At 49.8% G+C, this 135,611-nt stretch overlaps 13 protein-coding genes across 17 annotated transcripts in view; 5 read left to right on the top strand and 8 right to left on the bottom strand.

Annotated features, from left to right (window-relative positions):
• LY6G6F (lymphocyte antigen 6 family member G6F) overlaps positions 1–3,129 on the top strand; it is a 4,438-nt gene extending 1,309 nt beyond the window's left edge. The window contains exons 3-6 of the mRNA XM_056127841.1: positions 40–303; positions 2,553–2,693; positions 2,841–2,922; positions 3,059–3,129. Of these exons, the coding sequence (XP_055983816.1) occupies positions 40–303; positions 2,553–2,693; positions 2,841–2,922; positions 3,059–3,089 (518 nt within the window). The 3' untranslated portion in view covers positions 3,090–3,129. The remainder of the gene's footprint in view (positions 1–39; positions 304–2,552; positions 2,694–2,840; positions 2,923–3,058) is intronic.
• A 1,388-nt stretch (positions 3,130–4,517) lies between these two features.
• Positions 4,518–6,413, bottom strand: LOC130035916 (lymphocyte antigen 6G6e-like). Its single transcript, XM_056127842.1, has 3 exons — positions 6,233–6,413; positions 5,251–5,376; positions 4,518–5,128 (listed from the first exon to the last, which is right to left on the bottom strand). The coding sequence occupies exons 1-3, from the start codon at positions 6,282–6,284 to the stop codon at positions 4,905–4,907; spliced, it is 402 nt and encodes a 133-aa protein (XP_055983817.1). The 5' UTR covers positions 6,285–6,413; the 3' UTR covers positions 4,518–4,904.
• A 1,869-nt stretch (positions 6,414–8,282) lies between these two features.
• Positions 8,283–10,797, top strand: LY6G6D (lymphocyte antigen 6 family member G6D). Its single transcript, XM_056128008.1, has 3 exons — positions 8,283–8,331; positions 8,441–8,581; positions 10,574–10,797. Exons 1-3 carry the CDS (start codon positions 8,283–8,285, stop codon positions 10,795–10,797), a joined length of 414 nt encoding a protein of 137 aa, XP_055983983.1.
• Positions 10,798–11,994: 1,197 nt separating this feature from the next.
• LY6G6C (lymphocyte antigen 6 family member G6C) lies at positions 11,995–14,627 on the bottom strand. Its single transcript, XM_056128080.1, has 3 exons — positions 14,532–14,627; positions 13,050–13,160; positions 11,995–12,434 (listed from the first exon to the last, which is right to left on the bottom strand). Exons 1-3 carry the CDS (start codon positions 14,581–14,583, stop codon positions 12,220–12,222), a joined length of 378 nt encoding a protein of 125 aa, XP_055984055.1. The 5' UTR covers positions 14,584–14,627; the 3' UTR covers positions 11,995–12,219.
• Positions 14,628–16,030: 1,403 nt separating this feature from the next.
• On the top strand, positions 16,031–18,291 carry MPIG6B (megakaryocyte and platelet inhibitory receptor G6b). Of its 3 annotated transcripts, none has more exons than XM_056127899.1 (6): positions 16,031–16,107; positions 16,324–16,671; positions 16,917–17,007; positions 17,302–17,342; positions 17,476–17,555; positions 17,685–18,291. In XM_056127899.1, the coding sequence occupies exons 1-6, from the start codon at positions 16,047–16,049 to the stop codon at positions 17,787–17,789; spliced, it is 726 nt and encodes a 241-aa protein (XP_055983874.1). In that variant the 5' UTR covers positions 16,031–16,046; the 3' UTR covers positions 17,790–18,291. The 3 variants fall into 3 exon arrangements, with proteins under 3 accessions (XP_055983874.1, XP_055983875.1, XP_055983876.1); XM_056127900.1 differs by having other exon boundaries at positions 17,457–17,555; positions 17,685–17,803; XM_056127901.1 differs by lacking the exon at positions 16,917–17,007 and having other exon boundaries at positions 17,457–17,555.
• Positions 18,292–20,891: 2,600 nt separating this feature from the next.
• Positions 20,892–24,833, bottom strand: DDAH2 (DDAH family member 2, ADMA-independent). Of its 2 annotated transcripts, none has more exons than XM_056127462.1 (7): positions 24,723–24,833; positions 23,503–23,871; positions 23,289–23,388; positions 23,105–23,178; positions 22,837–22,956; positions 21,387–21,536; positions 20,892–21,180 (listed from the first exon to the last, which is right to left on the bottom strand). In XM_056127462.1, the coding sequence occupies exons 2-7, from the start codon at positions 23,797–23,799 to the stop codon at positions 21,064–21,066; spliced, it is 858 nt and encodes a 285-aa protein (XP_055983437.1). In that variant the 5' UTR covers positions 23,800–23,871; positions 24,723–24,833; the 3' UTR covers positions 20,892–21,063. The 2 variants fall into 2 exon arrangements, with proteins under 2 accessions (XP_055983437.1, XP_055983438.1); XM_056127463.1 differs by having other exon boundaries at positions 23,503–23,866; positions 24,719–24,828.
• A 520-nt stretch (positions 24,834–25,353) lies between these two features.
• Positions 25,354–36,228, bottom strand: CLIC1 (chloride intracellular channel 1). Its single transcript, XM_056127551.1, has 6 exons — positions 36,012–36,228; positions 33,763–33,872; positions 33,472–33,597; positions 33,008–33,114; positions 28,966–29,147; positions 25,354–25,675 (listed from the first exon to the last, which is right to left on the bottom strand). The coding sequence occupies exons 1-6, from the start codon at positions 36,048–36,050 to the stop codon at positions 25,514–25,516; spliced, it is 726 nt and encodes a 241-aa protein (XP_055983526.1). The 5' UTR covers positions 36,051–36,228; the 3' UTR covers positions 25,354–25,513.
• Positions 36,229–41,608: 5,380 nt separating this feature from the next.
• Positions 41,609–68,985, top strand: MSH5 (mutS homolog 5). 2 transcript variants are annotated; one of them, XM_056127549.1, is made up of 24 exons: positions 41,609–41,803; positions 43,149–43,272; positions 44,100–44,180; positions 44,540–44,602; positions 46,926–47,047; positions 47,239–47,348; positions 47,964–47,999; positions 49,118–49,200; positions 50,483–50,528; positions 57,967–58,105; positions 58,233–58,295; positions 63,400–63,528; positions 63,841–63,913; positions 64,021–64,130; positions 64,669–64,749; positions 64,935–65,022; positions 65,249–65,438; positions 65,546–65,672; positions 66,479–66,628; positions 67,183–67,257; positions 67,459–67,602; positions 67,786–67,923; positions 68,263–68,336; positions 68,750–68,985. In XM_056127549.1, exons 1-24 carry the CDS (start codon positions 41,657–41,659, stop codon positions 68,859–68,861), a joined length of 2,505 nt encoding a protein of 834 aa, XP_055983524.1. In that variant the 5' UTR covers positions 41,609–41,656; the 3' UTR covers positions 68,862–68,985. The 2 variants fall into 2 exon arrangements, with proteins under 2 accessions (XP_055983524.1, XP_055983525.1); XM_056127550.1 differs by having other exon boundaries at positions 67,180–67,257.
• Positions 68,986–71,213: 2,228 nt separating this feature from the next.
• Positions 71,214–85,863, bottom strand: VWA7 (von Willebrand factor A domain containing 7). The gene is made up of 17 exons (XM_056127201.1): positions 85,688–85,863; positions 85,190–85,438; positions 82,658–82,939; positions 81,634–81,730; positions 80,459–80,569; positions 79,508–79,703; positions 79,239–79,408; positions 78,021–78,133; positions 77,171–77,287; positions 76,489–76,674; positions 75,747–75,879; positions 75,485–75,637; positions 75,084–75,176; positions 74,049–74,323; positions 73,821–73,963; positions 73,465–73,633; positions 71,214–72,627 (listed from the first exon to the last, which is right to left on the bottom strand). Exons 2-17 carry the CDS (start codon positions 85,421–85,423, stop codon positions 72,457–72,459), a joined length of 2,643 nt encoding a protein of 880 aa, XP_055983176.1. The 5' UTR covers positions 85,424–85,438; positions 85,688–85,863; the 3' UTR covers positions 71,214–72,456.
• Positions 85,864–86,110: 247 nt separating this feature from the next.
• Positions 86,111–104,070, bottom strand: VARS1 (valyl-tRNA synthetase 1). The gene is made up of 30 exons (XM_056126652.1): positions 103,826–104,070; positions 103,216–103,634; positions 101,471–101,605; positions 101,242–101,380; positions 100,910–101,034; positions 100,742–100,826; positions 100,426–100,526; positions 100,189–100,316; positions 92,077–92,241; positions 91,866–91,947; positions 91,412–91,531; positions 91,224–91,332; positions 91,035–91,129; positions 90,462–90,552; positions 90,138–90,262; positions 89,952–90,055; positions 89,712–89,870; positions 89,535–89,625; positions 89,334–89,439; positions 89,184–89,254; positions 88,982–89,107; positions 88,700–88,804; positions 88,545–88,613; positions 88,377–88,455; positions 88,161–88,288; positions 87,745–87,900; positions 87,431–87,637; positions 87,246–87,357; positions 86,837–87,162; positions 86,111–86,246 (listed from the first exon to the last, which is right to left on the bottom strand). Exons 2-30 carry the CDS (start codon positions 103,600–103,602, stop codon positions 86,178–86,180), a joined length of 3,795 nt encoding a protein of 1,264 aa, XP_055982627.1. The 5' UTR covers positions 103,603–103,634; positions 103,826–104,070; the 3' UTR covers positions 86,111–86,177.
• A 1,455-nt stretch (positions 104,071–105,525) lies between these two features.
• Positions 105,526–113,050, bottom strand: LSM2 (LSM2 homolog, U6 small nuclear RNA and mRNA degradation associated). Its single transcript, XM_056127762.1, has 5 exons — positions 112,934–113,050; positions 112,297–112,364; positions 106,416–106,446; positions 106,059–106,118; positions 105,526–105,971 (listed from the first exon to the last, which is right to left on the bottom strand). The coding sequence occupies exons 1-5, from the start codon at positions 112,934–112,936 to the stop codon at positions 105,846–105,848; spliced, it is 288 nt and encodes a 95-aa protein (XP_055983737.1). The 5' UTR covers positions 112,937–113,050; the 3' UTR covers positions 105,526–105,845.
• A 2,820-nt stretch (positions 113,051–115,870) lies between these two features.
• LOC130035720 (heat shock 70 kDa protein 1-like) lies at positions 115,871–118,059 on the bottom strand. The gene has a single exon (XM_056127586.1). It carries the CDS (start codon positions 118,057–118,059, stop codon positions 116,134–116,136), a length of 1,926 nt encoding a protein of 641 aa, XP_055983561.1. The 3' UTR covers positions 115,871–116,133.
• A 4,355-nt stretch (positions 118,060–122,414) lies between these two features.
• LOC130035403 (heat shock 70 kDa protein 1B-like) lies at positions 122,415–124,446 on the top strand. The gene has a single exon (XM_056127104.1). The coding sequence runs from the start codon at positions 122,498–122,500 to the stop codon at positions 124,421–124,423; it is 1,926 nt and encodes a 641-aa protein (XP_055983079.1). The 5' UTR covers positions 122,415–122,497; the 3' UTR covers positions 124,424–124,446.
• The last annotated feature ends 11,165 nt before the right edge of the window (positions 124,447–135,611 follow it).

Genomic DNA, 135,611 nt, shown 5'->3' with positions numbered 1-135,611 from the left:
CCCAGGCAAAGAACTGAGGGGTCCCTCTCTCCTCCACAGGATCCCAGTTTTCTGCAAGGGCTGCTGATGGGACTCTCTGTTCTGTCCTCCTGTGCTCTGTGGTCCCTGCCAGACGCCTGGATTCTGTGACCTGGCTGGAAGGAAGGGGTCCTGTGAGAGGCCATGCACAGCCTTTCTGGAGTGATAGGGCCGCGCTGCTCTTGGTGTGTCCTGGGGATGGGCTTTCTGAGTCCAGGGGCCGCAGGCCAAGAATCATCCGCTGTCTCGTGTCTCAAAACAAAGGGATCATCTTTAGCCTGGCAGGTAAACTGAGGGAGGATATGGGGCAGGAAGTTACCTCTGGAAGTTCCATCCTGTGCCTGCTGGCTAGGGGAGGAGATAGATGAGAGAGGAGGTGAGTCTCTTACTGGCCAGGTCAGAGGCAGTGATTGCTGGTGAAACAAACCCCCTCTGTCCAGGAAGGGCTCTGTGTTCTCACTGGTTGCCTTGGGAACTGAGAAGGGGGTTGGCTAAGTCAACTTTCTGATAGAATAGAGTGTAAGCCAAGATGAGAGGAGGATTCTGGGAGAGTATACATATGTTCAGAAATAGGGGATCTGGGGGCTGGAGCAATAGCACAGCAGGTAGGGCTTTTGCCTTGCACATGGCCGACCAGGGTTCGATTCCCAGCATCTCATATGGTCCCTCGAGCCAGGAGTAACCACTGTGCATAGCTGGATGTGACCCAAGATGTAAAAATAAATAAATAAATAAATAGGGAATCTGGTGGTCATATGCATTTACCAACCTGAAAATGCCCCATTTCATCTGACCTCAGAAGCTAAGCAGGGCAAGACCTGGTTAGAGCTTTTTTTTCTTTTTTTCTTTGATATTTGTAGAATATCCCATAATTGAAAGAAAGGAAGAGAAAGTAAGAATGATTGCTAGGGGAGTTGTCTTTTGAAGAAAATATATTAAAGCACTGATGTTATAATGGCCCATTGATTATGAAAGCAGGAAGCTGGGCTCTATCCCCAGCACTGCATGGTCCCCTATTTATTGTTTTACAATAAAAAGTCTATTATAGGGGCTGGAGACAGAGTACAGGGGAGTAAGGCAGTTGTCTTGCCATGACAAATCTGGTTTGATCCTTGGCATTGCACATGGTCCCTGAGCACTGCCAGGAGTATGCACAGAGCACAGTTGGGTATGGCTCTGTCCCCCACCCCAGTATAGTATAGGTCTGGGGATGTGGCTCTCTGGTTGAGCACATGTCTCAAATGTGTGAAGGCCTGGATTGGGTCCCATTTACTGGATGGTGGAGAACATGATGAATGAATCCATTATATAGGAGGGAGGAGCAAATTGCCTTGAGTTTGGTAAGCAAAAGCCAGTTAATGGGAAGTGAATGGGTCTTAATTTCCTCTACAACTTCAGCACCTAATATGGTACTCAGCATTTGGCAATGAATTGTTGGATATTTTTTGGTTTTTTGTTTGCTTGTTTATTTGGGGTGCCATACCCAGTGGTGCTCTGGGGCCCATCCCAATTTGGAGTTCTGGAATTGCTCCTGGTGGTACTCAGGGGAGTATGCGATGTGGGGGATAGAACCTGGGCCTTTTAAACACCAAGTATGTGCTCTGGTCTCTAGGGCAAAACTCAAAATGCATATGGGATAAATGAATGGAAGAATTAGTAAACAGAAGACACAGAATTATTCTTGAGAGTGATCATTATATAGATCATTATAAAGAAAAATTACGGTTATTGGGGGCCAAAGCAATAGTATAACAAGTCAGGCACTTGCCTTGCTTGCAACTGGCCTGGGTTCAATCCCCAACATTCCATATGGTCCCCCGAACGCTACCAGAAGTGATTCCTGAGTGCAGAGCCAGGAGAGATCACTGAGTATTACTGGGTGTGGCCCAAAAACACTGTCACTGTCACTGTCACTGTCCTCCCATTGTTCATCAACTTGCTCGAGCGGGCCTAGTAATGTCTCCATTGTGATACTTCTTACTGTGTTTGGCATATTGAATACGTCATGGGTAGCTTGCCAGGCTTTGCTGTGAGGGCGAGATACTCTCGGTAGCTTGCCGGGCTCTAAAACAAACAAACAAAAATTTAATTATGATGGTGCTTGCTCTGGAGTTAGCTGGGAGGGCATTGCCATTCTTTCTTTCTTTCTTTCTTTCTTTCTTTCTTTCTTTTTTTTTTTTGCTATTTGGGTCACACCCGGCAATGCACAGGGGTTACTCCTGGCTCATGCACTCAGGAATTACTCCTGGTGGTGCTCGGGGAACCATATGGGATGCTGGGAATTGACTCTGGGTCGGCTGCATGCAAGGCAAATGCCCTACCTACTGTGTTATCACTCCAGCCCTGCCATTATTTTCTGCTGTTGACTCACAGAGTCAAGCTGACAGGTATAGAGTGGGAACAAGTGGGGTGGTGAGTATTGGGCAGAAAGAAGTTGAACCATTAGACTTTGGGGGAACCCTTTCTTTGGGACCTAAGAACATATCTCCCGTCACTGTCTCCTTCCTCCTCTGTCTCATCTTGTCCCATTGCAGCTCCCGTGGATGCCTCCCCTGGCCTCTGTGCCCCATCGATAGGCTGGGATGTGCCCTGGATCCTGGTGTTTTTGCTGATAGCTGGCCTGATGATCACCATCCTGATGCTTAGTTTTATGCTTTGGAGGCGGAGAGGGCAGGGCGTCCAGTACAGAGGTGAGTCTCTCCTCCCAGAGGGAAGAATAATTAGGTAGGTCAGAGGAAAGGACTGGGACCACATATCCGGGAGGAGAGAGTAGGGAACAAAACTCCGAGCTCTCTAGTAACTTCTCTGCTGCTTCCCATTAGGTTCCTCCCCTCCAAATACCAAGATCCCTCAATTCAAACCTGAAGTCCAGGTCTATGAGAATATCCATTTGGCTCATCTAAGGTAAGGAACAACTAAGGGGCGGAGGATTAAACCCCAGGCAGGGGTGGGGGTGGCATGGGGCTGGGGTTCTTGTTCCTGAAGTGAATGAAGTATGCAAGTACGCTTATTCTGTCTTTCTGCTTCATTAAACCCACAGCCCACCTGTCCTCAAGACCAGGTGTCCGTGACATTTTCTCCTGAGCAGTGTGACCTGCTCTCCTGGCCATCAGGCACTTGAAGGATTCCTCAAAATCTTGGCACGGGGGCGTGGGTTGTGCTTCATCACAGTCCATCTGGTCCTAGGAGTCAGTCTCTGTGATGTGTGTGTGTGTATTTGTGTGTTTGTGTGCTGACCTGGATTCACTATCTGACATCCCAGATGGTTCCCTGAGCCCCCGAGCACTGCCAGCCAGGAGTGCAGAACCAGGAATAAGTCCTGGTCACACCAGGTGTGGGCCAAATCTCCCCCTCAAAAAAAAAAAAAAAAAAAAAAAGCACTCATCCTGGATCCAGAGAGATTAACAGGAGTTAAGGAATTTTCCTTGCATTCCACTGATCCTGATTTCAATCCCCAGCACCACATATGGTTCCCTGAGCACCACGAAGGGTCACTCCTGAGCACAGAGCTAGGAATGTCCCTGAGCATAGCAGGGTGTGGCCCCAACTCTCTCTGTGTCAAAGAAGAAGCACTTGTGAACAACGTAATCCAGAAAAAGGTGTGTCTCCTTGTCTTAAAGCATTTGGTGGGCAGGGCAGCGATAACCCAAAGTATCAGGGGACTAAGGGGAACCAGTTTGGGGTTACAGAAAGGGGAGGACTGAGCAGAGAAGAATTCAGGACAGGAGAATTCATCCTGGGGAAAATGAGGAAAAGAGAAGGAAAGAGGATGGCTCCTCTCACAAGAGAAGCTGGCAGAACAAGCACTCTTAATCAACTCCAGGCTTCCTCACAACGGAGAGAGGAGACTGATCCAGGAAGGGTGTCCCTACTCCACCCCCACCCGAAGGCAGCCCCCCAAGCCCTTATCCTAGGCACTGCACTGTAGCATCCGGAGCAGTGAGCAGCTTATCACCACCCCGACATCCTGAGAGCCCGGAGGTCAGTCTATCTCCCCTGGGACATGGAGCCACGGAGGCGAGTGGGCAGATCCTGAGGGTGCGCAATGGAGTTCTGTGTGCTATCCTCGCTATGGACCATGGGCAAGTCTAGGCTTGTGAGACGGGGAGGACACAGAAGTTCCCAGCATCCTCCAGCTCCCAGTCTCAGGCAGAAATGACCTGAATCCCACGAGACACACCCTCAGAGAGGCTGCTTTGTGGGTGTCCTCTTGTGATTCTGCTCAAGATTGGCTCTCACCAGAGAGAAGCTGTCTCCAAAGTCTCACCCTAAGCCCTCATGCTGTGGTGAAGCTTCAACTAAGCTGTTGGCAAGACAGAGGATGTGAATGACACAGGAGAATTAGGCGAAAGTTATCATTCAGGTTCTAGCCTCACCCACCGTGTCAGAGTCTGCTCTCAGAGAGAGAGGACAAGCATACATGGATGGAAACACACACACACACACACACACACACACACACACACACAGCAAAAGAGTAGTGTTACCAGATCCCAAATAGCACTTTTATTAAATTTGCTCTTGCTAGTCCCCTGAATCCTCCTTCCCAGGGTCCTGACCTACCCACAAGCATCTTTCCTAGCAATTCCCTATCCTGGGACTTCCAGTTCCATTGGAAGTCTTTGCGTTGCTAGAGATCTGGGACTGGGCAAGACCATCCACAATGGGCATCTAGGAAAGGCAGAAGACATGGGTCACGTGTTCTTTAGGAGGCTAGCCTCTGGGCTGGCACATTGTCCAGAGGAGTCAGGGAGGCATCTGTGAAGGTGTTGGGTAAAGGTGGGAGGTCTCTGTACAAAATCAGGTTCTTGGGAGTACGTCAAAGTGGTGAGTGGGTGTTTCTGGGAGCAGGGTTGGGAGAGGAGTTCTGGGCTGAGGGCAGGAGGCTAGAAGAGGAGGTGACCTCCACAGGTGAGGCTGATCAGGAGGCAAAGCAAGGCAGTGAGGAGGGGGTTGGGGAGCCGTTGCAGGCTGTTGGCAGCGTTGCACAGATCCTTCTCACAACAGTGGTGTCGCAGATCATAGGAGCGTAACCAGTAGGTGGTATGACCAGGCACCGAGCACTCGGCCCGTGGGAGGCAGCCTTTCCGCTGGATGATCTCATTCTGATCTGTGGGGCAAAGGCAGAGTGAGATGGGGGCAGAGGGGGCCAGGACCAGGGGTAGAGGAAAGGCAGACCTGAGGAGGGAGGGGAAGGACCAGGAAAGGGGCCATTAGACCCCAGAGTCCTACCTGAGGTGCCGACACTGATGCCACAGACTTCATTTTCCTGACACTGGGTAGGAATCGGGTAGCAGGGTTTGGCGAAGCTGCAGGTATAACACTGGAGCCGCCCCCAGGCAGGGGAAGTGGCGAGGCCTGTGGGAGCAGGAGAATCAGGGAGGGAGGAGAAGCAAACAGGCCCAGCGAGGCCAGCCCAGATCTGAGACAGGGGTGCCCAGAGGCAGCATGGGGCGGGGAAAGGGTGAGGGGTGGTGGGGAAAGAAGGGCAGACAGAAGTAGAAAAAGGGGGGACTGGAGCGATAGCACAGCAGGTAGAGTGTTTGCCTTGCATGAGGCCGACCCGGGTTCGATTCCCAGTATCCCATAGGGCCCACCGAGGACCTCTAGGAGTAATTCCTGAGTGCAGAGCCAGGAGTAACCCCTGAGCATCGCCAAGTGTGACCAAAAAAAAAAAAAGCAAAATTAAAAAAAAAGAGAGAAGTAGAAAAAGGGACGGGAGGGAAGGGAGACAAGGCACAGAGGCAAGAGGGTTAAGAGGAATTGTCAGAGAAGCACAGATGTGAGCAGAAGAGAAGCAGAGAGGAGCTGAGAGAATGATGCCAGAAGCCAGACAGGGGGTGGCAGGGAAGGAAGAAGTTAAACAGATGGTGCCAGAGAGAGATGAGAAAACAGGAACTGGCATGTATTGGGGTGGGGGGGTGGGCAGCAAAGCAGCAAACAGTGAGCCAAGGTACAGGGCACACAGTGGCTTGTCAGAGATCCACAGGAAGAGACAGTTATCTGCAAACACCTTTGAAAGGAAACTTCCTGTTGCCCCTTATAAGGCTGGTCTGTGGCCACTCCCAGCAGATCTCCTCTCGAAAGCCCAAAGCCCATTCAGTTCGCTCCTTGCCTTTTCCTAGCCCTTTCTCCTCAACCCACGGGTTCCTCCACAACCCCCCAACCCCTGCCCCCCCTTTCCTGCCCCCTCTTCCCTGCCCCTGCCCCTTACCCAGAGCCCCACAGAGGAAGAGGCTGTAGAGGAAGGTGCTGGAAGTACCCATGGCGGAACCTGGGGCTCAGAAGCCTGGGAGACTGTGAGCTGCACCCCAAGGTCCTGAGAGTTGAGGAGTTGGAGCATCTGAGGCAGGGAGGGACAAGTAGGCAAACACACCTAAGGAGTGAATCCGGAGAGGCGGAGAACCTGGATTCCCCGCCTGCCTGCCTGCCATGCGGGCCCTGCCCCCTGCTTGGCTGGCGTTCCCTCGCCTTGAGGGTCCTCTGAGGGTTTGTCAGCTGTGTCTGCCACTCCCGAGCGCTGTCTGCCACCTTGCGAGCGCTCCTCTCCCTCTCCCCAGACTCCAGCAGTTCGCAGCCCTCGCAGCTCGGCTCCCTTTTGCCGTCTCTCCACCCCACCCCACTGCGTTTGAGCCTCCCAAGGTCACCCTCCTGAGCACGCAGTTGTGCCAAAGCGGAGCGAGTGTTTAAGGTACAATCAATGATGCCCTGGCCGCCCTCCCTCCACACCCCAACAAAGCCCAACTCCGGAAGGAAGGACCCCACCCAGCTTCAGATCCCTTTGATTCCCCCAAGCCTCAACATTGCTACCCCATAATTATCCCTCACAGCTTTATTACCTTGGAGGAAAGAATTCATCACAGATGGGGCCAGAAGGTCGATGTGTTTCCACTGGGAGGGAGAGATTATGGAAACAAAATTTTGGGGTGGTGGTGGTAGAATTTGGATGACAAACGGGCTGGAGAGATAGTACAGTGGGTAGGGCACTTGCCTTGCATATGGCTGGCTGAGTTCAGTCCCCAACAACGCATAGTCTCCTGAGAACTGCCAGTAAGCCCTGAGCACTGCCAAATGCGGCCCAAATCTCTCCCACCACAACCAAAAAGCGAGATAGAGGTGGGAGGGGAGCTGCATTTGGGGAATCAGGGTAGGGCTCTAGCAGGAGTAAGACTTGGGGGCAGGAAGGGGTGAGGAGTAGAGGGGACTCAGATACTCATTGAGCAGAAATTTCCAAACCTTTTTAATCTCAAGATTCCTTTACATTCTTCAACATTACATCAACATTACAAAAGACACAACAGCCCCTTCTTTATTGTTAGAAATCAAAACAGAACTTCCTAATAGATTCATTTAAAAATAAAAATAACCTGTTGCATGATGACAAAAAGTCTTGTGAAAAATAGTTTGCCACAGGGTGAGAAGATTGACATTGTTCTGCGTTCTGGGATTGTCTGATGTCAGGTTTAATAGAAGATGCTGGGGGGCAGAGCCATAGTACAGCAGGTAGGGTGCTTGCCTGGCATGTGGCTGACCCAGGCTCAATCCCTGGCACCGTGTATGGGCCCCCAGACTCACCAGGACTGATCCCTGAGTGAGCACTCTCCAAAACGGCAACAACAGAAACTAAAAAAAAAAAAAAAATAAGATGCTGTACTTTCCTCTCTGGGCCGGAACGATAGCACAATGGGTAGGGCGTTTGCCTTGCACGTGGCCAACCGGGGGTTCGATTCTTCCATCCCTCTAGGAGAACCCGGCAAGCTACCGAGAGTATCCTGCCAGCGCGGCAGAGCCTGGCAAGCTCTTCGTGGTGCATTCGATATGCCAAAAACAGTAATAACAAGTCTCACAAAGGAGACATTACTGGTGCCCTCTCGAGCAAATTGATGAACAACGGGAGGACAGTGCTACAGTGCTACTTTCCTCTCTGCTTATGCATCTACTCTGCTGAGATATGGCTTTGGCGGAAGTCTAGGATGAACAGCCGACTTCACACAGATGTCTGGAAAAGGAAGATCCATATGGACCCACAGGAAGTTTAGGGGCCCAGTTTCAGAATCACTGCAGAGGATGGTGGCACAGGTGCTCAGAGCTCATTCTCCTTAAGGTGCCCCTCCCTGTCCCCATTGGGGCCCCTGGTTCCTGCTGGGGGAGACTCTTTCCTGCCCTTTTTATTGCCCTGTAAAACCCAAGGCAAGGGGGATATAAGACTGGCAGAGGGCGGAAGGGAGGGGGGGCGGGAGGGAGGGCCGTCCCAGGACTACACCATGAGCCCCGGGCTGATCCTGCTGTGCGCCCTGCTGGGTGCTGCCTCGGGTAAGGAGGCCACTGGGCAAAGGCACCTCACTTCTCTCGCTTTTCCGGCAGGCCTGACCCCTCTGCTGGCGGTGAGAGCCCAGCTCCAGAACTTTCTCTCTCCTGCCAGGAAACCGTATGCGGTGCTACGACTGTGGCGGGGGCTCTGGCAACTCCTGCAAGGAGACGGTGATCATGTGCGGTGAGGGCGAACGCTGTGGCTTCCTGGATCGCAAACCCCAACAGGGACAGAACAAGCTCCCTGCCAACCGTGAGTTCATTTTCCCCTCTCCTTCTTCTTCCCTGCCTCCATTCCCTCTTGGGTCTTTTGGCTTCCAGAACCTTCCACACTCAGTCTAGCTCTGGGCAGATGGTGGCTCTGTCAGAGCAGAGCAAGCTGAAGCCCGTTCTGGCTCCTGGAAGCCCAAGTCCATGTGCTCCTACCTCCCTCTTCTGCCTCCAGAGACTCCCCTAGACCTGGTCACTCAGGACTGATTGAAGAAAGCTCTGTGCCCTGAAACCAGGCACCCAACTATTAGAGCAAACTCCAACTTTTCAGCATTTGCTAAGGACCAGGGAGGCATGTACCTTGTTTAATTTTTTTTTTTCCTTTTGAGTCACACCCGGTGATACTCAGGGGTTACTCCTGGCTCTGCACTCAGGAATTACTCCTGGCAGTGCTCCAGGGACCATATGCTGGAGAACCAATCCACACTGGCTCTACCTGCTATACTATTGCTCTCACCCCATACCAGGTTTAATTTTTTATCTTGAAATAATTTTGGAAGGAATTTTGGCCATACCTGGCAGGGCTCAGGAGCTGCTCCTGTTTTTGTCTCAAGGGTCATTCCTGGCAGTGCTCAGAGATCAAGCCAGGGTCTGCCGCATATAAGCTTTCACCCCTGGACAGTTTCTTTGGCCCCTATCTTGAAATAATTTTAGATGGACAGAACAGTTGTAAAAATAATACAGGCCTTTTCGATGTCCTTCATCTAACTTCCTTTAATGTTAATATCTTCCACAGACAGAGTATAATGATCAAAGTTGGAAAAGAACATTGTCAGTGGAGCCAGAGAGTTAGTATAGAGGGTAGGACACTTGCCTTGTATGTAGCAGACTTGAGTTCAATATAGTTCCCTACTTCCCCAGCCCTGAGCACCTCTTGGTGTGTGGCTACACACACACACACACACACACACACACACACACACACACACACACACACTGTCACCGTCCTCCCATTGTTCATCGATTTGCTCGAGTGGGCACCAGTAATGTCTCTATTGTGAGACTTGTTGTTACTGTTTTTAGCATATCGAATACGTCACGTGTAGCTTGCCAGGCTTTGCCGTGCAGGCACGATACTCTCGGTAGCTTGCCAGGTTCTCCGAGAGGGGTGGAGGAATCGAACCCGGGTTGGCCTGAGTCGGCCGCGTGCAAGGCAAACAAACGCCCTACCCTCTGTGCTACTGCTCACACACACACACACACACACACACACACACATACACAAAAAATAGAAAGAAAGAAAAGAAAAACATTATGATATTGTTATCTAACAGACCTTATTCAATTTTGCCAGTTTTTTTCACTTTGTTTTTGTTATTGTTGTTCAGGACCCAAATCATAATTCCATGTTGCATTTAGCCCTTTGCTTTTTGGGGTCACACCTGGAAGGGCTGGGGGGTGTTACTCTCTGTCAGGTACTGGGGAAAGGAACAGCTCTGAATGTTCCTGCTTGCAAAAACAGTCCTTTGTGCATTTACCCAGCCCTTGATGTTGTTTTATAGAACAGCCCTCAGTTTGGATGTATCTGGTATTTTTTCATGATTAGATAGAAGTGAGGAGTTTTTTTTTTGTCTGTTTTTTTGTTTTTTTTTTCTTTTTGGGTTGCACCCGGTGATGCTCAGGGGTTACTCCTGGCTTTGCACTCAGGAATCACTCCTGGCGGTGGTTGGGGGACCATATGGGATGCTGGGAATCGAATCCAGGTTGGCCGCATGCAAGGCAAACGCCCTATTGCTCCAGCCCCAGAAGTGAGGAGTTTTTGACAAAATCATAGAAGTCTTGTTGACCCTTTTCATGGAGCTTGTGTGTGTGTGTGTGTGTGTGTGTGTGTGTGTGTGTGTTTTGTTTTGTTTTTTGGAGAAAGAGAGTCCCTTTACACCCTTGGAAATTAACATCTGCTCAGAAATTACCTCTTGCCCAGCAAGCAACTCTTGAAGCCAGGAGTCTAACACTCTGGTCTCATTCTCTCACTCAGCCCCAGTGACCTTTATTCATCACCATCCGGCCTGTGTGGCTTCCCATCATTGCAATCAAGTGGAAACAGAGCTGGTAGGAGACGTGACTTACACAACCCAGAGAGACTGCTGCATCGGAGACCTTTGCAACAGTGCCGTGCCAAGCACCATGGCCTCTGCATGCATCACGGCTGTGGCAGCCGCCGCCCTGGCATGGCTCTTGCCTGGACTGTGGTTGAGATAGCAGGAGTAAGGGGAAGGGATATGAAGAAGGGAAGCAGAGAATGAAGGACATATGAGCAGGCAGTACCGGATACTCCTCTGTGGACCATTAAAATCTACTCACCACCTTAGAGTTGCCTGGCAAATTCCTTCTATCTTTTGTTGATGCAAGGGTTGAAGGAACACAATGGGAGACCAAACGTGAACTGGGAGGTTACCAAAGGCCACTGGGCTCACCTACGAAGGTGCACTTTTTTTTAAGCGGGGCACACCTGGTGATGATCAGGGGTTACTTCTGGCAGTGCTCAGGGGACTTATTGGATGTTAGGGGTGGGATTCAAATGCAGGTCACTGTGTGCAAGGCAAACACCTTATACACTGTTCTATCTCTCCAGTCTCTATACTTCTTCATTAAACCCCAAAGGAAAAGGGATATTATGTCAGAAATGACTCCTGAATCCAGTTGCTAGGGGGTTCTCCTTAGCAACAAGGATTTTACTGAGGGCAGCAGGCGAGGGAGTGGGTGAGGGTCCCCAGTATTCTCTCGGCCTGGCTGTCCAGGCTTGTTCCCCTTTTCTTCATTTGTAGCTTGGCCTCAGAAGGCTGTTTTGAATGGACAACACAAGCAAGAACATAGTTGCTTAGTAACCAGCCCAGGCAAGGTCTCCAGGGTCTCGGGCCCATCCCTTCCTCTTTCTTACCCTTTCTGGAAGCCCGCAGGTCAGGCTGCACATCATTGGCGGTACATCAGAGGTGTGGCCTCTGTTTGGGATAGGGATTGTTTCTCCAAACACTGGGACCAGTGTGCCTCCCCCAGGTACTGGAAGGGAAGATGGTGGCCTGAAAAACTTGTTTCTCCATTTGCCCAGCCTGGCCTCCCAGGGAAACTCCCTGAAGGATTCCAGGGTGAAGGTAGGATTCCAGAGTGAAAGGGAGGGGCTGTGTGTTATTCCCAAGAGGGGTCTTCAGACAATAAATGCACAATTTCTCAGACCCAGAATAAATTTATTATTCAAAATGGAAAAAGGTAAGCATGGGGACGGGGTACACTGGCAATCAGGGTTTGAGGGAACAGCCCCAAATGATCAGGTCCTTCCTCGGAGCCTCCAATGGAGACAAGTGAGAAGCCCCATTTCAGGACTAGACCCCAATCGCTTCCATGTAGAGCACAGGTGAGTGCAGGAGGCAAAGTGGGGACTCCTTCTAGGAGGCAACTTCTAATGGTCTATAGGGAAATGGAAGGGACTTGATAAAAAGAGAGTAGAGGGGAGGGAGGGAGAAGATGGACAGGGAGACCACTCTCTAATTAAAGAAATGTGAAGGATCTGGAGAAATGCTTTTTAGAGCAAAGATGGTGAGGGTGAGACCCTTCTGGAAAGCCAGGGCACAGGGAGCAGGGCTCAGGCTAAGGCAGGTGGGAAGAGAGGCAGCCATGGACAACGTCTCAGTGCAGCAGCCAGAGACCAACACCAGCCAATGAGGCGAGGAAGACAAGGGAGAGGGCAGGGGTGGGCCGAGGGGCTGGGTTATTGCAGTTGTCCTTATCGCAGCAGGTGGTATTGTAGTTGAGGCCCAGCTTGTGGACGGTTTGGTTGAAGGCCTCCCGACAGGGCTCTTCCGGTGTGCCACATCGAAGGTTGGAGTAAATCCACATCCGACCTGGGGGTAGAATGGGCAGTGGAGTCAGCTAAAACAAGGGATCTGGGCAAGCCTGGGTCCACCTCCCCAACTCAGGCACCCAACCACCCAGGCCCCCTTCCTTCCTTCCACCTCTAGTCCTGATTCTGCCTTTCTCTGTCTCATCACAGTCATCTTCCTCTTTCACTTCCTTCCCTACCCTTTACCCCAATCCCCTTTCTGTCCCTAGCTGGCGATGGGTATTAAGCCCAGTGATTGTCCCTTTCTGAGGCTGTTTGCGCCATGGAATAATGATAATTATAACATCCACAGTGGTTATGAACATGACTTGAAATGACCTATGTTAAAAACCCATCATCCTGGGTCATTTACTGTCATTTCTATGATTTTTCCCTTTCTTCTTTGGTTTTAGGCCTGGTTGGTTCAGTTTTCAGGTGGAGTCTCCCATCAGCCCAGCCTCCTCTCCTCACTAAAGAAGAAGTATTGGGGCCAGGGAGCAGTTCAGTGCCCCCCCAGCACTACATTGTTCCTCCCACACCCTTGGGAACAAACCCTGAGCACTGAGCTGGGAGTAGCCACTGAGCACTGAGTACTACTGATGTGCCTATCCCTCTGAAAGAAAAGAAAGCATGTTACCAAGGTACACATTAGTTGTCAGGCATTTGTGTCCTGGTTCCAGGCGACAGGACTGCCGGTCCACACAGCCCAGCACGGGGACCTTGTAGCAGGAATGACAGCGAATGTCAGCTGCAAAGACATAAGTTAGTTGAGGTGATGGGGTGTCTGAGTCACCTGGGAATGAGCTGCGCTTGGGGGTAGGGTGGAGAAGAGCCAATCTTGTAGGTGTTTCAACCTGTTTGGTCTGGTAGGCAGGTGAGTAATGCAGAAAAAGTGGAAGTAGGTGAGGGTGGAGTTGTTGCTCTGGGAATGGCCCACGCCCTAAATCTTTCCCTCCACCCCATCTGAGGATGAGTCAAGAGGGGTAAGCGCTAACAACAACAGTGAGGGGCCGGCTGGGGAGAGATGGAATGTGAGGATACTGTGGAAAGGAATGAAGAAGATGAGGCAGAAGATAAAGGAATTCAGAAGTCATAGACAGAGACTTGGGGGCAGGAAGAAATATTAAAAATAAAAACCATGGTGGTTCCAACAAAAGCAGAAATGGCTCTCAACTCAACTGGCAGAAAGTCACCTTTGGCCAGCTTGGGCAATGGACGTTTAACTTTCCAGGGCTGCCAAGAGCGTGGGAAGAGGCATTCGAGCTGAATGGAATCCTCTCACCCCCGGCAAGTCTCTGACAGAAAGGAACAGTGTCTGGGAGACAGTTCACCAGATCCCATTTGGGCATCTTGCCAAAACAGAGAGGGTGGATGCAGAAGGTGGCACCCACCAAACTCCCTGCCTCAGCTAGTTTAAAGTTGGGGTGTGCATGGTTTAGTGAAGGAAAGATCAGTGCAGAGTGGAGGAGCCTAGGAAGGCACCTCGGTGAAGCCCCCTAGCCCCTGCCCAAGCAGCCTGGCGTTCGCTCCCTGAGTGGCAGGAGAAATCTCTTTTCCTCTGGAGGTTCTATGAGGCCATTGGAATCCTCCAGAAAGCTTGTGTCCCTGGGGGTATGTGACCCAGAGGGAGCAGAGGAAAGGTCACTGCTGAGGAACAAAAAAGAAAGTCCCAGTGGAGCAGGTAAGAGGGTGGGGCGAGAAGGAATCCGCAGGGTGAATGCCTGGGTTCTGAGTGGATGCCCCACCGAGTGCCAGGAGAACAGAGAGCAGGGAAGCGGGATCCTGGGCAGATGTGTATCAGTGCGGCCAGCAGCACCGGCTGGCGGTTTCTGAGAAGGAGGACCTTGGAGTGGGAACCAAGGAAGCATGAGCCCTAGCAGGTTAGAGGGGTCTTCTTGGAGGTGGGGAGGAATCTGGAGAATCAGCCAGAGGAAGGTCCTTGAGCACTGGACCAAGAACCCTGACCTCAGGATTCTGTCCTGGGGGCACGAAGGGCTTGAGCCATTTGGGGTACCAGAGCTTGGAATCCTGAGTGGGGCTAGTGTGAGGGGGAGAGTGGGTCAGGGTATAAAAGTCCTGACTGGGAAGGTCCCCGGTTCTTCGGGATCCCAGTGCTTACCTGAGACCCAGCACAGCAGAGAAAGCAGGATGAGCAGCGCGAAGCCTTTCATGGCGAGGGTCCTGGGAACAGCGGCAACTGTAGCACCTTCCGAGATTCTGGGGGATCTGGCTCTGAGAGTTGAGAGGTCTTTTTGCAATTTATAATCCCAACGGTCCCTCCCTTCCCTGCCTCAGGTGGCCCCTCCTCCATTTACGTACAGCTGACAGCTGACGGAGGAAAAGACCAGAGTTGGGGAGCGGCTGAGGACTGGGTGAGGCTGTGGGAATGAGAGAAAGGAGGGGTGAGGGGAGGGGCACAGATGGCCAACTCCATTTTGGTTGTCAGTTTCAGGCCAGGACCCTCCACTCCCGGCCTTAACCTGACGGCCTTGCTTGTTCATTCCTTTGAAGAAGAGTCAGCCAAGGCCCTTGTGCTGGGTCCACTGGTTTTTGAGAAATGGACAGTAGGGTGTGATCTACAATGACCACCAAATTTGGGGCCCTGGAGGGCAGAGATTATGTGAGTAGAAATTGAGGGATCATATTAATCTTTTCCTAACATCTACTCGGTTCTGGGATGAAGCAATAGGGTTCGTGAAGTCACGAAGATTTTCTGTGATGTTGTGGCTACAAAGGCAGGGGGTGAAACTGCTTGCTAAAGAGAGGCCACCTCCATCCTCCTGAAGGTCCTTCGCCTTGCCCTGGCCCTACTAGGGCCAGGCATGAACTCAGTTTCTCCTGGACCAGAGAGGGCCTCTGAATCCCTGGTGTGGGGTATACTCACTTGTCCAAAGTGCCTTTCCCATTAAAGCCTGCTGTTTGGGTGGGGCACCTAACACTGCGAGGGTAGCGTGGGCACAGAGAGGTGAGGTAGAAGCTAAAATAAGAATAGAACAATAACAATGGCAAGCACTGGAGTAGCATTCCTGTGTGCACAACTCCAGGCATATTTTGTATTTTTTTTTTTTTGACTTTTTGGGTCACACCCTGCAATGCTCAGCGATTACTCCTGGCTCTGCACTCAGGAATTACTCCTGGCGGTGCTCGGGGGACTATATGGGAAGCTGGGAATCAAACCCAGGTTGGCGCGTGCAAGACAAACGCCCTACCCACTGTGCTACGGTTCCAACCCTAGGAATATTTTGTATATTTAGTTCTCATGTTACTCTTTGAGGTAGGTGCATTTAACTTCGTTTTTCACGTGAGCAAAGAGGCCCCAGAAGAGTAAGCAACTTGCCCACATTACGCAGCTGGTAGCCGAGGGAATATCAGGATTTGAGTTCATGTAACTGGCATCAGAATCCCAGATGTTGCCGGCAACAGGAGGCTGAGTTAAAGGAAGTGAGGCACAGTTGAGCCAGCTGGTTTTAAACAGCATTCCAAGAAGGACGGGGCAGATGGTGGCCAGGCCCTTCTTCTTCTTATCAGGCCGCACAGACCCTAGATGCCCGGTCCTCTTCCTCCCGCATCCCCCCAGCTTCCCCCGACTGCCCCGCTGATTCACTTGTCCGTCTCCACTGGCCACATCCCAGCCATGGCCCTGTTTCTGCAGCTGCTACCGCTGCTGCTGTCCAGGAGTCAAGGGGACCCTGGGGGTAAACGACCCCTGGGGAAACTGTGATGGAGGAAAGACTGGGGAGGGGGGGCTTCTGGTGGTGTTGGGGTGTGGGGAAGGTCGTAGAGCATAGAAGAGAGCAGGCAAGACCAGTGTGTGAGGGGGTAAGGATGGGGTGGGAGGCAGTCTTGTGGGCGGGGGGACTGGCTGTAACCTCCGCATTCCCCACCCCCGTCTCTCCCCCCCACCCCTCCAGCTGCACTGGACGGCAGCCCCGGGGACCGGGTGAATCTCTCCTGTGTGGGGGTCTCGCATCCCATCCGCTGGGCCTGGGCGCCGAGCTTTCCGGTCTGCAAGGGTCTGTCCAAAGGCCGCCGCCCGATCCTGTGGGCCTCGGCGACTGCGACCCCCACGGTGTCTCCGCTCCAGCCCTTCGCGGGCCGCCTCCGCGCCCTGGACCCGGGCATTCGACGGCTGGAGCTGCTCGTGAGCGCCGGGGACTCGGGCACCTTCATCTGCAGGGGCCGCCAAGAGGACGAGAGTCGGACGGTGCTTCACGTCCTGGGGGACGGGCCCGACTGCAGGGCTCCGCGGCCGACCCAAGGTACGTCGGGGGGCTTCGCGCACTTAACCCGAACCCCCCCAGCCCGGGCGTGCGGGAGGGCTCGACTGGCCCCGGAGGGTGAAGACTGTTCTGGAGGGAACAGCTGCCTTCCGCGAGCCAGCCCCCGTGGCCACCGCACCCAGGAGACATTTTTAGGATCCGTCTGTCTTGGACCCTTCTTCAAACTCTGGTTTTCATGAACGCTGTCTCCGTCCTTGGTCTCCAACATCCCTCCCTGTCCCCAGGGTCCGTGTACCCCCAGCTCCTGATCGCGCTGCTGAGCGTGGGGCTGCTGCTGGGACTCGGGGCGTTGGGCGTGGCATGCTGGTGGCGCAGGTGAGCGCGGGGCGGGGCCTGGCCTGGGGGTCGCGAGTACCGGCGGGAGGGGCTGAACCCGAACCCCCGCTGCGAGAAGAGCTGGAATCCGAGCCCTTGGGGGCTGGCTCCGAGGAACTAGGTGGCGGCGGGGGTGGGGTGGGGGTGGGGGTGGGGGAATGTTAGAGCTCGGCGACGAGCCTCGGATGTTGGTGGTGGTGGGGGAGGGGAGGGTTGTTGTTTTGCGGACCCGAGTCCCCAGGTTGTAGGTGGCGGCGGCCTCTGCGCTTTCCCTGATCTCCGCATCCCCTACAGGCGCTGGGCCCCGCACCCGCTTCCACCACACCCCCGATCTGGTGAGACTAACTCCTCCCCGCGTCCCTCCTGCCTCCACATTCCCTGCCCCTAATTCCTGAGTCTGAGCCCTTGCCGGGAGCAGACAAGTTGGTCACCTTCTCTCAATCCTTCAGCTCTGTCCCCCCCACATAGCTCCACTCACGGAGGAGCCCCAGAGGCCAGTAAAGGAGCAGGAGGAGCCTAAGATCCCGGGGTACCTGGACCCGGAGCCGGTAAGGATGTGGGACTATGGGAGAGGAGAAGGGGCGGACCAGAATCCCTGAGGAGAATGGACCAAGGGCCCTGGTCGAACCGAGAGAGTGGGACTGCTGAGCCCTTCCTGCCTCGCTCCTCTCCTTCAGAGCCTGCACTACGCAGACCTGGACCAGATGGCCCTCAGGAGGTCCTGCCGCTTGTCCCCTGCGGTCCCGGGGGATGCCTCCACCATCTATGCCATTGTGGTTTGAAGGGAAGCCCTTACTCCAGACCTCAGCCTGCGGGCTGCCCCAACCCTCTTCTTGGCTCCACACTTGGAAAAAGAGGCCTCATGGCATAGAAGTGAGCAGTAAGCTGGGGGCCAGGAGACTGGGCTTCAGGCTTCTGATCTGGCTTCTTCCGTTGTCCCTATCCTGTATAGCTTCCCTATCTTCTTCGCCTTGGTATGCTTTAATACGAAGACATCCACCACTCAAAAGTAGTTGCCCCATCTGTTTCTTCTCCCTGCCCCACCCCACAGTAAAACTCTTAGAACCAAGAGATCTCTTACTCCCAACACTCCACTTTTCACTTACTGCAACTGCTCATCTGCTCTCTGTCAGGTTGCCAAAGACATAATGGCCACTCCCAGGAGACATTTTTAGCATTCATCTGGCTTGACTTGGATTGCTCTTAAGTCAGACTTTTGGAGGCCTGGAGAGGCAGTACAGTAGGTAGGGCACTTGCTTTGTAAGCGACCCACCTGGGTTTGGTCCTCAAAGGGCGTGGCCCAAATGACAAAATAAAGTCATATTTGTCTTTCATGGTGTTTTGGTCTTTAATTTGTCTTTAAGGTGTTTTCTGGCTTCTTTCCTTGTTCCCGATCTCCAGAATTTCCCCGCCATTCTAAGTTTACCTCTTTTTTGGTTTTTATGTGCCACAGTCAGCTTCAGAGCCACTCTTTGCTCTGTGCTCTGGGCCGTGCCTACTGATACTAAGACTTGAATCAGTGTCGTTGGCTGCTGTTACATGCCATTACTTTTTGGTACTATCTCTCCGGCCCTAGGTTTGCCCTTCCTTTTATCTGCCTTCCTTCTCTTCTGAGAAGTTATCATCCACAGCCAGTCCTCACAGTCCTCAGCCCTTACCTCTACAAAACTTTTTTTTTTTTGCCTTTCTGGTCACACCCAGCGATGCTCAGGGGTTACTCCTGGCTCTGCATGCAGGAATTACTCCTGGTGGTGCTTGGGGGACCATCTGGGATGCCGGGGATTGAACCTGGTCGGCCACGTGCAAGGCAAACGCCCTACCCCACTGTGCTATCGCTCTGGCCCCTTCTAGAACACTTTTGCCAGCTCACACCTGAGGTCTGGAATTTCCCAACTGTCCCCTGGAAATACCTGCCTGGGTTGGTTCGCCCTGGGCATTTTGCATACAGCCTATCGAAAATCCAACCCGGCATCACTCCCAAGACACTCACTTAATCATCCTCGGCACTTCTCATTGCTCAAGCCAGAAACCAGAAGTTATGCACTGTCTTCCCTTGCTCAATCCCACCCTGTGAATCAAATCCTACTTTATTTTAGGGGGTGCCTCACCCAGGATGGGTCACACTCTCTTGGGGGTGCAAACCCTGGACTCCTGCATGCGAAGCCTCTGTTCTAGCTCTCTCAGCCCTCCTCGGGGCCAGCCTCCTGTCTTCCTTTTGTTCATTTTTTGGGCCACACCCAGCCATGCTCAGGGATTACTCCTGACTCTGTACTCAAGCATTATACCTGGCTGGCTCAGGGAACCACATGGACTGCTGGGATTGAATCCAGATCAACCACGTGCAAGGCCAGCACCCTCCCCACTACTCTAGCTCTGGCCCTGTCTTCCTATTTTTTTTGGTGGGGGCACACTACTCTAGCTCTGGCCCTGTCTTCCTATTTTTTTTGGTGGGGGCACACCCAGCAATGGTTAGGGGTTTTTCCTGGTGTTGCTCAGGTCCATATGGGATACAGGGAATCAAACCCAGATAAACTTGGCCCTACGCTCTGTATTATCTCTTTGATTTCTGTCTCCTTATTTTAATGTCACTGTCAAATCCTGCTTTTGACGTGCCCAGTGCTGCCACCTGCTTGTATTTCACTCATTTCTTCCTTGGATTAATCATAGCCCCACTTTATCTCCCTGCCCTCATCATCTTCCCTAAATTCAGAGATCTTCCCCAAATGCCCAAATGACCCTCACAACCCCTTCTTCAAAGAATTGCAGTTCCTTTCTCTCCTTGACTTGTAATTCTGTGTCCCTGTGTCCCTTGGCTTTGGTGCAAGAGCTCTGCTTACTGTCACTGCACAGCATGTCACTGGGCCCGTATTACAGAAGTTCTTCAGTCTGTAAGCATGCCTTTGCCTGTTATAGTTTCTTCTTTCTGCATTGCTTTTCCCCCATTGTCTGTCCAATTCTTTCCTATCCATGAGACTCATTTCAAGTGTAGCCTTTTGGGGGGGAGGCCATTTCTGACCCTCTTTGCTCTCTTGCATCCACTATTTTTTTTTTGGGGGGGTGCACACATGCCCAGTGCTCAGGTTTAGTCCTGTGTGCTTAGAAATCACTCCTACTGGTGCTTAGAGGATCATATGGGATGCCAAGGACTGTTTTGGCATTGTTTGCAATGCCAAATGTTTTGGACCATTGTTTGCAAGGCAAGTGCCTTACCCACTGTACTATCTTTCCAGCTGCCCCTCCATATACTTTGATGCCTTTTTTGTTTGTTTTTTTGAGTCACACCCAGTGATGCACAGGGGTTACTCCTGGCTTTGCACTCAGGAATCACTCAGGGGACCATATGGGACGCTGGGAATCAAACCCGGGTCGACCATGTGCAAGGCAAACACCCTACCCGCTGTACTATCGCTCCAGACCCTACTTTGATGTCTTAAGAAGCACCCTTATTTCTCTTATAATAGTTCCCTGTGACCTTTTCATCACAACCTACATTTCAGTTTATAAGCAGTTTTCATGTGCTGTGAGTTTCTTGAAAGCTGAAAACTGACCTTTTTTTAACTTACTGCTAAGCCCCAGTAAATGAATAAGTGAATTCTTTCTCTCTACCAACTAGGCATGAATCATCTGATATTTAGATAATTCAGTTTATGATCCACTCCTCTCTCACTTTGCTCTGTACAGGCTCACCACAAAAGCCATTCTGTCCTGTCTACTCTAGGCATTTACGACGGGGCTGGGCAATGAGTAAGTGCCTAACGAGGAAGGGTTTGATGCATAGGAGAGACCTCCTACCCACCACTGAGCCAGATTTTAGCTTTGCTTATTTCCTCCTGCTCCAGTAAGAAGACACCAATCACAGTCCAAGCTAAAATGTTTGTTCTGCTTTATTAGTTCTGAGAGAGAGGACTCACCCAGTGGTCTGTTATTTTCCCATACTATGCCCTCCCGCCATCTTGTGGCCCTCTCCCCTCTACTACCTATCTAACTAACCCTCCTTTCCCCTCTACTCCTCAAGCCGGTCTGAGCTTGGCCTGCCTGTATCCTCAGGCCAGGACCTCAGCTGTGGGGGCGAGTGCTGAGGACCAGGCAGAGTGAGCTGAGCCCAGCGCCTGCCTTCTCCAGTTCTGAGCAGGACACAGGGACCAGGGTGACATCGGAGAGCTTCTGGAGTGCCTGCAGGGAAGATATGGAGTGGGAAGAAGGAGAGGAGAATGGGAGACCACAGCAAAAGCCCCCACCCCGCCCGCTTCCAATCAGCTCGGCCTGGCCCCAGTAAGACCCCACTCGCTTCCAACTAGCTTGACCAGGCCCCAGCTTGGTTCTCCTGCTTCCTCCTACAAGAAGTTCAGAGTCTCTGGTTTCTGGCTTCCTCCGCTCACCTCCTGGCTGTTGGGGAGATCTCCCCCTCCACGGTGCAGGAGGAATGGGAGCGCACCGGGCAACCCAGGGCGCAGGAAGAGACAGTCAGCGGCTGCATCGTCTGGGAGGGTCAGGGAGGCATAGGGGTGGTCGGTCAACATTGCCATTGCCTGGGAGAGAGGATGAAGACAGCCTTTGAGGCCCTGAGAGATGCTGGACAGATTAGAGCACATACTCTGCACGCAGAAGGCCAGGTGGTGTTTGTTTGTTTTTGCCACACCTGACTGTGCTCAGGGGTCAGTCCTTTGAGTTTGAGGAAACATGAGATATGGGGGATCAAACCCAGGTCAACCACATGCAAAGCAAGTGCCTTACCTGATACACAACCTCTTGACCCCTGGATATATTATCTCTTGACCCCCTGTGACCTAGGTTTTATCCTCAGCACCAAATGATTCTCTGAACACTGCCAGGAGTAGCCCTGAGCACTGCAATTTTGGTTACCCCATCCTTACCCCCCACCAAAAAAAAAGAAGAAAGCATTCAAGTCTCAGGACTTCTCATCAAGTGAGTCTGGCTGCCCTAGCACTAAGGACAGAGTTAGATAGGTGGAATAATAACTTGAGTTTAGTGAGCACATAGTGCTAAGTATCAGGCAGTCTTCTAAAAACTAGTTACTGTTGCTAATATCTACCCCAGACTCTTGCATCTCTTTTACTTGCAACTTTCTTTTGCCCTTCTCTAAACCCCACCTATCCCTCAATTTACCTTTTTTTTTTTTTTTTGGTTGTTTGTTATTGGCTTTTGGCCCACACCTGGTGATGCTCAGGGGTTACTCCTGGCTCTGCATTCAGGGATCACTACTGGCTGGTGTCCTTACCCTTTGTACTATTTCTCTGTCATAATTCACCTTTCATGTGATAGTTTGTGTTTCGTTTAGTTTTGTTTTGGGGCCACACCCGGCTTGCTCACGGAACATATGGGTTTCCAGGATCAAACTCGGGTCAGCTGCATTAGCTCTACCTGCTGTTTGAATGTCATCCTTGGAAAGTTTCTCAGAACTGGGAAAACGATAATAACTGCCCCTGTTCCACAGTGTCCCTGGCCCTTTACAATAACTCCTGGCTTTTGTTTTAGATAAACAGGACCAGAGAGAAGGCTCAAAGGGCTGAGTTTATGCTTTGCATGCAGGGGTCCCCAGTACAATCCCCAGCATGGTCCCCAAACCCCTCAGGGAGTGACTGCAAGCACAGAGCTGAAAGCTCCTCACACCACTTGAGTGTTCCCAGTCCCCCCTAAAAAAAACAAAAAACAAAGCAAAAAAACCTAGCAAAACATTAGATGGACAGCTCTGGTGTGGAGAGGTGTTGGAGGTAACCATGGGCCTCCGTGTTCCCGCCTCCCGGCCCTGGCCACGCCCCCAGCCATGAGCCACGCCCACCCCTGGTGGGTCCAGGGGTCCCTTCTCACCCGGACAGCCTTTTGGGCAGCTTCACTGCTACCAGCCACCACGGTACGGGGTCCCCCCATTCCACAGAGGCCGCGCAGGTGGGAAGAGCTGGAGACGGGCACTGTGGAGACTGCGAAATCCTAGCGAGAACCAGAGAACGTATTCACGGGGAGGAAGAGACGAGGAGATGCCCACGAACAGAGGCGGCTCTGGGCCCTGGCGGCGCCCCCACCCCCGGCAACTCCCGGGCGCTCCTCCCTCCCCGCCAAGGATGGTCCAGCTGTTCACCCGGAAAGTGTCTGCCACGAACTCAGCTCCCCGGTGATTGGTCCACTTGGAGAGGCCTACGAAGAACTCCCGGCCTGGTCGCAGGGATGAAAGGGTGGGAGGGAGTTGGAAACAGGACTCCAGGCGGCCCGTCCCCCCAGCTCCGCGTCCCCCTGCCAGGCCCGCGCAGGCAGTCCAGCCTCACCGGTGAAAAGAACGTCAGTGCCGTCCAGCGTGGCGTTCTCGTCCCCCATCTCCACGATCCGGAGCCCCAGGTCCTGGAGGGCTTTGCGGACTCCATCGACCTTGGGACAGACGAGGGCAAGGGCGGAGACACTTTCAGCCTCGGGTCTTTCCTAACACCCCTGGACATCAGCTCTTCCTCCCTGCCGGTACCCCACCCGCACCCTGGCGCCCACCTCCGGTCTTCGGGCTGGGCTCCAGGGCCGCGTGATTAGGGCTGTGTCCCCTTGGATTACAGCAGTGTCACCGAGCAGCGGTCCCAGCGGCAGCGACTCTTCAGGAGGCAGTTCTAGCAGCTGCAGCCCCAGGCGCTGCCTCAGTTTACCCCCGAGCACTCCGTGCTCCCTTTGAGCCTTGGCCAGGTCCAGAGCAGGAAGACCGGCTCCCACCGCCTCCCCTGATGCCAGGCTCTCGGGGACCCCCCGGATCAGGGCATGGGAGCAGCGGCCCAGCCCCTCCCCTGGCGTCCCCATCCCATGCACACAGAGGACCCCTCTGCTCGTGCTGTCGTCTGAGTTTCTGGTTTTGTTTTGTTTTTTTCTCACCTGTCTGGGAGGAGAGACAAAAAGTGGGGAGACAGAGAAAGACATGCAGAGAAAAGGGGTTGGGGGTGATTTGGAGCGCCCGGGTCTTCCTCCGCCTTGTCCCGGCGCCCCTCCCACCGCGCCCCACCAGCGCCAGACCTTCCTCCCGGCGACCCCAATCCACCTCGCACCCTTGCGACTCAGCTGCTTTCAGGAGGAATCAGAGGAACCAGACCGGGAGCCCTAATCCCGTCAGCACCTGTTGCCCCTGCTCAGAGGGGCTTCGTGAGGTCCCCGCCGGCGCCCCTCTTGGCAGCCGCTAGGATGCGCTCACTCCCCAAAAATGCAGCGGTCCCTCCCCTTTAACCCTCCGCCGCTCTCCGGCTCCGATAGAGACTCCAAGTGCCGAGAAGGACCCACAGAGGTGATGGGGCAGCAGGAGACCGCTAGGGCGTGTCAGGGCCTGAGGGGTGAAGTCCGCGATGGGCAACCCAGTAAGGAGCAGCGGGGCCAGGAGAGGGAAAGCAGAGCCGAAAGAGTTAAATCTCCTCTCCCCACCCGGGCCGGTCACGCTACCCGGAGCGCGACCCAGTACAAACCAGACCGAGTCCCAGAGGACTGGGAGAGGTCCACAGCGAACACCGAGAGGCGGGGAAGTGGGGGGCGTGGTTCCGGGGAGCTGGCGCCGCTCTGGGCACTCGAACCGACCCCAGATCGCCCAGTCGAGCTTCCCCAAAGCCCATCCCGCCCAGCGCCGCAAACGATGACCCTCCCCCCCTGCACTCTGTCCGGTGCAGGGACCGGCCCAACATCCCCAAACTCTGCGTCCCGCACAATCCAGAGGACACCCCCCCCCCCCATTCCAGACTCACCTCCAGCGGCCACCCCTACTGCTGGCCGCTCCGAGATCGTGGCTGGGGCCCCACCCCCCTGAGAACAGAGTTGATGGAGAAAGCGGTCCTAGGTTTCGAGCTTTGGAAAGTGGAGCTCTGGTTTTTGAGGGATCTCTGGGTAACGGAGCTCAAGTACTATGGTGGGGCGGGGGCGCGACGGTCTGGCTGCTAGCGGGCATTGTCTAAGCGGGACGGGGCGGAGCTCCCCCAGGCCACGCCCATTCCGCCCAGCTAAGCAGCGCCCACCGCACCCCCTCCCTCCGAACCCGGTCCCGCCCCTCCAATGGATGCAGCCGGGGCCCACCCGAGCCAGCCAGCCTGCCCCGGCGGCTGGGCGGCAAACGCGACATGGACCACGAGACAGTGCTAGGGGGACCGGCTCTGAAAATGGCAGCACCACCGCAAACACCCCCTCCTCTTAATTCCAGGCTTGTGCCCTGAATTCAAGGTCACTGAACCACCCTTCATTCCGAGCCACCCACACTTCACGCCCCCTTTGTGTAAAAAGCAACACTAGATTTTTTTCCTTCGGCATTTTATTACTGAAATACATTGTCCTACCCGCCCCACCCGCCCCACCCCACAATAAAAACCACCCCCATCTGCAGCTTTTCCCTCATGGCCTCTCCCACCCCCAGCCAGCCCTGCACAAGTGCTCCAGGATTCTCTGCCCACTGACCATTCTGGAGTGTGTCCATTGGGTAGCCATGTGCAAACCACCCCGTGGCCTTTGTGGAGAAAATGAGGGGGCTCAGGGAGGCAAGAGGATCTTATTTGAGGGCCTTGGCTACTTCCTCGTAGGCCAGCTCAATTTCCTCGTCATCTGGACAGGTGGAAGCAAATTCTTCCCGGGCGTAAGCATTGCGCAAGTACCGATGTACTCCGCGGAAGGCCTCCGGGATGGAGAATCCGCGGTACTTCTTACACACCACCTAGGGTCGCGGAGGAGGGGCATCAAGTTAAACACAGTGACATACAGCAGGCCTTGCTAGTGCTCCTTCGGGTCTCCTGAAGCCTATATTAAAGTATTTTCTGGTCCTGGGTGCTAGGGAGATATTACAGAGGGGAGAGTGCTTGCCTGGCACGTGGCCAACCAGCGTTGATCCTGGCACAGGCATCCCATAGCCCTCCCCCCCACTGTCAGGAGTAATTCCTGAGTGCAGTCAGGAGAAACCCCTAGACATCGCCAGACGAGACCCCTAAACAAACAAACAAAACATTTTTTTTTAAGTACTTTCGGGTCCAGACAGTAAAGAACCTTGACTTTCCCCTTATTCCTGTCATTCTTATTTCTCAGACAGATCATTTTCCCTAACAGACAGATGTTCTTAGCTCAAGCCCCAATCTAGGGACTGGAAATAGTACAGCAGGTAAGGCTTGTTTTGCATGCAGCAAAGCTGGGTCTGATCCCTGGCACCTGACATGGTCCCCAGGCCCTGCCAGGAGTGATCCCTGAGCACAGAACCAAGAGTAAGCCTGAGCACTTCAGATGTGGCCTCCAAAAAAAAAAATAAAGAACAAAAAACTCCCCATCCCCACCTTTACTCTCCCTCTCTACTTACTGAAAAATTGGCCAATTAAAATTGGCCTCTTTTCAGAATATCCCCTTCCATGGCACCACTTTTTCTCCTCTTGAATTTACTGATATATAATTCACAAATCATTAAAACAATTCTTTTGTTTTTCTTTTTCTTTTTTTTCCTCTTTGGGTCATACCTGGTGATGCTCAGGGGTTACTCCTGGCTCTGTACTCAGGAATTACTCCTGTATCGGGGGACCATATGGGATGCTGGGAATCGAACCTGGGTCAGCTGCATGCAAGGGAAACGCCCGACCCGCTGTGCTATCATTATCATTCCAGCTCCTCTTTTTTTTTTGGGGGGGGGGGCCACACCTGGCAATGCAATGCACAGGGGTTACTCCTGGTTACTAGGCTCTGCACTCAGAAATTACCCCTGGCGGTGCTTAGGGGGACCATATGGGATGCTGGGAACCGAACCCGGGTTGGCAGCGTACAAGGCAAATGCCCTACCCGCTGTGCTATTGATCCAGTCCCCCAGTCCCTCTTTTGTATTTTTACAGTAAATTTTTAAATGGTTTTTATTAGGGGGATGAAGGAGACGTTACTGGGGCCTGCTCGAGGCAATCGACGATTAACAGGATGATTTGTGATTTGATTTGTGATTTATTAGGGGGAAGGCACTTCCAGTGGTGCTCTGGGGATCATGAGATACTCGTTATCAAACCTGGACCTCAGCATGCAAAAAGTAACTTGTCTGTTTTGTTTTGTGTTTTGCAGTATTGAGGGTCAAACCCAGAAGGGCTCACACACAGGTTTAAATTCTACTAATATGCCACAACCCTGGCACTCCCTTGACTTTTTTTTTTTCTTTTTGGGTCACACCAGCAATGCACAGGGGTTACTCCTGACTCATGCACTCAGGAATTACTCCTAGCGGTTCTCGGGGGACCGTATGGGATGCTAGGAATCGAACCTGGGTCTGCCGCATGCAAGGCAAACGCCCTACCTGCTGTGCTATTGCTCCAGTCCCCACCCCTTTGACTTTTTTTGGTGGGGCACAACCGGTGGTCCTCAGGGTTTACTCCTGGCTCTTCACTCAGGGGTTAGTTCTGGAGGGCTCAGGGGACCATATGGGAGACTCAGGGGACCATATGGGGTGCCAAGTATAGAACACAGTTGGCTGCATGCAAGTCAAGCACCTTACCCACTGTATTATCTCTCTGGCCCCCCGATTATATATATAAAACAATATATTAATTATATACGATAACTAATATAATTATATTGTATTAGCATAATTAATGTTATAATTAAAATTATTAATTTTTAACCATGTATTATCACTTTCATGTGACTCTCTTATCTTTTCAACTAAATCAGTCTTTCTCAAAGTGAGTGGTATCATTTTCCTGGAGTGGTGTTGTTAGAAAGATTGGGGTTGGGGGGGGTGATTAATTGTAGCCTCTGGTGCAACTAGGTGGAGACTTAGGAAAGTAAGTGGTTAGGGATTGAATCCAGGCCTCCTGCATGTGAAGTATAACATCTAGTCTGTTGAATTATCTCTCTGACCCAGGATCTGATATCTAGATAAGAGGTTCCCAAAGGTTTTGACCTAACACTGTTCCTTTCCTTTTTTTTTTTTTTTGCTTTTTGGGTCACACCCAGAGATGCTCAGGGGTTACTCCTGGCTCTGCACTCAGGAATCACTCCTGGCGGTGCTCAGGGGCTCATATGGGATGTTGGAAATCTAACCCGGGTCGGCCGCGTGCAAGGCAAACGCCCTACCCGCTGTGCTATAGCTCCAGCCCCAATACTGTTCCTTTAATCCCCAGCATCCCATATGGTCCCCCAAGCCTGCCAGGAGTGATCCCTGAGCACCACTGAGTTTGGTCCAAAAACCGGAAAAAAATCATTGCCAAGTGAAAAGATGTTCAGTACACAGTTGTGTGGCAAACTGGTACTTGGTACATTTCATAAACTATACCATAACTTTAAAGCTATGACAATAATGTGGGAGATGTGCTTCTTTGTCTTTTGGTTTTGGTCTACATTTTGAGGTACTTCAGGGCCTACTCATAGCTGGGTACTCAAGAGTGACCCCTGGTGGTACTCGGAAGACCATATATATGATCAGCTGCATGCAAGGCAAGCACTTTCTTTAGCTTCTATATACTAACTCTTCAGTCCTCGGAGACTTCTTTCTCTTTTTTTAGAACGTGCTCAGGTGGTAGATCACCTGACTAGAATGTGAGAATTCTCAAGAAATCTTTAGCATCACAGATCATGGCCATAGTGCCCCTAGCAGAACCGATCTGGGCCCGAGGACCAAATAGTAAAACCCATTAGACCCATACCACAAGGCTAACCATCTCCAGGAATGGCCCAGAATCCCACAAGCACCGCTATAGGAAGCAGCAGTTTTGATCTATAAAAAGAGTTAAAACTTTGATTTTTGTTTGTTTGTTTTAGGGCCACACCTGGTGATGCTCAGGGGTTATTCCTGGCTCTGCACTCAGAAATCACTCTTGGCAGTGCTCAGGGGAGCAATGGCTGCTGCGAAGGAATGGGGTGATGTCTGTAGCAATCTATGGAAATAATTCTAAGGGAAAAAATCCATGTTTGGAGTAGTAAACATGGGAAGCCTGTGTGGGAGCTACTGAAGAACCACCCCAGCCACCATCTTCTCCAGGGCCCACCCACCTGCACTATGTGAAGCTTTGGTAACAGGTTGCAGTCAGCCAGAGTGAGTTCATTGCCATCCAGAAACTTCCTCTGAGAGACGCCTTCATCCTCAGCACTGGTCTCATCTACTTCCTCTGGGAGCGGACATGTCAAGTAGTTGTCTAGAACTTTTAGGGCTTTCAGGAGCCCCTTCTCCAGGTCTGTGAAAAAGAGAGGAGTTGGTAAGAATATTAGAAGACTGACAGAGCTGAGGAATGCCCAGGTGTGGAGAATTCTAACGGTAAAGCCAATTCATAATAATAATAATAGCGGGGCTGCTAGAAAGATAGTACAGCAGGCAGGCACCTGCCCTGCACATAGGTGACCCAGGAACCCAGCATCCTGAGTCTCACAAGGAGTGATTCCTAAGTGTGGAATCAGGAGTAAGCCCTGGACATTGCTGGGTATGACCCCCAAACCAAAATCACTGTCACTGTCACTGTCCTCCCAGTAACGTCTCCATTGTGATACTTGTTACTGTGTTTGGCATATTGAATACATCATGGGTAGCTTGCCAGGCTTTGCCATGTGGGCGAGATACTCTCGGTAACTTGCCGGGCTCTCTGAGAGGGGTGGAGGAATCGAACCTGGGTCGGCCAGGTCGGTCATGTGCAAAGCAAATGCCCTATCCACTATGCTATCACTCCAACTCCCAAACCAAAATAATTATAATACGCCCTCTCTTCTCTGGAAAGAAGGATGGCGGCCGCATGGGGGCCTTGTGGACAGCAGGTATGAGCCGGGGGTGTGGGGGCGACTAAAACCTCATGGGAAGGGGGGCGTTCCGGTCCGTCCTTCACGCCCTACCGAGGCCACCAGTTGCCCCCAACGAGTGGCTCTCCAGCATGGCCACAGCCCCAGAAACACAAAGATTTAATGCAGAACCCAGCAGCTTGGAGCAGAAAAGTGAACGGACTATGCATTAATTCAGGCCATCAAGTCTGCTGGAGGGGAAAGGGCGTTGCCCCATTGGCCCTCTCCTCTCTGGAAAGAAAGATGGCGGCCACATGGGAGCCTTGTGGACAGCAGGCATGAGCCAGGGGTGTGGGGGCGACTAAAACCTCATGGGAAGGGGGGCGTTCCGGTCTGTCCTTCACGCCCTACCGAGGTCACCAGATGCCCCCCACGAGCGGCTCTCCAGCACGGCCACAGCCCCAGAAGCACAAGGACTTAATGCAGAACCCAGCAGCTTGGAGCAGAAAAGTGAACGGACTATGCGTTAATCCAGGCCATCATGTCTGTCCGGAGGGGAAAGGGTGTTGCCCCAGTCGCCTTCTCCTCTCTGGAAAGAAAGATGGCGGCCGCATGGGAGCCTTGTGGACAGCAGGTATGAGCCGGGGGAGTGGGGGCGACTAAAACCTCATGGGAAGGGGGGCGTTTCGGTCCGCCCTTCACGCCCTACCGAGGCCACCAGTTGCCCCCCACTAGCGGCTCTCCAGCACGGCCACGACTCCAGAGCACAGAAACCAATTTCTTAACTATCTGACTTTCAGTAGAAATACTTCCAGGGTCAATAAGTAAAATAGCAGAAATCCAAAACCAACATTTAATTCTTGAACCCAGCTGTAGAAAGCAAATCACTTCACAATGCTTTTTCAGCATGTCTGATTTGGGGGGGGGGGTAAACTCTAAATAATAGTGGTGAATCTTTTATTGAAACAATGAATCTAATCAAAGCAGATAGAGTGTTAACTAGAATTCATCTGCCCCACAGGGACTGGGAGGGGTGGGGAGTGGGGTTTTATTGGGGTTCTTCATGGTAAAAAATAATTATTGGTAAAGGGAAATGTGTTTGATATTTGCATGACTGAGACCTAAACCTGAAAGCTTTGTAACCTTTCCCACGGTGATTCAATAAATAAATAAATAAAAATAATTATAATAAAATAACAAAACTACTGGAGAGAGTACAGTAGGCAGGTGATGGCCTTGCATTGGGTCAGCCTGGGTTTGATCCCTGGCACCACATATGTTACTTCAAGCCCACCAGGAGTAAGATTCCTGAGTGCAGAACCAGGAGAAACCCCTGAGCATCACCAGGTGTGGCCCAGAAACTAACTGAATAAATAAATAAAGGAGAAGGTCAGAGAGAAGGTGCAAAGAACTGAACTCACACTTTGCACAAGGGATGGCTAGGTTTAATCCCTAAGTGTGGATCAAAGAACTGACCTTCTCTTCCCCCCACCAACTTTCCTCCACCCCACTCCCCCCCAAAAAAAATAGGAAAAGAAAGAAAACTAGGGACAGAGAGATATAGTTCAGAGGTTTGGTATGTGTACTTTGCCTGTTGGAGGCCCAGGTTCCAACTTTGGCATAAGCCCCTATCACCACTGGTGTGGCCCCCCAAACCAAAACCAAAAAAAAAAAACAAAATAAATATTAAAAAGAAAAAAATAGGGGCTAGAGAGATAGCACAGTGATTAAGATGCTTGCCTTGCATGTGGCCAACCTGGGTTGATTCCCCCGGTATCCATATGGCCCCAGGAGCAGTCCTAGGAGTAATTCCTGAGTGCAGAATCAGGAGTAACTCCTGAGCAAAGCTGGGTATGGCTCAAAACCCAAAAATAAAGAAAAGAAAAGAAAAGAACAGCTAATACTAATGTAGTTGGTTTTCTAAGTATTATTCTAAGCATTTAACTATAAAAATCCATTTCTCGTACTAAACCATGAAATAGATATAGATATCTGCATTTTATAGATCTGGAAATGGATTTGCAGAGGTTAAAAGAATCACCCAAAATCACATAGCAAGGAGGATTTATACTCAGTAGTCTGGATCTAGAATCACTATTCACAAGTACATCCCTATTTTGTCATAGAACTATCCAACAGCCAACCCAATCAATGTGTTCTGGGGCAGAAAAGGCTAAGGAGTGGAGTTCATGCCCAATTCAATCTGCCTAATCAATGGCTGAATAAATAGCAGTACTCCTACATTAAAAAAACAAAAAGGCTAAGGAGCAAATAAGAGACTTAGAAGTTATGACCCCCGTGAGCTGGGGTTGTAGCTCAGTGGTAGAGCACTTGTCTTGGATGGATGAAGCCCTGAGTTCAGGCCCTTGGATGTGTGAGGCATCGCCAAACAAAAACAAAAAAATCATGACCCATGCTAGAGATGTAAGTCAGTGGTAGAACACAGGCCTGGATTTGACCTCCAGCAACTCTTTCACCCACTAAAAGAATCATGAACCTGAAATTTGCTAATGCTTGAATGGACATTGAGAGTATCGTGCTGGGTAAAATGAGGGAGAGGGACATTCATAGAAGAACAGCACCCATTTTGGAAATGATCACTCTGGACAAGAACTGAGTCCTGACAGGAGGTAAAGGGATATATATGATAACCTTCAGTAACAGTATTATAAACCACAGTGCCTAAAAGGAAAACTGGGGATACTGTTGAAGGAATAGATCTTGGAACATTGTATGACTCAAACCCAATCTTGAACAATTCTGTAACTGTGTATCTCATGGTTTTTTAATTAAAAGAGAAAAAACAAATTGGAAAAAAAAAAAGAATTATGAACCAGGAGGGGCAGGGGAAATGGCTCTAAGGGCTAGAGTATATGCTTTACTTGCAGACGGCCTGGGTTTGATGGCTCCCCCCAACCACCACTGGGGTTTGGGTGTATGTCTTCCCATCCTGTAAAAAAAAAATCAAATCAAACCTCAAGTGTCTGCCTACAAAAAAAAAAAAATCATGAGAGGGCTGGCAGGAGGGCGTTCGCTTGCATGCGGCCAACCCGAGTTCAATTTCCAGCATCCCATATGGTCCCCCAAGCATCGCCAGGAGTCATTCCTGAGTACAGAGCCAGGAGTAACCCCTGAGCATCACTGGGTGTGACCCAAAAAAAAAATGTCATGAGCCATGAAATTGCAATGAATTAACCAAAAATGAGGTGGGGTTTGTGGCAGTAGTTTGTCAAGAGCTACTCCATTTCTCTGAAAACAATTTATGGGTATCTGTAGTATTTCCCAACTCCTGGATCTTCTCCATTCTTCCCAGGAACCACAAACTCACTGTCATTAAGTGCTGGGTTTGAATTCTTGATGTAAGCAGAAAACTTGGAAAAGATGTCCAGGCCAGCTGTGTTGGATTCAGGATTCAGAGCTGCCAGCTTAGGGTATCTGAAAGCCAATGAGAAAAGAGGCTAAGATATATTCCAGGGATGAACCTCAACAATTCTGCCTCAACCACACCAGCACTGTTTGTCATATATATATATATTATAAAAAATATATATTTTTCTTTTTTGGGTCACACATGACAATGCACAGGGGTTACTCCTGGCTCATGTGTTCAGGTATTACTCCTGGCGGTGCTTGGAGGACCATATGGGATGCTGGGAATCGAACCCGGTTGGCCACGTGCAAGGCAATCACCCTACCCGCTGTGCTATTGCTCTAGCCCGTTTGCCATTTTTTCAACCTCTCTCTTTCCTAGACTTCCAGCCACTCCTCCCCCCTTTCCAAATGCCCCTATACCTGGGTGGGCACAGCACCGCCTCCAGAAACTCCTCAATCTTGTTGGTGTCCGTGTGCACTTCAGTGCTGTACAGGAGGAATGGGAGCTGCCCACCAGGACACAGCTTCTGGACCGTCTCAGTCCGCCTGGAGAAAAGGTCAATCAGAAGGACAGGAAAGAGGATCAGATAGGATATATGGGGGGTGTGGGTGGAGAAGGTGGAGAGGGAATGGAACTTTGGGATCAAGAGTTCAAGAGCTCAATGCACAGGTATGCACAAGGGGTTCTTTGGGGAACAGAAACGAGCCTACCTCTTGGTGTCGACCGTGGTGACATTAAAGGTGACTCCCTTGAGCCAGAGGACCATGAAGAGTCTCTGAGAGAAGGGGCAGTTTCCAATCTTCGCCCCATCACTGCCAGCCTGAAAAGCAACCCCACATCCAGTGTACGCACCGTCAGTGCTTAGCGTTTCTCGGATCTAACTTTCCTATTAGTTCATAATATACCCTCAGTCTTCCCATCTATACCATTTTTTTTTTTGGTGGTAGTGGGTGGGGGACCCATATGGTGACCCTCAGGGCTTACTCCTGGCTCTACTAAGGAATCACTCCTGGGAACTATATGGGACCCTGGGGATTGAACCTAGGTTAACCATGCAAGATAAGTGCCCTACCCATTGTACTATCTGCAACCCTGTTGGGGCTATCAGCAACTGTCCCACCAAAACTAGGTTCTCCCAGGGGCCAGGTTACATCAAGGGCAGCTCAATCGGGACACTTCCTGCATAGGTGAGCTTTTGCCTCTCAGAGAAAAGAAGACAGCAAAGAAAAGACAGGCCGAGGGAACAAGTGTTAGAAAATGGGGAGGCCTTACAGAGAGAAAAGAAGTACTAACATACTTGATTTTCTATGCACTGCGTTAAACACTTTACATACAAAAGTTTACTTAATTTTCACACCAACCTACGAATAGCCCCTAGAGAGAATACTGGACAGGCCAAGTTTCAGCACCTGAGTTCCTCAGCACCTGTGGACTGGACAGTTTGGAAGTCTGGAAGCCAGAGTATGGAAGTCTGGAAGCCTTCTGTATCGCTCACTCAAGCCAGCAGCTAGGTGGGGTGTCTAGGGGGCTCTAAACCTTGCCCTGGCGATGTGGAAGGCCTTGCGGAGGGGGGCTGCCCTCTAATTGGCAGGCAGGTGGTGACTTCATCTCCGAAGGGAAACCTCCCCTAGCTGAGAGTGATTCATCTCACATAGGCTCCAACCTCAGCAGCTTCCTTCCGGGAAAGACGGGGAGGGGACCTGTGAGGCTGAAGTATGGGCAGCCAGGCACCTTCTGCTTGGGCCCCAAACACCCTGCACCCACCCGCACCCTTTCCCTGACCCTGCCGGAGTCTCCCAACACCAGGGCTGCGGCTCTAGAGAATTCCCCTCACCGGATGAGGCCAAAACCGACAGCGCGGCCTCACCCAGGGGTAAAAATAGCCCTTTAGGCGAGTGTGAAAGTGAGGTGGGGACCACACCTAAGGGGGGGCGGAACCGGACCGGCCGCTGGACAGAGCCAGGCAGGGAGGAGAGAGAGGGAAAGGCAGACCAAGAGGCCCGGCCGCTGGCTACAGTGCAAAGACACCAGCAACAACACACAAAGGCGAGATGAACAAAAGGGAGGAAGTGGGGAGACAGGCCGCAGGAAAGTGAAGGGTGGGGGAGAGTGTGCGCACGAGGAGGCACCGAGGGGGAAACCCAAAGGAGGGGCCCCGAGGGCAGAGCTGACTTCTAGGAGGGGAGAGAAAGTGGGGGCCTGGGGGAGGGGAGCCGGGCCGACACTGCCGGCGGCCGCCTGGGGTTGTGCCATCCACCGGCCAACCGACCACGTCCCCCGACCACACCCACAGGGAGGGAAGGGAGTTGGGGTTCCACAACTCCCAAGCCCTAAACACCCCATCCCACCTTTCCTCCTGTGCCTGGTGGCTCTCTCCCACCCCAGCTCTGCCCCAGCTAAAATTCCATTTGCCCTCGTCCCCCTTTCTCTCGATTTCCCCAAGGGTCCAGGACTTGCCCACGCACTCCATCACCTCCCCAGCCAGATCCCCAACGTTTCGGGACTGACCCGCGTCCAGGTCTCCCTGACGACAGACACCCTCTTCCTGGAACCCTCCCCTCCCCCCCGCGAGGGCGCACGCAGGAGCACCTCCGAGGGGCCCCCACGACACCCACCCTTCCGATCTGTCGGAGGACGCGGGCTGCTCCCCCACCCCACCCCTACACCCAGCCGGGCTCCCCTCCCGGGTCCCCTCTCTGCCCTCCCGTCCTTCTGGGAGCTGCAAACGGAACTTGGAGCAACTTTCGGGGCAGAGTCAGTGACTTCTCGTTACCTGCCCGCGGCTCGCGGCTCCTCGTCGCCTCCCCTCCCCGCCGCCCGCACGCCCTCCCCAAGTAACTGCACGCGGGGCTGGGGGCGTCGGCAGGAAGCGGGATCGGGGAGCCGCGTCCCGAGGGGGTCCCGGGGGGGGGGGGGACTCGCCTTCCAGGAATTGCGCCGGGAAGGAAGAAGTTCTTACCTTCACGAACAACTCGACCTGCGGCTGCTCTTCAGCCATGGTTGCGGCGGGTGCAGGAAGCGCCGTCTCGGGGGAACTGGAAGGGGCGCGGCCGGGGAAGGCGGGTCTCGGGGCCCAGGCGCTCCCCCAGACCTAGGGCTGTGCAGGCGGCGCGCTCGGCCCGATCCGTCCGTCCCGCGCGCTCCGGGCACGGCCACCGCGCGCGGTCCCCGCTCTCGATCCCCTCCCAGAGCAGCTGACTCATGGGCCGGCCCCGCCCTGGGCCCGGGGAGGGGACGGCGGGGGCGGGACCCGGCCGGCCAGGGACTGGGTCTCCCAAGGGTCTCCCTCAGGACTCCGGCCGGCCGGGCTGTCCCGGCAGGGGAATCCTGGCAACGTGTTGGTTTCCCCACTTGAGATCTCATTGCACACAGGTCTTGTCGTGACTCAGTTTCCCTGCTTTCTTGAGGCTCAGAGCCCTCCCACTTGACTCTCTTCACGCCCACTTGGCTCTCAGGAAATTTGACTCCGCTTAGAGAACGACCCTTGTGGTCCCTAAAAGGGAATTTTATTATTGGGCTGGAAAGATAGCACAGCGGTAGGGCTTTTGCCTTGCCCGCAGCCGGGTTCGATTCCTCCGCCCCTCTCGGAGAGCCCGGCAAGCTACCGACAGTATCGCCCCCACGCCAAACACAGTAACAAGAAATCTCAAAATGGAGACGTTACTGGGCCCGCTGGAGCAAAATCAATGAACAACGGGAGGACAGTGTTTGTTTGTTTGTTTGTTTGCCTTCCCTTTGGATTTTAGTTCAAATTCTGGGTTGCTGGGACTATGGCCCAGCTGAAGAGTTTGGGATGGGAGCTGGGACTGGAGGAAGAGAGTGAAAGAAGGGGCAGGGGGTGGGATGGGAAGGGATTCAACCAGGCGGAGCTGGAGCTAGGGAAACAGGAAGCACAACCAAACTGTCTTGCCCGCCTGGGAAAGCCAGGCTGTTTTCTAGCAGGGTCAGCTTCACGGCTTCCACTTTTATTCCCACAAATATTTTCACATCCTGGGTTCCTTCCCATGCCCTTGCCCTTTCTTAACTGACACCTTGGAGAGGGTGGAAGGATGGGGCTATTGTGTCCCCAGGATGGGTGATTGTGATGGCTGTTCCTAAGTGTGGGAAAATGCAAACATCAGACAGTGTGGATGAAGTGACACTATTTGGGGACACAATAAGGACGGAGGCTAGCGGAAGAGTAGCTATTTCCTTCTTGAGTAACCTTAATTTAGGAGGTTCTATTATTATTATTATTATTTTTTGCTTTGACTTTTGGGTGGGGGCTGGAGCAATAGCACAGCAGTAGGGCGTTTGCCTTGCGCACAACCAGCCCGGTGGAGCCGGGTTCGGGGTTCGATTTCTCCGCCCCTCTCGGAGAGCCCGGCAAGCTACTGAGAGTATCTCGCCTGCACAGCAAAGCCTGGAAAGCTACCCGTGACGCATTCAATATGCCAAACACAGTAACAAGTCTCATGATGGAGATGTTACTGAGCCCACTCGAGCAAATCAATGAACAACGGGAGGACAGTGCAGTGCTACAGTGACTTTTGGGTTTTGGCCCACACCCAGCAGTGCTTAAGGCTTACACCTTGCACTGTACTCAGGGATCACTCCTGGTGGTGCTCAGGGGATTGAACCTGGGTCAGGTGCATGCAAGGCAGCTTTAGTTTATCTCCAGTTTATCTACTGTTTATTTACTTTATCTGTTTATCTAGAGCTTATCTACTTTAGTTTATCTCCAGTCCTAGATTCTATTAGATTTTTTATGAACTGCTGAGAAATAGCCCAAGAATATGTTCTCCAAACTGAACATATTTCTGCTTTCATATCTTGAGTTTCTCTCTTGCCCAACCAACCCATCCTTCCCCTTTAACACTCTCCAACTAGAGGACTAGAGATCCAGAAAAATGCAGTAGAGTGGGGCTGGAGCGATACCGCAGAGGGTAGGGCTTGCACTCGGACGACCCGGGTTCGATTCCCAGCATCCCATATGGTCCCTGAGCACCGCCAGGACTAAACTAATTCCTGCGTGCAGAGCCAGGAGTAACCTCTGAGCATCGCTGGGTGTGACCCAAAAAAGCAAAAAAAAAAAAAAAAAAAAAAGCAGTAGAGGGGCGGGACAGTGAGTAAGGGCGTTTGCTTTGCTTTACCTGTGGTTGACCTGGATTTGATCCCCGGCATCCCATATGATCTCTCAAGCTCTGCCAGGAGTAATCACTGAACTCCCTGAGAACTGCTGGTGTGCCCCTACACTCCCCCCCCCAAAAAAAGAAAAATACGGTGTATTACAAAGAACTTGACAACTAAAGAAAAGGGGGTGGGAGATAGTCCAGTTGTTAGGGTGTATGCCTGACATGCGCGTGACATGAGTTGAATTCACTGACCATTGCCTGTGTAGTCCTGGAGGTGCCCCGCTCCGCCAGATCTGGCCTCAGCGTCCTTGGCAGTACAGGGCCTAGTGGCCTACTTCCTCATGCCCTTGCAACTGAACCAAAAGCCCCAGTTGACTCAGAATCAAAGATGGAGTCCCAGAGTCTCCTGAGCACTACTTGGTGAGCCCCAAACCCCTCCAAAGAAAGGAAAACAAGAAATTAGAGAAAAGGAGAGACTTTGAGGAAGGAGTGATCCTATAAACCAGCAGTTAGTGGTTTCCCCTCAAGCTTCTTCTTTTTTTTCTTTTTTCTTTTTCTTTGGTTTTTGGGCCACACCCAGAAGTGCTCAAGGCCAGGGCTTACTCCTGGCTCTGTGCTCGGGGATCACTCCTGGCAGGGCTTGGGGGATCATATGGGATGCTGGGGATCAAATCTAGGTCAGCCACATGCAAGGCAAGAACCCTTCCTGCTGTACTATCTCTCTGGCCCCTGCCCCAAGCTTTTTTTCCCCCGATGGGTTTCTTCTTCCCAGAGAGGGATTTTAGCAGGTACTTGCTTCTTTGAGATGTAACATGTACGATCAAGTAGATGGATGTTGAAGGGTGGGAAACGATGTGTGTGTGGGGGATCTCTTCAAAATCTGTCCCCGATTCCCCTCCCTTCTGGGGTCTGGGTACAGTCAAAGCACCCTTCCTGGGGCTCCCTTCAGCTCTAGCTGGTCAGTGACCAACAGAGAATCTACCCCACAAAGATTTCCCCCTGGCAGAAGCCTCGGGCAAAGCTGCCCATTCTGAGCTCAAACAGGTTTGGCAGCTTCTCTCTGGCCTCTATTTTCTCGCTACAGCTTTATTGGCTGCAGCTGCCTTGATCATCAATATTGACTTTGGCTGGCTGGCATGGTTACCCACAAGGTATTTGGCCTTAACTTCTCAGATTACATGGCATGCTGCCCTCTCCTGGTCCCATTCAACAGTGGCCCCAGAACTGGCTATGTGTGTGTGGGGGGGTGGGGGGTGAGGGCGGCTGCCTGCGCCCCCAAATCATGTATGCGAAAAAATTTTTCTATATCATCTCCTGACTCTTGCTTTTCTTCTTTTATCGCAGTTGCTTTTCCTTTACAACTCTGACCTTCTTCCACTCCCTCTCCTTCCTTGGCTTGGTAAACTGGTGGCTAATCTCTTCTCAGCCCAGATTGGAAGGTGTGTTCCTCCCTGACACTCCTTAGAGACTCCTCCAGGTTTCCATAGCTCCATTACTCAACAATTTGCCAGGGGTAACCATTAACCCAACCCTTAACTCACTCCCCCACCTTTCTTGATACAGAGGATTTTCCTATGTTGGTTAGATGCTCAGGCTACTCCACTGTCTTTCCTAATCTCTTAGGTGGGATTTCTCCATTATAGGGGATCCAGAACAAAGTTGAGAAAGAAAATGCATTTTAATTTCCTTTTTTGTTGTTGTTCATTTTGTTGGGCCACACCCAGTGGTGTTCAAGGCTTATGGAACCTCAGAGCTTAGTGGTCACTACTGGCTCCTTGCTCAGGAAACCATGAGATTCTTGGGAATCAAATTTGAGTCTCAAAACACCAGTCTCCTCTATGCAAAGCATGCATGCCAGTACATTAAGCTGACTCAACTGTCCAAGGATTTTTTAAAAAAAGCTTTTTATTTTTGTCTTCACTTCTCCCTTCATACACACATTTAAAAATAATATTCGTGGAGCAGATTCTTAAATATGTTCACTTTTTTTTTTTTGGTGTGGGGAAGGGTTGAACCACACCTACTATGCTGAGGCACTGTATACTTGATTCTATGCTGGGGGGGTCACTCCTGATGGTTTTGGGGGATCCCTTGTGGTACCAGGGATCAAATCAGAGTTGCTGCAGGCAGGGCAAGTATCCCTTATTATCTTTCCAGAGCCAATTTATTACTTTTGAGTCACCAATAGGTCCAGAGCAGGCACTAAATAGTTGCTCAATAAATGATACTCCTCTGTCCCAAGATGTATGTTTGGGTTTACATAAGAGGAGGGGAGGGAACTATACATGTCCCCATAGGGGTGCAGTTGATCTTATCAGGTCTGCTTCTCTCTGCTGAAATTTAGTATAATTTGAAAATGTCCACTTCCCCTTGGAGGTTTGAAATTATAAATTAAGCCATGTAAAGACCTTGTGTGGTCATACCTTGGGTGTGGTCGTACTCTGCACCCAGGACATTAGAAAGGAGTTTGAGATCAGAGTCTCACTTCCTATTTCTGCTTCTTTATTTAAAACGCTCAAGTAAAACAAAAAATCAAAAGCTAAAAACTCATGTAGCTCTTATTATGTTTGCCAAGTGCTGTTTTAAGCTCCGTATAAACATTAACTCAGAGGGCACAAAGAGTAACCTAGAATTGTTGGCGTGGATTGAATTAATGCTATTTATCTCCACTATCCAAGAAAAAACGAAACAGAAACGCGCCTCTGGTTCATAAGGTCGTCGTTCTCCCCAGTTACCCCAAAGTCCTGTGTCAGGGCTCAGATGACAGTTATTTCCTCCTTCTCACAGGTCCCACCCGTATCAATCAGAACTCAGAAACCAAGCGGCCCAGAGCCCGGGTGCTTAGCAACGGTAAAGGGCGGGAAGTTTGAATGCCCTGACACCAGCCCATATGGGAATAGACCAATCAGCGTCCGACCTTCTAGACCACTGCCAACTCCCTCTCTCCCGGTTGGATCGCCAGGCTGACACGGGGCGGGGCGTATGCGCGCGCAGCCCGCCTGCAGTCGGCGCGCCCCGCCCTCGGGCACGCCCCTCTCTCTAGCAGACCGGTGGCTGCTAGTGGCGCGCTTCCGCGCCAGTCGTGACCCAGGTGACTGGAAAGGCGGGAAGACCTCTCAAGTTCTCAACAGCCGGGGTGGGGAAAGCCCAGAACTTGGGGCGGCGGCGGCGGGAGACGGAAGCTGCACAACTCGCCCCTCAGGGTCCTGAGACTTCCTCTGTCATAGGTTGAGGCGCTGTGGAGTGACAAGAAAGAGGGTGGAGTGAATGGAATACTTAAGTGGCTTTAGACATTACCCATCAGAATGCCCCTCCCCCCCAAAATGACTAAGAGCCAAATGTTACCACAGCCGTGGCAGCCCGGCGCCTCAGCCGAAGGAGGAATGTCTGTGTTGATTTGCGTTTGTGCGCGTCCCTCTCCCCAAGGCCCCTCAGGGGAAATGTCGCCCCTGAACCCTGTCACTTTCTGCATCCGCAGGGCAGCTGGGCCATGGCCTCCTCAGGAGCGACTGTACTGGGCAGGACGCCGCAGGGCACCGACCCCCGGGCCGCCTCTGCTAGCTTACCCAGCCCGGCGGCCCCAGGGCCGGGCTCCAGGGTGGCAGAGGAGGATGAGGAAGAGGAGCCAGCTGCGGAGGTCTCTGAGGCAGGGATGGAGGGATCCGGGCTGGAAGCTGGAGAGAAGGAGTTGATTGGAATCTATGACAATTAGAATAAGGGGCCAGAGTGATAGTACAGCGGGTAGGACGTTTGTCTTGTCCGCGGTTGGTCCAGGTACCCCGAGCACCACCAGGAGAAAGTCCTGAGTGCAGTCAGGAAAACCTCTGAGCATCGGCGGGTGTGACCCCCAAAACAACTGTAGCACTGTAGCACTGTCCTCCCCTTGGTTCATCGATTTGCTCAAGTGGGCACCAGTAATGTCTCCATTGTGAGGCTTGTTACTGTTTTTGGCATACCGAATATGCCATGGGGAGCTTGCCAGGCTCTGTCGTGTGGGTGTGATACTCTCCGTAGCTTGCTGGGCTCTCCAAGAGGGACGGAAGAATTGAACCCTGGTAGGATGCGTGCAAGGCACATGCCCTACACGCTGTGTTATCCCTCCAGCCCCCCAAAATAAGAACAAATACAAATTTAAAAAAAGAAAGAAAGTTAGAATAAAAGGGGATGGAAAATGACAGCAAATAAACTTCACGCTGCCTCTGCTTCACATTTACTGAATAGGGGGTGATGTCTTATTGAGAGATAGGGAGGTGCGGGAGGGAGAATATCTGGAAGTTCTTGGGGTCACCCTTGGGTCTGTGTTCAGGAGTACAATTCCAGGGATCTAACCAGGATCCGGGTGGCACCATGCAAAGCAAGTACCTTACCCCTGTGCCATCTCTCTCTGGTCCCATCTAAGAGGTTTGATAAATTCCAATCAGGAGCAGGAATGTTAGTACAGCAGGTAAGGTGTTTGCCTTCCATGCTTCCAACCTGGGTTCCACCCCAAGCACCTGATATATTTCCCCTGAGCACCACCAGGAGTGATCCCTGACCACCGCTGGGTGTGCCCCCCAAACAAAACAAAAACAAAATTTAAAAAAAGTAATTTTAATTAAATAATCCAGGCACAAATATGCACTTAAGAGTAGCTCTAATATTGATTTTCAGCAGAGATAGTAGTGGTAAACTGGTAAGGCATTTTCCTTGCATGCCCCCTGCACTGCACAAGGTTCTGCCACTTTCACCCCCAGTGTTGTCAGGAGTGATCCCTGAGAACAGAGCCAGGAGTAAGTGCTAAGCACTGTAAGTTGTGGCCTGAAAACTAAGCAGAAAAACCTCCAACATGGGATTAGAGTGATAGTATAGTGGGTAGAATAGTGTGTCTTGCATGTGGCCAACATGTGGCTGACCCGTGTTCTATCACCAGTATCCCAAATGGTCCTCCAAACAAAACAAATAAAAACTTCTAATGAATACTGGTTTCCCTATTCACTGGACAGATCCATCTGTGTGTGCTGTGGAATTCGGGATTCCTGGGCATGGCCTATTATGACACTAGTGACTCCATTATCCACTTCATGCCAGATGCCCCAGACCAAGAGAGCCTCAAACTTCTCCAGAAAGGTGAGATCAGATCTGGAAGTAGATTTCACTCATACATTCTTACCTGACTAAATCAGTTTTATTTTTTGATTCCCAGAGAATTTCTCTGTTGTGTTTAGGAATTTATTTGATCATTTAGCAAGTATTTATGATATGTTTACATTATGACAGGGACAGTCATGTGTATCCTCCAGGGTGTTACTAGTATAGTGATATTAGTATAGTGATAATCCCTGGGGAACCTCTTTGTCTTCCACTTTTCTCTAGTCTTTTGATAAATTTCTTTTTCAAATTTTATCCTTAAACTTTATTTTTTTTAAATTTTTAAATTTTATTTATTTTTTTTTTCTTTTTGGGTCACACCTGGCGATGCACAGGGGTTACTTCTGGCTCTGCACTCAGGAGTTACTCCTGGCGGTGCTCAGGGGACCATATGGGATGTTGGGAATCGAACCCGGGTCGGCCGCGTGCAAGGCAAACGCCCTACCGGCTGTGCTATCTCTCCAGCCCCTATCCTTAAACTTTAGGACCATAATTTCCAATATGATTAATGATAGTTTCATGCAGACAATTTTCCAACACCACACCTCCCCACCTCAACCTATACCCCCTATTATCTACTTCCACACTTTCCCTACCATGGCAAACTCAGTTCTATTGACCAGTTCTTTGTTTTCTTAAATTTCATGCTTGACTCCTATTTGTGCTCCCAATATGTGTGAAACACTCCCTACTCTTAGAGGGAGGAAATAAGTTTCATGGGGTGGGACAGCAGATGATAACAAGGGTTCCTTCTTACTCAGTGAATAAGTATTATTTAATTCATTTGATCTACATTTTCCTCCAAGTTCTAGAAGAAATCAATCCTCGATCCATTGTTACCAGTGCCAAACAGGATGAGAGTATGACTCAGTTTCTGGGAAAGCTTGGTAAGCTCTGAGTAAGACTGACAGTGAAAATGCGGAAGGAGTAAAGTATAGAAGATTTTATGAGATGAAAGGCCGTTGAAGGGAGCTAGAAACGGAAAGCCAAAGTTGATGTTTTAAAAAGAAAATTTTATTTGCCACATCCAGCTGTGATTAGGGCTTACTCCTGGTTCTGCACTCAGGGACTACTCCTGCAGACCTTGAGGGAATGTGTGGGGTTCTGGGGATTGAACCTGGGCTGGAAGTGTGTAAGGCAAGCACCCTACCTGCTGTACTATTGCTCTGGCCCCAAGAAGCCAAGATTGGGTGATAGAGTAAGTGGAACATACAGACTGATGGTTCTTTCTTTACCTTCTTCACAGCTTCCCAGAAAAATGAAGTGCCTAAGGAACCTGAAATTGTATTTTTGCCCAGTGTGGATTTTGGTATTTCCTTTATTTTGCTTGGCCCAGTCCCTATCCTAGTTTCCCCACCTTTTCTCCAAATTACCCACATCATTAGTGGTCTTCCCTTTAGCCTTATATGTTTATTTTATTCTAGCTCTAAGATCAGCTTCTCAGGGGCCAGAGAGATAGTATAGTAGGTGAGCCCTTACCCTGCACATGGCTGATCTGGGTTCACTTCCTGAATCCCATATGGTCCCCCCAAGAACTTCCAGGAGTGATTCCTGAGTGCAGAGCCAGGGGTGACCCCTGAGCATTGGTGGGTGTGGCCCCCCCACAAGAACAACAATAAAAAAAATCATCTTCTCCCAAATCTCTGCTATCTCCTATGTAATTGTAATAGCCTACAACTAATGTAAAAGTAAAACCCTCCACTTCAGATTCTAGAGGGATGAGGGCCTTCCTTGAGAAGGATGGCATTTTTTTTTTTTTTACTTTTTGGGTCACACCCAGTGATGCTCAGGGGTTACTCCTGGCTCTGTACTCAGGAATTTCTCCTGGCAGTGCTTGGGGGACCATATGGGATGCCGGGGATCGAACCCAGGTCGCCACGTGCAAGGCAAACGCCCTATCTGCTGTGCTATCGCTCCGGCCCAAGGGTGGCATTTTTGGACTGTTTTTTTTTTTTTTTTTTTTTAGAGTTTTCTCTGTTAATCCAAAAATCACTTCTATAGTTTTCCAAAATTACAGGAAGGGACCTGGGAGATAGATTAAAGGAATGCAGGACCCTGTGTTTGAACACTATGTCATGGCCAGAGAGAGTGCAGGGGGTAGGATATTTGCTTTGCTTGCATTCAGCTGACCTGGGTTCGACTCCTGGCACCCCATATAGTTCCCCAAGCACTGCCAGGAGTAATTCCTAAGTGCAGAGCCAGGGGTAACCCCTGAACATCACCAGGTGTGACCCAAAAATCCAAAAAAAAAAAAAAGGGAAAAAAGAACACTGTGCCACGAGTAGCTCCCACCCCTCAAAAAGGACAGCCACCCCTCAAAAAGGACAGGATGATTTTCCTATCTTTATTCAATGTTATTCATGTTATTATTGTCTTTTTGTTGGTGATGGTTTATTTTCTTGTATCTGAAGAAAGAGTTCCAAAAAGTTCACTATAGCAGCATAAGAATTGACTCAAAAATGTAGTTGTTCTAGATATTTGTTTCTCTTTAGTAGTGTTTATGGTGTGATTCCAGTTACTTTGTCTTTTTTTGGGTGAGGGGCACATCTGGCAATGATCAGGGCTTACTCCTCATTCTGCAGTCAGAAATCACTCTGGCAATGCTTGGGGGACCATAATGGGATGCCAGGGATTGAACCCAGGTCAGCCAGGTGCAAGACAAGAGACCTACCTTCTCTACTGTCTCTCCAGCCCATTACTCTTTCTTTTAGAAGGGACCACAGACAGTGCAGTTCCCCAGACCATACCCAGTAGTGCTTGCAGGATCTCGCAATATCAAGGATCAAACTCGGGACTCCTGCACACAAGCATGTGCTTCAGCTATGTGAATTATCTCCATATATCTTAGTCTGAGTGTTTGTAATCTTTCTCAGGTTTACCCTCAGCCAAATAACTTTGATTCAATTTATTTATTTAGGACTTCCCAACCAGTGCACAGGGAGCCCAGAGGTACTCAGTCTGGCTGCGTAGGCCTTAGTGGGTTGTTTTTTTTTTTTCAATTTTTTGTAAAAGTGTTTTGGTTTTTGGGCCACACCTGGAAATGCTCAGGGCTTAATTCTGACTTTGCACTTAGGAATTACTTCTGGCAGTGCTCAGGAGACCAAAGCCAGGTCTGCCGCATGCAAGGCAAATGCCCTATTTGCTGTACTATCACTCCAGCCCCTGATGGTTCCGTGCTCTGGCCCTTGGGCTCAGTAGCGCTGGACTGCATGCAGTGGTGCTCAGGGAGTCATGTGGTGCCATAGGTCTCACTGGGGCCCTAGTGGACATAAACATGTGCTGTAGCCCTGAAGCTATCTTCCTAGCTCTTGCCAAACAACTTTAAGTATATGATAAAGATAATTAAGGATTCTCTATGAATAATTTATTTTATTTTTGGTTTGGGACCTCAGCCAGTGTTGCTCAGGGAACTATGGGGGTGCTGGAGATTGAATCTCTTGTATGCAAAGCATGCACTCCAGCACTTTGAGCTATCGCTAAGGCCTGAACATATGGTTCTTTTTTTTTCAGCTTTCCACCAGTGACTTTGTATGCTTGACAAGTCACATATCTTTTGCTTCTACTTGCTCATTCTTAAAATGGGATGAAGAATTGAAATATAAAATCTTTCCCCTCATACCTCCCCATAATAGGTCTAGAGATAAGTAAACAGCGCCTTCTTTCTGGAAACTACTCCTTCATTCCAGACTCCATGACAGCCACTGAGAAAATTATCTTTCTCTCTTCCATCATTCCTTTTGACTGCCTCCTCACGGTGAGATGGGGCCTGGGAGATAAGGGCTGGGATGCAGAAGGTTGTGAAAAGACTCAAGTCCTATAACGCTAGAGTTGAGTCCTGGGAGGTAGTAGCTCAATCCTGAAATGGATAGTTTTCCCTATCAAATGATTATGTCCAGCTTTCAGCACATTATGATTTATTCCATCTCCACTACTGATCCTTTCTAGGTTCGAGCACTTGGAGGATTACTCAAATTCCTGGGTCGAAGAAGAGTTGGGGTTGAACTGGAAGACTATAACGTCAGCGTTCCCATCTTAGGCTTTAAGAAATTTGTATTGTAGGTGATTTTCTCTGACCTCAATAAGATGCGCTTAAGGTCTAAAAAGTGCAGGGTGCTGGAGTGATAGCACAGCTGGGAGCAATAGTACAAGGTTGTTGCCTTGCACATAGCCAATCTGACTTCAATCCCTGGCATCCTAGATGGTCCTCAGAGCACTGCCAGGAGTGATTTCTGAGTGCAGAGCTAGGAGTTAACTTAAGTATCACTGGCATGATCCAAAAAACAACAATAAAGTAAGACAGGGAGAAAGTAAAGAGGAGGGCTGTGACCTATTGGATAAAGTGAGTGAGGGCTTACCTTTTAAAACTATGGGGTCTTAGTTCCACAAAAAATATTTAAGTTTTGTTCAAAATAAATATTTAATTTATAATCAGTAATGTTTGCTACTTTGTGTACCTATTTTATATACTTGTATATCTAGAGTCACGCAAAACTTTCTCAGAAAAAGAGATTACAAGTGAAAAAATTGTAAGAAGCCCTGCTATAGAACACATAAGGATCATCAGAACTCTGAGGAAAAGATAGTAGTATCTCAGGAGGGGAAAACTATAAAATTAGCTCAGATCTTCATACCCCCAGCCACCTTTCTTTCTACTTGTTTTATGTTTTCAGGACCCACTTGGTGAGCATAGATCAAGACACTTACAGGTAAGGAAATGGAGGCAAGCTAATATCTCTGTGGAGAGAGGATAAGTTTAATGCTCTAATAAGCTTAAAAAGGACTAAGATGAAATCCCAGGGTTGTTGTTGTTGTTGTTTAATCTTGGGGACATTTAAGATCTTTGTTTTGGGGTGTTTTTTTATTATATGTTTGGTTTTGGGCCATACTCACCTGTGCTGGAAGCTACTTCTGGCTCTGGGTTTAGGGTTACTTTCAGTGGTATTCAGGGGACGATGCAGTGCTAGAGATTGAACATGGGCCTCCTGCATGCAAGGCATGTGCTCAAGCTCTCAAATTATCCCTCTGGCCCCACTGGAAATGATGTTTTATGAGAAAGCTCCCTTTTGGTCCTAGGGGCACCGCTGTTCAGGATCCATTCCATACTAGGATTAAACTTGGAGCTCCCACATGCAAACCTTACACTCAGTCCTTTGAATCATCTCCCAGCCCTAAGACTTTCTAAAGGAAAGGAAAGAATGTGGAAAAGGGGATAAAGGAGGAAATGCACAAAAGCCTTCTCCTCTAAAGGAACAAAACTGAGGCAACGAGAAACGTGGGACAAAGAGAAACGCGGGACAAACCTTACCTTAAGACTTGAAGCAGGAGTTCTGGTGAAGAGTCTTGTGCTGGAATGTGTTATGCTTGAAATCCTATCACTAACAGTATGTAAACCATAGTGCTTAAAATCAAAAACAAAAAAAAGTCTTGAAGTCAGGGACCAGAGAGTAAGTGCTCTCTGGTTTATAAAGTGTTTGCCTTATATGTTACTGATCCCAGTTCCATCCCCAGCACTGCTGGTCCCCTGAGCACTACCAGGTATAGTCCAATCCCTATCCTCAAAACAGACTTGATGTTTAGGGGGTATTTCCATTTTCTTAACTAGCTTTAAAAATCTAAGTTATGGGCTGGAGAGAGAGTATAGTGGAGAAAACTCTTACAATGCATCTAGCTGACCAAGGTTCAATTCCCAGTACCCCAGATAGTTCCCTGAGTACCACTAGGAATGATCCCTGAGCACAGAGCCAGGAGTTAAATCCTGAGCACAACCAAAATAAAACAATAAATTAAAATTCAGTTTATTTCAAAATTTTCTACTTCCCAACAGTGTTCTACAGATATTTAAGAGTGAGTCTCACCCATCAGTGTACAAAGTAGCAACTGGATTAAAGGAGGGGCTCAGTCTCTTTGGTATGTGTACCCTGTCTTTTATCCCACACTCAAAAGTCTGCCAGAAAAACTACTGTCTCCAGTGATGAGTCCTAGATCCTATCTTCCTACTTTACTTCTCTTTCCAGAAATCTCTTCTGATTTCTTTCTTTTTCTTTTTTTGGGGACAGGGGGAATAGGGATGGAGGTGGAAGAGTGGGCATTTGGGGGTCACACCCAGCTATGCTCAGGGCTTACTCCTGGCTGTGAGCTCAGGGATTATTTCTAATGGTGCTTGGAGGACCACGTGCAGTTCTGGAGAACAAACCTGGCCTGGACACATGCAGGGCAAGCACCTTGCCTGTTGTAGTATCTCTCTGGCTTTGATTCCTTTCTCTCCCCTCTCTTGCCCCTCTCCCTTCCTTCTATTCCCTCCCTCCCTCCTTCTCTCCTTCCTTCCTTCCTTCCTTCCTTCCTTCCTTCCTTCCTTCCTTTCTTCCTTCCTTCCCCCTTCTCTCTCTCTCTCTTTCTTTCTCTCTCTCTTTCTTTCTCTCTTTCTTTCTTTCTTTCTTTCTTTCTTTCTTTCTTTCTTTCTTTCTTTCTTTCTTTCTTTCTTTCCCTTGGAGGTTACTCCCTGTGGTGCTGGAGTACCACAAATGCCAGGGTCAAACCTAGGTCTTCTGCATGTAAGATTCCAGACCATTGAACTAATCTCTGGCCCAAATCCAGCTTTCTTAGCCTCTTTCTAACTATAGGAGTTTGGGTGTTTCCCTATACTCTGTAGTAATCCAGGATCATTTGCCTATCATCTCTTTATTAATTTTACGTTATTGCTTGGTTTTGTACTAATATTTCTCCAGAGCCTGTGTAGGGACTTTGGAAGAGTCTGTTAGAGAAAAGAGATACATAATTGTACAACAGCTCATATTTGATTTGTATAGTTTTTATCAGTTGTCTTTGGCTCTAGGGTGTATTATAGATATTGTCCCAAGTATGCATGTAGCTTCACTATATATATCTTCATAGGTTATGTCTAAAGTTTACATGTGTGCTAGCTCTAACTCCATCTGCTCTATATATTTTTTTCTGGCTTAATGCTCCTATGCACCCATCCCTTACCCTAATTAAGTCCATGTAAGATAATACTGACTCAGACTTGGGACCAGGTGCTGATGATGGCTACCTTTGTCTGGTTAACAACCTCACGCCATCCTGTTCAGCACCCAAACCTCTGGCCCAGATGACTCAGTTTAGAGAGAGCCATACATTCCTCTCCCTGTTCTTACCTTGTACCAAGCTCACTCTCTGCTTCTGCTCCCCACAGGAATCCTCAACAGATGCCGCTGTAAGTGGGGTGAGAAGTTGCTCAGGTGAGTGTGTCTCACATCTATATTACAAGAGACTCCATGCAGTAAAAACAACTGCCCTGCCTAGATATGTGGCTCAAGTGGTAGAGCACATACCTTGTTTGTACAAGGTCCTAGGTTCTATTCCTAGTACTACATTTTTCCTCTCCTGACATACACTAGCACTGTCAGATATGGCCCTTACATCTGGGGTAAAGGTAAAGGTAAAGGCCCTCCCGTTGATCGTCGATTTGCTCGAGCGGGCCCAGTAATGTCTCCATTGGAGACTTTGTTGTTACTGTGTCTGGCATATCGAATACTCTCGGTAGCTTGCCAGGCTCTCCAAGAGGGGTGGAGGAATCGAACTCGGGTTGGCCATGTTGGCCGCTTGTAAGGCGAATGCCCTTCCTGCTGTGCTATCGCTCCAACCCCTACATCTGGGGAGAAAATTAATATTTTTCTCTTTCCCCCTTTTTTCTTTTCTTTTCCTTTTCTCTTTCCATTTTCCTTCCTTCATTCTGTTGTTTGTTCCGTCCTTCCCTCCTTCCTTCCTTCTACTTCTTTCCTTTCCTTTTCTTCCCTCCCTCCCTCCCTTCCTTCCTACCTCCCTTCCTTCCTGTGCTCAGGACTTTCTCCTGGTTCAGTGCTCAGGGATCTCTCATGGTGGGCCTCAAGGATCTTCTGAACCAGGTCATCTGTGTTGAAAGCAAACACCTTACCACTGTACTGTCTCTCCAACCCCACAATAATTTTTTTTAAATAACCTAATTGTCCTTCCCTGAACGATACTTATATATATACTTAATCTTTTCAACTCACAAGATAGCAAGTAAAGGTAAAAGGTAAAGGCCCTCCCGTTGATCATCGATTTGCTCGAGCGGGCCCAGTAACATCTCCATTGGAGACTTTGTTGTTACTGTGTCTGGCGTTTGCCTTGCACGCAGCCAACATGGCCGACCCGAGTTCGATTCCTCCGCCCCTCTCGGAGAGCCCGGCAAGCTACCGAGAGTATTCGATATGCTAAGATAGCAAGTATTATCTTCATTTTACATTGTCAGCACGTATTTATACATACCTAATCTTGTACACATGTAATCAACAAAAACACAAGCACAGAACACAGTACATGTGGCAGTATTTTCAATGATAAAAAGCACATTTGAATTTGAACTATTCTTTGGTGACTTTAACTTTGTGTTTCTAGTTTTGAGCTCTATATATGGATTAGTAATTACATATCACTGTCACTGAAATTTACACAGGCAGCTCAAATTCAGTGCCAGAACAATGTACACTGGACCTGTTCTTGCATTCTGTTTTCAGGTTAATAGCATTGCTGGCAAAACAACCTCTCACGCTCTGAACTTTGGGTTGATGCTTTCCCCTCACCCCCTCTTTCAATTATTCACTAGACCTATTGATTCTCCCCTGAAATGTCTTTCTCAGTAGGCCTTTTCCTTCTTTATACTACTTTAACTCTGGCTATCATCATTTCTTTTTTTTTTTTCATTTTGTGTCACACCCGGAGATGCATAGGGGTTACTCCTGGCTCTGCACTCAGAAATTACTCCTGGCGGTGCTCAGGGGGCCATATGGAATGCTGGGAATCAAACCTGGGTCATCTGTGTGCAAGGCAAACATTCCTACCCACTGTGTTATTGCTCCAGCCTGGCTATCATCATTTCTAACTGGGAACATTGCAGTTGTCTCAGATTGGTTTCTCTGCCTCTAAACACTTATTTTTTTCTAATCTCATTCCACTTTTTAAAAAAGTCTAGGGGCTAGAGTGATAGCACAGTGGGTAGAGCATTTGCCTTGCATGCAGCCAACCTGGGTTCAATTCCCAGCATCCCATATGGTCCCCCGAGCACCGCCAGGAATAATTTCTGAGTGCATGAGCCAGGTGTAACCCCTGTGCATCACCGGGTATGACCCCAAAAAGAAAAAAAATCTAAACTTTTAAAAGACAAAGTAAACCGGGGCTGGAGAGACAGCACAGCGGGTAGGGCGTTTGCCTTGCACGCGACTGACCTGGGTTCGATTCCCAGCATCCCATATGGTCCCCTGAGCACCGCCAGGAGTAACTCCTGAGTGCAGAGCCAGGAGTAACCCCGTGCATTGCCAGGTATGACCCAAAAAGCAAAAAAAAAAAAAAAAAAGATAAAATAAACCTTAGAAGGTTTTCAAATTACCCATGATGAAGATTTGCATTTTCTAATATGCATACTTTAATTGTAATGGTGTTCAGAGCCTAAATTTTAATTAATTGAGGCTTCTCTTCTAAACCTTTCCTAAATCATTATTATTTAATTTTCTATTTATTAATTTTTTTAGTTTTAAGGTTTTCCACTCCTTTCAGAGAGCCTGGCAAGTTGCCAAGAGTATCTTGCCCGCCCGGCAAAGCCTGGCATGCTACCGTGATGCATTCGATATGCCAAAACACAGTAACAACAAATCTCACAAAGGAATGGAAGGACAGTGCTAATAGTGCTAACAGTTTTAAGGTTTAAGTGGTGGTTAGTGGGCTATTCTTTTGTTTTATCTGTTTTGTTTTGGGACTCTACCTGGCAGAGCTCAGGACTTACTTTGGACTTTGTGCTCAGGAATAACTCCTGGTGTGGCTTGGGAAACAGTATGTGATCCTGGGCTCACTCTACTATCCTACTTTCTCTCCGGTCCCATTGGGCTACTCTTAGCCCTGTACTAGTAATAGACTCCCAAGGGCTCTGCCAGAGGGTCTCTCTCAGTGGTGCTCAGGGGATCATGTGGTGTCAGGCACTGAACACAGACCTCTCTTATGTAAAACATGCAATCAGCCTGTTGAGCTATCGCTTTGGCCCTTATTTTATATACATATATAATTATTTTTTAAATTCCCTCCTACCCTTTATCATTGTTGATGCTGTTGCAATAATCTGGAATTGCACATGTGCCTGGCTATCGTAAACACTTATTTTTAGCTGTAATACTCTCCAGGGGTCTCACATCAGGTCATGTTGTTGCATACTCAGTCACAGTGCCCACTAAGGTTTGTGCCCTTTTAGTTGCAGAGCTTGCACATGTGCTTCTGGAGAATCACACTTTTTATATTTTTTTTGGTTTTTAGGGTCACATCTGGTGATGCTCAGGAGTTACTCTTGGCTCTGCCCCAGGAATTACTCTTAGTGGTGCTTGGGAGACCATATGGGATACTGGGGACCAAATCCAGGTTGGCCGCATGCAAGGCAAACACCCTACCCGCTATATTATCACTCCAGCTGTGGGGATCTCATTTTTACTTGAGGCACATAGGTTTTGGTTGTGGTATTTGCTGGGGTTGCTACAGTGTTTACACAGACTGAAAATTACTTGCAGCACAGGGGATCACAAGCAGCTTAGCTGCCAGGATCACAGTTGGTACATGGTGGAACACCATGGATTTGAACTTTTGACCATAGACTTATAAGGCTCAAGTCCTTTAAAGTCATTTGCCATCACTGAAACACATAATGCATGAATCTATGCTTTCATGTACCAGGGCCTGTAAAGCTTTCATAGGTATTGATAAGGAGATTGATGATGCCTTCTCTTCTCATGTATTCATATAGGGCTTTTTTGTATTTTCTAGTTGTAATATCCCTTCAGGATGTAAATAATAGTCAGTAAATCTGCTGGCCCCAGTAGATATAAACTCTGGGAGCCATTCCCGTTAGTGCCTCACACATAACTTTGTATACAGCTCAATACACAAATATAGGCATACTGGTTACATTACCTTTGCAAACTCAGAGCAGAAAACTTAGCTAAACTGCAGGTGCACAGTTCTTTCCCCATATCTGTTTTATGATGTGTGTAATTTGGAGGTTAATTTAAGATAGTCTCTGAGGTCATCTCTAGATAATTTGTGGGGTGATATAATTACCTACATATTTTCCAGGACTTCAGTTGCAAGTCTTTAATATCAAACAAGGATGAAAGGGAAGAAACTCTCGTGAATAAGGGAACTGAGTTAAAGATGAAGATGGAATAGAGTTTCCCTGGATAGGAACTAGCAGGGCACAAAATCATAATCTAAATGATGAACAAAAGACCTAGCTCTTCTAGACAGAGCACCAGGGTCACTGAATGTCATAATATGTCATAAAGAAAGGGCACTGTTCATACAACCTGAATCGTGAATTTACGGCCCACCTGTACAGCAGGTTCTTGGCTATTTTTGTTTTGCTTTTTGTTTTTTACCATGCTGGGCTACTCTCACAGGTTACTCCTGGCTCTTCACTCAGGAATCACTCCTAGTGGTGCCTGGGAGACCATATGGGATGTCAGGGATCGAACTCTGTTTGACTTCATGCAAGGCAAATGCCCTACCTTCTGTACTATTTCTCCAGCCACTATGAAAGTGGATTATTTTTTTAGGGGGGGAGGTCATACCTGGCCATGCTCAGGGGTTACTCCTGGATCTGCACTCAAGAATTACCCCTGGCAGAGTGCCCTGCCACAGAGGCAGGGTGGGATGAGGGGATGGGAGGTGGGAGGGATACTGGGATTAGTGGTGGTGGAGAATGGGCACTGGTGGAGGGATGGGTATTTGATCATTGTATAACTGAAACCCAAGCACAAAAATTTGTAATTTACAACTGTACCTCATGGTGTTTCACTAATAAAAATTTAAAAAAATAATTACCCCTGGCAGTGCTCAGAGGACCAGATGGATTGCCAGGGATCAAACCTGGATTGGCCGCATGTAAGGCAAACAACTTACTCTCTGTACTATTGCTCCAGCCCCAATGTACAGTGGATTCTTGAATAAATTTTTTTTTCTGTTTTTTATTTTAGGCCACACCAGGTAGTGCTCAGGGCCACATGTAAGGCAAGCACCCTGCCCAATGTACTCTACCTCTGGCCTTTAAACCTTTAAACTATTTTCTTTTTGGTCACAGAACTTACTCCTGGCTTAGTACTCAGGGGGCTGGAGCAATAGCACAGCGGTAGGGCGTTTGCCTTGCACGCAGTCAATGTGGACGACCGGAATTCAATTCCTCTGCCCCTCTCGGAGAGCCCGGCAAGCTACCGAGAGTATCTCGCCCGCACAGCAGAGCCTGGCAAGCTCCCCGTGACGTATCCGATATGCCAAACACAGTAACAACAAAGTCTCCAATGAAGACGTTACTGGGCCCGCTTGAGCAAATCAATGAACAACGGGAGGGCCTTTACCTTTACCTTTTAGTACTCAGGAAACACTTCTGGTGGTGCTCAGTGTCCCAAGGCAAGCTCTTTCTTTTACCTGGTATCTATCACTTCAGCCCCATCTAGCCTTTAAATTTCTTTTGTTAAAAAATATTTTGTGATAATGTAGAACAAAAACAGCAATGGAAGAACAAAAACAGCAATCCCATTGAGGTTGAAAAAAAATATGAAGTTATTCCAGGACCTGGTTTTGTTATTTATTTTGCTTAAAGTTGCAGTTTTCAAAAGTCATCAACAATGTTAAGTGAATGTTTATTATACTTCTTGCTAGCATTACGATTGTTTTTGGTTTGATGGTCACCCCGTATGTTGCTCAGGTGATACACTTGACTCAGTGCTTGGAAATTGCTACTGGTGGTGCTTGGAGGACCACACAGTGTCAGAGATCAAACCCAGACCTCTGAATGCAAAGCATATGCTCAGTCTGTTGCACTGTCCCTTCAGCCCATTAGCAGTATGACTTTGGATAGCTTACTTATCTTTTAAGTGAATAATTTACTTAGTTATAAAAGTAAAGAGTTTCACTTGACTATGATCCTAGTAGTAGATGAGTCAGATTCCTAGGTATTTCCAAGGAACTCAGGTTGGGATCCATGGATATAACTCAAAGGGCTGAAGTGCATACAGGAAACCCAGGTTCAATCCCAAGGTCTACACGGTCCCCTCTGAGTGTTCCCCTCATCCTGTCATATGTGGTTTTTTAAAATTATTATCTGTTTTATTTAAACTGACTTGTTTTATTTATTTTGGGCCACACCTGGCAATGCAGTTCTTGACTTTGCCAGGAATCACTTAGGAATCACTCCTGGTGATGTTCAGGGGACCATATGGGATGCCAGGAATCAAACCGAGGTTGGCTGCATGCAAGGCAAATGCCTTACCTGCTGTATTATTGCTCTGGACACTAAAATTACTTGCATGTTTGAATTTTTGTTTGTTTGTTTGTTTGTTTGTTTTTCTTTTTGGGTCACACCTGACAATGCTCAGGGGTTACTCTTAGCTCTGCACTGAGTAATTACTCCTGGCGATACTCAGCGGACCATATGGGATGCTGGGGATAGAACCTGGGCCGGCTGGGTGCAAGGCAAACACCCTCCCCACTGTATTATTGCTCCAGCTCTAAACCGATTTGTTTTAATATAGAAAATAATACTTAAAGAATCTCACAATCTTCACAGACATATGTAAATTGTGCCATTCAGAAGTAGACAAACACATTTTTATTTTGTTTTGTTTCACTTTGTTTTGGGGCCACACCCAGCAGTGTTCAGTGACTACTCCTGGCTCTGTGTTTGATGGTTACTGTGGTCGGAGTACCATATGATGCCAGGGATAGAACTCAGGTCTCACCCTTACAAAATATTCATTGTATGTATTCAGCATATTGAGATATCTCTCTAATCCCATTTTTGCATACTAAATTATTTATTTATTGGTTTTTGGGGCCTCTCTATTTCTCTGACCCTTATACTAATTTAATTTATTAGGAAATACCACAGTACACAAAATACTAAAATAGTGTTATAAATATCTGTGCTTACATCTGTGAGTTTAAAAATAAATATTATTATTGGGCCAGAGAGATAGTGCAGTGGATAAGGAGCTTGCCTTGCATATTTCTAACCCAAGTTGGAATTCAGCCACCATATATTGTCCCCAGATTCCCAGATCCTCATGAGGAGTGATGCCTGAGCACAGAACCAGTTGAGGAAGGAAGAAAGGAAAGGAGGGAGGAGGGAGGAAGAGAGAAATTTTCCCAATTTTTAATTTTCTACAGAGATGATTATTGTCGTGAATTGAGGTTATATCATTCAACCTGGGATATTTGATTCTGTAAATGTATCATTCACAGAATACATTCACAGAACTCAAAGACACATTTCTGTGCTTTACAACCAGACACACTTTTATAGCTAAATAAAAGTTCTGACTCATTCTCTCCTACTCAAACACAGAAAGCACTAGAATGTTGGCATATAAATTCCTCAACACACTGCTTTCCCTCTAAATATTGACAAGCTCTATCACATAACCACATGGAATAACACATGGTCATATCCATCAAAACCAAGATATAAAGTAATGCTCACATCCAGAGATTTTCTGCACTTTCCAATCCAGATATATGTTACCACAATGCCCGGGCATCTCCAATTATACGTTTTTCACAAGTTGAAATAAAGACAATGGTGGGAACAAATGTAACTTCTGGTCCCCCTCCAACCCTCATTTCCAGGCTATGGTTCACACGTCCTACTCAGGATCTGGTGGAATTAAATTCCCGTCTGGATGTCATTCAGTTTTTCCTGATACCCCAGAATCTGGAAATGGCTAAGACGCTACATCGTTTGCTGGGTCACATCAAGAATGTACCTGTAAGCCCAGGGAGGTGGGTAGGGAGGCAGGAAGGAGGTTGAGGACCAATACTAGATGGGCATTAGGCTTTTTGAGGGTCCTTATGGTGGGATAGTGAGAACAATGGTTATCTCCTTCTGGCTATAGCTTATTCTGAAACGCATGAAGTTGTCCCACACCAAGGTCAGCGACTGGCATGTACTCTATAAGGTAAGGCCTCCCTTCTTAAATCCCAGACATCTAGATTAAGCTTATTAGTTTATATATCATATACTCTGTCCCTTTGTACTCTGGTCATTCTATCAAATCCTGTCCTAACGCTCTATTTTAAAACTCGTTGTGGCAGAAAATTTCAAAATAATTTAGAGATAATAATATAGTGATAGATACCCCCAGTGTCTACCATGAAATTCCCAATGCTAGGATTCATGTCAATCTTGTTTCATGTCTCTCTTCTTTCCATGCTACCTTTCTGAGTTAATTTTAAGCAATTCACAACCATCATATCATTTTGCCCATTAATATTTCAGTATGATTTCTAAAAGAAAATAACTTCTGTTTTGCTTTGTTTTGTTTTGCTTGGGCTGCCAGCAGTGTTCAGGGGCCCAGGGAACACTCCAGTGACACTTGGCTAACTGGGTCTGACAGTAAATTGCTTGGGCCAATGATGCATGCTACTCAGGCCCAGCAATGCTGGGGGCCACTGGAGGCACACTTGGAGGTGCTTGGGGGTGACCGTGCAGTGCTGTAAAGAAAACTTCCTTGTGCAGGCCAGGCATGAGTTCTTGACTCAGCCTCTAAATAAAAATTGCTATTGATTTTATTTTCTTTTGATTTCACATTAGTGGTATTCAGGGATCCCTCCTGGGTGCTTAGGGAAACATATGTGGTGCCTGGAATTGAACCCATATGCAAGGCAAGCTCCCTGTCTGCTGTACTTTTTCTCCAGCCCCCTTCCTTCCTTGATTCCTTCCTTCCTTGATTCCTTCCTTCCTTCCTTCCTTCCTTCCTTCCTTCCTTCCTTCCTTCCTTCCTTCCTCTTTTTCTTTCTCTCCTCCCTCCCTCCCTCCCTGCCTTCCTCCTTCCTTCCTTCCTTCCTTCCTTCCTTCCTTCCTCTCTTTCTCTCCTCCCCCCTCCCTCCCTCCCTCCCTCCTTCCTTCCTTCCTTCCTTCCTTCCTTCCTTCCTTCCTTCCTTCCTCTCTTTCTCTCCTCCTTTCCTCCTTCCTTCCCTCCCTCCCTCCCTCCCTTCCTTCCTTCCTTCCTTCCTTCCTTCCTTCCTTCCTTCCTTCCTTCCTCCCATCCTCCCTCCCTTCCACCCACCCTTCCTCCCTCCCTCCTTCCTTCCCTTCCTCCCTGCCTTCCCCCTTCCTTCCTCTCTTTCTTTCCTCCCTCCCTCCTTCCTTCCTTCCCTCCCTCCCTGCCTTCCCCCTTCCTTCCTTCCATCCTTCCTTCCTTCCTCTCTTTCTTTCTCTCCTCCCTCCTTCCATCCTTCCTTCCATCCTTCCCTCCCTCCCTCCCTCCCTCCCTCCTTCCTTCCTTCCATCCTTCCTTCCTCTCTTTCTTTCCTCCCTCCCTCCTTCCCTCCCTCCCTCCCTCCCTTCCTTCCTTCCTCTCTTTCTTTCCTCCCTCCCTCCTTCCCTCCCTCCCTCCCTTCCTTCCTTCCTTCCTTCCTTCCTTCCTTCCTTCCTTCCTTCTTTCCTTCCTCTCTTTCTTTCTCTCCTCCCTCCCTCCCTCCCTCCCTCCCTCCCTCCCTCCCTCCCTTCCCCCTTCCTTCCTACCTTTCTTCCTATTTCCTTCCTTCCTTCCTTCCTTCCTTCCTTCCTTCCTCTCTTTCTCTTCTCCCTTCCTTTCTCTCCTCTCCTTCCTTTCTCTCCTCTCCTCTCCTCTCTTCTCCTTCCTTCCTTCCTTCCTTCCTTCCTTCCTTCCTTCCTTCTTTCTTTCTTTCTTTCTTTCTTTCTTCCTCTCCTTGGGGGTCCATACCCAGCAGTGCTCAGGGCTTACTCCTGGTTTTGTGTTCAGGGAACCATATTGGGTGCTGGATATTGAACCTGCGTTGGTGCGTTTGAGGCAAACACCCAACCCACTGTACTATATCTCCAGCCCCTCAACACAATTTAATTAAATATCTAATTTTTGCATTTGCAATAATATATTAAAACTATTTAAAAATTAACAGTTTGTTTAATTAGGATCCAAATATGTCCAGTAGAGGCCAGAGAGCTAGTATAAGCATGTAGAGTGCTTGCTTTGTGTGCAGCTGACCTGGGATTGATCAGAGTATCCCATATGGTACCCTGAGCCCCACCAGAACCAATTCCTGGTGACTGCAGAGCCAGGCTGCCAAGAGTGGTCCCAAAACCAAAACAAAACACCAACCCCCCCAAATATTGAATATATATATACATATGTATATATATATGTGTGTGTATATATATATTCCATCACTCTTCGAGTTTCTCTCCATTATGGGTTTCTTCTCTCATTTTTGTTCTACTCCTGAAAATTATTTGTGACAGAAATTAATTTACTTGCCCTATAGAGTTAGCTTGGATTTTTTGTTGATTACATTCCCTATGTGTTTTTTACATATTTCTACCAGGATTTCTAAAAATTAATAGTTGAAAAATTAATAGTTGATTTTTTTTCTTTTTTTGGGTCACACCTGGCAATACACAGGGGTTACTTGTGGCTCATGCACTCAGGAATTACTCTGGCGGTGGTCAGGGGACCATATGGGATGCTGGGAATTGAACCCAGGTTGACTGCGTGCAAGGCAAACGCCCTAACTGCTGTGCTATCGCTCCAGCCCCAATAGTTGAATTTTTTGAGGTAAGGTTGAGCACACCTGTCAGTGCTCAGAACTTACTCCTGGCTCTGAATTCAGCGATCACTCTTGCAGGCTTATGGGACCATATTGGATGCCAGCAATTAAGTGCTAATCCATCACATTAAGGGCAAACTGCCTATCCACTGTTCTGTCCCTCCTTTTGTGGTATTAGTAGTCTTATATTTAACCTAAGCCCATTAGATCGTTAGGGATTGTAAAATATTGTCATTTTAATTCTGCCCTTTTCCCATGTACCAGCCAGAACCATCTGTAAAAATTTTTTTTCTTCCTATTTGTTTTTAGGTTACCTAGTAATAGAGATCATATCATAGAAAATTGCTTGATTTTTTTCTCCCTTCTTCCTTATTTGCGAGTTATTAGATTAGTAAATTAGTTTCCTAATATAAAACAAAACAGCAAATGAGTTGTTTTGGTATTATTACAAATTCATAGGTTTGTACATGTATTTCAACCAACTGTAATTTATTTATTTAAAATTTATTTTGGTTTGTGGACCACACCTCACAATCCTCAGGGGTTACTCTTGGCTCTGCACTCAGGAATCACTCTTGACATTGCTTGGAGAACCATATGGGATGCCAGAAATGAAACCCAGATTGGCTGAGTGCAAGGCAAGCACCATACCCTGTCTGTCTCTCTAGTCCCAACCAATTGTATTTAAAAATCTTTACACATGTTCAAATTATTCCATATAGGCCCCATGGGACTTATTTTATACTAGCTTTAGAAAGGGGCTAGAGATATAGTACAATATCTAAGGCATTTGCTCTGCATGCACTCAACCTGGGTTCAATCCCCAACCTGCACCACCTCAACCTCGGGTCGGTCCCCTGAGCACCATCAGAAGTGATCACTGTGCACAGAGTCAGGAGTAAACTCTTGAGTATCGCTGGGTGCGACACCCAAAAAACAAACAAGCAAAAGAAATTTGCTGTAGAGTCCTTTAAATATAATTCTTATCATCATAGTTCTTTTTTCCCCGAGGTTGGAGAGATAGTACCATGAGTAAGGTGCTTGCCTAGAACACTACCTCTTTGTACCTCTTTATATATGCCTCTTTGTAACTCTTTGTATATAATTCTTTTTTTCTTTTTTTTCTTTTTGGGTCACACCCCATGATGCTCAGGGGTTACTCCTGGCGCCACACTCAGGAATTACTGCTGCTGGTACATGGGGGACCATATGGGATGCTGGGGATCAAACCCCAGTTGGTTGCATGCAAGGCAAACAACCTACCCACTGTAGTATTGCGCCAGCCCATATATATACCTCTTTGTACATCAGGTTTCTTGTCTGTAAAGCAGAGAGAATTATAGTCCCTATATGGGAGAACCATTTTGAGGACAGAATGAAATTAGAGCATGTAAAAGTTTAGAATATTGCTGGTATATAGTAAGCACAGAATGACTATGAGTTTATTCTTTTTTTTTTTTTTGAGTTTATTCTTACTTCTATTCACTGACCCAAGTTCTTACCTTCACCCAGTACACTCTTCATCCATTTTGAGTAACTCTGTTCAAACCCAGGTCACCCAGCAGTGCTCAGGTGCTATGCCTTGCTCTGTGTCTAGGACTGACCCCTAGTGGTGCTCAGGGGACCATGTACAGTGCTGGGGATAGAATTAGCTGCATGTGGGGTGATTGCCTTAACTCCTATACTATCTCTCTGCCCCTAACGTTGTCTTTTTTTTGCTTTTTGGGTCATACCCAGCAATGCACAGGGGTTACTCCTGACTCTGCACTCAGGAATTACTCCTGGCAGTGCTTGGGGGACCATATGGGATGCTGGGAATTGAATCTGGGTCGGCCACGTAAAAGGCAAATGCCCTACCCTCTGTGCTATTGCTCTAGCCCCAACACTTAACATTTTCTTTGGGACCAGGGAAAGAGCTCTAAAGGAGTGCATGCTTTGCTTGTGGGACTCCTGTCACTGGAGCTGCCTCTGAGCACTGCAACAAAAGTAGCACCCCACCACATCCCTGGGTGTGGTCCCAAATATGCAAAAGGAAAGAATCTTTTAATTTTTTTCATTTTTTTATTAAAAGTCCATTTTTTACAAAGTTACTCATGGTGGGTTTTAGACATTCTATGTTCTATCACCAGTCCCACCAGTGTCTTCTTCCCTCCCCACTCCATCTCCAGCTGGCCATCTTGGCAGGCATGTTTTTAAGTTCAGTTGTTAAAGTTTAGATTTCTGTTTTCAGTGTTCCTGACTCTATGGTTTGGATATTTAGATATAACATTCCTCAATACTATTGATTTACTTGAATCCCCTTTAGCCCTGCTCCCCGTTGCTTCTGTCTTTTCTTCTCTATTGATTTTTTTCCTTCTCTATCCTTCTCCTCCCCATACTCTGGGGAAAGCATTTTTTTTTCTGTTGTTCCCTGTTGAGCTCTGATTTTCTTCCCACCCCTCCATCTCAGCCTGTGCTGGTTGTGGACCACCTTCCTCTGTTCATTTCTCCTAGACTGTGTACAGTGCCCTGGGTTTGAGGGATGCCTGCCGTTCCCTGCCTCAGTCCATCCAGCTCTTTCAGGACATTACTCTAGAGTTCTCAGATGACTTGCACCACATTGCCAGCCTCATTGGAAAGGTGGTGAGTGGATGGAAAGAAGCAGAGCCTCTGGGCATCTAAAGGAGATGTAAGGTTGGAAAATGAAGGACTGAACCCTGGACAATGTGGAGTAGAAGATGGGGAAACATGGGAGACTTTGGGGCTGGCTGAATGACTAAAGAAAGGAATCGAATGACTAAAGAATGAAGTCTATAGTTAGAGGAGGTGGAGAAAGATGAGGAAAGGAGGTGGGGGGAAAAACCTAGATGTGATTAGAGTTAGTCAAAGCAGCTACTGACAGGGCCCATATAGAGGTGCCGGGTGAATAAGAAACTGGAATTCTCTATTCCTCAGGTGGACTTTCAGGGCAGTCTTGCTGAGAATCGCTTCACAGTTCTCCCCAACATAGATCCTGACATTGATGAGAGTAAGTGTTGGGTGTGGTCCACCCAGTGATGAGGTACCATCCTCAGTAGGTGGCCTCTGCACCTGATGATTATCCTGAAAACTCACTCATGTCTCCTCTCCCCTTAGAGAAACGAAGGCTGATGGGACTTCCCAGTTTTCTCACTGAGGTTGCTCGGAAGGAACTGGAGAATCTGGACTCACGCATTCCTTCTTGCAGTGTCATTTACATCCCTCTGGTGAGAGAGCATTGTGACTTAGGTCTTTTTTGCAGGGGCATACTTGGCAGTGCTCAGGGCTTACTCCTATGCTCAGTGATCAGTTGGGGGGCTATATAGGGTGATCAAATACAGGTTGGCCATGTGTAATTCAAGCACCCGACTCATTGTACTAAAAAACCCTCTAACCCCTGAGGTTTTCTTTCTGAATGTAGTTGTATTGGTTTTTAGCTTCATCTGGTGTGCTCAAGGGCTAATCCTGACTTTTTGCTTGGGAGTTACTCAGGAGACCATGAGGTAGCAGGGATTGAACTTGGGCTTCAGCATGAAAAGCATGTGCTTAGCCTTTTGAGCTATCTCTCTGACCTTGTCACTGAGGTCTTACAGGGGACATATTAAGTTGTAAAGGACTAATTGGTACCTAAGAAATTTCAGGTAATTCTGGAATACAAACTTCTTTTGGTAAATTTCAACCCTTTTGGTGGACACTAAATTTCTTGAGGGAGCAAAGGTGCCCATAATATTACACTTTGCTTTATTTCCTCTTTACTCATTACAGATTGGCTTCCTTCTTTCTATTCCCCGTTTACCTTCCATGGTAGAGACCAGTGACTTTGAGATTGAGGGTCTGGACTTCATGGTAAGTAGTAGGGTGATGAATCAGAAGCAGAGGGCCTTGTCTCATTAACGCTGCCCAATATGAGACCTCTCTTTTGCAGCTGGGTCTTTGCCAACTCTGTGACAAAGGGAAAATAAGTGTGGGGGGCTGGTAAGGTGGGAGAGATTAAGGATCAAAGAATGAAAAGCTTTGAACTCTGTCCCTAGTTTCTCTCGGAGGAGAAGCTGCACTATCGTAGTACTCGAACCAAGGAGCTGGATGCATTGCTAGGGGACCTACACTGTGACATCCGGGGTGAGACGTGAAAAACTGGAAGGAAATGGGCAGTTTGGAGATGATTCTTACAAACTCCATTTCTTCCTGCTCTGTTCTTCACTCTATCTCTGCTTCCTCTTGAAATATCTTGGGTACCTTAGACTGTATCTGCATGTCTGCTTCCAGGTCCCTCTGGTAATTTCATTGTTGCTTCCCCACTTTTCCCTAGACCTAACTCCAGATCTTCCTTCTTCATCCTTCCCAGACCAGGAGACCCTGTTGATGTATCAACTGCAGTGTCAGGTGCTGGCACGGGCAACTGCCTTGACCCGGGTGTTGGACCTTGCCTCCCGCCTGGATGTCCTGCTGGCTCTTGCCAGTGCTGCACGGGATTATGGATACTCAAGGCCCTGCTATAACCCCCGACAATTGGGGGTACGAATCCAGAATGGCAGGTGAGAACAGGAATAAGTGGAGGGATAAGCACAAGAGGCCCAAAGGCTCAGTATTCTAGGGTGTTCCTCATCTGGCAACCTGCATAGTGTCTTTCCACTCACTGCAGACATCCTCTGATGGAACTCTGTGCTCGGACCTTTGTGCCCAACTCCACAGAATGCAGTGGAGACAAAGGCAGGATCAAAGTCATTACTGGACCCAACTCTTCAGGAAAGAGCATATACCTCAAACAGGTAGGACAATCTCTGTAAATTGAGCCTCTACAGATTGGGTGTCCATCATCTCTGTCTCCCACCTCTGCCTGCTAACCTAAGTCCCTACAGTTCTCTTACTTTGTTCTAAACCTGCCTGTTATGAAAAGATCATAACTGGGATCAAAGAGATAGCACAGTTGTAAGGCATCTGCCTTGCATGTGGCTGAGCCAGGTTTGATCCCTGTACCATATATGGTCTCCCAAGCCTTCCAGGGGTGATCTCTGAGCACAAAGCCAGGAGTAAGCCCAGAGCACAGGTGGGTATGAAGGAAGGGAGGGAGGGGGACAGGAATGAAACAGAAGGAAAGAAAAGAAAGAAAGAAAGAAATAACGAAAGAAAGAAAGAAAGAAAGAAAGAAAGAAAGAAAGAAGAAAGATCATAACCTATACTCCTCAATTCCCAATTCTCAGTTCCATTCTCAACTCTCAACTTAAGGGAGAGAACTTCCATGCTTTAATAGATTTTGAATATCTCTGAATTTCCTTTTCCCTCCACTGAATGCCATGTCATCCCTGTGTCTCCATCTTTCCTCAATGATTCTTGTGTGGGTGTGTGTGGTACTGGGCTCAAATTTGGGCCTTCACACATATGAGTTATATACTCTATTGAGGAACTACATCCCTAACCCTGTCTTTACTATCTTCAAAGTATGCAGAAGAAGCTATGATCTCCTCTTAAACTATGTCTATCTTTCTTTGATCTATCATGTACCCCTTAGTTTGGCCCCATCTTTACTTTTGTCCATACAATCAGATCTTTATGCCATGTCTTCTCCCATATCTAGGTAGGCTTGATCACATTCATGGCCCTGGTGGGCAGCTTTGTGCCAGCAGAGGAAGCCGAAATTGGGGCCATAGATGCCATCTTCACCCGAATTCACAGCTGCGAATCTATCTCCCTTGGCCTTTCCACCTTCATGATCGATCTCAACCAGGTCAAGGAGAGCAAAGGGAGGTGGGGGGCTGGGAGAAGGGTGATGGCAATTATCTGAATAACGATAATAACAGGATAGTATTCCCTCTGCTCCATGCCCTCTCCAGGGACAGTGAGCATCCTGTTCAGAAAACAAGAGACTTAAAAATATTATAAGCCTTTTTTAGTCCTTTGTCTTGTGTGACACACTGTTGGCAATGTTATTTTTTGTTTGTTTGTTTTTTGTTTTTGCTTTTTGGATCACACCTGGCAATGCTCAGAGGCTAAATCCTGGCTTTGCACTCAGGAATCACTCCTGGCAGTGCTCCGGGGACCATATGGGATGCTGGGAATCAAACCCGCATCGGCCGTGTGCACACCCTACCTGCTGTGCTATTGCTCCAGCCCCACTGTTGGCAATGTTAAAGGAACAAAATCTATGACTCTTTATTAAAGAATTACAGCCCAGTAGAGTGGAAACATATAAGCAGTTTCATTTATAGGCCAATTGTGGTCAGCACATCCCGGGTCTCAAATGCTAATAAATTCTTGTCTTGTTTTTCTGGTGCCCAGCAGATGGCAAAAGCTGTGAACAATGCCACTGAACAGTCTCTAGTCCTTATTGATGAATTTGGAAAGGGAACCAACACGGTGAGGTGGGGGATGGGGACTTTCGAGGAACTGAAAGGGGAGCATACAAGGTGAAGGAACATGAGGGTGAGGCTGGAGTCTAGAAAAGAAGAGGGGAGTGGGGACAGGAAATAAACTACTAGATGGGGGAAAGGCAAGGTAGGAGTTGGGGGGACACATAAGGTGCCAACAGTATTGAATTCAACCTTGTCCTCTGCACAGGTGGATGGACTTGCGCTTCTAGCTGCTGTGCTCAAATATTGGCTCGCACTTGGACCCACATGTCCCCACATCTTTGTGGCCACTAACTTTCTGAGCCTCATTCAGCTACAGCTGCTGCCACAGGGACCTCCTGTGCATTATTTGGTGAGGAAACCAATCTGACTCCCTAGGAGTCCTGCAGCTAAGTTTTTTTCAGTACTGGGAACTGGTTCTTCCATGGAATCAAGGTCCATGTCTCCCTTCCTCTTTTCATTTCCAAGGATTGGTCAAGGGTTTCGGAGCAGGAAGCTTCGTGATGACACCTTGTTCCCGTTTATTCTCTTTTAGACCATGGAGACCTGCAAGGATGGGAACGACCTTGTCTTCTTCTATCAGGTTTGCGAAGGTGTTGCCAGTGCCACCCATGCCTCGCACACAGCTGCCCAGGCCGGGCTTCCTAGCAAACTCATTGCTCGTGGCAAGGAGGTGATGAGATCTTGGTCACCCTACTTATCTTGGCTCCTTTCATTCACTGTCCCTTGTGAACCTGGGTTTCTGAACCAATAACTTTCTTTCTTGTTCTTCCTTTTAAAAAGATTTTTTTTTCAGTTTACACCCTGAGGTGCTTGGAGGCATACTACTGGATTGGTGCTCAGGGGACCATGTGGTACTGTGGCTTGAACCCAGGGCTCCCTCATGCAAAGCATGTGCTTCAGCCCTTCAACCTATCTCTCTGGCTCACTGTGGGATTTCTAACTCTTCTGTTTTCTCTTTTTGTATTTATATCCTGCTCAACTCCTCCTCTACCTGCCTTCTTATTCTTAGGTTTCAGAGTTTATCTGCAGTGGGAAACCCATTAATCCTGTCAAAGAATTGCTAAAAGAGAAGCAAATAGAAAAGTGAGTATGTGACTGAAGGTCTGGTTCTCTCTAATGTGTTCTTCAGTCTTTCTCCACCTTTCATGGACCCAGAGAGTCTCTGTGCCCTTCAGAAATTCATAACTGGGGCTGGAGCAATAACACAGTGGGTAGGGTGTTTGCCTTGCACGCGGCCAACACAGGCTTGATTCCCAGCATCCCATATGGTCCCCCGAGCACCACCAGGAGTAATTCCTGAGTGCAGAGCCAGGAGTAACCCCTGAGCATCGCTGGGTGTGACCCAAAAAGCAAAAAAAAAAAAAAAAAAGAAAGAAAGAAAAAAAACCATAATTTATTTTTAAATCCCTAAATTCTCATGGTCCCAGTTTCCTATGCAAAATTCTCTCCCTCATTACCCATTCTCCCAAAAATACTCCCATTCTCACTTCCCTCAGCTGCCAGACACTAGTAGATAAGTTTCTGAAGCTGGATTTGGAAGATCCCAACTTGGACCTGGACATGTTCATGAGTCAAGAAGTGATGTCTGCTGCCACCAATATCCTCTGAGACTCCTTCCTCCATCCCCCTGTCCTTCCAAAGACCCGGGTGCCCTTTTTGTTTCCATAGCTCCTTCAGACCCAGAGTCCTCAGTTTCCCTGGAAATTTTGTTTCATGTTAGGAATAAAGATTACTTTGGAAAAAATTATTCTTTCCTTAGACCAGCTAAAATAAAATAGGAAATGAAACACCAAGCAGGAAGCCACAGAGGGACCTGTTCTTTGCGGCATTGAAGTGACTTGAGAGGCTGGAACAATAGTACAGGGATTAAGGTGCTTACTTTGCATGCTTGATTGACCAGGATTGAGATCCAGCACTGCATGATCCCCCTGACCACTTCCAGGAATGACTCTGAGCACAGAGCTGGAAATAGTCCTTGAGCACTGCTGGATGCACCCTAAGCCACGACCCCTAATAATAACAATAATAATAATAATAATTAAAATAATGATTCTAGGTGCCATTGTGGAAATGGTTCACAAGGGCTTGAGTGCATGCTTTACCTGCAGGCCCTACTTTGATTCCCAGTTCCATATGGTTCCCCAAGCACCTCAGGGAACAACTCTTAGTACTGAGCAAGGAGAATCCCCTGAGCATCACAGGGTGCAACCCAAAAGCAAAGAAAAAAAATAGTTATTTGTTTGTAGGGAGACCCTCAGACTCTACCCAGGGGGACATTTTGTTTTTGTTTTAGAGCCACTACTTCCTTAAGTAGGAATACCCTACATTCAGCAGGAAGGGCTTCAAGAGTCTGAAAGGCAAGTGGAATGGGCACCAAACAAGGGTAGAAGAGACTAGTGGGTGTGGCTCCATCCTCCCAGCTCAGAGCCATGGGGAACCAGGGCCCTGACGGCTGCTCGTGGAGCAAGCCCCCTCACACAGCTCTGCTGCCACCAGTGAAAAAAAGCCCCCAAGGGTGTTTGCCTTGCACGCGGCCAACACAGGCTTGATTCCCAGCATCCCATATGGTCCCCCGAGCACCACCAGGAGTAATTCCTGAGTGCAGAGCCAGGAGTAACCCCTGAGCATCGCTGGGTGTGACCCAAAAAGCAAAAAAAAAAAAAAAAAAAAAAAAAAAAAAAGAAAGAAAAAAAACCATAATTTATTTTTAAATCCCTGAATTCTCATGGTCCCAGTTTCCTATGCAAAATTCTCTCCCACTGGCCTGAAGCTTCTTCCTCTGGATGCTTATCAGTCTAACAGGAGGTCCTGGGAGAAGCTCCTCCACATAGATCTGATCCCAACATTTGCATTCAATTTTTCTATTACTGTCCCACTCAATTTTGACAGATTAAAAGTCTCTCCCTGCTTCCTCTTGCCCTCCAGGTTTTCAGACTCTCACACTGAGCAGTAAACCCAATAGTTTGGAGATATAATTTGGAACCCTGTTGTTGAACTAGTTAGTCTCTTTGCTTTTTGCCTTTTTCATCTGCAGAGGATGCCCTCTGGCAGGGGCCTGGCATGCTGCAACAAAGAGGGCATGGTCTGAGGGTGCCCTGAGGGAGGCACAGCACAGCAGCTGCCTCTGGAGGCCTTCAGTGAGGTAGAGGCTGCTCCACAGTATCTGCTACGAGGGGGACAGAAATGTATGCTCACTGTCTGATATCGCTCTGGAAAGGCAAGAGTTACTAGGCAAGGGCTCATGGATTGAAAGTGGCACTGGATGGAAGGATGGCCTATGTTCAGTTGGTACTCATTGTTGTAACTGGAAAGTATCTGCATCCAGTTAGAGACCCAATTTTGGAAAAACTAAACTGAGCTGGATTATTCCACTGGGTCAGGGATGGACAAGAAGAATCCATATAGTAGGGAAAGGGGGTACTGTGCTGTTTGAGCAAATGGAGCAGCTGGACTATTAAAGAGATGGAGTTGGGTGCTGGAGAGATAGTACAGTGGTAGAGCGCCTCCTTGCACACAGCCCACCTGGATTCGATCCCTGGCATCCCATATGGTCCCCAGAGCTCAACAGGAGTGATTCCGGAGAAGTAACCCCTGAGCACTGCTAGACGTGACCCCCAAACAACAGAGATGGAGGTGGGTCCCAGAGAGAAAGCTCAATAGGGTGAGAGCTTTGCAGTTCTGCATGCAGAAGGCAGCCTGAGTTCAAGCCCCAGCACCACATGATCCGTGACGGTTGACAGTCAAGTGTATTCCCAAAACAACAATGAAGAGATGGACAGGGGTATTAAGATGTGGGGAGGTTAAGGTGTGGAAGGAGGGAGGTATAGACAATGGTAACCAGAGAAGAGTGGAAGGAAAGGCCTACATTATTAGCCTCAAATACCTCTAGAATTTTCTAAGAGATTATACTCAGAAGCAGGTGACTCCCAGTTAATCCAGATTCGAAAGGTAAATATCTGATTCAGTGAAAGGTGAGTTTATTTTTAGTTTAGACTTGTAGGGAAGTGGGGGCAGAGAGGGGACTTGAGGTCAACGTTGGTTTATATTTCATAAAACAGCCAATTTTTCTCCAGTGCTCTCTATTTCTCTTGAACAAGGCTAGTTCTGTGCCATCCAGGATTGAAAGGTAAGGCAAGGGAGCAGAATTGTAGCAGCAAAAGAAAAAGTGTGTGTTTAAATGGGGGAGGGGATCAGAGGAGTTAGAGGAGTGCAGGGGTGGGGTGGGAAGGTGAGAAGTCCCAGTCCTGCAGGGGAGGAGTAGATTCCCAGACTGTTTAGCTTCTCATTTCCAGGAGTTGTCAAGGCAGCAGAAAGAAGTCATTCAGTCTAAAGGGAAGATGGCTCGGCCTATAGGAGTAGGGACCCTACCCCCGTTGAAGGCTTCTTCTCATTCCCCTTAGGTGATAACTTGGGAGGTTGAGTCAGAACTCCCAGCCTCCTTATTTCATTTCTTGACTTAACAGCTAAACGTGGTGGGCCAACTAGTCTTGGTGACAAATTTCTTCTCCATTCCTGAAATTTTCATTTCATCTTCTCAGTGTCTTATGTTCTTACTCTGCCCTACATATTTCTTTTAAATCCCTGGGGAAAAGACACGTATATTGAAATTATACCTCAACTTCTTTTTTTCTTTTTTGGGTCACACCCGGCGATGCTCAGGGGTTACTCCTGGCTCTGCACTCAGGAATTACTTCTGGCGGTGTTCAGGGGACCGTATAGGATGACAGGGATCGAACCTGGGTTAGCCGCGTGCAAGGCGGCTTTACGCTGTACTATCACCCTTGTCCTCCAACTTTGAATACAAAAATAAAATAGCTTCTCCAGAATTATAAATAAAAAGTTCTATAAAATAATACTTCCTTAGTAATATCCTCCTACCCAACTCGCAGACACAATTTCCCCATATACCTCTACCTGAGCTTCAGAGAGAATGAAACAGTAGTAGAATATTGATGCTCCAGAGAAATAGAAAACAACTTTCTCCAAGAATGAATCTTTGGTTTGGTTCCTCTAAAGGTCAGGGTAAGTGCACTCTGGGAAATCCATTGCTTCCTCTCCCAGTTTTGATGAGAAAGATAAGGGACAAGTGCATGCGAAGGAACGCCTCCATCCCAGCTGGAAGGTTCCTGAGGCCCATATTACCTTCTCACCAACAGAGCAAGATTGGAAATCGTGTTGGAGGTAGTCCTCTGAGGCTGTCGTGTCACCAGGATGCCAGGCCAAGCAGGAACAGCACCCCTCCCGCTATGCTCCACCAGAGGTTGCCTGCCAACTCCCTCTCAGCCCTGTCCAGAGTCACCAAAGGGGAAGGACCAAACTTTGGGCTGGCTGTGAAGGCGGGGCCAGGCGAATGGGGCAGGACAGCAAGCTGGTCCTGGGGAGGAGGAAGAGACTGTTAAGGTGACTGCATCCGAATTAGGCTTGCTTACCCCTTCCTGTGCCTGCCTGCTTGGTGCAGACCAAACCCCTTCCCTCCTGCATGTGCTCTAACCCTTTAACTGTCTCTCTAGCCCTCCTATCCTATACTCATTTTAAATTTTGTGGGGTGGGGCCATCCTGCAGTGTTCAGGGCTTCCTTCTGGCTCTACACTCAGGGATCACTTCTGGCAGTGTTCAGGGGATCATTTGTGGTGTCAGGAATTGAACCTGATTGACCTGGTGCAAGTCAAGTGTGCCACCCACTGTTCTATTGCTCCGGCCCTGACCTGCATTATATATATATTTTTTTTTTAAATTTATTTTTTCCCCCTCTTTGGGTTGGGCTGGAGTGATAGCACAGCGGTAGGGTATTTGACTTGCACGCAGCTGACCCAGGTACAATTCTTCCGTCCCTCTCGGAGAGCCCGGCAAGCTACTGAGAGTCTCCCACCTGCACAGCAGAGCCTGGCAAGCTCCCCATGGCATATTCGATATGCCAAAAACAGTAACAACAAGTCTCACAATGGAGACGTTACTGGTGCCCGCTTGAGCAAATCGATGAACAACGGGAGGACAGTGCTACAGTGCTCTTTGGGTCACACCCGGTTATGCACAGGGGTTACTCCTGGCTTTGCACTCAGGAATTACTACTGGCGGTGCTTGGGGACATATGGAATGCTGGGAATCAACCCAGATTGGCCGCATGCAAGGCAAATACCCTACCGGCTGTACTATGATTCCAGCCCCATATTTCTCCCTCCCCTCCCCTGCATTTTAAACTGGTACACCTCACCTGTGGGGCTGGGGCCAACACCAGGAGTCTGAGGAAGGCATGAGTCTGGGACTCTGGACTGCGACCTGTCGCAGTCACTGTCACCATCACCCCAGAATCTGGGGTGGCTGAGTCTGGAACCTCCAGCCATAGGCGGCCCCAGGCAGACTCATTTGGTTCCAGGAGAACCCTAGGGAGTAGACGGACAATCTGTTCAAACTCTAGGCTCCCAAGAGATTGAAAGCAAGGGGTCAGGCTAAGCATGATGGGGAGGTGAGATCTGAGGGCCAATCAGAATAGGGACGAGGCAGGGCTTAAGGAGCTGGAGCAGATTCCCCTCCCCACAAGATGCAACAGGAAGGGAGCAGGGGTTCCACCTGGAAATGTTGGAGGTGAGAGTGAAGGTAGGAGAGTTGACCGAAGCGTTAAGATCAAGATCCTGAGGGCTGGCAAAGTTGGCAATGCGGAGACTGAGAGGGGCCTTGCTGCCTGGTGCCAAGAAACCCTGGGGACCATAGAGCTGCGGAGAAGTGTGGGTCAGGGAGGAGCTGTTCCAGCTCTCTCCCAGGGACCGTAACTGCCCGCACAGTCCCTCAGTACCTCACCTCCAGAAGGACTGGAACGACAGTGCAGGGCTGTGGTGCTGCCCGGTACAGGCCCCGCCCATCTCCGTCCTGGCCTGCCAGCTCTAGGGAGAAGGGCCCCTGGGTGGGCAGAAGTGGTAGTGAGGCCGCGAGGAGACCCCGTTCCCTGGGTCCCATGGGCTCCAAAGGCACTCGGCCCAGCTCAACCCCCTCTGGCACCCCTCGAAGGATGACGTGGGAAAAGTTGCCTCTGGATGGAAGTCCAATAACTTCTACTAGGAGCTGGGTCTGCAGACCTGGAACAGAGATTGGGGGTGGGGGGAGACACACACATCATTTGGAGACACAGAGATGGATGGGGACTATCTGTGGGGGACTATGGAGAGAGAAAAGGGGTTATGTTTGAGGCATATTGGTAGGTCAGGAAGGAGTTCCATGATATCATAAATGCTTCCATATTTTTGTTTTGTTTTGGGTCACACCTACTGGTACTCAGAGATTACTATGGTTTTATACTCAAGGATCACTCTTGGTGGGGCTTGGGGGACTTATATGTGGTGCTGGGGACTGAACCTGGGTGGGCCAGGTGCAAGGCAAGCTCCCTATCTGCTCTATAGGCCCAGTCCCGAATGTTCTTTATCATCAACCACGTTATGGTTATGTGGGTTTATTAAATTAAATCCATCTATCAATGTTTAAAAGTAGTATAATATAATGGTAGAATGTATATCTTTTTTTGTTTTTTGGGTCACACCCAGCGACGCTCAGGGGTTATTCCTGGCTCTGCACTCAGGAATTACTCCTGGCGGTGCTTGGGGGAACCATATAGGCTGCCGGGAATCGAACCTGGGTCGGCCATGTGCAAGGCAAATGCCCTACCTTCTGTACGAGCTCCAACCCCTAGAATACATATCTTACATGTATAAGGCACTGAGTTTGATCCCTAGCACCACTCCCCCCAAAGACTTTATTATATGTAAATTAAAGCTCAAAAAGTTAAATATATATGTCTATATCATGAACCATGGGTGTGCAGAGGGGAAGAAATAGGTATACCTGCAACAGGGTGAGTCAGAGGGTAGAGGCCAGGATGGGGGCCGTCATCTATGGGAATTCCAAAGTAGAAGAGGAAGTCCAGGGAGGTCTGGGCTGAGGGGATAAAGGCAGTCAGATACCATCCAAGGGGCTGGGGTGATAGCACAGCTGGTATGGAGGTTGCTTAGCACATGGCTGATCCCTGGCACTCAATATGGTCTCCCAAGACATGCTAGGAATGATCCCTGAGTGCAGAGCTAGGAGTAAGCCCCGAACACCACTGGGTATGTCCCAAAACCCACCATACCCCCCCCCTCCAAAATAAGAAAAAAGGAAAATGAAACTATCCCAATAAATTGCTAATGTTGATCTCTGAGCTCTCTAATCTCCTCTTTCCTTCCCAGAATCATTTCCCTTCTTACCTTGCACTCTCACCCGGGGGGTGCCCTCAGCTGTAATATTGATCTCCCAGGTCCCCATTTGTAGGGGATCATTCAGCGTCACCATCCAAAACTTCCCAAAGCGGCGAGTATAACCTAGAGGCCCCTTGCCTTCCTCCTGGCCCTGAGAGACCCCTGGGTGAAGGTAAGATATGGTCATAGGACACAATGTCCCCTCTCCTTTGTACTCACCCTCATTTGCCAGTCCCCAGTCACCATTCTTCCCTCTGTCACATGGAAGTACCTGCAGGGTTCTTGATCCAGAAGCTGCTGACATCTCCATGGATCCGAACTATGACCCTCTCAAGCAGTCCATCCACACTGAACACAAGTGGCCTCCCAGGGACCACAGTAGGAGGTTCCAGGGGAAGGGTCACCTTGAGGGATTGGGAAAGACCAGCAGTTCCAGAGAATATAAGGCATGGGATTAGGTGGGAACAAAGATAGGAGAAAAGTGAAACAAACTAGAGAAGAGGGCAGAGCGACAGGACAGCGGGGAAGGTGTTGGCTTGGCATGCTTCAACCAGGGTTCAAGCCCCAGCACCCCATATGGTTCCCTGAGCCCACCAGGAGTGATCCCTGTGGTCAGAGCCAGGCATAACCCCTGACCCTGAGCACCGCCGGGCATGGCCCAAACTCCACCCTACAAGAGAGAGAGACAAAGACAGAGACAGAGACAGAGAGACAGAGAGAGACTGGAGAAGAAATACCAGTGAGTGAGGGGAACCAGAACAGGGATTAAGTTATGATCAATGACAAAGTTGAAGGGACTTTGTCTTCTTTAAAAGATGGCAGAACTCCCTGTGCTAGGCCTGAGGACAAACACAGTGGTCTAACATGGAGCAAAGCAGAGGTGGTATCTGTGGCTCTCAGAGGGAGTGAAACTTCCTTCCCACCCTTCTGACACAGTAATAGGAGGAGAAATGCACAGTCACCCATCACCTCAGCTCAGAGCTGAGAACACTGGTGTCTTAACTCACACTCACCAGGTCAGTCATGCTGTCCCCAACAATGGCCGCCACATCCTGAATGTACTGGTCCTTGGTGAAAATCACCTCTCCTCCTGAGGCTAGGGCCACTGCTTCATATGGCTCAAAACGCAAAGGGGACAAGATCTCACGTCGAGCTCGACCCTGAACTCTTGATGGATCTTCAGTCACCAGGAATGTTACCTGTGCCCAGGTGAGAGGCCGGTGCTTGAGATTATCAAATGTTACCATTGTAAATGAGGATTTTTCTGTACCCAAACTTTCTGCAGCATCAGTGATTAGTGATCAGGCGTCCCATCCCCTCTGGTTGCTACTGGAGAGTCTCTCAGTGACATGGCTTCCCAGCCTGGAGACAGTAGCAGCTACTTCCATTAAATCCACATTGTGGATTATTGGCAAGGAGATCTCTAGATATCTCTAATTTGTCAATGGATTACCAGAAGCAGGTTGAAATACAAGCTCAGCATCATTAAGGGTAGGGACCCCTGTGAAGTATTATAAAAGAGATGAGGGAATGTTATACTCATCATTCACTTCTGTCCATGCAAAGCTGGTTTGACCACCATAGTTTGGCTTGATCCTTGTTAGACCCTTGTTAGGAAACTGTCGATAGGAAACCTTGTTAGGAAACTCCCACACGCCTGGGTGGTTAACACTGGGTCTCCCCAGCTGTGCTTACTCTGCAACGCCGCTCCTGGGTCAGGGATTCCACTCGGTTGGTAAGAAAGGCATCCTTGGGGGAGGCATCAGTGAAGACAAAGATGTCTGAAAGTGGAGGTGTGTGCAGCAGGGCCAGCTGGCAGGGAGGGAAAGGGCTGATATTAAAAGTGGCGGTAGGGCTGGAGTGATAGCACAGTGGGTAGGGTGCTTGCCCTGACCCGGGTTCGATTCCCAGAATCTCAAATGGTTCCCTGAGCACTGCCAGGAGTGATTTCTGAGTTCATGAGCAAAGAGTAGCCCTGTGCATTGCTAGGTGTGACCCAAAAAGCAAAAAAAGAAAAAAAAAAGGCAGTAGCGGGGCCGGAAGGATAGTACAGTGGGTAGGATGTTTGCCTTGCATGCGGCTGACTTGAGTTCGATCCCCGGCATCCCATATGGTCCCCTGAGCACCACCAGGAGTAATTCTTGAGTGCAGAACCAGAAGTAACCCCTGCACATCTCTGGTTGTGACCCAAAAAGCAGAAAAAAAAATGATGAAGCAGGCAGAGAGACAGTATAAGAGATAAAACACTTGCCTTGTGTGTGGTCAACCCTGGTTCAAATCCCCAGCACCCAAGCACTGTCAGGGGCTAGTCCTGAGCAGAGAGGCAGGAAGAGGCCCTGAGCATCGACCCATGTGGGACAAAATGAAGAAAATGGTGATGGTGGGGGCATGATGAAGAAAGGGAGGAAAAGAAACAAACAGGGCCCTAGAATCCTAAAGTGAAGCTAATGGAACTAAGGCTTCTTGACAGGGACCTACAGCTTCCCTTCATGGTGAAGCCTAGACAGAGGGAAGAAAAAGGACCAGGGAGCCGGGATAGACAGACCTCCAGGGCGGAAAGGCACATCTCGGGTTCATCTCCACCCCCCAAGGCATGGATCTCATTGAGTTGTTGCCAGAAGTTGTCAGGATCACTGGTTGTAAAGACCGGACCAAACCCTAGGGAGAGGAAAAGGATACTGAAATGACTGAGAAGAGGCTTCTCCCGCCCACACACCCAGGGCTACCTCTTCAGTCAAGAGGCCTGTATGCTCCTATAATAGACAGACATCGAGATAGGGATATTCCCTTCCATTCATTTGGTCAGGCAAAAAGGCCTCAAGTGGGAAAGTAGACTTCATTTCCTTAACAAAATGGCAGTGCTTCCTCACAGTATATGTGTAATTATTTAAAACCTGGGAGATGGGGTTGGAGAAATAGTATAGTGGATAGTGTGCTTGTCTTACATACACATATCCTTAAGCCCTGCCAGGAGTGATCCCTGAGCACAGTCAGGAGTAAGCACTGAGTACTACCAGATATGGTCCCAAAACCCCATCAAACAAAACCCTTGGGGTCTGTCTCCTTACTATAAAAGCCACAAAAAATAGTAGCACTTATTTTATTTCATTTCATTTGATTTTATTTTCTTGGGGCACACCCAGCTGTGTTCAAGGATCACTCTTGGCAGGAGGACCATATGTGTTGCCAGAGATATAGCCAGTGTTGGGAGCATGCAAAGCAAGTGCCTGAGTACAATTTTTCCAGCCCTCAGTAGGCCTTTTCAACCCTTGGAGACAGGCAGGATAAGCATAGTGAACCATCGCATGGAAGATGAAATTGAGGCAAAAAAGTTTGGATGCCCTGCCTCAGAATATAGTAAGACTAGAAACCCAGCCTGATGATCATCAAACTTTCACTTTAGTTGGGAAAGGGAAACAATGTCACTAGAGTGTGAGTCTGTGGTCACCTGAATCCATCTTCACCCTATTATCTATTACACAGGAAATGGAAATAATTGAAAATACCTTACTAGCGCAGAAGCCCAAGAAAGCAGAGACCCCTCTATCTAAACATCAATCATGATTAAACTCTTACAGTAAGCACAATCACTTTGGAATGATTTCCGAGATGCACCTTGATATCTAGGCAGGCTCCCTTAGGACCATAAGCTGGACCACCATTTTATTCAGAAGCACAGTCCTGAGGCCCACTTCACCACCAGTGGCATTTATTCCTTGCCCAGGCCTTTCCTGCCCTCCGCTGTCTCAGCAGAACCAGTTACCTGGGTCATGGAAAGGCACCAGGACATAGTAGCTGGGCTCCATGGGGCTGCCCCGGCGCTGTTCCACGATGCGGAGAGTCTGAATTTTGGCAGCGTTGATCTCCTCACCCATACTACCTGTGGTGTCCAGAACAAAGCTCAGGCCAGAGGCTGGGGTGATGTCTAGCAGCCTGGGGAGGAAGCCAGACACACAATGGAGGGTCTGTACCTTTGAAGCCAGCCCCTACTCTCTCAGCAACCCCCAAGCCCACTGCTAGAAAACCACTTGCCTGGAGAAACCCTTGTCTCCCAGGTGGCTCCGCAGGAAGCTGAAGGCCTGGATGGATGCCAGAAAGGCCAGATTTGCAGCTGGGAGGTGCAGTGCGTGGTGCGGGGAGAAGCCCGGGGCTGTGCTGTCTTTGTTGATGCCTCCCCGTGGTGGCTGAGAGCTGCTCTGGTCAAAATGGCCCCCATGGCTACATTTCCCTGGGTTGGGGAAAGGGATCTGGAGGGTGGAGGTAAGAGACCCACTGCCTCCTAAGAAAGGGGGGAGGGGTGGCTTCTGACCTGGCCAAACCCTTTCACTCCTTGGCAAAGTATTAGCAAGAAATGATGACAAGGTTGGGGAGAATTCAACGGGCTGAGCACATGTTTTGCACACAGGAGGCCTGAGTTCAGTTCCCAGCACCACACGGTCCCCCGAGCACCTTTTCTTTTTTTTCTTTTTGGCTTTTTGGGTTACACCCAGTGATGCTCAGGGGTTACTCCTGATTCTGCACTCAGGAATTACTCCTGGCACTGCTGGGGGACCATATGGGATGCCGGGGATCGAACCCAGGTCAGCAGTGTGCAAGGCTAATGCCCTGCCCGCTGTGCTATCACTCCGGCCTCTGGGGGTGACTTCTAATAAAGAGCTGGGTTTAGCACCTAATCACTAGCAGGTATGGCCCAAAATGCAAAAAAAAGAAACAATGACATTTTGCAGAGGGCAAGTCTGCTGCATCTGGAGGGTTAGTCATTGCAACTCACGTAGTGGATGTCCTAAACTCTCAGTGTTTCAAAGTTGTACCCCCCCACTCCACCCCAACAACTGTAGCCACCTCTGTGGGCCTCCTTCCACTGCCGGTCCCACCCACCTTCCCAACACCCTCTCCTTCCATAGTGATGCTGTGGGACAAAGACCTACAGGGCTGAAGGAAGTGGGTCTTCCCCCTTCCTTCCAGAGGCCTTCTTGTCAGTACCTGGAGGTTTGGGAGGATGAGTTCCAAAGTAGCCAGAGGTGAGGAGTGGAAAGCCCAGCAAATTCCAGGGACAGCTCAATTCTTCACAGTCAGAGCAGGTGGGGTCACCCACTGTAGACAGAGGACAGTTTCAGCGCAGGCCTTCATAAACTTTTTCCACTCATGATCCTTCTCACTCAAGAAATGCAACCCAGGTGAGTGCTGCCAGAAACACCTTGAATTCATTACATGATTGATTTGGGGGCTGATGCTGGCTCTATGCTTGGGGGCTACTCCCAGCAGTGCTCAGGGAACCACATAGCGTCAGGTTCACTGGGGTCAGCCACATGCCAGGCAAGTGCTATAACCCTTTGACTACCTCCCTGGCCCCTTACACAGTTGATTTTAGTAAGTTCTTTTTTTTTTTAATTTTATTTTCATAAAGTTGTTCACAATAATGGATTACATTCAATATTTCGACACCGGTCCCACCACCATTTACTTAAGTTCTTGGTTCTTGTGTGTTCAGAAACTTTTTACTATTGTCACATTTTTCATAATCTCCATATCCAGTTACACAGCCCCAAATGGGGCTGAAATCTATTCAGTAAGTCAGAGCCTGGGGCCAAAGAGGTAGTACTACGTATGGAGTGTTTGCTTTGGCTGTGGCTGACTTGGGTGCAATCCCGGCATCCCTATATGGTCTCTCGAGCCCTGACAGGAGTAATTTCTGAGTGCATAGCTAGGAGTAAGCCATGAGCACTGCTGGGTGTGGCCCCCAAGCCCAAACCCAAAACACCTGACGTTCACAAGCTGATACTAATATTAAGTCTTTGAGTCTGGAATGAGTTTGAAGACACGTAGAACCGTCCTACGGGGCCAAGTGCTTTGTGAGCTGGGGTGGAAGCGAGTTTGTAACAATCAGGATGCAGCTCTGTGTCCTGTACAGGTGGGAAAGAATTCTCTACGAGAAGACCCTGGGTGAGCGGGGGCGAAGCCCCAGCAGACAGCACCCACTGAGGTCTGCAGACCTGCTTCTGGCTCTGTGTGCCAGGGACAGCTTCTCTCACCAGCTTTGGCTTAAACTGAGGACCCCACTGGTGACAGTACATCCCCTATGACCCCGACTGTGACTTAAGGCTAGATGGGCTGAGAGCAGGTGGGCTTTCTGCTCACCACCTGAACTGGAGTTTTACCTTGTGCCAGGCGCTGGAGCTTCTGCCTGGACCCGAGGAGGTGAGGGTGTGGCTGCTGCGCCCCCAGTTCCACCCAGTTGCTGTGACTGTAAAAATCCTAATCTCAGGAGAAGAGCAAACATTAGTCTGACTCGGGGCTGGAGTGATAGCACAGCGGGTAAGGCATTTGCCTTGCATGCGGCCGACCGGGGATCGAGTCCCAGCATCCCATATGGTCCCCCGAGCACTGCTAGGAGTAATTCCTAAGTGTAGAGTCAGGAATAATCCCTGTGCATCCCGGATGTGACCCAAAGAGCAACTCCCCCCCCAAAAACAAAACATTAGTCTGACTCAATCTTTTCTTGTTGTTTTGTTTGGGGGACACACCCAGCTGTGCTCAGAACTTCCTCCCAGCTCTGCACTCTGATCACTCTCAGCAGAGCTCTAGGGACCATATGGGGTGTCAAGATCAATGGAACCTGGGCGGGCTGTGTCAAGGCAAGTGCCCTGCCCGCTGTTCTATCTCTGCAACCCCCTCTTCTCACTTCTCACAACCTCAAGCCCTGATTCTCCACCTGTTTCCCATCTTGAAACCTCCTCCCACCCCACTACACCTCTTAGTCACCCTGGGCCCCTCCTTGCTCTCCTCAGGGCCTGGCAGCAGATTATTTATTTATTTATTTTGGTTTTTGGGTTACTCCTGGTGCATGTACTCAGGAACTCCTCCTGGTGGTGCTTGGGGGGGACCATATGGGATGCTGGGAGCCAACCCGAGTGGGCCACGTGCAAGGCAAACCCCCTACCCGCTGTGCTATCGCTCCAGCCCCCGGGCAGCAGACTAGACCCAAGAGGGAACTCGCTCCAACCCACTGGTCCCCACTTGACCTTGGTGCCTCTCCACCTTCTACTTCTCTGCAGTTTGTGGGTGTCCCAGTTTGCAGGTGGTGAACTCAGCAGTGTCTGATCCCTTCTACAGGAAGGGGGCCTAATGGAAGGATGATCCCCTGGAGTGAGAGAGACTGGACACAAAGACCCCTGCTCTCACCTGCAAGGCGTGCAGCGCAGCCCCAAGGCGCTGGCGGGCCAATGGGTAGTCCCGGGCACGGGCTGCGGCCAGGCTCTCCCGCAGGGTCCCCACCAATCGTGCGTGCCCCTGGCTCAACCGCTCAGCATCGAAGTGCAGGTCAGGGTCATTCTTGGAAGTCGGCAGGAAGTCCTGGGCAGCATTGGCGCGTGTCACCTCCCCCAAGGCTGCTCGGAACCGACGGGACGGAGAGCCAGGTCCAAAGTAGGCAGCAAAGAGATCATCGGCCAGGAGGGTACGGCCCTATTGAGAGTGGTTGGGGACAGGGTCTCCAGGGAAGAATGACTGGGGACAGGAGTCCAGAAGGCTGGAGCCCCGAGCACTGAGCGCCTCGGGTGCCCCTGAGGGAGCAGTTTAAATCTGTTCATATAACTCAAGTGTATATTTATGCTTAACTAACCTGTTTATATTTATATCCTTAGATATGTTAAAGTCTAATCCAACTAAAGGACATTTGTAGTTCTAAGCAAGCTGAGGACAGTGGGAGTCTCAGTCTAGGGGGTTGTGTGAGCCCCAGACCCCAGGCTTTTTCTCTTTTCTTTCTTTCTTTCTTTCTTTCTTTTTTCTTTTTGGGTCACACCTGGTGATGCTCAGGGGTTGCTCCTGGCTCTGCACTCAGGAATTACTCCTGGCACTGCTCAGGGGACCATATGGGATGCTGGGATTTGAACCCGGGTCGGCTGCATGCAAGGCAAACACCCTACCTGCTGTGCTATCACTCTAACCCCTCTCTTTTCTCTTTTCTTTTCTTTTCTTTTCTTTTCTTTTCTTTTCCTTTCCTTTTCTTTCTCTCCTCCTCCTCCTCCTCCTCTTCCTCCTCCTCCTCCTCCTCCTCCTCCTCTTCTTCTTCTTATTATTATTGTTGGCTTTTCGGGTCACACCTGGTGATGCTTAGGGGTTACTCTTGGCTCTGCATTCAGGAATTACTCCCTGCTGTGCTGGGGTGCCACATGGGATGCCAAGGATCGAGACCAGGTTGGTTGTATGCAAGGCAAATGCCTTCCCCACTGCACTATGGTTCTGGTCCTTCTGTCTCTTTTCTTTTCTTTTTTTTTGGGGGGAGGGTGGGGTGTCACACCTGGCAATGCACAGAGTTACTCTTGGTTCTGCAGGAATTACCCCTGGCGGTGCTCAGGGGACCATATGGGATGCTGGGAATCAAACCCCGGTTGGCCACGTGCAAGACAAACACCCTATCTGCTGTGCTCCAGTCCCTCTCTATCTCTTTTCTTAATCCTCCCAACTCCCCTGCTCAGGCCTGTTCATCTGGGGCTGGTCCCCAGCAAAGCACCTTAGATTGGACCAGAGCCCAACTTTCTTAGCAACTGGCAATCAAGACTGGGATTCCTTCTGGGTTCAATCCTAGCACTCTTGGTCCCCAGCACTTAAGGCAGTCAACCCCAAGCACTGACCCAGGAGAAGCCCCCAAGCACCATCTGATGTGGCCCCTCAAAATAAGATTTTTTGTTTTTATAATTTAAAAATTAATTTTTAAATTAAAAATATTATTGGGAGGGGCTGGAGCAATAGTACAGCGGGTAGGGCATTTGCCTTGCATGCGGCCAACCCAGGTTCGATCTCTGGCATCCCATATGGTCCTCCAAGCACCACCAGGAGTCATTCCTGAGTGCAGAGCCAGGAGTAACTCCTGAGCATCACTAGGCGTGACCCAAAAAGTAAAAAATAAAAAATAAACTCAAGTATGGGGCCAGAGTGATAAGGCATTTGCTGGTAGGGTATTTGCATATGGCTGCCCTGGATTTGATCCCAGGCAACCCATATGGCATCCCGAGCACCACCAGGAGTAACTCCTGAGTGCAAAGCCAGGGATAATTCCTGAGCACCTCTGGGTGTGACCCAAAAAGAAAAAAACAAATACATATATATGATATATATATATATACACACACACACACACACACACACACACTAGGGTGCAGAGATATAATGGGAAGGGCATTTCCTCCGCACATAGCCCACCCAGGTTCAATCCCTGTCATCCAACAGGGTCCCCTGAGCCTTGCCAGAAGTAATTCCTGAGCACAGAGCCAGGAGTAGCCCTGATCATTGCTGGGTGTGGCTCAGAACTTAAAAAAATATAAAAAAGAAACTGGTGGGAGGGTGGGGACAAAGAAAGTGCAGGGGTAAGGTGCAAACCTCGCATGCGCTGACCCAGGTTCTATTTCTGGCACCACATATGGTCCCCCTGGGAATGATCCCTGAGCACAGAACCAGAAGTAAGTTTTAAGTATCACTGGCCCAAAAAGCAAACAATAAAATAAAAATATAAGACTTGGAGGCTCCAAACAGCCAAGATTGCTGAGCCCTGTAAGGAGGGGTCATTCCTGGACCTGTTTCAGGAAGGGGTCCCTAATCTCAGGGCTGGACCTCCGGTTATTGCCAACGGGCCCTTCTCTTGCTAACAGGCCCTTGTAGGGGTTCCAGAGAAATGGGGAATCCTGCTTCGAGCTGGCGGGATGCAGGGATGCTCACCAGAAAGTCCTCCAGATGCAGGGGTGGCCGCCCTGGGGGTGGCCGGTCCAGGAAGAGCTGCAGGGTGGCATTTAGCGCCGCTTCCTCGGTCAGGTCCTGGTGGGTGATGGAGCCGGGAGCAGCCAGAAGGCTCCAGATGTTGGGAAAGAAAGCAGAGGTGGGGAGCAGGAGCAGCAGCAGCAGCAGGAGCACGGAGGGGCCCGGGTGGGACGGGGGCATGTGCTCAGGGAGCATCGCTGGGACATGGACCTGGACATGGACAGAGCTGTCAGGGGCACGCTCGGCTCTTGGTCTCCATGGCAACTGCTCTGGCCCCTTCTTCCGCTCTGCCTGCGGCTCCTGGGCTGCAGCCCAGCCTCCCGGCTCCGAGCCCTCACCAGGCGTATAAACAGGCACCTGCGAGAGCCAGCAGGAACTCTGCCCCTGGGACCTTCCTCCACGCCCCCTGGTTGCCCCCCAGCATACGGGAGTCCGAGTCTCCCTGGGCTGCTCCCCTACCTGGTGGCTGCGTCTCCGGCACGGCTGAGGCAGAGCGTCAGAGGGCACTTAGGTCAGTTATAATTAACCTAAGCGGACTGAGGGGAGGGAGGGAGGCCGTACCGGGCAGTGGGGTGGCAGAACACGCAGTACTGGACCCTCTGCTCATGCCTGTCCAAGGGCACGGGCAGTAGCGGCGGCAGGGCGGGCCTCCCTGGGGCGCAGTGCGGAGGTGAGTGAGGAGCTGGGAGGAGGGAGCGAGCGAGCGAGCGAGCGGGCGGGCGGCGTGACTCAGGCCTGGATGGGTGCCAGGACAGACCCAGGCGCTTGCACCTCTCTGCCCACCGGGCCCCAGCTGTGCCCTCCGAGGACTCGGGAACCCAGCCCCAGCCACACCTCCCCGGCCCCAGCACACACAAATCAGGAGAGAAAAGATGGTTTTGTGGCAAAATATTTTATTGCTGCCACCCCCCTGGTGGGCCACGGGGGTTGTGAGGGTTGGAGTCGTGTGTCACAGCATCTTCTGAAACAGGGCGATAGCCTCGTCCACCTTCCTGAGCTCTGCTTCTGTCTGTTGGAGCTGGGGACAGATGGGGGCAAAGGGTAAGGAAACCCGAGGGGAACAGTGGGGGCCATGGGAGTTGGGGAGTGTGCAACAGCTGGTCCATGCGCCCCCACTTGTACCCCCTTGCTTTTCTGACATCTCTGCCTCCAGGCTCCTGCCCATCAGTCTCCAAGGACATGGGGTCTCAGAGCCCAAACACCCGGCAGCAACCCCAACCCCCGGTGCCGTCCTGGGCAGGAGATACAGGGTTAGGCCCGAGGCCTTCCTCTGTAAACTGGGGATCCATACTGCCGACCCACAAGCTCTGGGAGAACCCCAGAGGCAGCCCTTAGCTGCAAGGCTCAACTCTGGCCCTGCTGGAGTCCTGACTCCATGAGAGTCAGCGCACTCTCCTCCCCAGAGGGTCCTGACTGAACCGACCCGAGCAGTTCCAGGAACGGGCAGCAGGTGACACTTGGCCCCAGCCCACCCCGTCTCTGCCTGCTGGTGACTCAGAGCTCCTGCTTGGGGGACCCGGGCTCTGTGCTCCCCTCTGATGGCCTAAGTGGGCTGACTGAGGGGACTAGGGGCCGACACGCCCCCCCCCACGACCCCCCAGCACACACCTTGGCTTCATCCGCCTTCTGCACCTCGAGAGGCACCTTGACGGGGTAGCCAGAGGCGGCGCGGCGCTCCCGCAGTCGCAGGGCCTGCCGCTGAGCCTCGCCGCGCTTGGCCTGCAGCTTGCCCAGCTCTCGGGCCGGGTCCACCAGTCCCAGCAGCTGCAGGTGCACGGAGCAGCGGTCGGAGGCTACGGCCACAGCACAGCCCTGCGGGGCAGGAGCACCCAGGGCCAGAACGGCCACCACGCCTGCGCTGGCCAGGGCCTGCACGTAGCTGGACACGGCCGAGGCCAGGGCGCCCGTGGCTTCATCGGCCACTTCCAGGAAACCTGCAGGGAAGGGAGGATGGTGAAGCTGGTCCCCGGCGGCTATGGGACAGGGCAGCCACGCGGGCAGCGGGCGGGCGGCTCACAGTCGGGCCGGATGCGGGTGAGGTTGTAGTCGGCTCGCAGGTAGCGCACGGCACGGGTGATGCTCAGGGCCAGCTCCATGGCGGCTTCTGCCTCAGGGTCCTTCCAGCAGCACTGTGGGGAAGAGGAGGGGGTGAGACAGGCGGGCAGCGGCGACGGGCAGTCCCCGTGGGTCACAGCCCCCTACCTCCGAGGGCTCCGGGTACGCAGTGACACAGAGGCTGGGGGGCGCCTGTGGAGTCCGCCGGGGCAGCCGCTGGAACAGTTCCTCGGTCACAAAGGGCATGAAGGGGGACAGAAGCCGCAGGCCGACGTCCAGGCAGGTGTAGAGGGTCTGGCGGGCACAGTCGGCAGATGCCTGGTCCACCCCATTCAGCACGGGCTTCAGGCACTCCTGGGGGACAGGACACACGGCTCAGGGCGACGACCGTCCAGCTCCGCAGGGGCCAGGAGCGGGCAAGTGGGCTCCGGTCTCGGCCCAGACACCCCGTTGCTCCTCACCAGGTAGACGTCACAGAGCTCATAGAGCCAGAAGCTGTACTGGGCAGTGGTGACCGCGGGGAAGTCGTAGGCCTGGAAACCCTGATTGCTGAGCCTCACGGCCTCTGTCAACCGGCTCCGGATCCAGCGGTCCACCAGGCTCTCCTGGCCTCCAGGCTTGGGGGAAGGGGACAGGTGAGCCTCATAGGCCCAGGGGAGAGAAAACCCCACGGAAGCACGAGCCAGCAACAATTCTGAGTTCCCGGGGCCTGAGGATGGGGAGAAGGGACAGCGCCCCCCAACCCATCTCTGGGGACGATAGTCCCTGAGCTGCACGAAGGTTCCTGAGGGCAGAGGCTGGTCTCCTGATCTAAGAGCCAGGACTGAGGCAGGCTGGGACATTCGTGATGCAAAAGGTGGGATGCCCAGGAGGGTACCTTGGAGGTAGGTGAGGGCACAAAGCCCTTCCCGAGGCCACGGAGGGCGAATTTGGTGGCATTCCAGAGCTTGTTGCAAAAGTGACGGTATCCCAATATCCGGTTCACATCCAGGTTGATGTCTCGGCCTGGGTGGGAGTGAAGGGTGAGCCCTCCAACTATCATCCCTCCTATACACACCGCCAGGGAGGGGCAGGGGTGGAGTTCGGACCGTACCCTGGGACGTGTAAGCGCAGAGTCCGAAGCGCAGGGCATCAGTGCCACACTCGGGGATCCCCGCCGGGAAGTCGGCCTTCTGCAGGGAGGGCACAGGGCCATCCTGAGCCGCGCCCCAGCCCCGCTGCCCACACCCCAGGCCGGGCGCGGCCACCCTGCGCCCTGTACCTGTCCTTCTTTGGCCCGCTCCACCTCGCTGGGGTCCAGGTTGCTGTTCACTAGCTGGTCGTGAAGGCCCTGAGGGTGAGGTGGGGGCGGTCAGGGGCCCTGGCTGTGGCCGTGGCCCCACAACCCTCCCTGGCCCGGGCCAGCCCCTGCCCCACCTGCAGGGAGACCCCATGGATGACGTCCAGGGGATCGATGACGTTGCCCAGAGACTTGCTCATCTTCCGGCCGTGGGCGTCTCGCACGATGGCGTGGAGGTAGACCTGCAAGGCCAGCAAGGGAGGTTTGTCCCCAGCCTTGACCCCACCACGGTTGGTCTGGTTCCCCCGCCCTGCTCTGGGCCTCAGGCCACTCAAGGTCCGTCCCCCACCCACCCACCCACCCACCATCCTCGTGGGACCGGAGGCCCCATAACCCCCGGCCCAAGCCGCCGCCCGCACCTCTCTGAAGGGCAGCCTGCCCGTGAGCCGCAGGCCCAGCATGACCATTCGGGCCACCCAGAAGAAGAGGATGTCGTGGCCGGTCTCCAGCAGCGTCCCCGGGTAGAACACGCTCAGGTCTTCTGACTGCGGGTACAGTGGGGTGAGCTGGGAGTCAGGCTCCCCCCACATGGCCGGTTCCCCAGGTCGTTCCACAGCTTACCGGGTTGGGCCAGCCCAAGATGGAGAAGGGGAAGAGACCCGAGGAGAACCAGGTGTCCAACACATCCTCATCTGTTGACGCCGCCAAAGTTCAGAGGTCAGAGGGTGCTTAGTGCCCCCCACCCCGTCCCGGCCCCCGGCCCCGCCTTGCCTTGCTGGAGGCTGATCTTGTCCGGGCTCACGCCAAACTCCTTGGCTGCCTTCTCACGGGCCTCGGCCTCACTGCGCCCGCTTACCCAGTACCGCTCGTCGGGGTCCTGCCAGGGGTGGAGTCAGCACCCGAGAGGGCACCTTGGTCTTATCCAACCCCCAGGACCCAACAAACTCCCTGGTCCCTCGAGTGAGCTCTCACCTCTCCCCGGGGCACAGCTGGGTCATGGATGGTGACAAAGTAGGCAGGGATGCGGTGGCCCCACCACAGCTGCCGGGAGATACACCAGTCCCTGTGGGTGCAGTGTGGGTGGTCAGGGGGGGCCTGAGCCAGCTAAGCCCGCACCAGCGCCCCGCTACACCGAGCGGCCCCACGCACCGGATGTTGTCCATCCAGGCATGCCATGTCCGCTGATGGGCCTCGGGCAGGATGCGGAGGTCGCCGCGAGTCACAGCAGCACTGGCAGCCTGGGCCATCTCCCCGCAGCGCACGTACCACTGCGGTCGCAGCAGGGGCTCCACCACGTCCTTGGAGCGGCTGTGGGTTCCCAGGAGCGTGAGGCCGTGATGAGCCCACGGGAGCCCCCTCTCTCCCGCCGCCCACCCACCCCCACCTTACTTGCAGAGGGGCACCACCATGGGGTTGTCCTCGATGCCACGGAACAGTCCCCGTTCCTTCAGTGCTGCCAGAACCGCCTTCCTGGCCTCAAACCTGGGCAGGCCCTGGGGGAGACAGGCCCGTCAGGCTGCCCATGCACCCCGCCCTGCTCGCCCCAGAGTCGGCCCTGCACCCCCGGGAGCTCACCAGGAATGGGGGAGGCACATTGATTAGGGCCCCGCGGGCGTCCATGATGCTGATGGCCTCCAGCCCGTGCCGCTGGCCGACTTCATAATCGTTCTGGTCATGCGCAGGCGTGATCTTCACCGCACCTGGGAGGGACGGGGGGGGGGGTGTACCCAGGACACAAGGGACTCAGTGGGGTCCCCTTCCACACGCACCTCCCCAGACCATGCAGTCCCAGGATGTGGCTCCAGACCCCAGCACACCCCGCCCTCCCAAGAGCGGCCAAGCCCTGCCCCTGGGCGGGGAGACAGGACAGGCGCGGTTCCTCTGCCCACAGAGGCTCACCCGTGCCAAACTCCATGTCCACAAAGTCATCGAAGACGATGGGGAGGGTCCGCGACAGGAAAGGGTGGACCACGCGCTTCCCCTTTAGGTGCTGGGACACAGGCAGGCAGCAGATGCTGGGGTGCTGGCAGAGCGTGTGACAGCACCCCACCACCCACACAGAAAGGCTGCGAGATGCAAAGGGTACGCCCCTCCATCCTGGTCGGGACCCCGACTCGCCCAGCACCCCAATTCCTTTTTTTTTCTTTTTGGGTCACACCCAGTGATGCTCAGGGGTTACTCCTGGCTCTGCACTCAGGAATGACTCCTGGCGGTGCTCGGGGGATCATACGGGATGCCGGGGATCGAACCCGGGCCAGCTGCGTGCAAGGCAAATGCCCTACCCGCTGTGCTATTGCTCTGGCCTCCCCAATTCCTTCTTGAAGACCAGAATCAAGTTCAAAGATGCTAATGCCATGCTGTCCCCTTAGCTGGGGCAGGCCGGCCATCCTCAGATACACACAAGTCCTCACCCTGGAGCGCCACCCACCCCCGCCTGCCATCTTTCCCCAGTGTGGGGGACCCTCATCGCACCTGGTATCTGGGATCTTTGGGGTGCACGGCCACAGCCACATCGCCCAGCATGGTCTCAATCCGAGTTGTGGCCACCACCACCTCCTCGTCACTGTCTGGGGTGACAGGGGATCTGAGGTCTGAGCACTGGCCGCATCCCCCCCCCACCCCTTATCCCCCAGCCCAGGAGGCTGATGGCCCAGTCCCTACCGGATCCTTGGACCTTGTAGGAGAAGGAGATGAGGACTCCGAACTCCACCTTCTCCTTGTAGCCAGGCACGGTGAGCAGGGTCCGCCCCGTCAGCTCCTTTTTGTCCACCTGGGGGGACGGGTTACCAGAGGCGGCCATGGGCTGGGGCTCGGGTTGGGGCTGGGCAGGCCCGGGAAGGGGTGCACACCTCGATGTCGGAGATGGCGGAGTTGAGGGTGCAGGACCAGTTGACGAGGCGGGTACTGCGATAGATGACGCCCTCCTCGTGGAGCCGGACAAAGGCCTCCGTCACAGCTGCTGAGAGTTTCTGCGGGAGTCAGAGACAGGTGAGGGTGAGGGTGAGGAGGGGTGGTGGGGTGGTGAGGCACAGCCTGTGCGGAACCCCATGCTCAGCACACATGCTCCCTGAAGAGCTGGAGGACTGCAGCTGGGGCTCTGCAGGACAGGACACCAGGATGACAGTGGCATACGGCCACCCCAGACTGACCGGGGCAGACTCCCCCCAAGGTCCCCGAGCGGACAGCTGGGAGAGCCACAGGCCACATGGGGAGGGAAGGGGCGCCTGCCGCTGCTCACTTTCTGTGAGCGTGGTCCCCTCCAATGGGAGGGTCAAGGACCCCGCCCGAGACACCCCTACTCACGGGGTCCATGGTGAAACATGCTCGACCCCAGTCCAGTGAGCTGCCAAGCTTCTTCAGCTGGTGGTAGATGCGGTCGCCTTTCCTACAAGGGCCCAGACAGGAAGGCATCACTGCTGGGGCGCAGCCCCTGAAGGAGATGGTGGGGTGGGGACTGCTCCTGCCCTGGGACCTGCTCCCTGTGGCCTGTGAGGGCCCGGGGACGCCGACTCACTCTTCCTTCCACTTCCAGACCTCCTGCAGAAAGGCCTCGCGGCCCAGCTGGTGCCGGTTCACGCGCTGTTCACGCCAAAGTTTCTTTTCCACCACCACCTGCGTGGCAATGCCTGCATGGTCGCAACCAGGGTTCCACAGGGTGGTTTCCCCACGCATGCGGTGCCTGCGGGAAGCAGGAAGAGCATGTGAGCAGCCTGTGAAGCCTGCATGGGGGGGGAGGGGAGCTTCCGGAAAGGGCGTCTAGGACTAGAAAAAAGCAGGGCGGCAGAAAGGGAACTTCCTGATCCTGTTTTATTTGGGGGGATGGGGGCCACGGCTGGTGGTGTGCAGGGCTTATTCCTGGCTCAGTGCTCAGGAATCACACCTAGCAGGGGTTTGGGGATCATTTGTGATGCCAGGGATTGAACCTGGGTCAGCCACCTGCGAGGCAAAAGCCTGACCTGCTATACTACCTTTTTAGCCCTGACCCTTCCGATTCTAAACTTACTGTCAGGGAGGATGTGCAAGAAACGCCACGGCAATTGGGTACAAGAGCAAAGGAGCTGGAGAGACACATGATACTCCTGCCACTTAATTTTTTTTTTCTTTTTGGGTCACACCGGCAGTGCTCAGGGGTTACTCCTGGCTCTGCACTCAGGAATTACCCCTGGCAGTGCTTGGGGGACCATATGGGATGCCAGGAATCGAACCTGGGTAGGCCGCGTACAAGGCAAACACCCTACCCGCTGTGCTATTGCTCCAGCCCCACTCCTGCCACTTAAGAAGGACAAACAACAAATTTGGTTGGAAGAACTAGCTAGAAAATTTCCCCACCATCCAATAATCACAGAGAATTCTAAGAGCTGGAAGAGCTGCAAGGGCTGGTAGGCACTTCGCATGCTGGAGTCCCGAGGTAAATTTAAACACAGGACTGCATGGTCCCCAAGCACTGCTGGGAGTGACCCCTGAGCATGAAACTAGGAGACTAGGAACCCCCCTGAGCCTGGTCTGGCCCCACATCAAAAAACCCAATAAACCAAAGACTCATTCTGAGCAAAATACTAGGGTGAGTTTTCTTTTGTAACAAGATACAGAAGATGAAGCGACAAAGAGAAATTTTAAACTGATTCGATCAAAAGTAAAACCTCCAACAGCAAAACTCCCAGGTTAGAAAAACGAAAGGGCCAAAGAACAAGCACAGCAGCTAAGGAGATTGCCTGGCACGGCCGACTCAGGTTTGATCCCCGACATGACATAGGTTCCCCAAGCCCCACCAGGAGTGATTCCTGAGTGCAGAGCCAGGAGGAAGCCCTAAGCACTGCCGGGTGTGGCTCAAAATAACAACAAAAAAGAAACCCAGAAAACACCACCACCACAACAAAACTGGACAGTACAGCTGGCTGGGCATTTCCCTTGAACCAGGCAGACTCAGCTCCCATCCCTGGCATCCGATATGGTCCTCAGAGGACCACCAGGAGTAATTCCTGACTGCAGAGCCTGAGTAATCCCTGAGCACTGCAGGATGTGACCCCAAAACAAAATAGTAAGCCTATTGAGACACCATTTTGCAGCAAATGACAGGAAACTAATGCTGTCTCAGGTACTAATCATGAGATAAATGAGACTCCACTGCCACACTCTGGATGCAGTGGATGCAATTTGCTCTTTGGATTTACCTTAATTGACATAAAGCAATAAATACATGGGCGCGGAGAGACAGTACAGCAGCTAGGGTGTTTGCCTGCACCCCAGAGCTTAGCCAGGAATAAGGTCTGACTACTACTGGGTATGGCACCCTCTCCCCTCCCCAACAAAAAAAACCCCACTAACCACAAATCAATATTTTGGATGATCTTTTAGAATTGCTAGGCATGTCAATGCAGGGAGAAAAAATTACCACAGAAAAACAATGCTGCATTCACACATTATCTTCAATGACTCATCAAACTGTGAGATTCATTACTGGAAGACCTTGTTTATTCCCAAGATGTTAAGATCTCCTTGGGGACAGGGATTATAGCAACTCTATCCTCTTGTAGATAAAGACACTCAGAAAGGTGAACATGCCATAATGAACAGGAATGCATCTATACGCGTGGTTGTTTTCTTTGGGGGGGGGGGCACACAAACCCTGAGTGCTTGGCTACCCCCAGCTCTGTGCTCTAGGCTACTCAGGAACAACACAGGACTGGGGGTTAAATTCACTGGACAATCTCTCTGGCCCCTAACGAGAACATATGCCATGAACTCTATGATGAAGCTATGGGGCTGGAGTGATAGTACAGCGGGTAGGGCATTTGCCTTGCATGCGGCTGACCCGGGTTTCATCCCCGGCATTCCATAGGGTCCCCGGAGCACCAGGAGTAATTCCTGAGTGCAGAGCCAGGAGTGACCCAAAAAAGAAAAGAAAACAAAACAAAACAAGATGAAGCTGTGAGCGAAGCATAAGAAATGAAGATAAGTCAAAGAGCCAGAGCCTGTGCTCTGCAAGCGGGTGCCACGGTTCTGGTTCCCACTCAGCAAAAATAATTGTTTCTCTAAGAAAAAAATCACTCCTATGGGCAAAGGGAACCTTATGGGAGCGCTGGGGATTGAACAGGTTGATAAGGGCAAAGACTTTCAGATTCTCTGCTGCACCATCTCTCCAGCCATTTCACTAAAGATCATCTCTTGGGGCTCACAAAACTTTGGCACAAAGTAAATAGTATAAATATTGTATAAAAATACCCTGCTCTCTACAGAAAAAAGAAAAATATATAGCCACACAACTACTTCTTGTTATTTACTTCGCTTGTATAATATTCCATTATTGGAGATACTCCATGTTATTTTTCATTAGAGTGTTGCTATTAAAAGTAAAATGGGGTTGAAGAGACAGTCCACATGGCAAGGTACTTGCCTTGCATGTGGCCTACTAGGTACAATCTAGCCCCAGCACCGCATAGGGGCTCCCAAGCACTGCCAGGAGTGATCCCTGAGTGCAGAACCAGGATAAGCCCTGAGCACAGCCAGGTGTGACCCCAACATTTAAAAAAAATAAGAAGAAAAAGATTGGTATGGAGAGCTAGAACAAGGATCTATGGTGCTAATCTTGCATGGGGCCCTGGTTGGATCTCTGTACTGCAGATGATGCCCTGAGCACTGGCAAGGGTGACCCGCATCACAGAGCCTGGAGTAACCCCTGAGCTTCACTGAGAGTAGCCCAGAAACCCACCTTCCCCTGGAAACATGAAAAAAAACCTTTTTTGTGGTGTCAGGGATCAAACTTGTGGTATCATATATGCAAGTCAAGTGCTCTATCACTTAAAATACTTTCTGGGCCAGAGAGATCGTACAGGGCTAAAGGCATCTGCCTTTCTTGAGGCTGAACCCAGTTCAATCTCCAGCACCACTCATGGTCACACGAGGACCAGGAGCACAGAACCATGAGTGCCATGGGAGCACCAGTAGTCAAAAGGGGAGAAAAATCTTTTTTAAAAAAACGTACTTAGGGGCTGGAGTGATAGCACAGCGGGTAGGGAGTTTGCCTTGCATGCAGCCAGCCCGGGTTTGATTCTCAGCATCCCACATGGCTCCCTGAGCACCGCCAGGAGTAATTCCTGAGTGTAGAGCCAGGAGTTAACCCTATGCATCGCTGGGTGTGACCCAAAAAGAAAAAAAAAGTACTTAATGCCTTAACCCTTAAACTCTTTCTAACCACAGCATATTAATTTGGGTCTCCCAAATTTACTTAGTCTATAATTGAGTGAAAGCCTTACCAATGACACCAATAGCTGATAAATATGTATTTTTAAAGTTATTTCATATTCCATACTGCACTATTAAAGTAAGCTAGAGGAAAGGAAATTTTATTATTTTTTTTTTTAATTGCAAGGTGAGGGATAGGTACCCGATCATTGTATAACTGAAACTCAAGCACAAAAATTTGTAAGTCTACAACTGTACCTCATGGTGTTTCACTAATAAAAATTTAAAAAAAAAACAACAACAAAAATCACAAGGTGGTCAGTGGCTTTAAGAATTTTCCTGGACTTCACCCTTTGGAAAGATGACCATCTGCCCTGATCGTATAGACCTACTACAGTCTGGTTTCTATGTTACAGTAAAAATCAGTCCCCAACCACTGTCAAAAAAAAAAAAAAATTGCCTGGGGGGGGCTAGAGCAATAGCACAGCAGGTAGGGCATTGCGGGATCAATTCCCAGAATCCCATATGGTCCCTTGAGCACCTCCAGGAGTAACCGCCCCCCCCCCCCCCCGCACTGCTGAGTGTGACCCAAAAACAAAAACAAAAACAAAAAAAGAGAACTTGCCTGGCCATGCCATTATAAGCTCATTATTGGCCATGATGCAGACTCAAATAAATCTCTCCAAGAGAGCAACATGAGCAACAAGCCAGAGATACCCCCAGACTGCAGCAGGCTGCCTTATCCGGGGCAACTGGAGCGGGGCAGGTGAGCCCCCTCCCCACCTGCACCAACTAGTAACTAGTCCCAGCAGCCAAAAACCTCCAGAACTCAACTGCCACCATGCTCATGGCCGATTTCCAAAGGCTCAGATGAGCCTCATCCATGAGTGAATCTGCTGAAAGTCCCAGTTATGTGGGACGAGTGACTGAAATCTCCACTCACACGGAGTCAGGAATGGGTGTCCTACCCCCATTTCCCTGTCCTGGTGGTCACGCCCATGAACTCCTCCGGTGTCATATAAACTCATTAATGAACATGATCCCAGAGACTCCAGAAATAAATCTCTTGGAAAAAAGCAACACAAGAGTAACACGCTGCAGAGATGTTCCCGGACCCCAAAGTCAGCATCTAGTTAAAAAAAAATTAATTAACCTCAGCTATATCACCCTATTTAAAATTTTAGAATTCCTGTAGTGACATCTCATACTCTACCCCACTGATGTACCAAAACAAGGGTGTGATGGCTCCAAGGTGAAATACAACAATCTTCACACACTTTTCTCTAAGGAAACTTTTTGGGTTCATTTGTAGCAGAATATTCATAATAAGCAATACAAAATAAATTATTTAGGTCTTGATTTGGAGGCAGGCTTTGGGGCTTGGGGTGGGAAGTTGTAATAGTGATGGGATTGGTGTTGGGATTTATATATAATAAATTATTGTGAACAACTTTATGAAAATAAAATTACATTTCAAAAAAGTCAATGTCTCTGTCCACCTGTTGTTGTTCATCGATTTGCTTGAGTGGGCCCAGTAACGTCTCCATTGTGACACTTGTTACTGTGTTTGGCATATCGAATACGTCATGGGTAGCTTGCCAGGCTTTGCCTGGGTCGGCAAGGTTGGCTACATGCAATGCAAACGCCCTATCCACTGTGCTAAAATAGTACTTAATGTATTTATTTGGACCACTCCGAGCGCTGCTTGGAGGATTATTCAATAAGGGTTTTTGGACTCCTACCTGCAAAGCACATGCTCCAGCCCTTTGTGCCATCTACCCAGCTCTTCAAATACTTATTTTAAAATTTTACTTATTGTTTTTATTTGTGGGCTGGAGCATTTGTCTTGCACGTGGCTGACCCGGGTTTGATTCCTCCGTCCCTCTTGGAGAGCCCAGCAAGCTACAGAGAGTATCCCGCCCACACGGCAGAGCCTGGCAAGCTCCCTGTGGCGTATTCGATATGCCAAAAACATAACAAGTCTCACAATGGAGACATTACCGGTGTCCACTCAAGCAAATTGATGAACAAAGGGAGGACAGTGCTACAGTTTTTATTTGCCGGGGAGGAAGTGGGGGTGTTCAGGGGTTCTGTGGGCCAGGCCTGGGGATTCTCAGCCATGAGGGGGTAGGGGGTGGTTTCATAGCGAGGGCCTGAGAATACAACGCTGCCAAGTGCCTGAAGGGTGCAATACCCCTCTCTGAAGCCACCAGAACCACACCAGGGGACTCCAGGGCTGCACCTTTGGTGCTAGGGGAATGGGGATAGCATAAGAGTCCAACTGAATCAAGGTTGGGGTGTACGCAAAGCATGTGCCTTAACCCCTGTGCTATCTCTGCACCTCAAATACTTTATCAAATTTTTTTTTAAGGCCCTCCCGTTGATCATCGATTTGCTCGAGCGGGCCCAGTAACATCTCCACTGGAGACTTTGTTGTTACTGTGTCTGGCATATCGAATACGTCACAGGGAGCTTGCCAGGCTCTGCCATGCGGGCGAGATACTCTCGGTAGCTTGCTGGGCTCTCCGAGAGGGGCGGAGGAATCGAACTCGGGTCGGCCAGGTTGGCTGCGTGCAAGGCAAACGCCCTACCGCTGTGCTATCGCTCCAGCTACAATCAAAATTCGTAGTTAGCTAATTTGAGTATTTATACCAGGGGCTGGAGTGATAGGGCAGTGGACAGGGTGTTTGCCTTGTATGGTGTAGAGGATCTGTACTCAATCTCCAGTACCCTATATTGTCCCCCAAGCCCTGACAGGAGAGATACCTGAACAGAGCCAGAGTGATCCCTGAGTCCCAGTAGGTATGGCCCAAAAAGAAAAAACAATAAAAAAATAAATAAAACCAAGCCTTCAAAATAAATACAACATAGGCTTGCTAGTCTGTTATCAGAAATAACAAATGCACTTTTTTTTTTGCATGGGAGATTAGAAGGTTGCTGGGACAGGCTTAAGTAAAAGAACAACAACAAAAAAACAAAGCGACTCCATTATAGTATTGTATTTCACACTCTGAAATAAGCGGTGAAAACAAAGTGAGTCTACACATAGGGATAAGATAAACGACTCAGAGTGAAAAGGGTTGGGGATGTGGCTCTGTGGCACAGGGCCTGCTTTGCATGCACCGAAAAATTAAAAAAATAAAAAAATAAATAAAAAGAGTAAGAAGAAAAGGGCAGTGTCTGATGTGAGCCCTTTTGGTTAAGCAGGAGAAGAGAAAATGCTGCCCAAATGAAAACATTTCTATGGAAGCATGATTATAAACTTCCACATCAAAGTGATGACAATGCAGGGGCTAGAGCAATAGCACAGTAGGGCATTTGCCTTGCACGTGGACAACCCGAGTTCAATTCCCAGCTTCCCATATGGTCCCCCAGCAACGCCAGAAGTAACCCCTGTTCATCGCCAGGTGTGACTCAAAAAGATAAAAAAAAGTGATGGCAATGCAGAGACAGGCGACAGCTCTGGGGTCAGAGCACATGCCTGCATGAACGAGGCGTTTGGCAACCACATGGTACCTAAGCGCGGCCAGGCTCAGCACAGCCGGGCTCAGCCACCTAAACCAACCAGCACACTGCAGGCCTGAATATTACTAGGAGTGGCCCTGAACACATCCGGGGAGCCCCCACTGGCTAAAACAAAATAAATAAACCAAGTAATAATGCTAAATCTGGAGGGGCGCTTCCTATTTGTTTTGAGGCGCTTAGAGGTATTGGGCTGAACCCAGCTGTACTCTGGGGCTACTTGGGGCTGTGCTCAAGGGCAAAATGCAGTGCCAGGAATCAAACCTGGGTCAGCCACATGCAAAGCAAGATCCTTAACTCCTGTAGTAGCTATCTGGCCTGAATTTTTTCTTTTCGTTCTTTGTTGCTTGAAGGTGGGAGGGGGCGGGGGGAGGTACACCTGCTGGCAGCGACTAGGGGGACCACATGTAGTGCTGGGGATGAAACCAGGTCACGGTGTGCAAGGTAAGTACCTCAACCCTCAACCTACCTCTCTGGCCCTGATATTAATTTCTTTTTTTCTTTCTTTTTTCTGGGGGGGCTTTTTGGGTCACACCCAGCGATGCACAGGGGTACTCCCAGCTCATGCACTCAGGAATTACTCCTGGCGGTGCTTGGGGACCATATGGGATGCTGGGAATCGAACCCGGGTCGACCGCGTGCAAGACAAATGCCCTACCTGCTTTGGTATCGCTCCAGCCCCCTGATATTAATTTCTTACAAGAAGAATTTATTCACAAATTTTGTATTTAATTCAAAGTGTTAATTTTAGTAACGAGAAGGGAGATTTCAGATGGGGCGCTGGTTACCTGACTGGTGAAGGATGAGTAGATGGGACCCACCACTCCCAGGGGGCAGAGCTGAGGGACAATCAAGGAGGGGTGCCCCTTCCGGGGAGAGGGGAGCAAGAGCAGAGAGCGGAGAGGGGGAGTTCAGAGCTCACCACCGCGTGAGGGAGTCCTGGATGGCATTGGTGAGTGCGTGGCCCAGGTGCAGGGAGCCTGTGACGTTGGGAGGCGGTATGCACATCATGAAGATGCCCCGGGGGTTTGGCGCTGACACACTGGATCGCTGTTGGGGGACAAGGATGGTGCATACTAAGGCCTCACAAGTCCTCTAGCCAGCCTGCGCCTGGCCCAGCGGCCCTCAACCCTGCCGCAGACCCTTCTGGCCCACTCACCCCGTACTCTGGCTTGAAGAAGCCTTGCTGCTCCCACCAGGGGTACCAGGCTGCCTCCACGTACTGCGGGCTGTAGGAGTCCGGCATGGCGCCACTGACATCTGCGAGAGGGGACAGGACAGCTCATGCCAGGGCCGAACGGTGGCAAAGGGGATCCATGGTCGGGGACTCACGTCAGGCTGCACCCCGGGAGGCTGGACGGTGCAGCAAATCCTCACCCCGGGGCGCAGGGGACAGGACAGAGCACGAAGGGGTGAAAATAGCCGAGGGGGGTGGGTGGAGGAGAAGACTGGGGGTGCCGTCCCCTTCCTAGTACCTTTCTTTTCCCCAGGCGGAGTTGGGAGATCGTAGGTAATGACGCCAGGGTCGCGCTTCTCCCTCTTCTCGGGTTTTGCTTTCTTCTGCTTGGAAGAGAAAGTCAGCCCATTATGTGGCAGCCCAGAGGGGTCCCCACCTTGCCCCCCCCACCTCCCCGAGCTATCACCTCCCCCGGAGGCGGCTGCTGCTGCTGGATCTTCTGCTTATTCTGGAATTTCTCTAGCTTCTCCCGCTTCTTGGCCTCTTTCTTGAGTTGAGCAGCTGTCTTTTGGGGTGCAGGAACCTCAGAGCCTGGAGACACAGACATACAGACTGAGCCTGCTGGGGACCCTCTGCAGGGGTGCTCCCAGCTCTGACAGGCTATCGCGATGGCCTGTCCCCCAAGACTGTCCCCAAGCCCCTGACCCGTGATTGCCCCTCCCTAAGAGCAAGTGTTTACATACGGTCTCGGATGAACACCCCCGATTCCTCTACCCCCACAGGCCCTGCCATCCTCACCTGCCTGTTGGGAGGCGGGCCTGGTGCCGGCATACAGAACCACTTCCCCTAGCACAGCCCGGAATTCCGGCTGCTGGACACACGTGGTAAACCAGCGGGTCACATTACCCCAGATGCGGCGGGCAGCGGGGTCCAGGACCTGGGATGGGGGACAGGTATGAACTACCCTTGGTCACCTTATGGCAGTCTGAGGGGAGCAGCCCTCCCTCCCGAGGCCCCGGGGACTCACGTATCTAAAAGGCAGAAGCAAGGCGGTGACAGCTGCCAGATCAGCCAGGGTCGGGGCCTCCCCTGCCAAGTAGGTGTGTGTCCGAAGCCATTCTTCCAGAGGGCTCAGCGCCCGGCCCAGGGCCCCCAGCGCAGCCTAGCGAGAACCAAAGGGTAAGAGGCACAGCTTAGTCCTCTCTGTCCCCGAACCCCTACCATTTGGCCTTTGTTAATTCATCGGCTTTTTCTTCATTAAAATATCATTTAAAAAACAAAACCTGGGGCTGGAGAGATAGCACAGTGGGTAGAGCATTTGCTTTGCATGTGGCCGACCCAGGTTCGATTCCCAGCATCCCATATGGTACCCTGAGCACTGCCAGAAGTAATTCCTGAGTGCATGAGCCAGGAGTAACCCCTGTGCATTGCGGGGTGTAATCCAAAAAGAAAACACACACACACACACACACACACACACACACACACACACAAAACCTTCCCATTCTGGGGCTGAATAGTACTGAGGGCAAAGCACTTATCCTTGTATGCAACTGATCTCGGTTTGATCCCCGGCACCCCATATGGTTACCCAAGCCTTGCCAGGGGTGATGAGCCTGGGGATTAAGCCCTGAGCACCGCTAGGTGTAGCCCCAAAACCAAAACCAAAAAAAATTCAGGAAAGGCCGCTGAACATTTACTATGTGTCAGGTACAATGTATCAAGCTCAAGGAGGATACAGAGTATAAGAGGCAACATACTAACTGCTCTGACAAATACTTTTAAGCACCTTTCTCCATGCCAGGCACATCCTAACGAATAAGGGGACAAAAGGAGCAAATGGAGCTTCTGACCTGGCCGAATTTAGTTTCCAGAGAGGGAGGCAATAGAGCTATAAACCTACAACACCCTGTTTTTCCCTAGAGGTGCTATGAAGTCTCCAGACTGAGGGAGATGGGGGATTTTGAAGAAGGGGCATCTATTTTAGTAGGGTGACCAGGGTATGAGGAAGCAAGTGAGGGACTTAGTCCCATATTTCATTCATGCATTCATTCAAAAATGCTAAATATCTTCCACGTGCTCAACTGCAAGGAGGCAGTGTTAGAAGGGCCTTGAAGCACAGCCCCAGTGGGCGGAGGAGATAATCTTTCCTTTCCAGGGACCCACTTCTTCCTCATTTCATTTTTCCTTATCTCCCAGACACTGTCATCTCTCCAGGACTACCTGTCTTTCCTCATACCCCGCCCCTCCCATCCTAAATCCCATCCTAAAGACTTTCTCTAAATCTCCAGCAATCTCTTTTCTCAGCAGCTTTGGACTCATGGGACTTTCAGGGACTTGTAAAGGCCCTGGCCCTAACTAGATTATGCTCTGCACACATCCTTCAAATCTTCAAGATGATTCTAAATTTATGCATACATTTGTTTTTCCTCCCAATTTTCAGTCAGGGGACCTGGAGGCCACTTCCAGCAGTACTTGGGCAACCAGCTGGCAGTGCTCCGGGCCCATATGGTGCCCTGGATTGAACCGATTCAGGCATATGCTAGGCATGTGCCCTAACCACTGTACTTCTCCAGGCCCTGCATCTCAACTCAACAGGAAAATGAAAGTTTTCATAGTAGAAAGCACCGGGGCCTGGGAGTTTAAGAAGCAAGTATAAGGTGACCATACCAGGTGGCCATCTGGAATTTGATCCATCCTTTTTCTACACCAATGACATCCCATTCTTGCTCCCTTCTAAACCTCCCCCTCGTGCTCTGTCTCCCCACTCACCTGGGGGTCCTGGGCAGACATTCGGAGTCCCAAGGCTGGCAGCGTAGCTCCGCAGGCAGCCGGGATGAGCTCCGTGTCGGCATAACTGACCCACTGCTGGACGAGGACTGCGGCCCGGCTGCCCCCGGGGCCCCCCAAGCCTGCTGGCCATAGCAGCTGGGCCACAGCTGTCGCCCCCCACACCCACAGCCCACCCGGCCCTTGCTCCAGAGCCGGCAAGCGGGGAGGCGGGAACGGAGTCCTGCTGGTGGGGGGCGGCTGGAGGCAGATACGGGGGTGGGCTCCACCCCAGCCCGGCCCCTCTCCCGCCTCCCCATAGCGCGCAGCTATGAGGGCTCGCAGGCTGGGGAAGGCGTCGGGGTGAGGGGACACGTAGAGGATGGACATGGTGATGGGGGTCCGAACCAGGTGGAAACGACCTAAGGAGAGAGAAAGGGGCAGCCTCAGTGGACCAGGGTTTGGGGTGGGGGTGTCTTACTGGGAGCGGAGCCGAGACCCCGGTGCTGGGGCGAGGCTGCGGGGGATTCTCACGATCGCGACCCTCCGACGGGGTAAACGGCTGCGGGAGCCCCGCGTTGGCAGAACACGGGTTCGGGCCGCGGGTACGTACTGTAGGGAGGTCCGGCCCGAGCCGGGCGCCGGCCGAGCGGCCGGGGTGGAGGAGTCAGGCAGGTGGGGGTGGTAGATGGCTCTCCCGGCGACCCTCGCTCCCTGCGCCGGCCACCGGGCCGCGGCTGCCCACGTGTTCCCCCTTTGTGACAGCGAGCGCTTCCGGGCCGGGTCCTGGCGCGGGCGGCCGTGCCCCGCCTGCCCGTGCGCGCCGCGCCGCGCCCGCTGGGCTCCCGGGGCCGCGCCGCCGCCGCCGCGCCCTCGGGGAACGCCCCCGCGGGGGCGCCGAAGCCCGCCGAGGCCCCGGCCGCTGCCGTCCGCTCAGGCGCCGCCGCGGACACCCCGCACGGGTCCTCGGCGGGAGGCGGTGCCGGGCGGCGGCCGCGGAAGCGCCGCGAGCCTCGCTCCGGGCGGCGGGAGGACCTGTGCCCTGGCAGCGACGCCGGGGCACGGGGGCCCCACTCCCCGCGGGAGCCCCAGGCCAGCCAGTGTGAGCCCTCCTACCCAAACTAATAAGTCCAGTGCGTACATCTCTGCAGCCCAGATTTCTGAAGTTTAGACCCCCGTGCGCCCAGCTCGGACCCTTTCTCTCCTTCGGGGCCTTTGCGCCCGCTGGTGTCTGCAGAGCACCCTTTCTTCAGCCAGGTCGGCTCTGTGTCTCTCCCAAAGTCCCCACTGCTGCTGCCCGCTGTTCCCAGATCTCTTCCCATAAGCCCCTGCCCTTAACTCTTCTCATGCCGTAGAAATTAGCTGCTTTTTCCTCACTTCTCAAAGCAACTTGATGTCAGATATCAACAATGTGCCCAGCACCCACCACAATGTCTAGAAGTACTTAGCATAGCCTAGGTTCTCAATGCACAATGTTTTTCAAAAATCTCCTTAGAGCCGGAAAGATCGTGGGTAAGACACTTACAAGGAGGTGTCTAGGAGTCGATCCCAGGCACCCCATATGGTCATACAATACCCCGGAGTGATCCTAGAGCGCAAAGCCAGAAATAAGTCCCGAGTATCACCTACCAGGTGCATCCCCTACCCCGCCAAAGTACAGGTTAGTTGGAGAAACCTCACAGTATCAAGTACACCTTGGTGTCCCAGATATCACAGATAGCTCAGCGTACACTGAGTGGGTGGGGTTGGTATAGTATAAGCAAAATCTGTATTCAAGACACAGTGCGGGGGCCCAGGAGGATGGCTCCGGTGGCTGAGAACACTTGCCTTGCAAGTCTAAGGCTGAAAGTTCTGTCTGTGATACCACTACATGCAGTGAGCGCGATCGGGGCACTTCCACTGGGTCATACTGCCTACAAACCCTGAGTCAGCTGTGTGTGCAAGCCCTGGTCAGTGCAACGAGAAGATTTGTGAGCGCTAATCAGAGTGTGAACCCCAGCACTACAGCCAGAATGTGTGTGAAGGGAGTGAACTTTTGTGAGCACCGCTCGTGTGTGGGAACACTACAAGTTGATGTGCAATAGCCAGTAAACACACCTCGCCCTGCTCAAGGGGAAAAGGCAAAATTAACTTAAAAAAAAGAAACATGCTATAGTCCAGTTGAAGTTTATTTGGTTTACACCAAGGAAAGTATAACAGCTAATGCTGGGATGAGCTGAATTTTGGGCTGGAATAATAAGAGGGTTTAGACGAATTCAACATTCCTCTCCCATCTTCCAACGGTCAGTAGCCAAACACACTCAGAACCACAACTCAAATTTGCCATCATAAATTTTATTCCCGATGCGGGAGACAGATTCCTTCCATCCCAAAATGAATCACCTCCTGCCCTGATGAGATCTAGGGAGGGTCTCTGCTGCCCACGGAAAGGAGGGGGGGAAGGGCTGGCAGTTCCCTGGCCTATGGATCTAGTTTCCTGTTCTCAACAGAGGACAGTTGCCCCCCACTATTATTTTTTTTCACCTGTTCATTCTTCAAAAAAAACAAACAAAAGCCATGACAAAACAACACAGCACCCGACTGTCTAGGGGAGGGTCCTGGCTGGGCCAGGAGGGCAGAGGGCCGCGGGACTGTCACTGTTTCTGCTGCAGGGCCTCCTTCCTTGCTGCATCTTGTAGTAACTGTGTGTCAACCTCATCTGCTGGCAACTGAACATACCGGACCACGGAGCCCCGGATGAAGCAGTTCTTCACCGACAACTAAATGAAAAGAAAATGTGAAAACAACCTTACAAAGCTTGGACTCTAAGGGAAGTTCCCTCAGCACCATCATCTCCAAGAACTCACCATGTGGGGGTATTTCTCAGGGTCGGTGACACTGATATCCGTTAATTTGATGTTGAGATACTAAGAAAAGAAATGAAACACAGTGAGTCCTGGGAACAGGACACAATAAGGAGCCTGAAGCTGCTCCCTGGGGGCCAGAGCGAGCACGGGTGAGGCGTTGGCCTTGCATGCAGCCAGCCACGGTCCGATCCCTGACATCGTATATGGTGCCCTCACATGGCTAGGAGTGATCCCTGAGTACAGAGCCTGGGCAAGCTCCTGAGTACTGCTGGCTGTGGCCCCCACCCTGCCCCTGAAATGAAGCTCTTCTTCCTGTCCTTCCCCAAGATCAGGCCCTGGACCTTTGTTGTATCTCACCTGATCCACAGAATGGAGTGTTCCACAGATGCTGTCAGGGTCAAAAGGAAGGAGAACATTAGTTTACATCAAAGTCAACAAAGATTTCAGAGACAAGAACCTGGGTGAGGGAAACCTTAAAAATGAAGTTAAGGGGCCAGAGCAATAGAACAGCAGCAGTTGGGTGCTGGCCAACCCAGGTTCAATTCTGGGTATCCCATATGGTCCCCAAGCCCACCAGGAGTAATTCCTGAGTGCTGAGCCAGTAGTTACCCCTAAGCACTGCTGGGTGTGCCTCCCCCCATCCCCTCAAGAAAGTTAGAAGTTGGTAATACAAAGCTGTGGAATTGAAAAGACGGTACTTGCAGTGTATTAACTTTTTTTGACCGGGGGTGGGGGTGGGGGGCTGGCACGGAAGGCTATTTACATGTTGCGGTGCTCAGGGGTCACTCCTGGTAGACTCGGGACAATATGGGATTCCAGAGACTGAGCCTGGGTCAGTCGCATGCAAGGCAAGTATACTACAGCTCATGCCCAAGTGATGTTACTTTAGATCTCACACCTCTCCCTCAGGTTTTAGCCACTTCTCACAGGCAAAGGCAACTGCCCTACTACTAAGACACACCTCAGCTCCCCCCACATTAAAAAAAAAAATTGGGTCTTTATACACAGCAGTGCCCAGCAGTGCTCAGGAGTTACTCCTGGCCCTGCACTCAGGAATCACTCTGGGTGAGATTGGGGACCCATAGGGACACTGGAGATTGAGCCTAGGTTGATTGTGTACAAGGCAGGTGCTCTACCCACTGTACTATTGCTCTGAACCCTAAAATACTTTTTTTTTTTTTTGCATTTTGGGTCACACCTGATGATGCACAGGGTTACTCCTGGCTCTGCACTCAGGAATTACTCCTGGTAGTGCTTGGGGAAGTGCTCTGGACCATGCGGGATGCTGGGAATCAAACCGGGTTCGGCTGCATGCGAGGCAAATGCCCTACCCACTCTGCTATCGCTCAAGCCCCCAAACGCTAAAATACTCTTAACTGCTACCACTGAACAGATGCTATGTGCTACACCTAGATTCTGAGCAGTCTTTGTAAATTTGGGGGTGGGGGAGGACTAGTTTTGGGCTACAGCCAGTGATGCTCTGATGCTGCTCCAGGCTTGGTGCTTGGGGAAACAAGTGTCAGGGATCAAACGCGGGGCCCTGCAACAAGGCATGCACAGCAGGTCTTTTGAGTCACATCCCAAACTGTCATCTTTATAAAACTACACCAAGGGAAACAAAAACCCTGTTATATAAGTTGCCACGTTTGGCACAGAGAAGAAAGGTATTCAGTCCAGGTCTGTCTGAGCACTAGAATCCTCAGCTATTTTCAAATATTTATTGCTTTGCAGCCAGAGCCCCATTTGTTAAGTACTTAACAATGCTCTTTGTTTTGGGGTGCTGTGAAATGAACCTGGGCCTCACACCTGGGAGGCAAATACTCTATGGCTAAGCCATATCCCTGGCCTGCTAGCATTGTGCTTTTATTTCTGTATATTTTGGGGCCACACCCAACTAATGCTCAGGGGCTATTCCCAGGAGGTTGTGAGGGACCGTACGGTGCCTGGGAGATTTAGGAAATATGGCGAGAAGGAGACCAATGCATTCAAGGAACACAGAAACCAGAGAGATAATATAACAGGTAGGGAGCTTGCCACGCATATGGCCAACGCGAGTTCTAGCCCCATTACCACGTACGGTTCTTTAACCCTGCCAGGAGACACCCGAGTACAGCTGGGAATGAGTCTGAAACACTGATGTGTGTGACATAAAAACCAAAAACTGTACATTTAAAGGAATTTTTCTTGAAATGATCACACACGTACAAAAATAAATAGATGAGGATTTTTTAGAGCAGCATATTAATATTCTTAATATTAAGGGTATTAAAAACTGGAAATGGGCTGGAGCAATAGTACAGCAGGTAGGGTACTTGCTTTGCACACAGCTGACCTGGGTTTCCATATCCCATATAGTCCCCAGAGTGACACCTGGAGTGATTCCTGAGTATAGAGCTAGGAGTAACCCCTGAGCACTGCTGGGTGGGCTGAAAAAACAAAACTAAACAAAATAACTGAAAATAGCCTGGTGTTCTAACTGCAAGGTCTTGGTTAAATTTGTTCTAATCATATAACAGAAATGCCACTGAGGTGCTGGATAGTATAGGGTTAAGGAGCTTGTCTTGCGCCCACCTGGAGCCCAGTTCAATCTCCTACACCATGTACAGTCCTCTGAGCAACTATAGGAATGACTCCTGAGCACTGAGCAAGAAACAAGCCCTGACCACTGCCAAGTATGGCCCACAAACAAAACAAAAATAAAGAAATGCCAGACTTTAAGAATGTCAAATAGGGCTAGAGAGATAGTAAAGTGAGTAGGGTGCTTGCCTTGCAGGCAGACAACCAGGGTCTGATCCCCAGCATCCCATATGGTTGCCGGAGCACTACTAGGACTGATTCCTGAATGCAAAGTCAGGAGTTAAACCCTGAGCATTGCCAGTTGGGGCCAAAAAACAAACAAGAATGTTAATAGGGCCAGAGCAGGTAGGGTGCTTGCTTTGAATATGCGTGACCTGAATTAAATCTCCAGCACCCCATGTGTTCCCCCAACCCTTATTAGGAGTGATATCTCAGCACAGAGCCAGGAGTAAACCCTGAGCATGTCTGGATGTAGCAAAAAAAGGGCTGAAACAATAGTTCAACTGGCTGAATATATGTGGAAGGCCTGGTTTCATTCTCCTGCACCACTGAGAGAGACCCCCAAGCACAGAACCAGGAGTAGCCTCTGATGAGCCCTGTGGGTTAGGCCCAAGAACAACAAAACCCAAAACACCAAAAAGTGAAACACTCACTTTACTTGCATGGAAAATATCTACAACATACTATTAAGTGATCTGTTTCACAATTGCATTGGTAAAATGGCTTGGTTTTGCAGGAAGAAATCTGAGCATCACACGTGAAGCATGAGTTTTGCCCCTGACCCAATTAATATTTGTTTTGGGGGGGTCCACATCTGGCAATGCTCAAGGGTGTACTCCTGGCTCTGTGTTCAGAGATCAGTCCTAGAGGTGATCACAGGACCATATACAGTGCCAGGGACTGCATTGGGGTCAGCCTTGTACAAGCCAAGTGCTTTAATCCCTGGTACAGTACCTCTCTGCTACTTCACAACTTTTTTTTTTCTTTTTTATTAAAATTTTTTTTTTTTCTTGAGGGGATGCACACTAGGCAATGCTCAGGGATTACTGCTAGCTCTACACTCAGGAATCACTGAGTGGTGCTCAGGGACCCCTGGCAGTGCTCAGGGGACTGGATGGAATGGGATGCCGGTGATGGAACCCAGGTCAGCTATGTGCAAAGTAAGAACCTTACCTGCTGTACTCTTTCTCTGGTCCCTCTATTTTTGTTTTTGGATCACACGTGGTAGTGCTCAGGGGTCACTCCTGACTGCATTCCTGGCAAGCTGGGGACCATATAGGATACCAGGACTAGAACCTGGATCAGCTGCATGAAAGGCAAGCACCCTACCAACTGAACTATCTTTACAGCCCGACAGTTTTTTTTTGGGGGGGGGTGTCACACCCGGCAATGCACAGGGGTTACTCCTGACTCATGCACTCAGGAATTACTCCTGGCGGTGCTCAGGGGATCATATGGGATGCTTGGGAATCGAACCCGGATTGGCCGCATGCAAGGCAAACACCTCTACCCACTGTGCTATTGCTCCAGCCCCCAATTTTTTTTTTTTTAAGAGTCAGACAGAACTGGATTTTAGTTCCAGCGTGTTATTGACTAGCTGTGTAGACATGAACAATTTTTGTTAAATTGTTGAGGAGGTATGGGCATACTTCAGTGGTAGAGTATTTGCCGTGCAAATGTGAAGTCCTGGGTTTGGTATTATAAATAGATGCTGAAGCCATGTACGCTGGAAGTGCTAAGGGGATAGAATAACACAGTGCTGGGGATGGAACTCAGAGCCACATGTATACGAGACATGTACTCTACCACTTGACCCACATCCCTGCAATGCTGAGCAATTTGCTTTCTTTTGAAAAATAGTCTTATTGCAGGTGAGAAAACTAATTTTAAGAATGTCGGATTCCCCACAGAGAGAGGAATATGGGACTGGAGGTCTCTGATGTCACAAGAGTCGATGCAGCCGAAGGACCACTGGCTGAATATCATCAGAGTGACCCTGGGCTTCTGGGCACTGCTTGAGAGTGCCCCCTTACCGAAAAAAATGTAAATTAATTTCCTGAAGGTGAACAACGGGCAACCCCAGGATGGAGTGTCCACTGAGCATTATCTTCAGCTTCAGGTTCTTCTTGTGTAAAACAGCAACACTCCTATCAAATGTAATGATGTGAGATCAAATTGTTAATACAAAGTATTTCAAGCAGCAGCCATAGGAGGTTCTCCTTGCAACTTTTTCTTCAGCACAGATATATTAAATGCTGCATTAAGCCCAAGCTGGCCAGCTAGGTAAGCAATGGCGAGATCCTGGTGCTGAGTGCTGGGGATGCTGGTGGTGCAGCAGTAGAGCACTTGTCTTGTACGTGAGGCCAAGTCTGATCACCAGCAGCATACAGAAAAATAAATAATTATAATCCTTGGCCTGTAAGAAGTGTAGACCTAATAGAAAACTCACTTATATGAAATCACAATAGGCCCAGAATGACAGTACTGCAGGTAGGGGGCTTGCCTATCTTGCATACTGCCGAACTGATTTGGATTCCCAGCACTATTGATGGTTCCCAGTGCCCCACCAGGATCCTGGAGCACAGAGCCATGTGTGCCCCCAAAACAAAAAAAGAAATCACAAATCACAAAGAAGTCCCTACTAGAAAGAAAATATTCTGACAATAAAGAAAATAAAGAAAAAAACACGATCTCTCCAAGAATACGGTATTCTATCCAAGTCATAAAGATTAGAAAGTTTGACACAAGGGGACAGGTGAAGTAAAAGCAAGGCAGAGGAGCTGCATTGGTATTATCTTTACACTTTCTTTAAAAGGGAGGACATATGATTTAAGTAGTATTCCAGAACATCTTTCAGTATTAGTGTTTCTCATTTTTATGTGACGGGTGTATAGTGGGGAAGTAGCTTAGTTAAATTAATATATTCCCCATTGGTGATTATTTCCTTGCAGTTTGGGCTATTACAAATAAAACCACAAACATCTTTGTGTACAAATGTGGTTAAAGGTGCATATAATTTTCTAAAATTTCATTTTGTTTTAAAAATGTGTGTGTGTAGATGGCTGTTTCTGCCCTCTTTGGTCCTTAATAATCTTTATTGGGGCTGGAGCAATAGCACAGCAGGTAGTGTGTTTGCCTTGCATGCGGCCGACCCGGGTTCGATTCCCAGCATCCCATATGGTCCCGGGAGCACCGCCAGGAGTGACTCCTGAGTGCAGGGCCAAAAGAAACCCCTGAGCATCGCTGGGTGTGACCCAACCCAAAAAGAAAAATAAATAAAAACTTTATCGATGGGGTTGAAGCAATATTGCAACAGGTAGGTACTCGCCTTGTATCCCACGGACTCTGGTTCTATCCCTGGCACCCCATATGGTCCCCCAAGCTCGCTAGGTATGATCCCTGGGCAAAGAGCCAGGAGTAAATCCTGAGCACCAACAGGTGAGGTCCCAAACCAAATAAACAAAAAATAACAGTAATATTTAGCCACTTCCTGGTATTGTTCTTCAGCACAGGAATCAACTTCCAGCTAATCTGTGAACTCGGGGGCACAGATGTTACTTCTCTCCTCCACTTCGCTCAGCCCCCAAATGCTTGTCCAATTCAAGTGTTTCCAAGGCTCTGGGCTGTCCTTCGCAGCAGGCTCGTTTCCATGGGCACCTACCTCAGGTCATTCTTGAGTTCCACCACCACGTCCTTGCCCACAAGGGACTTGAAAAAGGAATAGAAGAGCTAAAGGGCAAAAAAGGGGGAAAAACCATCATGTGGGAAGGGACACGCCGGGAAGGAAGGCCGCCCCCACTACCATCATTAGCCAAGAATGGTACAGGGCTCATTTCAAAGCCATCTGGGAGCTAAGAGTCGGTGACAGGGGCTGCACTTTCCTGGATCCCCGAAAAGAAAACCCAGAGGGGCCGGGCCGCAGCAGCCCAGTAGCAGCAGTCCAGCAGGCACACCGAGGCTTGGTTCGGGCCCCTGCACTCAAAGGGGCTCCGCCCGCAGCCCTGGACAGCGCGCGCTCCCCGCCTCCGGGGTCCCTGTGAGCAGCAGAACGTTCCCCCACCCGACCTCGTAGACCTCCTACAGGGTCTAGCGGTCCCCAACCGACTCGCTCAGAGACTTTTTCCTCTTAAAGCAAAGTCCCATTTGCTTTCCTCAAAACACCTGGGGCGCAGGAACGAGGATGGAGGGAAAATGCCAACCTCCCAACTCCAGCCCCAGGAACAAAGCCGCGACCCCCGGGGCCGCCCCCAACCGTCCAAACCGCCAGGACTCAGGCCCCGGGACGCCACGGGACGCACCATGGTGCTTGCGCGGGAGTGCTGGCCAGGCCGGTCAGAACCGGGCCGGGGTCCGCGCGCCGGACGCCGGGCGGGATCCGGAGCACGAGCCCGCGTGCGGGGCGAGGCGGAGTCGCGCAGCCGCAGAGGGAAGAGCTGAGCGCGCGGGGCGGGGGGCGGAGCCGCGCGGGGCGGGGCCGGGGCGGGCACCCCGGGGGCGGGGCTTCTGCTCTTCCGTTTCCTCCGCGGGCCCGGGCTCCCACCGCGCAGGCGCCGCCCAGGGTCGTTCGCGGCTTTTCAGCCGTAGCTGCCTTAGTGGTTTTACCGTTTTCAGGGGCGGGAGGCGGTTTTTCGAAAACTTTTATTATTTTAACCCCAATGGAGTTTTGTTCTTTTCTTGTGACTGTGCAGACCCACAGCATGATTGCTCACACCCTACCGAGATTTCCCATTAAAAGCTGTTGGAGGGGCTGGAGTGATAGCACAGCGGGTAGGGCGTTTGCTTTGCACGCGGCCAACCCAGCATCCCATGTGGTCTCCCAGGCACCGCCAGGGGTAATTCCTGAGTGCTTGAGCCAGGAGTAACCCCTGTGCATCACAGGGTGTGACCCAAAAAGAAAAAAGAAAGCTGTTGGAAGGCTGGGGATGTGGCTCCATCCTTTGCATGTGTGAAGCTGGGGGGAGTGGTGTTTTGTTTTTGTTTGGGGGCTACACCCGTCATGCTCAAAATTTATACCTGGCTCTGCACTCGGGAATCGTTGGCGATGCACGGGTTACCTGGGATCGAGGGAATTAAACTCGGATTGGCTGTGCTCAGGGTTTACTCCTGGCTCTGTGCTCAGGGATCAACCCTGGCAGGCTTGAGGGACATTTAGGGTGCTAGGGATGGAACCTGTACTTGGCACGTGCAAGGTAAAGGCCCTATGGTGTGTACTATTCCTCTTACCCTAAACTGTGCCATATACTTTTTTGTAGGTATATCACACTTAGAATAAGTTTCTGTTTCTTTGTAAGGACAGGGAATGTGGTTTATTGGCCAAGTATATACCTTGAATGCAGGAGACTTAGCATCAATCCTCAGAACAAGGTGGGGAAAAGCTCCCCAATATCAGGATCTTAAGCACACATTTTAATTTTTAATTTTATTTTGGGTTTGTTTTTCTTTTTTGAGGGAGCACAACACCAGGGGTGTTCACGTTTATTCTTACCTTTGTGCTCAAAGAGCACTGCTGGTGATTCTGGGGGACCATATTTAGTGTGGAGATAGACTAGGTGGGAAGCCAACTTAGGGTTGATCTCTGGCGCTCCATATGGTCCTTTGAGCCCTACACCAGTGATCTCTGAGCATAGTGCCAGGAGTAAGCCCTGAGTATTACTGGGTGTGGCCCCAAACCCAGAAAATTTAAAAAAATATTTTTTTAAGTCCAATAAACATTTTTCCAAAGGACCTACCCTCATTCTATATTTCTTGCACACTTGCCTAGGGATGTCCTGTAAAAGGCTAAAATGAAACTGGGAAGCTCTAGGGTAGAAGTACCTATTCCCAGGCTGGAGTGATAATATTTAGGGTAGGGCATTTGCCTTGCACATGGTCAACCCAGAGTTGATTCCGACAACCCATATGGTCTCCTGAGTCCAACCGGAGTGATCCCTGAGCTGGTAGGAAACCCTGAGCATAGCCAGGTGTGGCACAAAAACCAAAAAAAAAAAAGTAAAATACCTATTCTCATAACTACTGACCCCTCATATGAAAAGGAACACAAATGCACTCATGTCCCCAGGTAATTTTGTTGTTTGCTGGTGGTGGCTGCTAAGGTGCTGGGTCACATCTAGCAGGACTCAGGAAAAGCTATGCTGGGGATGAAACCCAGGGCTTCACAAGGACAAGGCACTCGTCCTACCCTTTGAGCCATATCTTCAACCCAAGATTTTTATAAATGCGCTCTAGTGACACAATAGGTAAAAAAAAAAATACCACACTGGGCTACAGAGATATCTCAATGGGCAGGAATACATACTTTGCATGCAGGAGACCCAGGTTCGACCCTCAGCACTCCAAAAGCTACCACAAGCACCCTTGGGTATGACTCCCCCAAATAAAACAAAAATCCACACAAAATCATCTGTTTCTCAGTTTGCATAAAAGTACCCATTTTCAGGAATTTGTTGTAAAAATATTTTCTGATTGTAAAGGATATGATAATGGATCATATGTGCACATAATGCTGGATTTCTTAGACCTCGCCATTAAACTGAAGTTTGCCCCAATCTCTACCCCAGCTGAACCGTAAGTAAAGTCTATCACTACAGTTTTCTTAATGTTTGTTTGCCAGCTACATGCTGGAGATGCTCAGGGACTACTCCTAGCTCAGCTTGGTGGTTGTTCTGTGAGGTGTTCATAGAACCATATGGTGCCAGAGATCTAGCCTCAGCCTCCCACATGCAAAGCATGTACTCAGCCCAGTAAGCTCTGATCCATGACTCTAGTTAATTATACTTACATAAGCAGTAACTACATAGTTGGCAGCTGCTCTACCTGGGCAAAAGATGATCAGAAGTATTTTCTGGAGGGAACTAAAGTGATAGTAGAGCAGGTTGGGTGCCTTACATCCTTAAACATGCCAACACTGGGTTCTATCCCTGTCACCCCGTATGGTCTCACCAGGAATGATCCCTGAGCACTAACCTGTGTGGCCAATAATAATAAATAACAATAATAATAATAATAAAAGTACTCTCCTGTTTGAAATCATTAACTTGTGGAAATTTAGTTACTTTGCATTTACCAGTTTTATCATCCATAGTTCACAATTAGACCACACATACTCTCTTCATGAACTCTTTACTTTTCAAGCTACACTTACAGTCTGATGAGCCAGAGATAATTTGCTTTAGGAACAGATTTACTGAGTGACAACCATCCATAAGGAAGAAATCAAGCTGGGAAGACTGGAAATAAATACAGACATTCAAATTCATACAATGGTTCAAAGAGGGGCCTACTTTCCCTAAGAATTTCACTCCCGAGTCAGAAAGAAGACACTGGAGAATGTGGAAAGATGATATAGAGACTCCATCAGAATCCCAAAGGGATTATAACTTAGATACAGTTGATTCAAGAATCCAGGTCCGGTCAATTCAAGAATCAATGTTTGAACATGCAGGCAACAAAATTCATCTTAGATACTCCCTTGAGGATCCTTCTCCAGCTCCAGACAAGATTAATCAACTTCCTCAATAGTAGGGCCTGTGGCAGCCCTTCCAGGCGAGTACCCCGTCCCACAGGTGGGGCCAGTGCACCCTCCCTGGTAGAGTTTTGTGATGACTGGGTTACACACCTTCTCCAACTCCTTTCTCTTATGATCAAACTCATCTTTCTCTGCCAATTGATTTGCCTCCAGCCACGTTAGGACCTCACTACATTTGTCAAGTATTTTCTTTTTGTCTGACTCACTAATCTTGCCCTTCAAGCCTTCATCACTCACAGCACTCTTCATGTTAAAGGCATAGGATTCCAGGGCATTTTTGGCAGCAATTTTCTCTCTCTGGTGTTCGTCCTCGGCTTTGTACTTCTCAGCATCCTGAACCATGCGCTCGATCTCATCCTTGCTCAGGCGGCCCTTGTCATTGGTGATGGTGATCTTGTTGGCCTTGCCTGTGCTCTTGTCCATAGCTGTCACATTGAGAATACCATTGGCATCAATATCAAAGGTCACCTCGATCTGGGGCACTCCCCGGGGTGCAGGGGGGATTCCAGTCAGGTCAAAGCGTCCCAGCAGGTTGTTGTCCCTCGTCATAGCCCTCTCGCCCTCATACACCTGGATCAGCACCCCCGGCTGGTTGTCTGAGTAGGTGGTGAAGATCTGAGTCTGCTTGGTGGGAATGGTGGAGTTGCGCTTGATTAAGACAGTCATCACACCTCCAGCCGTCTCCAGCCCCAGGGACAGAGGAGACACATCCAACAAAAGAAGGTCTTGTACCTTTTCAGACTTGTCCCCCATCAGGATGGCCGCCTGCACCGCCGCCCCATAGGCCACCGCCTCGTCAGGGTTGATGCTCTTGTTGAGATCACGACCATTAAAGTAGTCCTGCAGCAGCTTCTGCACCTTGGGGATGCGGGTGGAACCCCCGACTAAAACAATGTCATGGATTTTAGCCTTATCCATCTTGGCATCCCGGAGAGCCTTCTCCACGGGTTCCAAGGTGCCCCGGAACAGGTCTGCACACAACTCTTCAAACCGGGCTCTGGTGATGGAAGTGTAGAAGTCGATGCCCTCGAACAGGGAGTCGATCTCCAGGTTGGCCTGGGTGCTGGATGACAGGGTCCTCTTGGCCCTCTCACACGCGGTGCGAAGCCGCCTCACGGCTCGCTTGTTCTGACTGATGTCCTTCTTATGTTTCCTCTTGAACTCATCCACAAAGTGGCTCACCAGTCTGTTGTCAAAGTCTTCCCCACCCAGGTGGGTGTCCCCAGCAGTGGCCTTCACCTCGAAAATTCCATCATCGATGGTCAGGATGGACACATCAAAAGTGCCTCCACCCAGATCAAATATCAGGACATGTCGTTCTCCATGACCTGCTTTATCTAAGCCATAAGCAATGGCAGCAGCCGTGGGCTCATTGATGATTCTCAGCACATTGAGACCTGCTATCACCCCTGCATCCTTTGTGGCCTGGCGCTGAGAATCATTGAAATAGGCGGGCACAGTGATCACAGCATTAGTGACAGAGTGGCCCAAAAATGCTTCAGCTGTCTCTTTCATCTTAGTCAGTACCATAGAAGAGATTTCCTCTGGATAGAAAGCTTTTCTCTCCCCTTTGTAGGACACCATTACCTTGGGTTTGCCTCCTTCATTGATTACTTGAAAAGGCCAAAGTTTCATATCTGACTGCACTACAGGGTCGTTAAATTTCCTGCCGATCAGCCGTTTCGCATCAAAGACAGTGTTCTGGGGATTCATGGCCACCTGGTTCTTGGCGGCATCGCCGATGAGCCTCTCAGTGTCAGTGAAGGCCACGTAGCTGGGGGTGGTGCGGTTGCCCTGGTCGTTGGCAATGATCTCCACCTTGCCGTGCTGGAACACCCCCACGCAGGAGTAGGTGGTGCCCAGGTCGATGCCGATAGCCATTCCCTTTGTTGCAGCCATGGTTTTACGGGCCCTATGAAAAAAAGTATGAGAAAGTCATCTGAGTATTTAAAAAAATATATTTTTTGGCTTTTTGGGTCACACCCGGTGATGCACAGGGGTTACTCCTGGCTTTGCACTCAGGAGTTACTCCTGGCAGTGCTCAGGGGACCATATAAGATGCTTGGGATTGAACCCAGGTTGGCTACATGCAAGGCAAACACCCTACCCACTTTCCTATCACTCCAGCCCCTTAAAATTTTTTTTAAGGCCACAAAAATAGTTCAATGGGCTAAGTGCTTGCTTTGTATGTACCAGAAACCTGGTTTTGATTCCTGGCACCACAAGGTACCCTGAGCACCACTGAGGATGATTGGGTTCGTTCCTGCACACCACCAGGTGATGCCCCCAGAAAAAAACTAAGAACAAACCAAAGAAATGTAAAAATATTTTTTGTTTTTGTAAGATACACATAACATGAAATGTTCCATCAAACTTTTTTCAAACCATTTTGAAGCATACAGTTCAGCAGCAAATCCATCTACATATTCATGTTCTATCCAAAGAATTTCCAGGACTCATCATTTTTTAAAAATTTAAAACTGTATATCCATTAAACAGCATCCCATATCCTGCTCCATACAGCCCAACTCCCCACTTCTTTAATTTTATCTTTATAGATTTTGGGCCACACCTGGCATTGCTCAGGGCTATTTTTTCTGGCTCTGTGCTTAGGAATTGCTCCTGGAAGCCTTGAGAGACCATATAGTGTACTGGGGATCTAACCCTGTTGACCTTGTACAAGGCAGATGCCCTACCCTCTATACTACCACTCCAGGCCGCCAACTCCCACCCCTCTATCTTTCTCTATGAATTAGACTACTTTAGATACTTAATTTGTTTTTTTTTTGGGGGGGAGGGGGCACACTTGGCAATGCTCAGGGATTACTCCTGGCTCTGCACTCAGGAATCACTCCTGGGGGTGCTTGGAGGACCATCTTGTGGGATGCTGGAGATAGAACCCATGTCGGCTGTGTGCAAGGCAAGCACTCTACCTGCTGTACAATCACTCTGGCCCTATATCTGATTTTTCTTTTGTTGACTATTTTTACCACTTAGCACAATAACCTCAAAAGTTCATCTAAGATAAAGCATGTGTTGGAAATTTCTTCTAAGAACTGGGACAAAATGATAAAGTTTGTGCCCCACAGGAGTGAGACTCTGGATCAGATTTAAGCACCACCCCCTAGCCCCTCAAATTGCTTTCTTCTTAAAGATGAACAGTATTCGTTGACTGGAAATACCACATTTTGTTCATTCATTCACTCGTCTATGAACACTTGCACTGTTTCCACCTTATGACTCTTTCATTATCACTGCCCTTAACTTAGTACATATGTCCCTTTTTGAAAATTTCATTTTGGGCCACACCTGACTATGCTCAGAGCTTACTCCTGACTCTGTGCTCAGGAAATCACTCCTAGCAGGGCTCGGGGGACTGTATGCCAGGGATTGAACCCAGGTCATCCATGTGCAAGGCAAGCACTCTCCCTGCTGTACTCTCTCTCTGGTCCTGTATGTCCTTAATGTGCTATTGGGGCAGAGATAGCACAAGGTGTTAGTGTATTTGCTTTGTATCTACAGCACCACATAGTTTTATCCTCGGCTCCATCTACTCTTTGTTGTGGACAAAGTGATGCACAGAGGGTTCCCTTAGCAACATTCTAGGAGTAATCCTACTCCATATTGGTGGAGAAAAAAAAAGGATTGGGAGAGTGAGCTCTGAGGCCTTGAGTACAGGCTTTGTATGTGGGAGCCCTAGATTAAATTCCTTGCACCTCATTCTCTCCCCCTCGACAAGCATCCTTGGAAGCAACCACCGAGCATGAAGCTGGGAGTAGCCTCTGAAAATGGCCAGGTGTGGTCCCAAAAAGTGAGACTGGAGACATAGCACAACAGTCTAAAGCATATACTTGGCATGTGGGAGGCCCAAGTTTGTTCCCTGACACGACAGGGTTGCCCCCAAGTACTGCCAGAAACTACTGAGAACACGGAGCCCAAAACAGTACCTGAGCACCGCATCAATACTGGGTGGGGCCCCAGAGACTAACAAAGGACACAGGAGGACAGTGGGCATACACTGCTTTTAATTTCTCACAGATCTGACTCAATTGTCCTGATCTGATGTCTGTTATATATTAATCGGGGCCCAGACAGTCTAAAGCACTTGCCTGGCACACAGCTGACCCAAGTTCAATGCCTGACTCCCAGTATGGTCCCCACAGCCCCATCAGAAGTGATCTCTGAGCACAGAACTAGGAGTAAGCTCTGAGGATTACAGGTGTAGCCTAAAACCCAAAAATAATTAAATGTATAAATATGTTAATTGGGAGAGGGCACACCCTGCAGTGTTTGGGAGGTTATTACAGGTTCTCAGGTGTTCCTGGTAATGCTTGGGGTACTGTATGTGATGCTGGGAATTGAACCAGGGTCCATATGCAAGGTAAGTGCTTTATTAGGTCCTGTGCTATCTTTCCAGTTCCTATTATATACATGTTTTTAGATGCTGAAACTATACACCTGTCTCCTGCTAAACTCAAGATTTTTTAATTTATTATTTTTAATGTATTATTTATTTTATTTATTAGTTTTGTTTTTGGTTTTGGGTCACACTTGGCAATGCTCAGGGGTTACTCCTGGCTCTGCACTCAGGAAGTGCTCCTGGTAAAGTTCAGGAAATCATATGGGATGCCAGGGATCGAACCTGGGTTGGCTGAGTACAAAGCAAGTGCCCTACCCACTGTACTCTCCAGGCTTAAATTCAAGATTCTTTATGTCGAGACAGGAGCAATAATACAGAGGTTAGGGCATTTGCCTTGCATGCAACTGACCATGGTTTGATTCCCAGAAATCCCATTTGGTCTGCCAAGCACTGCCAGGAGTGATTCCTGAATGCAAAGCCAGGAGTAACCCGAGCATTAAGTATGCTCAAAAATCAAAATAAATAAATAAATACATATGGGTTGGAGCAATAGTACAAAGGAATGGGCATTTGCCTTGCACGAGGCTGACCTGGGTTTAATCCCCAGCATCCCATATGGTCCCCTAAGCTCCAAAAGGAGTAATTCCTGAGTATGGAGCCAGGAGTAACCCCTGACCCAAAAGCACAAATAAACAAACAAATAAAATAAGAATTCTTCATATTCTGGTCACTTTAGGAAACTAATCTCCACATATGGGAGAGCTGCCTTCCTAGACTCTATTACTCTATATTAAGACTTTATGATAGAATTTGGAGAAGGTGACTGCTAAAACTTAGCAAACCCTCTTCAGTTGTTCAGGAGAGGTGCTGTATTCCAGGCAATCATTCTCTTTCTCCCAAATGAAACTCGGCTTCCTTAGTGAAAATCACAAACTGGAGAGGTAGTACAGTCATCAGCCTGGCTTCAATTCTCCAACACACCATATAATCCCCCAAACCCCAACAGGAGTGTACTCTGAGCACAGAGCCAGGAATAAGACCTGAACACAGCGGGGTGAGTCAAAAATAAACAGATTAAAAATAAAATTAAAAATTATTTACTGATTGGTTCTTCCACCTCAATCCCACAGCTCTGACAACTCTGAAATTTCCAAGTCACTTGACCACTTAAAGCGTCCCCTCCCACCACTGGCACTCAGTTCCCATGGAAAAAGACCTTAGGGTCTCCTACCCATTCCCACCACTCCCTACTCACCTGCTTTCTCTACGCCTGCGATCCAGTTTGAAAACTTAGGATTTTGGAGCCCCTGTAAGCAGGGGCTCCCTTAATATTACAAACTGAAACAGCTGGTGTCCCCCCACCCCCCCTCCCTCCCCTCCATACAACTTTGAGCAGGCTACTGTCCTATCATCTTGATTCTATACTGGCCCGTGAGGTCAAACAGCGAGTCCATTGTAACGCAAAGGGGCGCGGCAGTACGGCCCCGCCCATCTCTTTTGCATACATCAACACAAACCGTCCCGTCTCGGCTTCAGCCCCCCTAATTCACACATGACCTCCCTTCTCTAAGCCTCCATGACTTGGCAAATCCCAAAACAGACTAGGGAATAGGGGGTAGGGTTGACACCGAGAAGAGCCTGGAGAGTTCGGGAAAGGGAGGCATCCAAACGGCTCAGTGGTCCCCGAAAGCCTGGGGGCGGACCGAAAGCGAAACCACTGGAATATTCCCGAGGTGCCGCCGCAACGAACGCTGTGATTGGCTGAGGAGGAAAAAGGCGGGGCTGATGCCGCTATAAAGGGGGCCGCGGGCTGCCTGACCCACAGGGAGCCCAACGAGGGGCTAACAGCAGTTAACGACTCAACGCGCGGCGGCCCCAAGGCTTAAGCGCCTTTTGATTCTGCATTCTGAAAACCCGAGGTCCATCTGGCAGATCTCTTCTGCTGAGTCCAGACCTGAGAGCGAGCAAGACAGCAGCATGGCAAAGGGAACAGCTATCGGCATCGACCTGGGCACCACCTACTCCTGCGTGGGGGTGTTCCAGCACGGCAAGGTGGAGATCATCGCCAACGACCAGGGCAACCGCACCACCCCCAGCTACGTGGCCTTCACCGACACCGAGAGGCTCATCGGCGATGCCGCCAAGAACCAGGTGGCCATGAACCCGCAGAACACCGTGTTCGACGCGAAACGGCTGATCGGCCGCAAGTTCAGTGACGCGGTGGTGCAGTCAGACATGAAGCACTGGCCCTTCCAGGTGATCAGTGACGGGGACAAGCCCAAAGTGCAGGTGAGCTACAAGGGCGAGACCAAGGCTTTCTACCCCGAGGAGATCTCGTCCATGGTGCTGACCAAGATGAAAGAGATCGCCGAGGCATACCTGGGACACCCCGTGACCAACGCGGTGATCACGGTGCCCGCCTATTTCAACGACTCTCAGCGCCAGGCCACCAAGGACGCGGGGGTGATCGCGGGGCTCAATGTGCTGCGCATCATCAACGAGCCCACGGCCGCTGCCATCGCCTACGGGCTGGACAAAAGCGGTAAGGGGGAACGCCACGTGCTCATCTTCGACCTGGGAGGGGGCACGTTCGACGTGTCCATCCTGACCATCGACGACGGCATCTTCGAGGTGAAGGCCACTGCTGGGGACACCCACCTGGGTGGGGAAGACTTCGACAACAGGCTGGTGAGCCACTTTGTGGAGGAGTTCAAGAGGAAGCATAAGAAGGACATCAGCCAGAACAAGCGAGCCGTGAGGCGGCTGCGCACTGCATGTGAGAGGGCCAAGAGGACCCTGTCATCCAGCACCCAGGCCAACCTGGAGATCGACTCCCTCTTCGAGGGCATCGACTTCTACACGTCTGTCACCAGGGCGCGCTTCGAGGAGCTGTGCTCCGACCTGTTCCGGGGCACCCTGGAACCCGTGGAGAAGGCTCTCCGGGATGCCAAGATGGATAAAGCCCAGATCCACGATCTGGTCCTGGTGGGGGGCTCCACCCGCATCCCCAAGGTGCAGAAGCTGCTGCAGGACTTTTTCAATGGGCGAGACCTCAACAAGAGCATCAACCCGGATGAGGCAGTGGCCTACGGGGCGGCGGTGCAGGCGGCCATCCTGATGGGGGACAAATCTGAGAATGTGCAAGACCTGCTGCTCCTGGACGTGGCTCCCCTGTCCCTGGGTCTGGAGACGGCTGGAGGTGTGATGACTGCGCTGATCAAGCGCAACACCACCATCCCCACCAAGCAGACTCAGATCTTCACTACCTACTCAGACAACCAGCCAGGGGTGCTGATTCAGGTATATGAGGGTGAGAGGGCCATGACGCGGGACAACAACCTGCTGGGACGCTTTGACCTGACTGGAATTCCCCCTGCACCCCGGGGAGTGCCCCAGATTGAAGTGACCTTTGATATTGATGCCAATGGTATTCTCAATGTGACAGCTATGGACAAGAGCACAGGCAAGGCCAACAAGATCACCATCACCAACGACAAGGGCCGCCTAAGCAAGGATGAGATTGAGCGCATGGTGCAGGATGCTGAGAAGTACAAAGCAGAGGATGAGGTCCAGCGTGAGAGGGTGTCAGCCAAGAACGCGCTGGAGTCCTATGCCTTCAACATGAAGAGCACCTTGGAGGATGAGGGACTCAAGGGCAAGATCAGTGAGGCTGACAAGAAGAAGGTGCTGGACAAGTGCCAAGAAGTGATTTCCTGGCTGGATTCCAACTCCCTGGCTGAGAAGGAGGAGTTTGAGCACAAGAGGAAGGAGCTGGAGCAGGTGTGTAACCCCATCATCAGTGGACTGTACCAGGGGGCAGGTGGCCCTGGGGTTGGTGGTTTTGGGGCTCAGGCCCCTCGAGGGGGTGCTGGGTCTGGCCCCACCATTGAGGAGGTGGATTAGGCATGCTCACTCATGTTATGAAGATTGTAGGTATTTTGCCTTCATTCTCTCAAGTTTGTGTTTTTCTTAAAGGTAAACCATTTCACTTTAGGTGATGTTATGAACTTGTTTTTTTATCCTAGATTCCTGATGTTAAATTTGTGTTGGAATATTTTTCAATTTCCCTTTTTGTAATAAGCATACCACTTTGGGGGGGTGGGGGAATTAAATGGTTAAATAAAATAAACTAAAAATAAAAAAGCACTATTTTGTCTGCCCTTGTGTTTTATTCTGGATATGTGTTTTTGTCTTTAAGTCACACCCAGTGGTGCTACAGGCTTACTCCTTAGTCTCTGCCAGGGATCATATTTTGTGCCAGGGATCAAACCCTGAATGGCTGTTTGAAAGGCAACGACCTAAACGACATACTTAAGCATGTGCTATCTCTCTGGCCCCATATTGTCTCTCTGCAACCCCCCATGTTTTATTTTGAAAGTAGAAGAGCTTCTTACTTGTAATTCCCCCCCCAGAATTCAGGATTGAATCTCAGGTCTCATGTATAGAAGTTAATCTTTTCTTAGGGTTAGGAGCTAGAGAGGTAGCTCAAAGGGTTTGTGCATGCTTTGCATATTGGATTCCTGGCAACCCTGAGTAACACACTGGGAGTAGTCATTGAACACTAGGTGTGACCAAAAACTAAACGAAAAAAATTTTAATAGTCAATTACTATTAGGTAAAGTCAGAGATCAAAAGAAGCGTAACCATCTTGAAGCAGGTAATGGCTCAAAGAGCTGGATCATAGGCTTTGCCTGCCAGAGTTCCAGGCTCTTCCCTGGCACCAGGTGGTCCACCAAGCACCAGTAGGAGCTACACCTGAATTCTTCCACGTGCCCGCCACCACAAAATAATTCTTTTTTATTTTGTTTTGTTTTGGGGGGCGGAGAGGGAACACCCAGTTGTGCTCAGGGATTACTCCTAGCTCTGCACTCAGGGAATCAATCCTGGTGGGTTTGGGTGATCATATGGAGTGCCAGGGGTCAAACCCAGGTTGGCCACATGCAAGGCAAGTGCCCTACTTGCTGTGCTCTCACTTCGATCCCCTGAAAAAATTAAGTTAAGCTTTTACTGAAACTTGTTTAGAAAGATGTGAGGGGAGAGAAAGAAGAGAAATGTGTTCAAGAGAGAACACAGGCAGCAAAGAAACACAGAGGTAAGCAAGCAACATGGGCTTGAAGAATAAGTCTGAAAGAACTTTTTTTTGGGGGGGTCACACCCAGTGATGCACAGGAGTTACTCCTGGCTCTGCACTCTGGAATTACCCCTGGCAGTGCTCAGGTGACCATATGGAATGCTGGGAATTGAACCCAGGTTGGCCATGTGCAAGGCAAACACCCTACCCGCCGTGCTATTGCCCCAGCACCTGAGAGAACTTTTAAGAAACTATATGTATTGTATTTTTATCTGTTTGTTTAAGGCAAATAATACCCTTTGGAGAACTGGAATGGGGAAATGAGCCACCAGTGGTCACGGACTACTACTGGTTCTGTGCTCAGGTATCAAACTGGGTATCAAATCTGATGACTCATGTGAGTGCCTTATTCTCCTACTCTCTCTCTCAAGCCCCCCCTTATTTTGCTTTAGGGCTTACACCTGGTGATGCTCAGGCGTTACACCTCGCTTTTCACTCAGAAATTACTCCTGGCAGTGCCAAGAGGACTATATGGAATGCCAGGAATCGAACCCAGGTCAGCCTTGAGCAAGACAAATGCCCTACCCACTGAATTATTTCTCCAGCCCCACCCCATTTGTGTGTGGGAGAGGGCGGGGGTATACCTGGTGATGCACAGAATTTACTCCTGGCTCTGACTTCAGGGATCACTCCTGGTAGGGCTTAAAGGACCATGGGTGCCAGTGAACAAAAGCATATTGGCCATGTGGAAGCTAAGTACCCTATACACTGGGCCATTGCTCTGGTCCCACTTTTGAGAGATTTTTAATATTTGTGTCCTCATTTTGTGTAGTACTGTCCTCCGTTGTTCATAGAATTGCTCGAGTGGGCACCAGTAACGTCTCCATAGTGAGACTTGTTGTTACTGTTTTTGGCATATCGAATACGCCACAGGGAGTTTACTAGGTTCTGCCATGTGGGCGGGATAGTCTCAGTAGCTTGCCTGGTTCTCCGAGTGGGACCCGGGTTGGCCACATGCAAGGCAAATACCCTACCCACTGGAGCGATAGCACAGCAGTAGGGCATTTGCCTTGGGCACAGCCGGCCCGGATGAGCTGGGTTCGATTCCTCCACCCCTCTCGGAGAGCCAGGCAAGCTACCGAGAGTATCCCGCCCACACAGCAAAGCCTGGGAAGCTCCCCATGATGTATCTGATATGCCAAAAACAGTAACAAGTCTCACAATGGAGACATTACTGGTGCCCGCTCGAGCAATTCGATGAACAACGGGAGGACAGTGCTACAGTGCAGTGCTACTGTGCTATCACTCCAGTCCTCCAGGTTTTGTGTTGGAATTAAAAAAATTAAGGGATTGGGGGTGCTGGAGAGATAGTATAGTAGGGTAAGGCGTTTGCCTTGCATGGGGCCGACCCAAATTCAATTCCAAAACCATATAGGAACATCCTATATGGTTTCCCTAGCACCAACCAGAAGTTATTCCTGAGTGAAGAGCCAGGAGAAATCTCTGATCATCACTAGGCATGGCCCAGAATGTACAATGGGTGAGTCCCTGAGCCCGCCAGGAGTGATCCCTGAGCACAGAGCCAGGAATAAGTCCTGAGTCACAGCTGGGTGTGACTCTCCACCAAAAAAATATTAAGAGCTATTCACATGGTGACTTCAAAGTAGGCAAGGAGTTGACCCCATGTAAGAAACTGGAATTGGGGATGTTCCTGAAGAAGTTGGCAAAAAAGGAAGGCAGTTAGATGGGAATGGAAGTTATTCATTCCTGGAAGTATGTTTGACATTCCAGAGCACTGGTATGTAAACGAGATTCAGAAGGTAAGTCCAAAATTGGTAATGAAAAGATACGAATTAAAGCACTGGTTTGCAAGTGATGTGCAAGTGCATAGCCACTCTAATTACTCTAATCCCTGGATCTCTCTCTCTCTCTCTCTCTCTCTTTCTTTCCATGTGTTGTCTGTCTCGTTCGTTCTCTCTCCCTCTTTCTTCTTCCCCCTCCCCAATATCTAAATTTCTTTCAGCACAAACTTTTTGTTTCAGGAGTGGGAGAGATGATATACCAGGCAGGGCTCTTTCTTGCATGGGCTGCTACCTGAGTTTAAACTCTGGCACCCAATATGGTGCCCAGAGGTCTGCCAGGAGTGAGTTCTGAGGGCAAAACAAGAAGTAAGCCCTGAACAATGCCACGTGTAGCGCCCCCGCCTCAATGAAAACAAAACAACTATTTGCTTCACAAGAAGAAAAAAAGAAAGAGGGGCCGAAGAGAGAGCGCGATAGTACAGCAGGTAGGACATTTGCCTTGTATGGGGCCGACCCGGGTTCAATCCCCGGCATGCCATATGGTCCCCCAAATTCTGCCAGGAGTAATTCCTGAGTGCAGAGCCAGGAGTAACCCCTGAGCACTGCTAGGTGTGACCCAAAAAGAAGAAAAAAGGAAAAGAAAGAAAAGAAGGAAAAAAGGAAGAAAAAAAAACAACTGTATTCCTAGCTGTGGTTACCTATATTTGAAGTACCATAGTGAATACCTTACGGAGACTTCATTGAGATTTTGGTGTCCCAGTAACTAAAATACCCCAACATTTAATTTTTATGTACTAGGCACTGTCCTGGGACTTTTGTTTTTGTTTTGGAGTCATACCTGGCTCTATGCTCAGGGATCTGATCTGGAGGGGTCTGGGGGACCATAGAGTTACCTGGATGGAACCTGGGTTGACTGCATGCAAGGCAAACAAGCTACCTGCTGTACTATCCAACACCTGCCCTGGGACATTCTATGTTTATTAATCTTCATTTTGCCATTCTGATGTAAGGTGGTGCTTGACTTGCATAGGTGAAATATGGGGTCACTTGAAAGTTAATGGCTTTCACTGTTGGTGGGGTTGATTTTGAAATACTGTCTAAAACTCAACTATCCACAACTTTGTAAATCACAGTTCATTAAATAAAATTTTTTTTAAGTTATTGGCTAAGTGGACGGAAGACATAGTGTACTGCATGCCTTGCATGCAGTAGATCCCAGTTTGATCCCCAGAGCACTGTCAGGAGTAACCCCTGAGCACAGAGCCAGGAGTAAGCCCTGAGCACTGCTAGGTGTAGCCCAACTCATGCCTTCACAAGTTATTAACTTAATTTAAATTAAAGTTTAAAAAATCTCTAGGGGCCAGCTGATAGTTCGAAGGGCTGGAACATATGCTTTACATGCAGGATTCCCAGGACCTTGAGGGCTGGGCATAGCCCTTAGGCATTACTGGGTGTGGCAAGAAAGAGAGGGAGAGCGAAAAATCGCTAGTTCAGCAAAGTGTTTGAACCTGGATTCCAACTGAGGTCTTACCAGTTTTTCCATGTTGACCCAGCTCAGGGTTTATGTTTGTGCATGCCTGTTTGTGACTGATACTTCTACTCTAGGTTTCACAATCAGTGCCCTGTTTGCTTTTTGCTTCATGTAATCCTAAACAACTATTAATTAAATAATATGTTGATGGTAAGGTTTTAGTAGGTGTTATTTTAGAAAAGAGGGAAAGCTTCAGCCTTGTATGTGGGAAGAACTGGAACATGCTCTGCCTTCCCTTTGAGACACCTCATGCCCTTGCCGCCAGTTTCCTAGAAGTAACCCACCCTTCATCTTCCTTGTTGGGAAAGGCCTGCCATGGTCCTCAAAGTCTGGGGAGTGAGCCCATTTAAAAGTTGTGTCACTCCCAGAGAGATAGTACAGTAGGTAGGGTTTGATCCCTGGCACAATTGGTGCTCCAGGCTCACCAGGAGTGATCCCTGAGTGCAGAGCCAGGAGTAACCCCTGAGTATCGCCAGGTATGGCCCCAAAACAAAACCAAAAATGAGTGTAACTTAGTTCTTTTTATTGTTTTGTTTTTGAGTCAAACCTAGCAATGCTCAGGAGTTATTCCTGATTCTGTATTCCAGAATCACTCCTGTTGGTGGTCAGGGAGCCATATGAAACGCCGGGAACTGAACCTGGGTTGTCCGCATATGAGGCAAGTGCCCAACCTACTGTACTTTCTCTCCAGCCCCTGTGTAACTTATTTCTAGATTAAGTTTCTCCCTGAATGGGGAGTTTATTCTATTTTACTTTACAATAAGCTCAATATTTTCTAAAACAAAAAAATAAGTATCAGTTGTAGGAGTAAGCCAGAGAGAGAGTACAGTGGACAGGGCACTTGCCTTGCACATGGTCCCTACCCAAATTAGAGACTTGGCACCTCATATATTTCCCTAAGCCCTGCCGGGAGTGATCCCTGCACCCAGAGCCAGAAGAAAGAACTGAGCACCGCAGGATGTGGCCCAAAATTAAAACAAGACAAAATTAGTTGTAAAAGGCTAGCAAGATAGCTCAATAAATTGAGTGCATGCTTTGTATATGGGAGGTCTGGGTTCAATACCCAGCATCATATTGTCCCTCTAGCACCACTGAGAGGAACCCTGGAACACAGAGCTGGGAGTATCACCAGAGCACCTCTCAGTTTGGCTCAAAAATCAATAAGAGAAGAAAACATTAGTTGCGAATAGATAACTTAAAAATTATATGGGAGGAGCTGGAGCTATAGCACAACGGGTAAGGCATTTGTCTTGCATGCAGCTGACCTGGGTTTGATTCCCAGCATCCCCCGAGCACCGCCAGGAGTAATTCCTGAGTGCATGAGCCAGGAGTAACCTCCGTGCATCGCTGGGTGTGACGCCAAAAAGAAAAAAAAAAATCTATATGGGAAGGAAAGTGTCTGCCATAGAGGCAGGCTGGCCAGGTGGGGGTGGGAGGAAACTGGGGACATTGTTGCAGGGAAATGTACACTGCTGAAGGAATGGGTGTTGGAACAAGGACCATGATGTTGAACAGCTTTTCACACACACACACACACACACACACACACACACACACACACAATTTATTTAAACACTGTGATTTACAAAGTTCATGATGATTTGGGGTTTTTTTTGTTTGTTTGTTTGTTTGTTTTTACTTTTTGGGTCACACCCGGCGATGCACAGGGGTTACTCCTGACTGCACTCAGGAATTACTCCTGGAGGTGCTCAGTGGACCATATGGGATGCTGGGAATTGAACCCGGGTTGGCAGCATGCAAGATAAATGCCCTACCCACTGTGCTATCACTCTAGCCCCATGTTCATGATGATTTGTTACAGGCATTCAATATCCCAACACCAATCCCGTAACCAGTGTCACCTTCCTTCCACCATTGTCTTCATTTTCCCAACCACCCCTCAAGCCTTCCACCATATCAATCCCACAATAATTTATATTGGTTGTTAACACTAAATGACTAAAGGATTGATAAAAAATATTTCAATGAAAATTTGTGAAAATTGTATTTCATCATGTCTGAGAGTTTACTAAGTTGTTGTTGCAAGTTAAGCCTTCTTGTTAATGTTTTTGTTAGTCATAAACAACTTTGCAACTGTGTATCTCAAAGTGGGTGAATCAATTAAAAAAGAAATACAAATAAACAAAATAAAATACCTTTAGAATTATCATAAAAAAAAGTTGTATGAACTGGGTAGACGAGACAGGGGCACATGTCCTGCATGTAGGAGCTCCCCTCTCCAAAGATCCCCAAGCATGAGTGGGACTATCTCCTGAACACAGCCCAGCACTGCGAAAAACTCCAGAGTACTGCTGGATGTGGCCCAAAGCATCACCACCAAAAATCAGTTGCTGGGGCAACAGCTTAAATTGGAAAGCACACACTGTGAGTGTGCAAGTCAAAAATTCTGTCCTTGGCACTGCAGGGTCCCTGGAGACTGGCAGCACTGAACTGAGTTCTGCCAGAGTGGTACCTGTTTCTTATAGGGACCCTGATGGGTGTGGCCCTATTATTTTAAGAAATTGAGGGAGCTGGATAGTACAGTGGGTAGGGTGCTTGCCTTGCATGCAATTGACTTGGGTTCAATCCCCAGCATCACATATGAACCCAGGGAGCACTGAACTCAGAGCCAGGAGTAAGCGCTGAGCCCCACTGGGTGTGGCCCAAAAATTAGAAAAAAAAAGCCAGGGGCAGGAGCAAAAGGGTGTTTGCCTTGCATGCAGCCCACCTGAGTTCAATCCCCATTATCCTATAGAGTTCCCTGAGCACTGCCAGGAAAATTCCTCTGTCAGAGCCAGGAATAAGCCCTGAGGACGCTAGGTATGATCCCAAAACCAAAGAAAGAAAGAAAAGAAAGGAAAAAAAAAACATATTCAGTTGACCTGGATTTGATCCTGGCATCTCATATAGTCTCCTGAGGCCTGCCAGAAGTAATCCCTGAGCACAGAGCCAGGAGTAAGCCCATGACACAGATGTAGCCCAAATACAAACAAAATAGGGGTTAGGACATTTGTCTTACCTGAAGCCAAGCCTGAACTGATCCTCAGCCACATGTGGTCCCCTGAGTATGGCAGGGTATAGCCCTAGGGTTATATGGAGGCCCCCAAGCATGGTGGGGATGATTTGAGTTCATCTTCAGCACCCCAGAGCCTCAGGCCTCAGCCACATGCAAGGAAAGGGCCCTACTATCACTTGAGCCCTGTCAAAGATATTTTGGAATTAAACTGACATGGTAGGACAGTGGCTGGAGCAATAGTAAAGTGGGTAGGGCATTTGCCTTGTAAGAGACTGACCCGGGTTTGATCCCTGGCATCTCATATGGTCCCCGAGGACCACCAGGAGTAACTCCTGAGTGCAGAGCCAGAAGTAACTCCTGAGCATTGCTGGGTGTGACCCAAAAAGAAAAAAAATGAAAAGATATGGTAGAACAACATTGTAAATATAGACTGAGAGACAGCATGCGGCTGACCCAGGTTTGATCCCTGGTATTCCATATGGTCCCCAAAGCCCCACCAGGAGTGATTCCTGAGTGCAGAGCCCAGAGTAACCCCTGAGCACTAGGTCAATGTTGGAGTTACTGCTGGTAAAGCTCTGAAACCACCCAGACCGGTTGAACTGCAAGAATGCTCCCAGGAGCTGAACAAGGGGTGACATATTGGCACCAGGGGGGGCTGACATTTCCCAGAGATTAGTATAGATTAAATCAGCAATTACCAGTGGCCAGGTTTGGAATGTAGGATACTGACACATAGAATCTAGGAAAATAGCTTTGTTTCTGCTTACAGATTATAGAAACCCTGTACTAATCTTGCCCATATAACTATTAATTTAACCTTCCACCACCGGTCCTTGTCCTGCATATACTGCCTTCTATGTAATAACTGCTCGTCCTTAATACACTTGTCTATAATTTTAGCCTGTGATGTGCCTCTATTGACCATCAGTCATAGACTGCATCAGAGGCGGCTCCCTGGACCCAGATCACCGGATACTGCCAGACAGTATCAAGTCAAGGCTGTAGAGAGCACTCTGGCCTTATTTGCAGTTTACACAGATCGGATCACAAGCACTACAGATGGTCACCACCAGGGGTCACTTCTGAGCACAGAGCCAGGAAAGCCAGGAACAAAGTCTCCGAGATCAAACTCTGGACTCCTGCAAGCAAAGTATATGCACTGTCCTGTAAAGCTATCTCTCTAGCTCAACATGTACACTTTTTGGGCTTGTGGTCTGGGCTCAGGAATAGTCCCAGAGCACCACAGGGGTGCATAAATTAAAAAAAAATACTTGCCTTTAATAAAATCCAGCTTTTTTCTTTTTTGCTTCGGGGCTATTGGCAATGCATAGGAGATACAATCGACTCTGTACTGGGGTGGGACCTCCAAGGTGAATGTTCTTGGGTGTTTTTGCGGTGATGAGGAACCAAACCTGGGCCTCTAGCATGCAAAGCATGAGTTCAGCCCTTTGACTTATTTTTCTGGTCTCCAGTATTTTAACAGAAGGAATAAAAAGAAAGGGTGGGAGGAAATCTGTATTTTGGGGATGACACAGGTAGACCTTGCCCTGGAAATTTGGAAACAGAATTCTAAAGGATGCCTAGAGTTTCAGATCACTTGATAAAGCACATTTGATCCAGCTAATAGTTGAGCTGTGTTCTCTAGCCATAATGTAAATGTACGTATTTGCTACTTCTGAAACTGCTCAACCCTCAGAGCTCTGTACCTTTTGTGACTCTCATATGCATAATATAGTGATGCTAGAGCCAACAGTCACTCTTTACTGGAAGTCAGTGGAGACTGGCAGGCGATAGGAGGACAGATGGAAAAGGTTGGGGTTATGAGAGTGCTGTGCCTGGGATGTGGCTCAGTAATACATGTGAGGTTAAAAAAAGAAAAAAAGAAAGAAACTGGGGCCAGAGAGATAGTAAAGCGGGTGTGGCGCTTGCCTTGCATGTGGCTAATCAGGTTTGACCTCTGGCACTCAATATGGTTCCTGAGCCCCACCGGGAGTGCACAGCCTGAGTACACAAGGAGTAAGCCTTGAACACCAATGGGTGTGGCTCTCTCTCTCTCTCTCTTTCTCTCTCTTTCTCTCTCTCTCTCTCTCACACACACACACACACACACAAGGAAGGAAGGTAGGTTGGTAGGTAGGAAGTTAGGAAGGAAGAAAGGAAGGGAGGAGGGAGAGAGAGAAAGAGGAAGAAAGAAAGAAAGAGAGAGAAAAAGAGAGAGAGAAAGAAAGGAAGAAAGAAAGAAAGAAAAAGAAAGAGACTGGGGCTGGGAAGATAGCACAGTGTTAAGGCACTTACCTGGTACACAGCTGCCCCAGTTCAATCCCTAACACCACTTATGAGGCTGGAGAGATTAGTACAGTGGGTAGAGTGTTTGCCTTTCATATGCTCAACCTGGGTTCTATCCCTAGTATTCCAAATGACGCCCATAATTTTCCAGGAGTGACTCCCTGAGCCCATAGCCAGGAGTAAGCCTTGAGCAGTGCCACATGTGCCCTAAAAAAAAAAAGAAAATGTGCACATACTTTGCATTCAGATTCTCTGGGTTAGGTCTTCATAAAATATGGTCCTCCAAGCACAGTCAGGGAGTGACCCCTGAGCACTGAGCTAGGAATCCCTGAGCTCCAGTGGGTTTAGCCTAAAATTGAAAAAAAAAAGGTCATCACAAAATAGGAATAATTTTATAGATAGCACAGACAGGTAGCACAGACAGCTTTATGGAGTTAAAGTTCTTGCCTTCATGATTGCCACTCAATGCCTCTTTTGCAAACCACAACACCCAAAAGAAGAGAGAGAACAAAGGGGAATGCCCTGCCACAGAGGCAGGGTGGGGTGGGGGGATGGAGGGTGGGAGGGATACTGGGATCCGTGGTGTTGGGAAATGGGCACTGGTGGAGGGATGGGTATTTGATCATTGTATAATTGAAACCCAAGCACAAAATTTGTAAGTCTACAACTGTACCTCATGGTGTCTCACTAATAAAAAATTTTTTAAAAATAATAATAATAAAGTTCTTGCCTCGCACATAGATGGAACTATTTTGCTCTGCTGCACCACATATGGTTCCCCCATGTACCACTAGGAGTGATCCCAGAGCACAGATCCAGGAGTAAGCCCTGAGCACAAACAGACATGACCCAAAATAAAATTAATTAAAAATCACTGGTCACTGTTCTCCCGTTGTTCATCGATTTGCTCGAGCGGGCCCAGTAACATCTCCATTGGAGACTTTGTTGTTACTGTGTCTGGCATATCGAATACGTCACGGGGAGCTTGCCAGGCTCTGCCGTGTGGGTGAGATACTCTCGGTAGCTTGCCCGGCTCTCCGAGAGGGGCGGAGGAATCGAACTCTGGTCAGCCATGTTGGCTGCGTGCAAGGCAAACGCCCTACCCGCTGTGCTATCTCTCCAGCCAATTAAAAATAAATATAAACATCAATACAAGACTAGGGATATGATTCAAAGGGTTGGTGCACATCCAAAACATGCAGAGGTCTAGGTTTAATCCCCAGCACTGCAAGGTCTCCTGAACACTGCTCAAAGCAACCCCTGAATAACCTTCAGGAAGTAGTCCCTGAGCACAGCTGAGTGTAACCCCAACAACACCCCCAAATTCAATATATAAGATGTTTTTGTCTTCAAACCCACACAGAAGACTTTGAAAATAATCACTT

This window comes from Sorex fumeus, unplaced genomic scaffold (assembly GCF_029834395.1).
Source record: "Sorex fumeus unplaced genomic scaffold, SorFum_2.1 ptg000063l, whole genome shotgun sequence".
Taxonomy (NCBI): Eukaryota; Metazoa; Chordata; class Mammalia; order Eulipotyphla; family Soricidae; genus Sorex; species Sorex fumeus.
The sequence above is the reverse complement of the archived record's forward strand: the minus strand, read 5'-3'. Positions and strand labels throughout refer to the sequence as shown.

What these genes read in the sequence shown, in the direction of transcription:
- VWA7 (XM_056127201.1), bottom strand. Translation starts at nt 85,423, where the DNA reads ATGCTCCCTGAGCACATGCCCCCGTCCCACCCGGGCCCCTCCGTGCTC. An exon ending in TCATCCTCCCAAACCTCCAG is followed by an intron (nt 79,704 to 80,458) that starts GTACTGACAAGA and finishes TCCCCAACCCAG; the next exon opens with GGAAATGTAGCCATGGGGGC. An exon ending in CCCCCGGGTGAGAGTGCAAG is followed by an intron (nt 75,177 to 75,484) that starts GTAAGAAGGGAA and finishes TTATCCCCTCAG; the next exon opens with CCCAGACCTCCCTGGACTTC.
- VARS1 (XM_056126652.1), bottom strand. Translation starts at nt 103,602, where the DNA reads ATGTCCATCCTCTACGTGTCCCCTCACCCCGACGCCTTCCCCAGCCTG. An exon ending in TGTCTGCCCAGGACCCCCAG is followed by an intron (nt 101,606 to 103,215) that starts GTGAGTGGGGAG and finishes GGTTCTCGCTAG; the next exon opens with GCTGCGCTGGGGGCCCTGGG. An exon ending in CAGCTGTGCCCCGGGGAGAG is followed by an intron (nt 89,440 to 89,534) that starts GTGAGAGCTCAC and finishes CACCCCTGGCAG; the next exon opens with GACCCCGACGAGCGGTACTG.
- LY6G6C (XM_056128080.1), bottom strand. Translation starts at nt 14,583, where the DNA reads ATGAAAGGCTTCGCGCTGCTCATCCTGCTTTCTCTGCTGTGCTGGGTC. An exon ending in TCTGCTGTGCTGGGTCTCAG is followed by an intron (nt 13,161 to 14,531) that starts GTAAGCACTGGG and finishes ATGTCTTTGCAG; the next exon opens with CTGACATTCGCTGTCATTCC. An exon ending in GACAACTAATGTGTACCTTG is followed by an intron (nt 12,435 to 13,049) that starts GTAACATGCTTT and finishes TTCTACCCCCAG; the next exon opens with GTCGGATGTGGATTTACTCC.
- LY6G6D (XM_056128008.1), top strand. Translation starts at nt 8,283, where the DNA reads ATGAGCCCCGGGCTGATCCTGCTGTGCGCCCTGCTGGGTGCTGCCTCG. An exon ending in CCTGCTGGGTGCTGCCTCGG is followed by an intron (nt 8,332 to 8,440) that starts GTAAGGAGGCCA and finishes CTCTCCTGCCAG; the next exon opens with GAAACCGTATGCGGTGCTAC. An exon ending in GAACAAGCTCCCTGCCAACC is followed by an intron (nt 8,582 to 10,573) that starts GTGAGTTCATTT and finishes TCTCTCACTCAG; the next exon opens with CCCCAGTGACCTTTATTCAT.
- MPIG6B (XM_056127899.1), top strand. Translation starts at nt 16,047, where the DNA reads ATGGCCCTGTTTCTGCAGCTGCTACCGCTGCTGCTGTCCAGGAGTCAA. An exon ending in GAGTCAAGGGGACCCTGGGG is followed by an intron (nt 16,108 to 16,323) that starts GTAAACGACCCC and finishes CCACCCCTCCAG; the next exon opens with CTGCACTGGACGGCAGCCCC. An exon ending in TCCACCACACCCCCGATCTG is followed by an intron (nt 17,343 to 17,475) that starts GTGAGACTAACT and finishes CCCCCCACATAG; the next exon opens with CTCCACTCACGGAGGAGCCC.
- DDAH2 (XM_056127462.1), bottom strand. Translation starts at nt 23,799, where the DNA reads ATGGGGACGCCAGGGGAGGGGCTGGGCCGCTGCTCCCATGCCCTGATC. An exon ending in GCCCAGCCCGAAGACCGGAG is followed by an intron (nt 23,389 to 23,502) that starts GTGGGCGCCAGG and finishes GTCTGTCCCAAG; the next exon opens with GTCGATGGAGTCCGCAAAGC. An exon ending in TCGTGGCAGACACTTTCCGG is followed by an intron (nt 22,957 to 23,104) that starts GTGAACAGCTGG and finishes GGTTCTCGCTAG; the next exon opens with GATTTCGCAGTCTCCACAGT.
- LOC130035916 (XM_056127842.1), bottom strand. Translation starts at nt 6,284, where the DNA reads ATGGGTACTTCCAGCACCTTCCTCTACAGCCTCTTCCTCTGTGGGGCT. An exon ending in CTTCCTCTGTGGGGCTCTGG is followed by an intron (nt 5,377 to 6,232) that starts GTAAGGGGCAGG and finishes CTGCTCCCACAG; the next exon opens with GCCTCGCCACTTCCCCTGCC. An exon ending in CATCAGTGTCGGCACCTCAG is followed by an intron (nt 5,129 to 5,250) that starts GTAGGACTCTGG and finishes TTTGCCCCACAG; the next exon opens with ATCAGAATGAGATCATCCAG.
- LOC130035720 (XM_056127586.1), bottom strand. Translation starts at nt 118,059, where the DNA reads ATGGCTGCAACAAAGGGAATGGCTATCGGCATCGACCTGGGCACCACC.
- LSM2 (XM_056127762.1), bottom strand. An exon ending in CACTCCATTCTGTGGATCAG is followed by an intron (nt 106,119 to 106,415) that starts GTGAGATACAAC and finishes TTCTTTTCTTAG; the next exon opens with TATCTCAACATCAAATTAAC. An exon ending in CTGAGAAATACCCCCACATG is followed by an intron (nt 105,972 to 106,058) that starts GTGAGTTCTTGG and finishes CTTTTCATTTAG; the next exon opens with TTGTCGGTGAAGAACTGCTT.
- CLIC1 (XM_056127551.1), bottom strand. Translation starts at nt 36,050, where the DNA reads ATGGCTGAAGAGCAGCCGCAGGTCGAGTTGTTCGTGAAG. An exon ending in AGGTCGAGTTGTTCGTGAAG is followed by an intron (nt 33,873 to 36,011) that starts GTAAGAACTTCT and finishes GTTGCTTTTCAG; the next exon opens with GCTGGCAGTGATGGGGCGAA. An exon ending in CAAAGCTTCACATAGTGCAG is followed by an intron (nt 25,676 to 28,965) that starts GTGGGTGGGCCC and finishes CCGCGACCCTAG; the next exon opens with GTGGTGTGTAAGAAGTACCG.
- MSH5 (XM_056127550.1), top strand. Translation starts at nt 41,657, where the DNA reads ATGGCCTCCTCAGGAGCGACTGTACTGGGCAGGACGCCGCAGGGCACC. An exon ending in CCTCAAACTTCTCCAGAAAG is followed by an intron (nt 43,273 to 44,099) that starts GTGAGATCAGAT and finishes TTTTCCTCCAAG; the next exon opens with TTCTAGAAGAAATCAATCCT. An exon ending in GGAGGGGCTCAGTCTCTTTG is followed by an intron (nt 49,201 to 50,482) that starts GTATGTGTACCC and finishes TGCTCCCCACAG; the next exon opens with GAATCCTCAACAGATGCCGC.
- LOC130035403 (XM_056127104.1), top strand. Translation starts at nt 122,498, where the DNA reads ATGGCAAAGGGAACAGCTATCGGCATCGACCTGGGCACCACCTACTCC.